Here is a 139,861-nt window from a genome sequence, read left to right as displayed (position 1 = left end):
ATCACAGGATTTTCAACAGGTGAGTTTATCAGCACAGGTGTGCTGGACACACACACGCACGCACAGCTATACACAGAGATAGAAGATGAAGAGTGGAGGGATAGAGAGAGAATAGGGTGAGCCAGCACTGGAGGACCATGACACTGAATGGCAAAACAATCCTAATCATGAAGGAGCCCCACAAGGGCACAATGGCATCAAACTACCAGGCATTTACCTGCCTCTCCACAACACTGATGTCTTTATTTGAAATTTGCATGTGTAAAGTGTAAGAGCTAGTGTCTCGTGAGAATATCCTTAACGAGAGTACAAGAGACTTTTCATGGACTGCGAGAGCAGATGTCTTTCATGAAGCGTGTTGAGCTAAAAGTTTATTAAAAGTAAAAGCAACACAAGGACTTAAGGACCTCTTTTCAGGACAAGCAGTCAACGAGGTATTTGTCATTTGAGAAATGTTTTTATTTGTGTTTGGACTTGATATGTGTACTGTAAAGTTGCTAATTGGTTTGTAATGTTCACTCGTGACCAGTTCTCATGGCGTATTGGCGATGGTGAAGCTGAGGCGAGAAAGCCCAAGTAATAAACGCCCGTTTCAAAGAACCAACCTGTGTCTGTGCTGTCGTGAAGAGAGCTACAATGAGCACAACTCAGAAAGGCATTAGAAATAACGTGAGAGGGTTATTGCACCAGCTCCTGGTTGATAGAGCAGTACACCAGGGCTCTAAGACCAGGCAGACCAACCTAAGCACTGCTTGGATTGACTTCAACAAAGTGTATGACTCAGTGCCCCACACATGGATACTGAGGTACTTGGCACTATGCAAGGCTGATAGTGCGCCAGTAACATTCATCACAAACTCATTTGTACTGCGGAAGACAACACAGGAGGCCAACTCCAAGGCATCTGATCCACTTTTTATTAAAGTTATCTAGCATAATATATAAAAAAAAAAATCTACAAAAATAATAATAATGTTTCTCTTTAAGGAGAAAAATGATAATGATAATGACATAATGATAATTGTAATGATAATAACATTTATTATATTATTGAGTAATAAAATTATCCAGCAGAGGTGCACTATACATGCATTTCTGTGTTTTTTTACACGAAGCTATTTGTATGCATTTCCTTTTTAAAAATTGCAAAGTGTTTGAAAATGGTATTCAAAGAGGTTTTACAGTAACAGCCTGAACTTGTTATTATATCTACAAAATAGCTGTTTTTGGTCTATCTAATATATCACTTATTGAAATGCATGTGAAGGTACACACATTCAGTCTATTTAGGTATTTAGACACGTACATAATTTTGCATGAATACTTGTGGATCCAAAAGAAATATATATATCTTTTTCAGAATAAAATATTTTGCCCATTAATTATAGAACAAGCATGATGATGTGATCAACATGACTAGAAAGCCTAATTAGCAGCAACAGCTGTTCATTGAGTCAGTGGCACAACTTCTGTCTACATTATTTTTACATTTGTGGCTAACTTTAGTTATTACTTCGCCACTAGTCATCGATAGCAGTGGTTGCAATTGTAGCCTCAGTTGCAGTCGTAGCGAGAGACGCTGACGTCCCAGTTGAGGTTCCATCTTTAGGTTTGGGTCGGGGCTTCATCAGCTCCTCCTTATTGCGATCAGGTTTGATCAAAAGGATGTAGCACTTAGGCAAGAAGATGCAGGTTAGCAGGCCAAAGCTGGAAGCCAGGATGGCAAAAATCTGAACGGCAACCATGAACTTGCCACGGGTGCTGAGGTAAGCCGGGACAAAAGAGATCCACACGATGAAGAAGACCAGCATGCTGAAGGTAAGACATTTTGCCTCACTGTGAAAGTGTTTAAAAAGAGAACACAATTAATGTGATGAATATATAAATGACATTGTGTGTTATGAAATATTTCCCCCACAAGAAAAATTAGGGTGTGCATTGCTAATGCTTAACTTTCCTTGTGTGACCTACCTGACATAGTCCTCCAGTTTGCGAGCTATGAAGGCAAAGATAAAGGCCAGCAGAGCCAGCAGGATGTCATAAGCAAAGATGCAACAGATGAAAACCACTGAGCCTTGATCGCACTCAAGAATGATCTTTATATTCTGACCAGAGGTGTTCTTGACGGGTTGTGGAGGTAGGACAATGAGCCACACTGTGCACGCTATAGCCTGGGAAGAAGGATGTTAATGTCCGCTATATTTCCACATGGTTTTATGTTACAAACATTTAGAGGTCAGGGACAGATGTCGTATTTTACAGCTGATTAAGGTTTACCCCCACTGATGAATTATTTATGTTTACCTGTATTAATGTAGCTACAGCAGCTATTGCCCTCTGGTGAGCACGGGTGAGACGGTCGACCTCAGGGATAGGAGGGGCACTGGTGTCATTGTGGAGAGTGTTGGTTACGATGACATCAGGACTGCCATCATTCGCCGCTGCTTCGGCAGCTGCTCTTGCAGCAGCTTTTGCAGCTTTGGCAGCAGCTCTTGCTCGGGCTCGGGCAGCTTTCAGCACCTGGGCTCTCAGCATCAATACTGCTGCCTTACCTGAAAGAAAAAAGTTTACTGTGAACACACAGATTGCCTTTTTGCCCCTTATAGAGAAAATCTCAGTGATTTTATTTTGTCTGGATCAAGGAACATAAAAAGGTTAAGTAAGCTATAAAAAAAAATGGAAAAAATGATTTCAATTGGTCACCAACCAATTATGGAGGAAAGGCAGAGGGCGAATCCTAGAGCCAAGGCTACTTGACTGGTCATGCAGCTCCAGTGTTGTGGCTCTCCGAGGAAGACGATGGAGCAGAGGAAGGTCACCACCAGAGAGAAGAGCAGTGAAAAACTCAACAGTGTATCGTTGGCTTTCACCAGAGGGGTGCCAATGTGCATAATAAACAATACCTGGGAGAAAAAAATAAGAAGTTTAACTTTTTTTTTTTTGCTTGTTTCCTCTCCACATCGGAGCTTCTCTCAGGTATAATTTTGTGTTTGGCTTTTCTCACCCCGACAGCGATGGTGACTAAAGCTCCAAAGGCAGAAATGGCAATAAGAGTAATTCCCAGTGGTTCTCCAAAGGCCAGGAACTCAATGAGTTTTGGTACACAGGCGTCATGAGCCGCATTGGACCAGAAATCGCCAGTGCAAAGGATGCATTCACGAGCATCTGTGATAAAGGGAGGCCAAGTGTAATACGAGGGCATCAGGACCATGTTTACCATAATCTACATGTGCTAATGGTGTTGGGTCTATTTCAAAATTCTTGAGTTTTAAATTATCAACAGTGACTGTAACACGCAGTGTAATTCTGTGTATTTCTAAATGTGAATGTTAGATAGGAAGCACTTAAAGCATGAATGTGTGAATGAGGCAAGTTGTACAAAGTGCTTTGAGTACTCAAGTAGAGTAGAAGAAAGAGCCCATGTACCATTTAAGAAATGTGGTCCTGTTGTTTACTGACCAGTTGTGTTGCTGATCTCTCCGTCAGCACAGGGAATGCAGTCAAAGCAGCAGACCGGCTCTCCCTGTCGAATCCCCTTCCTGGTGCCCGGCTGACAGTTCTCACTGCACACTGACCGAGGAGGCTTTCACACATAGCAACAGAAATACATGAGCTACCGAATCATAATCTAAAAGGAGCATATGCTAACTTCTTCTTTATCGATATACCGCTGACCTCCAACATGTCATTGTTCCACACGATGGAGTCGTTCATTATGGTCATCCTGTTCTCTGGAGCTGCAGAGCCATTGTAGTTCCCCACAGTGACATAAGATATCTCCCCATTATTATTGACCTGCCAGTTGATGATGTCATAGAAGCCGTCCACATCTCCGTCGTTAAAGAAGATCTCCTCCCCTGTGTTTGGCATTTTGAAACGCACATTCTTCACGTAATACATCAGCTAAGGAGGAGAAAAATTGAGGTTTAAGTAGCAAAAGTACAATACGCACACACGTGACCTCATTATTGCACACGTTTACCTGCCACGGCTCAAAGTTGTTGATGTCAGCACATGTTTTCCCGACAAACGGCCCTTTTCCGGGTTCACAGTGCTCCAGGTTGTGCAGGGCGTTGGCTACAGCATACACAGCTTTGTACACGCTGCGTGAAACAGTTTCTTTATTATTATAAACATTACCACCCTGCTACAACGAGACAACAAAAGGACAAATGTGCCTTTTCAGAATTAGTACCTTGCTTACTTTGGAGCTATTTTCTGTGGTAGAAACAGTTCACAGGAAAGCTGCACACACTGCACTGAGTGAATGATTCACACAGGGCTCACTGCTACTGAGGCTTTACACACAGAACTAAAATAGATAACTATAAATTGCTTTCAGGAGCACTGTGCGACAACAGCAACAAAGTTTTCTCAGTGTATGCTGCAACAGTAGCACATTTAATTGTCTGGGTTATGGTTATATATCAGTTGCTGTTTTTGGTTGTTTGTTTTTTGAGCGGTGGCATTGTGAGCTGACCTGTAAGTGATTCGTAACTGAGAGATGTCAGAGTACGTGTTGTTGAGTTGTGCCACAGACTCCTGCCCGGTACACAGCCCATCAGGCAATCCTGTCACTGTCCTGGACAGTGTGCCGTTCACGTACGTGGCCCTCTGTTTTGCCATTCTCATAGCTTTGCTGTAGTCCAACGTGCAGTTAAACAGCTGCAAGGCAAAAGTAAAATCACAAAATTGTTATTTTGTGGGGGATCTGTTTAATTGTCAGTGTTTTCACTGAAGGTTCATCATTCACAGTTTAATTATCATTGCAATACTGATTCTACCATGTAGATGTTTGCAAGTTCCTAAGGTTAACAAACACACCGTCTCCCAGAATTCCTCAGTGAGCAAGTCTGCATAGGGGTCCAGATTCAGTAGATGATGCTGAAGACCGGGGATGTCAGCCCTCTTCACCCCAAAACCCAGGGTGCCGGCAAGGATTGAGCTCACCTGGATAGAAGCATTCAAATAATCAAGCTAAGCTCAAACATTAAAATTTGGTCCAGACTGGTTTAAACTTTCTGGATTTCTTTTGGTCATCAGTCAGCTGTTTGCTCACCCCAGGTGGCCGGCTGATGAGAGCGGAGGTAATCCAGGCCTCGCTGGCGATCCAGGTACGGTTGGTCACATTGTTGCGGAGCAGCTCACTGATGAGAGGACTGAGGTCCACGTCAGATGAAAAGACCACAATGATTTTGGCTGTGGAGTCAATTACAGTTTGAACAATGCGCTGGATGGCCTCTGGGGAATGCACCTAAAGTCCAAAGATCAGAGTACAAATTTTTTTAGCAGAAATGAAACCCCTGTGTGAACTAACAGTTGGTTTAGGGAAATAAAGATTGACTGGCAAAACTGACTGAAATCTGTCTACCTTGGGCAAGGTCTCAGAGAAGGAGATGCAGACGCCAGCTTGCTCAACCTGGTCCTTGAAGTCTTTGATGCCGTACTTGCCGTAATCATCATCAGCAGCTATGCTGCCCACCCAAGTCCAACCAAAGTGTAGCACCATCTTGGCCATAGCCGTAGACTGGTGCTCGTCATTGGGAATGGTCCTTAAGAAGGTGGGGAACTGGAACTTACTTTTCAGAGCAGAGCATGTCGAACAATAACTGACCTAAAGACAAGAGTACGAACACACTGTTGCTTTTTGCCTGAACTCTTTATCTTTGTTCATTTTCCTTAACTTTATCAAATTTTTTGACACGAGTGTCAGGCTTACCTGCGGAAAATGATAAAGTCCCAGGATCCTGGCAGTCGCGATGGACAGATCCGAGCCCCCGGCTCCCACTAGAGCAGCCAGCGGCGCTCCATCGCCGCAGCGGTAGTTGGGTACAGCTTCGTCTTGGCCTGTCAGGTAGGTCAGGGTGCCCTCCACAGCCTTGGAGATGGTGAAGCAGGAGTCGTAGATGACGTAACCCAGGTCAGTTTTGGGAAGCAGGTCGTCCCTTGCATTAATTTCCTTGATGGCAAACAACATGGTCTGTGCCCAGCGGAAGGTACGAAAGTTAAACCTACAGGATGATAAGTGACGAAGGAACAGCAGATTAATAAAGATCAGCCAGTACAAACAGTAGTGCAAGAAAGAACCTTTCTTTCAGTTAATACAGGTATTCAGTGTATGCAGAAAATGACAATACATGAAAACCAACTAATTGCAAACCATTTTAGTCTTGTGACATTATAATTTAAACTAGCCCTTAATAAATTTGTTGATTATTGTTGTGTGCTACACTTTGTAGGCCTGCCTCCATAATAATATGGCCTGCTGTAATTAATTGGCCCCAGAGGTGTTACACTACTCCGTCTTGATTCTGTTATAAAATTATGAAGCCAAGACTCCCAGGAGTAAACTGTCAGGTAGGAAAGTACTAAAATTAGGATACTTTAATAAAATTTCTTTATTCATTTAAGATCCTAAATAAGTTTTCAAGTTTAATTTTAGTTTGTTTAATACCAGCGCCCTAAGCTAGAAGACTAACCCAGCATAGCAACGATGATGAAAAAAGACATAAACATGCCCGACTCACCCCACACAGCCTGAGGAGAGAGGCACACTCGAAGTGTTGCCCTTGTTGGAAGCAACGCGCTTGTGAACAGGAAACATTCCCCCAACCACGACAGTCTTCTTTTCTACGTCCTTATAGCCGCCCAGGTTGAACTTGGCCTTCAGCTTGCATGTAGATTGTGCCGAGAGAGGTCTGAAGATGCAGAAAAGGGCACACAATCCAAGGAAAAAGAGTTTGATGTCCATGCTGTGTAGACGCAGACAGGGGTTGTGAGCTCTAGTAGCTGTAGACAGCAAATGGAAGCAGAAATGTTCGACAGGTGTCTTATCTGCTCTCTGGGGAAAAGTGCTGCACGAGGCAACCTTACAGATTCAGCAGAGCAAAAGAGAAGAGGAGGGCCCCGAGTTGAAATGAGCAGTATTTTCTCAATATGAAACATGGACAAGGCCTTTTAAATTTTGATTAAACACACAAGCTTTATGCCAATTTGTCATTAATAATGTAACAATAATAATAAAGTAGGCGTGCTTCAAATCCAAAGGCTGCAAACAGGTTTAAATCTCTTTTAAAGAAAAAAATCTGGACTTTGGGTCCACCAAAGATTCACAAAAAAACAAACACATCAACACATCTGCCTCAAACTCCTGGAAACATCCCATCATTTAATTTCGTTTATCTCTGCGCTCTCTGTATGAAAATACCAAGCAGTTCATTAGTCTGTGCTGCAGATAAACCGCCACCGGCCAGGAGTTAATTGGCAGCTGCATGTGATAACTTGTACAGTCTCTATGCAATACTACAACGCTGCGACTGTTTCTAAAGCGTCCCTTGTCCCCTGCGTACGGGTCTGGGTGTGTTGATGGGTGACTGTCTGCTTGTCTGCTCATGTTTCTCAGTCAGAGGGGAGCAGCAAACACCTGAACCCCTGGCACGCAGAGGGACGCGTGTTAGGGAACGATGGTTGACTGCGCACAATAGGTCCATAATAAAACTAAATTACACTGAAGCCCATTACAGTCTAAAGCTTTTATGTGTGACTGTGTTAGTACATTAAGTAATATTAAAGTGAGGAAAGCAGCAATCTAAAAGCTCGTATATTTGGTTGTGTTGCATTTACAGTTGAATGATGAAACTTGGCCTCAGGGGTCTGTGCGTGGGAGCAGGAGTGTGTGATTAGGTCTTTGTGATTTGTTTCAGAATGATGCTGATGAGATCGGCAAGAAATCAATTGTGTGTAACTATTTACATTAAATGTTTCAAATGTGCTGTGTAGGTTTCAAAAGCACATTTGTTCATTTTGAAGAAACTTAGATGTGACGAAAGATAAGGTAGTCATGTGAAATGAACGCCTTTATAGGACTGTATGTACTCCTGTGAAAAGTTTGTACATCCCACCATGACTCAGCAGCTTTTAGATCAACCCTCAGTAGCAAGAAGTTGTACTGATCGTTTTCTATATCATCAGCATTGTGGAGGAATTTTGGGCCACTGTTCTGTAAAATGTTGCTTCAGTTCACTGAGCTTTACAGTCACCTTCTCTTTTTCAGATATTCTTTTGTAGATTTGATTTAAAGTTGATTAAAAGACTGGGGGGGGGGGTTCAGGTAGCTGCAAAACAAGCCCAAATCACTCCTCTACCGCCGTGCTGAGCAGCTGATATGCTGCGTCCACTGTTCTCAATTGATCACAAAGTCCTGTGATTTGGTCCTAAGGTTTGACCTTGGGGTGAATTTTCATGGATATTCACTCTTAAGATTGTGGGATCATGTTAACACAAACCTGATGCAGCCCAGCAATAACTTTGCAGCTCTTTTGTTGTAAATGAGCATGTTAACATTAAATAACCCACCTATTTACAAGACAGATCAAGAGCATCTCAAGTTGCCCTTAAGAGTAAAAAGTGCATTTTAAAAACATGACTCGAGTTTTTGCCTGCTGTCATAAGCGACAGCAGGTCTTTTGCTGTCATAAAAGACCTGCTTTTGCTTGGATTCTTTGCAACTGCAAGAATCCAAACAGGTGCTTGGATTCTTGTTTTGGTTTGGCAGGCCAGAGTAATGTCTGAAAATACAAAGGCCTTGAAATTGTCAGCAAATTATCCTTTTGCCTGAGATTTATTTAGTTAGATGATTATTATGAAAAAAAACTTTTTAAAACTGCACTTCTTTTTTTTTTTTTTTAGCAATTTTCACTTTGTGGACCAACTGGGCCTTTTGGCAGGTCATGTTTATTAAGCCTGATTTTAGGAATAAGATGGGTTAATATAAACTGCAGACTTCCACTTTAATTTTAAAATATTAACTAGAATTTTGTTTATTACAGTATTCTGTTGACTTTTATATCTCTGTGGGTTAACAATTAGTGTTTTACTGCATTTTTATTAGAAATGTATCAGTGCTTTTTTTGGGTGTGTACCCACTAAAGGTAATTGTGTAAATTAAAAATGAATACAGAAATCTGAAAGGCAAAACAGAAATTGTTACAAATAAGACGCTTTTCATAGAAGTGGTAAGTTTCAACATTGAGATCTTTATTAAAGCTCAGTTTTCCATTGTACAAATGTCATAGTTGAAACTGCATGCAGTGGCTTGGTTTGAGGCACGTTACTAAGGAGAATGAGCATTGTTGACTAAAAACACACAAACAGAAAAATAATAATCGGATGTAGAATTGCATAACTTAATCTCATGGATATTTCAATCAAATTGAACTACAAAGTCATATGTCCATTATTAGCTATTGTTTTTTGTTTTTCTCGTTTTAAATTGGAGACACGTAACATAAACACAGATGTATAAAAAGGCAGAACAGAGGGAAGGACACTGCAGTTAAGACAAGTTTGGGGTTTTTTTTCTCCCCCTTTCATTTTGCATGAGGAGTACTTTGCCACTAAAGGTTAAGGGTATAAGAGGGATGAGAGGCACAAAAAAAAAAAAAATAATAATAATAATTCTGGAGGCATGAGCACCACCACATCCGAGTGACACTTCTGACGTGATACCACACACTTTAAAAACTCAGTTAAACCTGAGCGCCGCATTCACTGAGGTCTAAACGACTGGAGACTAGAGACTATGATACGCCGAACGCTCTGACAGCACAGAACGCAGATAAACAAAAGCAGTAATGCCTTTCTGAAACACTGAACTTTAGTCAAAGATGGCAACAGAGGGCGAGGACCTTTGACACGACAAGGGTGACACGATGTACGGGGATGAAGTTTCCACTGGATGTGTGATTTGTTATGTTGATAAAGCACCCAGGCTTGAACGGGCGATCGACAACGAAATGTGCAAAAGTTTTTGCCCTCGCACAACAAGAGCAACAAAAATCATGATGAGGTGACACCAGCAACCGACAAAATGTGGCTATAAACTCTACCGTAGTTATAAGTTATTAGACCTCTTGCCTTTTTCTTCTTCATAAAAAGCATACATATTGCAGCATGAGGAGAAACTGTTATATCCTCAGAGTCCAGGTCAGGTCACACCAAAAAAAACAAAAACAAACAAACCCCAAAGTAAAACAACAGAACAGGCACGTACAAAGTTATCCGTCATATTGGCCTCCTCCACAGCTGCACATTAGTCCGTATACTGAAGCTATTCTTGGGTCGACTGCTGCCCACAGGGGCGACAGCAGCAGCTCGTCAACGATGTTAGCTTCGTCAAGAGCCCACAACATTACAGATCACTACAGCAAACTACTTATGTCAAAGCAAAACAAACAATTTTTCTTTTTTTTTTTAATGTTGATTGGTCACATAGCTCATCTGTTCAGCTGTACTTCTGTTCACACCACCTTTGGTAGGAAGTGAAATGAACAAATCAGATCGTCTCAGGCCGAGAACATTCTCACCTACAAGAATTTAACAAAAACATCTGAAGAAAAAAGGGCTATAGATTTTTAACCCCCACCCCTTCTGTTTTCTTTTAATAACACTACCGTTTACTTGCTTTCATGTTTTATTCATCCTGAGGCACAACACCAAGTCCACTCACTGAACTTTCACAGCTTCTGGCCACCTGGAAGTAGCAATTTACCTTTTCACTGTAGCGAGGAAATACACTGTTGTACATGAAGGTTTTTAAAAAACAAAACAAAAACAGACAATATATTATCAATAACCAAGATTTATCAATGCCTATCGCCAAAAATATTAAGACCGGGGTAGAGTGGTGGGGAGAGCAGAGCAGTAGTGGCTTTGTGTGTGCGCCTGTCACAGTACAGTCTGCCTTCCGTGGGAATGTTAAAGATAAGGGAAGAGATGGGGGAGGTAGCAGAGGGAGATTGGGAGGGGATAAAGGTGGAAGGACAGAAAAGGAGAGCAGTTCACCAGCCCTCACTGATATCTATTGTGTTTGTGCACTGGGTGTGTGTGTGTGTGTGTGTGTGTGTGTGTTCTCTACACTGTGATGTCATGTTTGCATTTTATTCCCACTCTGTGGTGCCAGGTGGTTTGGAGGTCAGATCATACATGACTCTGGAGATACCTGGGATCTTCTTGATCTCATTTACCATCTTCAGCACCACCTGATGAATCAGACAAGACAAAAAAAACAAAAACAAAAAAAAAAAAACTCTTAAAAACACACAAATAAAGAGAATTTAAATAATTCCTGGATCACTCATTTCCAATCCTGAAAACCAGAATTAGGAGCCATGAAGGTAAGATATGCAGAAAAATATTAGCTGTAAAGGTTTAACAATGGTATACCTCCTCTGGGATATGGTTGCCTGGCATAGCAGGGATTCCTGTCATGAAGTCGCTGGTGATGAAGGTACGAATCACCACGGAGCGCCGGCATGATGGCTGCTTTTGCAGTGGGTCACGGTCAAAGTGCAGGGGGGTGAGGATGATCGGCATCTGGCTGATCTTCCCAGAATAGCCTGAAGGGAGAAACAGATGTTAAGCATAAAATAGCCAAAGGAAACAAAAACTTGGCAGAAAAGACAGAGCATTGTTGTTGACAAACTCCGTAAATCTGCTGATCTAGGCTTGATCGTTTTGATAACACCATTAAGGTTTTTGTTTTGTTTTTTTGTTTTTTTAAGGACAAAGAATGCTTTCATAGCAACAAGCAGCAGAAATAAGGTTCCTCTGAAGGGTGGATGGGCTCTCCCTGAGCGACACAGTGAAGAGTTTGGTGATTCAGGAGACGCTGAGAGTAGAGGTGCTACTCCTACTACTCCTCCACATCAAGAAGAGCCTATTGAGGTGGTCACCTCCTGTGTAAGGTGTTCCAGCTGGGAATATCCTATTCTGAGGAGGTCCCTGGAGAGATTATTTCAACTGGCTGGCCTGAGAACTACTTGACGTTTCCCCAGATAAGATGGAGGAGGCAACTGACAAGAGGGAGGTCTGGGCTTCCCTACTTGCTGCCCCCACGACCCAACTTCAGATAAGCGAAAGAAAATGGCTGGATAGTTTATTGTAATTTGTCATATTTTAATATTATGTGATGCTTTTATATATTTAGCATTGGTTTAATGCTAAATCATACTCTGGTTCAGACCAAAAACATCACACTGAGACCATTTGGAGGAGGTGGTCTTGGTGCAGTTCCAAACAGACTCCAGAGTGGTTTGTTCGTGTCGTGAACATGATCCGACCAAGATCTGAACCAACTACCAGCGGTGCGTTACACCTTTGAACTAAAAACTTGTAACTGTTACACCTGTTCTGTATTCTCAATGTGGGAAGGAACTATAAACGTGCAAAGGTCTGTACAGGAGACCGTGAAATGAACGTAAATTCTCCGTTCTCTCACAGCATCTTCTTCCTGTTTCTACTTTTGTTGCTCCCGCCCCAGACACATCTGGCCAATGAGGGAACTCAACATTCTCTCTGTGACACATTTTGGTTTGCTTGGAGTCCACTTGCACTTTTCGCTGTGTGAAAACAACCAAACCACAGGAAAAAAAATACAAGTTTACAAACTCATCACCTCTTTCTGTCCACAGGAAACCAACTACAGCTTTGAAAACACACCCTTAGACTAGACTCTTTTTTTGTTTTGTTTTTATCCCCCCTAGCAATTACTTTCTTAGTTGCTATGAACGTCCCCAATTTGAATAATAATTTGAATTATAAAGACTAAAACTAAAGTTATTTCCTGTATATTTTATTAACACACAATGTCATTTCATTTAGTTACAGGTTTTTCTGAAAATTGGTCTTAATTCTTATATCAGTTAACTAAAATGTAAACATGCCTAGTTTAACTTTTACTTTAACAGTAGAACTACACAGCAGATCTGATGATGGTCACATGGTATATGCTGGTATGGCAGAAAGCATCACTGCAAATCAATGCAACACTGTTTTATCCTTAATGAAACATTTCTAGCCTGACAGGAGTAATCTCTTCCTGGAGAATGTGCTTCCTGTTTTAAATGAATAAATCTACCATCTCTACTACTTGTCTTGATTTGATTTGTTTTCTTCTTTGCGATAACAATGTTTGTTTGGGGTATTTTCCCCTTTTAAATCTTCATCTTCAGTCTTAAATATTCTAAAATAGATGAGGTTTTAAACATTTGAAAGCGTGCACTTACCAGACTCTCTAAGAATAGAATGAGCTACAAAGTCAGCCTGTCTGAGCGTGCTCAGAACACCCGTGGTCAGGAAAGTTGGAGTAATGTCTGTTGGCGGCTCCTTCATATGAGACCCAAATACATACACAACTCTGGAAAAAAAGAAGAGAGGCGTGAATGAATCTAAGTGTTTTGCCCGGTTGTCCACTGAGGGTGGACGAATGAAACCTGATTTTATGACTTACCTATTGATGTTATGGCACATGCGAGGGATGAGTCTGGCCAGGAACATGAGCGATTCCCAGTGTGGAGATTCTTTACTTGTGACACCGCACACATAACTGTAGGACCGGCAATCACCCTGAGACAGGAAATGTTCTTATTCTTACCATCTAGCCAAAAATCAACGTGTCATACATGTTATAAAGTATGAAAGGCATTTTGTTAAAATTTGTTTTCGTGTGACAAAACTAAAAGTTTCTAAATAACCTGTCAGCTTCCACTTTTAGAAAAGCCGCTAAAAGCTGCCAGTGTTTGCCCACAGTCTGTCCCATTTTGAGGTTGAGGGCAAATTTAAACCTCTGGCTTCAGACAGGAAGTACTAACAGACACCTACACACTGTCTGACTGCAGCGTTGTGGGTGAGGAAAGTAGTGGTGACTAATTCAACATTTTTGGCATATTTAACGGTAACTACAGGACACACCCTCCACAGACGACAGGGAGAAAGACTCTAAAACGGAGAATCTGACACTCTTTGTTTGGGTGTCTTGGTCCTGTGGCTGACCACTTAATTACAGTTATAACGCAGAAACAGACAAACAGCTGGCAACATATACTTTGTCAAGTTTTCACTGGACCTGAGAACACTTGGATTCTCCACATTATCTTAATCTTGACTAAAGATAAATACATGAGATTTTTACAAAATCACATGGGAAAGATGTTTACATTAATATCCACAAATTGTCAATAAAACTTACATTTTCTTACTGACCAAAACATATGCCAGCAGTTTCTGTCCAATGTCTTTTCCTATTTCTTTAACGGTATGTAATTTGATCAGCTGTCTCACCTGGACACCAACAGTTTTGATGGGCAGCAGGAAGGCATTGAGTGAATGAAGGCTGGTGATCTGCATGAGCTTCTCCTCCTCTTCATCTGATATGCACGACTTGACTCTCTGCAGCAAGGCATGGGGCTGGAGAGGAGACGGGAATAAAAGCACCTTGTAAGTGTGGAACTGAAAGACAGCAGCCGGCAATATACAAACCGCTGAAGCTCTGACGATGTGACTAGTAGTTTTCAACAACACTTTATCAATTTCAAACTTTGCAAAATTTTTGCTTGCTCTTTCATCAAATGACATACCAATATCCTCCTTCACGAGCTTACAATATGTCCATCAGCCCTGTCAGGAGATTTTATTTACCCACAAGTGTAAATTCATGAGTATGAACTGACCTGTATCTAGCACAACATGGCTAGGAGTGAATTTGGGGGGGAAATGTATTTGTTGGAAGCCAAAATTGTAACTGAAAATAAAACTTTATCGATTGCCCAAAACAACTGAAGTGATAAAACTAGCTGAGGAGTGTTTCCAGTGATTATCAGTAAAATTAGCAGCAAGCTTCAGAGCAAACATAGAGCATACAATCTGCTGTGTTAGTTCAATCTCCTCAAAGCATGTTTGGAGGTTTGCCATCCAAGCTTATCACATCGCAACATTTGAGTTAGTGTGCGACATCTTGCAGTTATCTGTAACTTCACAAGTAAAAACAGTGACAAGATGCATTATGATAATAATACAGACAAATGATATCAGACTGCTGGGATTTCGCTGTACATCAGCATTTCCTTTACCTTTTTGACACTTGCAGAGAAGTCTGTAATGATTTTGAGAATGTTGTTTGTTTCAGCAAAATCCTTACAGATGTAAGGCTCCTCTGCACAAATCACTCTGATGGACAAACCAGGACCTAGAGAAAAAGTGGAATGACCGTCACTTTGAGCAAATGAAGGAAGTGAGTCTTTGAGTGTCTGACTCAGTAATTATATTTACACTTTTAGCAAATGAAGGCTGCAAAGCTTCTAGTGTGACTCAGTAATTATATTTACACTTTTGTAAAGTTCAGTCAGAACAGTCACATTATAGGCCTGTGAGTTTATGTACTTGCCAGGGAAAGGATGCCGAGACACAATCTCTTCTGGCAGGCCAAGCTCTCTCCCCAGTGCTCTCACCTCATCTTTATGGAAATCTTTCAGCGGTTCGATTACTTTTCCCTGGAGGATTACAACAGACAAGAATCAGCAATGCACAGTGAGCGGGCTAGCGTTATGGCTAGGTGTCAAACAGCTGTGCATTCACAAGAGGCTGCACATAACAACAAACAGCAAATAATCCATGACAATGAATACGCTAATAAGACAAAGACGCGTCAGTAGTGTTGTGAGCTGGAGCATAAGCGATGTAAATGTTTTGTGCTTCTTATTATGATTTCAACTCCAATAAAGCTCTCCTTGAACCATGCATCTACGTCATTGCAAATAATATGGCTATAAACTGAAGTAGCTAGCTAAGAAGGTTAGGGAAATTAGATTTACCTCATCTCTGAGTTTGCGGATGAGCTCAGTGTCGTTGTGGTGTGTTTTGATGACCTCTGCTTTACCACTGGCGAGGTGAGAGGCGCTCTCAATAAGATCAGGCCTCAAGGTACCCTGTGCCAGAAAAACCTCTTCTGGTTTCAGATTCATCTCTCCAATCACTTCATTTGCCACCTGTGATGTAGGACAATTCATACAGTCAGAACAGTACGGTGGCAGAGAAAAGAACTTAAATGTCACCATCAATAAATAACACTTTCCAATAAAGTACTCAAACTTATCCTCACTTTGACAAATGTGTCTCCAATAATTTTCCTTTTCTCCTCAGGGTTGGTGGTCATATTCAGTGTTTTACTGATGCGTTTCCGCGGCGTCCTGTCCTCCTCAGAGATGGGAAGAGTTGTTGTTCCATTATAGAAGGTGTGCGCTGCATTTACCACTGAAGGAAGACGAACCACAGGGTTAACAGCAAAACAAAAACTCAGTCCCAACTTTACTTTCACTCTCAGGTGTAAGCTTGTGGTTTTCTTACTCAACTACAAAGCTGAATAGGATAAAACTGGTGTGGTGGAGGAGGGTGACCAAAATAATAAAGCAACAAGGAGAAAGGGATCTGGCTTTGGCAGATAATGTTTTCCCAGAATGCACCTGTGTTTACTGATGTAAGCGGTTTTCAGACAGGTCACAACGATGGCACCATGGTTGTCTGAAAATTATTATTTGCAGTGGCTTATGCTGTGCAGCCAAGGTTTGTCACTCCAGTGAGCAAAGAAGGTCAAAGTTTAACCATCTTTTAACTTTGTAACCGCTGTGCACTGTAATGAATATCTGTGCATCTGTGCAGCTGGTGAAAACAGAGCCGTTCAGCCAGCAGCAGGTACAGAAGACTGCTGGCCTTTTTTTAATAAACAAATATGCGCTTTAGTCACAACATTTTGGAAAGGGTAACTCCATAAAGTGAAAACTATTCAAAATAAGAACCTGAACGTATTAAAAGAGTGCAATTAATTCAGAAAAAAAAATAAATAACGTGTGATAAAATTGAATTTCAAATAAATACCTCATGTACACGCTTAAGAACTGCAGAATTTGGATCCCTACCTTTGAGTTTGATTCCCAGCTTGGTCAGGGCCTCCTCCACGCTCTGACTTTCTCTCTTCCTCATGAAGCCGTTGTCGATGTGAACTGCTATCACCTGGTCCTGGTTCAGAGCTTTGTTCAGGAGGGCTGTGCAGACTGTTGAGTCTACTCCACCACTCAGCAGCACCTGCGAGTATCATCAGAAAGAAACAGTGTCTCAGAGATAAAGCTGAGCAAAGATTAAATCTGATTCTTCACCACCTGGCCCCAATTTTCACAACTCAGAGTACCCACTAATTATCTGCAAACGTGTGGCTTATATTTATTTAGGCTTCTTGTTTTATTAGTCATACACACATCTGGCGTTTCATCTGTTGGCAGGCTGTTAAATATTAAGCCTAAGAAAGAGAAGATTAAACCTGCTCCTGGAAATGATCCAAAATGCTGTACTCGCTGCAGGAACACGCTACAGCAGAATGAGAGTATTGTCACAGATATTACCAACTATCCCACACACTGTACAGCATAATATCAGTACTTTAAGCCCATTTTCCACACTCAATTATCGCCTTCACCCTCCCCTGAGATGAAACCCAGTTTGAAGCCACTCTGGGAGTGGGCTACCTTCTTTTCAGATGCAACAGGGTTTAATTTGAGAGTTTAATTGGTTCTACTTAACTTCCCACCATTGCTACTGCCATTGCCTCCTGAGCGACTACCACACTTCACTGTCAGCTTTTTAGCTTCAGCCTTTTAGTTAAATCATCTCCCACAGTAAATATTCAGTAGTTTTGGTCTCCCCCCCCCCCAAATCATCACTCACCAGCACTTTCGACTTGTCTACTTTTTCTCTGATCTCACTGATGCAGGACTGTTGGCGGCTCTGAACGGTGAAGTTACTCGTGCAGCCCGCAATCTCAAACACGAAGTTACGCAACATCTCCATGCCTCGCTCCGTCAGGTCGACCTCAGGATGAAACTGCGTCCCATACAGCTTTTTCTGCTCGTTAGCGATCCCTAAAGAGAAAACAGAGATGTTTTAAGGGGCTCATTTAGTAAGCTTTAAGAAAAAACCAAGAGTTTAGATGTCGGGGAAAAGCACTTTTACCCAGAACACAAATTAGCATCATCTTCAAAGGCTATGTGAGATGTAAATATATATGATACAGCCTCAGGCTTACTTAACATAAAGTCCAAATAAAGCTGCTTTTGTAGTTTACCATAATATACTTGTGAATTATATTCAACAGGATTGACGCATTTCTTGTGTCCTGCTCACCAGCAATGATGTTCCCTGATTGGGCCACCACTTTAAAGCCATCTGCCACTTTATCCACACTGTCTCCATGGGTCAGCAAGACTACTTCTTCCTTCTGAAGACCTCTGATAGGTTTAACACACACACACACACACACACACGATTCATTAAATCTACTATGCATGTTACTGTTTTCAGCACTTTGTTTATATAAGGGAAATAAAGACTACACCCTACCTTAGACTCTTCATTATTTGTGTAATAGCCCCTTTACATCAGCATGACAACAACTATGTATGTGGTCTGTACGTAGAACATAACAAAGCACTACATATCCAAGTTACAAGAAATTACAATACCTAAAAAGGGAGCAAGTGTTGTCTAGTCCAATGCTGAAGACTCCATCCTCCCTTACACTCTTTTTGTGTACCGTTCCTCCAAAAACTTTATTCATCATCTGCAACACACACACACACACACCAGAGGTAAGTAATGGAAACAGATATGCTACAGGGAGTGTAAAACTGCCTGCAATGTAAAGTAATGTACTTGTTACTTTTTTGTCTCACTGGGAAAAGAGAGTAAGTATTACTCTTCTCTTCCACCAGTGTAAAAGTACTCTTGAAGAAGGTGGTGAAGTCCCAGCTGGTGTGGGAGAGCTGAGGAGCTGGTTCAAGCAGAGTGACAGTAACGTGTTGCTACTTAGAGGCAATCTGTGTAAAAAATGTTTTCTTGACAAGAGCCTTGTGGAAGTAGACTTGGTTTTCTTAAGAATACAATCACAGTTTATTTTATTGTGTGCATACCTGCATCCCATAGCAAATCCCAAGGACGGGCTTTCCTATAGTGAATATGGCAGGGTCGAACCAGGGGGCATCTTCCGCATACACAGACGCTGGACCTCCTGAAATAATTATTGCCCTGAGGCATGAAACACAAAGAAAACAATCATGTAAAACTGCATTATAAAGCACTTCAAAGCTTCTACATTGACACAGTAGTGTGATTAAACATGATGACAGGCATGAAATAAAACATCTCAAGTAGAGATGTGTTTATGTGCTCACCTGAAGCCCTGTTCTCTGATAGCAAAGGCCGGGGTCTCTAAAGGGAGGATTTCAGAGCGTACGCACAGCTCTCTGACTCTTCGGTCAATCACCTTCCCGTACTGCGCCCCGGCATCGAGGATCGCCACCGCCCCTTCACATGACCCATTCTGCTCTGCGCTGCTGATCTCCAGCTGTGGACACGCATTTAGAAAGATTAGTGAAGATTTGCATGTGAGGTGACTAGCTTTCTAGTGGTCTAACAGCAGAAGGTAACTCAATTCCTTCTTGAGTTTACTCTCCTCCAGCGCTGTGACTCAATAAAGCCTAACATAATTGTTGCCATGTGAGCTGAAACAGAGATGGACAGCAATTTTGTGAAATGTGCTGCAACCATTCAGCCCATCACATGAATCTCACAAGTTAGACATTATCAAGACTGAGATCTCAGTATTTGAAGCAGTTCAAACTCTGATCCTCAGCACTCATCTATATGCAAATGTTATTTATTTAAACGCATGCATGCTCTGTGGGAAGTGTGCCATCCAGTCTACAGTGAATTAAATTCAGTAATTTTTTCTTTATAAACAGCCGAAGTGGGTACACATTAGACAAACATTATCCCACGTGGTCAGTGGGAAACTTCCGCCGTAAATGTTTCTGAAAACAACTTGCTGGGTACCCCCCTCACCTCCAATTTTAACCTTTAAAGCACAACCGGTAATAACATGGGCTGAAGAAGAGTAATCACGAGAGAGAAAAAACACTATGGTTCCAGTGCAAACTTCAGCATATCAGCTGATAAGGCAGCTGTAAGCCGCTGCAATTGTTAGACAGGTAAACCACAAGTTGGCTCACACACTAGCTTCGTGACGATGTTAGCAAACTGACAGTTAACGAACGTTAGCACGAAGAGTGTGACAGCTACCGCTTGAGGTAAATTAGTTCAGCACAAGCACAATTTCCGGTTACTTAAAGAACACGGACGCTATCGTAAAACAACATTCTTGCTCTGCGGTGCTGTCACTACGAACTGTGAGCGCCCGGCCACGGCTAGCTAACAGTTTATCAGTGTAGCGAGCTAGCGCACCGCTGGAATAAACAGTAGTAACGAGCGTTAGCCTGTTAGCAGTGCTGTGAGTAGCTGCTAGGTTAGCGGAGCTATGCTAAAACCCACGCGGTGCTTGGAGCTGAAGTATCTTGGGGGTTGGGGGGTCCACCATAAGAGAAGGGCAACCCCGTTTACTGGGAAAATTAGTGAAACCTTTTTTTCACGGTTTAACATCAATTAGTTATCACGTCCGGCTTGTTAGCAGCTATGAGCAACATGTTAATGTAACACTGCAACAGGCACACACTGCTCCTCCTCAGCAGCACTGTTGATAACGTTGCATGCTCTCTTAACTTTCCCCCCCCCCCGAGGTACACAGAGGCCGAAATTAACCGGGGGGAGGACTACAGCACTAACCTGGGTCCTAGCACTAAGTCACCAGGGCTACCTTATACTGGAGCCCCGGGTATCTCCCGCTCAACTGACCTTGCTGTCTCCGTTGCACAGAGCCATGGATGACTGCCGTGTTGTGGAATGAGCTCTCCCCTTCGCCTCGCTGTCCCAGGTCTCACAGAGAGAGGGCTGCTGGTTAGCTCCTGGCTCAGCACGCCGACTACTGTTGGAAAAGCAGATTGGGCTGTTGGTTTGAAGATGTCACAGTCTCTCCTCTGGCCGGGAAATAACTTTCATAGTGGGAACAGGCTAAGTAAATATGTAGCGCGAATATGTCATGGGTGGAGCGAAAAGTTAAATAACCAGAGTAAGGGAGAAGGGCCCCCGTGGGGGCTGGGCATCTAGCTAAATTTCGTTCCTCAGCCTATCATTACTATATGTTTGTTTGGGGACTTAAAATGAGTCTATCAGTCAAAACAGACAAAAGTGTGAATTTCAGGAATAGTTATATGGTATATGCTGAAATATAAGGTAGCTCCAGTGATAACACCTCAGTCTCTGTCAGGCAGGAGCATCAAATATGTGAGAGGAACTCGCTGTACTTTAACACATCTACTGTACTAGATGTTCCAGGTGTGGGTGACATTAAACTGTTTCCATGTATTTTTCAGGCAGCTTAAAGAAGAAACTAAGAGTTACATTCACTCATTCAGTTTCCATTCATATCGCCAATAATAATGTTGCAGTGGCCACAGTTTCTATACTTATAGATTATTGCATACTTCAAAGACCAGCACCCACCCAGGCCCAACTTGCTTGCAGAAATTGCTGCTATGTAGCCATCTCTCCGTCCCCAGTTTGGATTCTCAGTCATTTGGCAACAAGAAGAAGCAATGAATGCTTCAAGGTTGCCACACTTTAAAGTATTATTTCTGGAGGCTTGATGAAAAAAGAAAAATCCAGCTCTTGGAGATCACAAGGTCAGTCACGTGTTAAGTGAAAAACGAAATAGCCATTAAATATCCCTGAGAAGGGGAGTTGGACTATTTTAAGTTGCGTGAATCTGAGAATTACTACAGTATATTCAGATGTGCTGATTTTAGCACCATCCAGTGGAAAATGTGATGAACAACATAACGTGACCAGGGGAAAATACCAATCATAGATTTGTTGTAATGTGTTGTAATGTGTCCTTTAAGGCCAGTCAGATGATGTAAACCAACCAATAAGGTAACCACTGTAGCAGTCCTCATGTGACATAAATTAATCTGCTCAAATAATCCTAATCATTGGTATGGTTTGAATAATTCACCCCAGCATATAGTGTAAAAGTAGGCTCAAGATCCCTGTCTGCAGGTTTTTGGTGATTCATATATAGTTTGATACAAGAGCCCTCTACATGACATAATTTGTGCACATTGATAGTCAAACTTTATGGGGTTACAATAGAGTAATTCAGACATATCATAGCTGCTGGCAGTGTGGAGCCCCAGAGCAGTTCAGTGTAGATTTACACCGACACAGACATTCTCACATGAGTGCAACTGCAGCTTCACAGTCTCCATCACATGCTGATATTCTCAAATATGCCCGTGTGTGTTGTCACATGCCATCTGTGAGGATAAGCGGCTTCACATGCACTCATGGCAACCACAAGGCCAAGCATGCTGTCATTCATTTTCTCTAAATTAAATGTGGGGTAATGCGTTTGTCATGACCCTCGCCAAAAGACCCTTTGATCGAGGAGAAAACATCAGTATGAGCCCTGTTTAAAACCCGTGGGGTGGTTGAAGAGTTTTCGATCCGTATCTTCTTCATTTTGATTTTACAGTATCGCTATCATGTGCTTTCATCTGGATTCTCAAAGTTCAGGAGTAGCTCAACTCACCCTACAGTCTAAAAGATGAATGAGAAGAAGCGTGATTGTTGGCTTTCAATAATGATGCATGAATAAAATTTCGTAATTGGTTAACATAATCCAGGGCTGCCATGCAGCATACAATAATACAGCAGCTTAATTAATATGCATTATGGATCATTACATTCATTGTTAGGCAAACTACTAATTACTGCACACTGAAAGAGGTTGAACTGCAGCAACACTATCCTAATGCTGCATGTGGAAAAGTCATCCAAACCACTGTGTATGATTAGAATCACAACACTGTGGAAAAACTGTGATTCAATTAAGTTTATTGCACAAAGCACTCGCCCATGTTCAAATTTTGTTTTTGGTTTGTTGGTGATTCTTTTAAACCAAATTTTCACTCTTACAAGTTTACAGCCAAAAGAGATTCAGGTAGAGACGAAATATTAAATTAAAATAAGATGGGTTTAAAATGAGATATGCTTTATCCAAAAAGTATTTATTGTTTATAGTCTCGGTAGTTTACTACTACTACTACACACACACACACACACACACACACACACACACAAAAGAGAAAAAACAGGGTTGTGTGTAAACTGTGACTAAAAACAAAACAAATACAAAAAAACAAACCACAAACACACACACACACACAAAAAACCCTGTAAAAAGTGTTAAAAGCTGGGGTTGAATGACAGAAAATTGACAGAAATGATATGATTATTATAATTATATGAATTATGCGATTTAATTTGACATTTGTACTCACTGCATTTATTTACAGCACTAAACTAGAACTTAACAGTTCATTATTTTTTGTAGGTCTGATTTTTATTTAAAGTTAATTTTACATTTTATGTAATATGCTTTATGTGAATGATACCAACTGTAGTTCCGCTTGAGTGTATTTTTTTTTTTCACCAATATTTAGACGTTACGTACACTGAAGCGGAACTACATGCAGTCATATTTTGACACGTCAGCTGTAGGCGCCGGACACATTTGTAAGCTGTACTTGTCGCATTTCCTTGCTCGGCTGTGTTGATGTCCACCGATGTGAGAGTTATAAGTGAAACGCTTTTCATTTCCTTGTGTTTTCTCGTCTTTATGAAGATGTCTCTTACCTCTGAATGAAAAAACTGAATGAGCTGATTTTTCCGTTGATTAATTCTGTGATTCAACCGCCTGTGTTTTATGATCTGGCATGCTGCCATCACCAGGTATGTCTAAATTCATGTGTTTCACCTTTTCAACTTACATGTGCTTTGTATGTATTTGAAAACGTCTTATATTGATTTGATGTGTTTTATTTCTACTTTTCTGTAACACTTGGTAGTTTTCAGATGAGAGCGGGACCCTGCGTGTTATTGTACTCTGAATATATTGAACCTTAGCATCTCCATTGGACTTATTTCTCTTTACTGTACCCTTATTTATCATAGATCAGGGTTTAACTTAGTTTGATTTTGATTTTTTGTGATTCCATGCAGTCGTCAGTTCTACCTTCAACCCCAACAATGAGTGACTGCCACAGTTTATGATTAATGCAAAGTATTTGCACAGGCGCACTGGTATGTGGTCATCTTTTTTCTGATGTGTTGCCATGTGCATGCAGCGTAATTTGAACGTTATTCACAAACTCACTTTCTCGTCTTCATCAGAATTGTTCAGTCCAAGGAATTCCCCATTTCATTGTTTGTTGCTCACTGCACCTTTTCACTGCTTCTCCATTGCATATTAAAATAATATAAACCTATCTGCTTTGATCAGCATGATTCTGCTTCCCATAATGCTGTCACTGTACAAACTAAATGATTGAAGGCATTTATAGCAGCTTCAACTAAAAATCGGTTTAGTTGTATCAGTTGTTTTCACTCATCTCCTTTTGAAGATTTGCTGATAGGACTGGAGGGTTGAGGCCCACTAATCCATTATGGAGTCCTCAAATTTAATCAGACACAAGAACGGGAGGCAGAGGAAGCAGGTGGGTGGCACCCTCCCACCTGAAAACATAAACGACATGGAGAGTGACTTCTCTGAGCCGGGGATAGAAGACGAAAGAGAGCAGGGTTCTCTTCTGCTGCGAGGGTCGCCTCGCAGGTCTGGGATACGCGGCGAGCTGGGGAATGTGTCGCTGCTTCTATTTCTCTATGTGCTGCAGGGGATTCCTCTTGGACTGGGTGGAAGCATCCCTCTGATTTTGCAGAGTAAGAATGTCAGCTACAAAGACCAAGCCTTCTTCAGCTTTGTCTTCTGGCCATTTAGTCTCAAGCTTTTGTGGGCACCCCTGGTGGACGCTCTGTACTTCAGTAGGTTTGGTAGGAGGTAAGAAATACATCTGGATGCTGATTACCCTGATGTTTTAATCTGTATCCATGTTATTACACTTCATATCTCTAGACTGCGCTTCCTTCTCCTAATTATGTCTTCCTCATGTTTCTGCAGAAAGTCATGGCTGGTGCCCACACAGTACCTCTTGGGCCTCTTCATGCTCTACCTTTCTGCAAAGGTTGAGTCACTGCTGCAGAGTAAGGGAGGACCAGATGTGGTTACGCTTACTGCTGTCTTCTTCATGCTTGCCTTCCTGGCAGCCACACAGGTAAGCTTCTTTAAACACCATGATACAGACAGATATTTAGATCGATAAATAAAAGGCGTTTCCTTTCTTTACCTCCTTGTTATTTAAGGATATAGCTGTGGATGGCTGGGCACTGACTATGTTATCCAGAGAAAATGTGGGCTATGCATCTACATGCAACTCTGTAGGCCAGACAGCTGGCTACTTCCTGGGAAATGTGCTCTTTCTGGCTCTGGAGTCTCCTGACTTCTGCAACAAATACCTCAGAATAGTGCCCAAAGACACCGGCATTGTTACCTTGTCAGGTACTTTCTATCCATAACCCCTAAAAAAAAAAGTCAAATATATTTCTGTTGGTGAATAAACAGCAGTTTTGGTCTTTTGTTTCCTCCGGTGCAGATTTCTTGTTCTTTTGGGGTGTGGTATTCCTGATTTCCACCACTCTGGTTGCCATCTTTAAAAGGGAAAATGTACGTGGCAGAAGAACGACTACCACCCCGGAGGAAACACAGGGTGTCATGGAAACCTACAAGTTGCTATTATCCATCATCAAGATGCCAACAGTCTTTACCTTTTGTCTCCTGCTTCTCACTGCTAAGGTAATTGGTCACTATTGGATACATGAAGGTGTCACTTTTGGATATTTGCCAGGTGGAAATGTAATTTTTTCCACTCTCTTTGTGTTTCAGATGGGTTTCTCTGCAGCAGATGCGGTTACAGGTCTGAAGCTGATGGAGGCTGGAGTTCCCAAAGAGCAGCTAGCATTGCTAGCAGTGCCCATGGTACCTCTCCAGATCTTCCTGCCAGTGGTCATCAGTAGATACACAGCAGGGCCCAGACCTCTGGACATCTTCTACAAGGCCTTCCCATTTAGGTGGTAACGCATTCTGCACACACTACGCACACATTCAGTAAACAGAAAGCTAAAACGATCTTGTTCTGTGCTGCAGGCTGCTTATCGGATTGGAGTTTGCTCTGCTAGTGTGGTGGACTCCCAGCGTAAAACAAGAAGGAGCCTTCCCAGTTTACTACTATGCCGTAGTGCTGCTCAGCTATGCATTGCATCAGGTTTGCAATTTCTTTGCTGTTCTTATTTTCTAGTCCAGAGTGCTACAGTGTCTTCCAGCTTACTGCCTCTGTGAAAAGACTACTAGCCGCTGTAGTCAAAAGAAGACTCTTATTTCCATCTGCTGTAATTGATATCAGGCAGTGTGGCTCTGTTGTGGCAGAGCAGGAGCAAGAGCCCAGCACATAACAGAGCAGCCATCAATGCCAACAGGGACTGATTAGGTTATACAGAGCATGAAAACAGAAGCTGAGTGGAGATGGGTTGCAAAGCAGCATCAAGATATGCAGAAAATGTATGCAGGTTAACAGTAGAGTGGCTTAAACATTCACTTGGGGAGCAAAAGGCCGCTGGTCAAGTCCACCGACAGAGACACTCCCCTCTGCGGCTGTCAGGAAGGGCATCCGACATGCAGAGCTTGCCCCCTTGTGACAAGGATGTGCTGGATGAGAAGTTCCAGTTGAATCATTAGCTGATTTGCCAGTTGAGGATTTGATGGCCTACCTGAACAAACACTATACAGGACTGCAGTCCTTTAGAAATTTGCCAACAAAACTGAATTAATAAGATAATTAAGCAAGAAAAATCAGGTTATAGTAGACTGAAAGAACTTTGTTAACCTTCTGTTTTTTGTTTATTATTCTCCAGGTGGCGTTGTATAGCATGTATGTGGCCTGCATGGCTTTCCATGCCAAAGTGAGTGACCCCCTTATCGGCGGGACCTACATGACCCTGCTGAACACGGTCACTAACCTCGGAGGAAACTGGCCTTCCACTGTGGCTCTGTGGCTGGTCGATCCGCTGACCTCTAAGGAATGCCAGGGGGCTGCTGGGCAGAGCTGCGGCTCTTCTGAAGAGGCTCTGGTAAGTGATCAGACGATGAGGATGGGGCAAGATGGTGTGTGTGTTCTCTTCTATAATGCTCTAAAAGTTCAAATAATTCTTTCTCCCATGTTCAAACCTCTAGCTGTGTGTGAAGGAAGGCGGCGTCTGTGTGACGACACTGGACGGTTACTACGTGGAGTCTGTGGTCTGTGTTGTGATGGGTTTAGCCTGGTGGGTGTGGTTAGGGAAGAAAATGAGGCGTCTGCAGGAGCAGAGCCCGGCTGCATGGAAGTGCAGAGTGAACTGAGGAGAACGCACGATCAGCTACACCGCAGGCACTCTTTGGTTCACTCGACCTTCATTTACTACACCAAAAACTGCTGAACTACTTCCATCCTCATACATCCCGTGTCTCCGGCCCTGCTCTAGCTGCTACATTCAGAAAGCATTTACCCCCACGCTTTGCTTCTGTCACGCTGAATTATACATACGTGAAGATATTCACTATTTTTATCTTTTGTCATTAATCTCACTAATAGTAAATGATATTGTACTCAAAACTGAAACAACCCTCAGACTATAGTTACAAAGTTATCTTGATTTGGCTCTCATATATATCCTGCTGCTTGAAATCGCTTAACCAAAAAGAGCTCAGTCAAAGATTAGGTCATGTTTTGGGTTTGTTTAAACGTGCTCGGATGGCCAGGCTATGCTGCTCTGCGCAGTTTTTCTTTTTTTTTTTTTTTTTTTTTTACCCCAAATGGCAGAAGCACATCATCCTTTCTAAACCTTTCACAGAAGAAATCTTGTAAAGGAAGAACTTTAGACAGACTCGTTCACCTGCCACACCTTTGTTTGGTCTACGTTAAAAGGATACTCGAGGGAAAGACAGTCAGGATACGCAGAAGCACTAAATCTGACCTAAGTATATGCAGTTTAACTCAGTCCGTGTAGTAATCCAGCTAAATTACCTCCCTCTCAATATTTTCTTAAAATTACTTTCTGAGTAGGTTTTTTTTTCCAGTAAAGTAATTTGTGCCTTATTTAGCTTTTAAGTCTTTAAAAAAAACAAACCACCGCTTAGTCTGAGCTGCACTGTAGTTAAAAAATGAAGGCAGGGAATATTAGTTATTTGCAGATGAAGTTACAATGAAGAATACTCGTTTTCACAAATCTACTGTCATTTAGAAAGCTGCACTTAATGATATGGCTGCTTTCATACGCCAGTTATTTTTCTGATTGGGCAGCTAAGTGCATATTCCTTACGAAGACTAAATTGTATACTGCGAACCATCTGTGGTTACATGAAGTGAGATATGTGAGATCTAAACTGCTTTATAAATGTGTTTCTTAAATAAGGACCAATTAAAAATGGAATTGCATTGTTGGTCAGTGCCACTCTTCACTGTTGGACCATTTAGGTTTTTAGTAGTCTGCCAGGTAAAGGTGTTTTAAGCTTCCAAAGACAGCTGGTGTGATTTTTCACCAGACAGTATACTTGGCATGCTTCAGTATTCAGCTAGGCCCCAGATAATAATAGACTGCATTCCCCCGATTTATAGATTATTGATGCAGCACATATTAAACCTGATGTAGGCATTTAACTATATCGTCCGTCTGCATTTGCAGTGCATATCGAGGATCTCTTAGCTGAGTGCACCTGCTGGGACAGTACGGTCAGCTTTTGCTATAATAAATTTGTGGTCACTTAGAAAGGTCCTTGTTTTTGCAGGAAAAGCACTTTTTTTCCCATCTAACTTGAAAAGAAAAATAATTTTTAGACATCTTCACAGCATCCTTGTTTGTTTGAATAAGTTTTTGTGCTACAGTGTGTACTACTCCCTTCTCAAACAAGCACAGCCTAGCTCTCATGGCCCAGAAAAATGGCGTTGGTCATTGTTAGTCAATGGTGCTAGCTTCAGTTATCATGCAAATGTAGCCGAGATGGAAGAAGTCCCTTGGATGACCCCAAAAATACAGCTTCCAGATTAACGGAATCAACTTTCTGGGATTTACTTATCTGGATGATTGAGCATGGATCAAGACAGTGTAGCTCTGATGAGTACTTTCTAACTAAGCGGCCAATCAAGGACCAGTGAGACATCTGTTTTGTTCTTTTGAAAGCTAGACCCACTGATGTACTCGTACTCAGCTGTGCACAGAGGTCTCTCACTCCTCTTTCCATTACACTCAGCTCTTTGAAGGGAGTAGTACACATAGTTGCATTAAAACCATTTTGAGACTATAAGTAACACTAAACTAGCCAAGTGTTTTTCAGCTGTGACAGCATCACTGGAAAAAGTTTATTTTTTTTTATCATCAATCAGCTTTTTTGACACATTTGTGAACACTGGAATACAGCATTGATGGTTGGTAAAAATGTCCTCTATATGCCTGTGTAGATATTCCACTGAAAATTATGTTTATGAGAAATTATTATATAATGCTTCATTTGAAGAGCCATACACAGATATGCTTTCCTTAAAAAAAATGTTTCAATGTGATCTCACAAGCCCAAGAGTGGAAGTGTATCTCTTTGGCAGGTGGTTCATTCCCAAGTTTTTATCATTACATATTTGTAGCAGGCAGATAAGGGTTTTACTTTCCGTTGCCTGTAAGGAAAAAGAATTTAATGGCCACCAAACAATTCAGATCTCAGACCAGCAGCCTTTGGAGTGCAACTTGACGAGCGTGTTTTTTCTGATGTTTTTCATACTGTACACACATTCATGAATGAATTTCTCTGAAACCAGCACTTGAAAGTCCGACTGTGTCAGATAGGAAAGCAGAAGTGCACAATCAGGGTTCGTGTGAGGGTACGGCTACCTTTGAACTCAAATGGTTTTGTAAACTGTATGTTTTTATGTTGTTGTTTTTTTTCCACGTCTTTGTTCAGTCCCTCATAGTTTACATTAAATGAACTACTTCAAATGACCGTGGGGCCTTTCATGTTCATTTGTGGCCACGTTTTTGTTTTGTTTTTTTAAACAGCTGAGATTCAGCTTTTTCAGCATTATCAGGGCGCTGTGATTGTTTTGATTTTGTTTGGGAATCAGTGAAGTTTTTTTAGTAGAGGTTTCAGATTATTTCCTGATAAGCTAGTCTTTGAGTGGTAAACTACTCCATCTTTAAAAGAATTATAATTTTTTTTTAATTACTTTAGTTTTTGTTTTTTTTACTTTGCACCTTTTGTGTTTGTGATGAGTTCAAATCTCCAGTTACAAAAGAAAAGGAAACAGGACTGATCAGATGTCTGGTGATACATTCAAATGTGCTCGCAGCACAACTTTGTAATTAAACGATATGCAAACATACGAGGTCTCCCGGTGCTTTTCTTGAAATTAAAACACGACACGGCAGTTTGTATTTCTTTTACAGTTTATTTATAATTTTTCTTGCTTTCCAAGACTTCTAAAATGTTGCTCCTTAACAAGTTAATGCAGAGGCAAGGAGGCTGTAAATGCTGCTCCAGGCTTTTGGAGCATAAAAACGGCAGACAGTCCAGATCAACTGGTGCCGCAGTCTCCGATGTGAATCATTCCACGGGTCAGGTGAGGTCCGACGTCCTGAAAACAGCAGGGGCGCAGCATCTCCTGCTGGGTGTAAGACTGAGGAGGGAGGGTCAAAGAAAGCAGCACCGAAATCAGTTTGATGTTTTGTGTGACGGTAGGGGAAGAGACAGTGGTTCACGCTAATGCTGAATGAGGCTCGTGCACCTGGTGACGTGCCGGCTAACCCCACTGATGCAACCCATAGTGTGGTAGTGCCTGAAGAGTGGATAACTGAGGGAGGGATCCCACGCCAAATGAACCATGTCACACGTCATCCATAACACTGACGCTCAGATTGTAAAAGTCAACAGGGGTTTTACTCCTTTGAATCGAGGCTCTCTGGTTCATCGTTGATGTGTTTATTAAGACAAAGCTATATTCATCATCACCAGAGCCGCCTCTTATCTGCTACTCAAAGAAAATTTCCTTAATCCTTCTTTTTTTTAAAAATAAATTCATACCTTTTCACTCAGAGACAGGAAGCGTTTTATCTGAGAAGTCCTTTCCAAATTCTTCCAATAGAAGAAGCTCGCCTCCCCCCACTTTTAAACAGCGTAAAGCACTTTGGATATCTTCTAGCCGACTGCATTTCAGTTTGAGTTGCTTGCATACCGTGAGACACGTTACAGGCTGCAGCTCCTCCAAGCATCTCCTGTTGTAGTCCATTTGAGCGGGGGTGGGGTCGGGGTAGAAGACGGAGGTCAACAGACCTGAGGTGTCGGAAGTGGTGAGACGTGATATCGTTGGTAGCACTTAACCATAGCACGCCGGAGTCCCAAATGCACGCACAAACTGCAGGTTCTGACAGTATATGTAGTGTGTGGATGTGCAATTTTGGATTTTCATTGTCTCTAGCATCCATTTCTTTTTGCTTTGTTTCTTAAAAAAATAGTGGGAGGAAGAAAAAAAAACAGTCAAGAAATATACTCTCCTAAACAGTGGCGGCGGGGTCATAGGTTCATACGTAGATGCTCGGGCCGTTTGGCCATGACAGGATAGGCTTGCTGCTTCATCTGAGCAAGGTTGATCCCAGCAGGCTGACGGATGGGGAGAGGGGCCGAGGCCTCGGCGCTGGTTGTGATGTCCATCTGCTCTGGGGTGGACAGTTCCATGGCCTGGTCTTGAGGAGGCTGGAGGACACCGGGTCCACCGCTGGGAACGAGGGGGCTCCGATGCCAACAGTGCCCCCCTGAAAACTTGACCGGGCTGAAAGCACAGAGGAGAAACAGGTGAATGATGAAAAACGGCAGATTGATTATTTTCTGCATTTTAACAGCAGAAAAAGGGCAAAATTCAGACAGTGACAAGAACTTCAAGTGATTTTATCAGCTGAACTGACGAAATATTGTGATGGAGAACAAAAAAAAAGATTATTGATCGCAACACCATGTACACAGTGATCTATAGAGACAGATGTTTCTTTACTGTCTGAGGGAGAATCTCAGGAGTGTGGAGTCGAGCAGATGAGATGGAGAACATCACTAAGTTTGCTCAGACATCCTGCCCTTCACTGGTTTAAATATGCAGACTGGTACAAGATCCAGCATCTTGCGGCACACACTGAAAGATCTGAGCTTCCTCAAAAACCAAAGAGATCTGAGAAAAAGTATTTGTACCCTGGAGAATCAGCAGGATTTCAGCACCGACTACTGTCAAAGTGTGGTGTGATCTTCATCTAAGTAACAGATGCAGTCTTAAAACCATCGGACTAAACTAACACACAGGAGGTCAGCTGGACCTTTCATGTCTTTATTGAACTCACTGAGTAAAAACTGACTCCAAGCTGGAAAAACACAGTAAGTTCTTGAATTTAGGAACTTATAGAAACTCCTTCGGGAGCAACAACCTGATGTTTCATGCAGCTCATGTCACAGTCACTTAGGTCAGGACTGACTTGTGTTCTCCTTCAGCCTCTCCTGAGCTTCAGGCCGACTCACCTTGGGACATGCAGGACTTATGATCTGCTGCCTCTTATCACAGGACATCATGCCACTAATTTTTGTAATAAAAGCACCACAACTTACAAAATAAAATGTTAACTATATTTATTTTAACTTATTTTTAAGCTAATTGCCAACTGAGAATCTGCACTATATCTAAAGACCATAAGTGATCATTTTATCCAAAAAACATACTTTTAGTGCGGTATGATATCTGGCAAATGTTACTTCTGTATGAAAAGCATTTGTACCAGAGGCATCAGCCTGAGGATCGTCCGTCGCAACACAAACATGCTCGTTTCTCACGCTGACATTACCTGAGCGGTGTCCTTGGGCTGTCCGTGATGCGTCGGGGTGAGCGGATTTTTGGCTCATACGAGAATTTTTCTTTGATGTTTTCCAGGACCGATGGAGCGATATACGTGAAACCCTAAATCGCAGGGAAAGAAACAGGTCAGGGGAGACGAAGTCGTGTTCAGGACAAAACTAATGAGAGGAATCCTCGTTTACTACCGAGCCAAGTGCAGCGACTGTCAGTCTCAGATTTATTTCTGCCCTGTGATAATTAATAATCTTTACAGTTTACCATTAAATCCTAAAACAACTGAGAAATCATTAAGATGACACCTTACTGTCCTCCTTTGAGCCTTAAGAGATGCTGCATATGGACTGAGTACTGAAAACTCTAACAGAGCCTGAGTCAGAAGTTACCAGGAAGGCTTGATTGGCGCTCTCACTGAGGGTCGAGTCATCCGGGCTATCGACGGGCGTCTGACTGGTGAACTTTGAGTCAAACTGACTCACGTCGTCAGCCGATTGCTGCGAAGACAGAAGAGAGGACACGCAGGTGAGGGAGTACAGCAACACGAGCACGTCTGAAACAGGAGAGGTTGCGATTCCCGAAACGTAGGACTTCTTGCAGTTTCCCGCTCGAGTACTCACCAGAAAAGGCTTGAAGGGAGGCTCCACTTTCCGAGCCAGCAACTCCTCCCAGTTGATGTGTCGGAAGAAGGTATGACCCTATGGCACAACCACGCACAAAGCGCAATGAACAGATGGAATATGTGTGCTCTGCATCTATAGATAAGCACTGAGTAGTTCATGGCAGAGCTGGTGCGACTCATCACCGACATCCAGCTGCATATTCTCACCTGCACCTCTGCAGCGTCTCCTGCTCCCGCTCCCAGGCGCGATGAAGCGTTTCTCTTTAGCAACTGCAAAAAAGGAAGAAATAAAAATAAGAAGACAATAACAAGACGAACTAACAGGAGGGGAAAAAAAACAACCTCTTGATACCTTTTTTAGGAGGTCTCGAGCTTCATGTGTGAGGTACGGCGGGAGGCTGAGCTTACACTTCAGGATCTTGTCAATTGTCTTTTTTCGGTTTTCACCAGTGAAAGGCGGCTGCAGTAAAACATGGAGCTGAGGTTACTCTACCGTCGCTAATGCGGATTCATATTTATAACAGTCCATTAATAAGAGCCAATGAGAAAGCTTTTTTTCTTTCCAGGCTGTTAATGTTTAACTGACCGCTCCTGTGAGCATGTCGTACATCAGAGCGCCCAGACTCCACCAGTCCACCGCTCTGTTGTGCCCGCTTCTCATGAGGATCTCTGGAGCCCTGTGATAATGCGAGTGCTTATTACTGGTGCAGCAATATTACTTAGCAAAGATCATCAAGCGGCCACGAAGAGCGACTCTCATTGCTGGATAAGAGATTAATTAAAAACAAGAAGTGTACTCACATATATTCAATGGTGCCACAGAAAGTGTGCGTGACCGTGCCGTCGTGAATGGATTCTTTACACAGCCCGAAGTCTGTCAGCTTTACGTGACCTTTGAGGAAAACATTAGCCTCACATTAACATATACATTGAAAAAGAGCTGCCATTATAAATCTTAAGGTCATTTTTGATTTTTTTAGCCATTTCCCATCTCACCTTGGCTGTTAAGCATGATGTTCTCGGGCTTTAGGTCTCTGTAGATGATGCCCTTCTGGTGCAGGTGACCCAGAGCCATGGAGATCTCTGCCAGGTAAAAACTAAAGAAAGAGAAAAACTTTAAGCCGGTCTGAGGTCCACATTGCATCTGAGCCATCAGACAAGAAAAGACAAAGCATATATTTTGCTGCTTATGCTTATCTGCAGTGTAACAGAACTAATGAACTCATTCACACTGTCGACATCTATAACAGAGGTCTCTGAGATATTACATCATCTTTAAACAATCCGAACATTTCATCCTGCAATCTGTGTTTCAGTGCGTCGTCATGCTCACCAGGCTGTGTCTTCCATGAAGATGCCCTCTCTCTCCAGCTGCATAAAGAGTTCTCCTCCTGCACAGGTGAACACATGTTCATGCTACTAACAGCCATATATGCACACTCCTAAATGTCTGACCCGTGTGGAACAGCCGAGTAGAAAGAAGAGGTGACAGTCAGGTTCTCGTGTCCGATAGATGCAAACGTTTCTGCTCGGGAATCTAAACCACAATTATGTGACTCACACTACTCGTATATTAACCTCCATAAACCTTTACGCCTCCATCGCACCGAGACGGGCGAGGGAAATTGCTGTGACCCCTCACACTAACCCCTGCACATTAACTGTTTGGGACACTCCTCTCTGGCCTCACGGCGAAATGAAATAGTATAACATTATCTAATATCAGACACATTAGAGATAAATCCATGATTAACCAGACAGCTACAGTGTAACGGATGTGTGCATTAGATCCTGTTACATACAGTTTGAAGACAGCGTGAGAGCACTCTGGAGAGATGAGAGAGTGAAGAAGGAAAAAGAAAAAGGGTGGAAAATAAAATGCAAAGAACTCTGATTTCAGTGTATTTACAATATTCAGATCTGATGTTTACACTGAACCTGGTTTCTTCCTGTTAAAAGGGAGTTTTTCCTTCCCACTGTCACCAAAACACTTGCTCATAGGGTTGAGGGGGTCATATGATTGTTGTAGTTATATTTCTGGTAATTTTATATTTTATCTGGTGCGAGGTTTCAGAGGGGTTTGAGGTTGCGACGTAAGGTAAATTGCGTAGATTTCCCATTGAAGCATAAATCCCCTGTAAGACGCATCTATGTGCCAATTTTGGTTGCTCAACTCGTGCTGGTTTTTAGGAGGAGCTCACAGGCAGACAGAGATTTCACGCATATAGTAAGATACAAGAAGAGTGCCTGCTAGGAGCCATGTTAATGGTCTGTATATGTGAGTGTACTGCTTCCACTGACCACTCAGATACTCCAGGATGAGGTATAGCTTCCCTCCCGTCTGAAAGGCGTAGATGAGATCGACAATGAAGGGATGCTTTACTTCCTCCAGGATGTTCCTCTCCGCCTTGGTGTGGGCTGTGTCCTTGGCGTTGCGCACAATCATAGCCTGCAAATGAACAAATCGACATTATTTAAGAAGCAGACACAGCAGCATTATATGCAGCATATTTTTGGTCACTGCCTGTTTGTCCCACGTGACTAATACAGAGAAAATAACAAGACTTCACTGTAAGACTCAGGACTTCAGCTTAGTCATCAGCAGTACGGTGGGCAGAACAACTCAAAAGCTTGACCAACAACACGCCACCAATCCAGGCGACACAGAGACACTATACATGTATGTGAGTCACAGTGTAAGTAAAAGATAACATTTTACACAAGTGGCTAAATTTGTACCCCGAAAATAAACGACAGCGTGGATGTTCTTAGTTTGAAAAGCTGCTTCTGTGTCCATTAAACACTTAAGTTCCTCAAAATAAAATGCTGTAACATCGGATTTTGCAATATGAAAGTAAAATTAGCAAAGCGTGCCCATCATATTTGATATCTTGCACAGACAGAACTCAGTCAATTCACTGCTGTCGCCAGGAAGTGCGAAACCCTTTAAAGTAAAAACATTTTGCATTTGGCTGCCGAGTTGGATCACATGACACAACCAGCTGGATAGTGCAGTACTTAACAAATGTATTAGTGTAATGTTTATGTCAGAGCTGGCCTAAAGTTAAAAGTATTTGTAATTACATTACTAATGTTGTAGTAATGTAATGGTTAATCCACTAGTACGTGCAAACCCTTTAACTGGAATTATATTTTTAACGTTTGAACATAATTATTGTTGTTAGGCATGAATTTTTAAGTTTACTATTTTACAATGAAGCAGAAAATATAGAAATAAAGAATAAACAGTAAAGCACATTTCTATTATGTTTCATTGAGATGACAAATTACAGTTATTTCCTTGTATTCGTGGACAGAAACATTCGTTTTAGTGGTTGAATGTCATGTATCAAGTCCAGTGTGCTGTCTCTGTTCTTCTGTTTGTCAGATAAATAATACCAAGGTTTGGGGTTTTCTTAAAGAGATATTTGTGTTTTCTTGTTTTTAATCAGCACGTGCTGAGTGGTGTCTCACTATGGTCAAGCTTTTGAGTCTTTTGGTCTTCCATATGAAAGCAGCAGAATCACATTTCATTATTATTATTCTAAGTCTACTTTAATAAGTTTAGCAAGTCAGATCAATCACCTGGTAACTTATAAACTAAACCAAAAAACATGCATTAAAATACGCGCAGCCCTGCTGGAGTACACCGGGAATCATTATGTGCACAGAGAGAAGAAAAGCACTCTTCCTTCACTCTTCTTTTTGTTTACTAAACACTTTTGTCAGAAGGCCAAAAAGCTGTTTCAGCAACTACGCTGTCTCAGCACTGCGTGAAAGACCAATGAGAACTGGCTGATTTGTGCAATTTAATGTGAATTTCCAGCTCTTCTCACTTCTTCCAACTAGTCTACTAACACGTGCTTATGAAGCATCTCAGGAGTCCGCAGTCCAACCTCAGGACTTTGAGCCTTTTCCCTCTCTCACTCTCACACATGCAGCCCTGAATCAAAGTTCCAACTAGAGAGTAAATGAGAAATTATATGACGGTTTTATGGCAGTCGAGGCTGAAACATTAACACACAAGATGATGACGATGCGTTCAGCAGTTCAGCTATCACGTTCAAAACACTGACAGGCTGAAGCAAACGCGACTACTCTGGATTTTATACGGTGCTGTACTAAAGTCTTAAGCCAACTCTCTTTTCTTTACATCTTACTAAGAGAACAGGAAACAGATGCAGCAAGTTATTGAAACACGAAAAGCAGAGTTTGTACAATTCTAACAAGCTTTGAAGTCAACTACTTTTATCCTTTAACACAGGCTGAACTCAGTTAGGAAAGCTGTCGTGTCGTTTCTTTAAGTAGTCTTCAGGAATAGTTGTCCAAACTTCTTGAAGGACATTCAAAGCTCTTCTTTGGATGTTCTCTGTCAAGATGATCACACACAGCTTCAGTAATGTTGAGGTCCGGCATCTGGGGAGGCCAATCCATGACTGAGAGTATTGCTGGATATTTTCCTATTTCTCATGGACATGACTTTCAGATACTATTCATCTGCTTTGGATATTTTTTTAAGGCCTGTCGCATCTTCTTTTTTCCCCCATTTGCCAAGTTTCCTCAAATTTTTTGAAGGACACACTGAACACCATGCCAAGATATGCCAAGTTTTCAACCAAACCTATTTTATGCCTGTCAGCTTGATATATCTTTGTAGATTCACCTTAAGAGATGTGCTTTTGTGACAGGCTACTAGCAGCAAAGTGCCTAAAGATACTACTTGAATGATTCAGTTTAGTGTTAAAGAACGTGGTTTACCAGCCTCGAGAACTATTCCTCAAGCCCACTTTAAAAATAACAAGAAGGTCATTTAAAAGTCATCCCAGTGGAAGCAAGATATGAGGGGTTGCTCAGGACTTTTACACAGTACTCTACATACGCATATGTGTTTTCTAATGAAGCTATAGGTTCAAAGGGACACATTTGGCAAATGAGTGGATTGAACATTCTCACGTGTTTTGTATCGACGCATTTGGTTTGCTTTGATTTTTCTTTGAGAAAATACTGAAAACAAACCAAACCACAGGAAATAGCTCCAAGTTTAAAACTGATTCGAGTCAATGAACGACAGGTGTGAAAACGCCCCAAGTTGTGAATCACTGCTCAAACTTTATCGGATTGTTTTAAATTAAGAAGAATATCTAAGCTTTTCCTTCACTGGACATGAAATCTGAATGGAAGTTTTATGTAAGTGCGATCTCTGGAAAATTCTGGTATTTAACTCAAATTCTGCATTCATACAGTGATCTCTTTCCACATGGAGGGAACAACTGGCAGGTTAGGACAGACCAACGTGCGATGATAAACTGTAGTTTAAGAAAATAAATGTATGCAGCTGGGAATTTTGGGCAAGTCAGGACTGATTTCATACCTTGAGATGCTTCATAAAGATGAAACCTGGCCTCTATCGCCACCCTACAGCCCCGTATCGGAGCTGTGCCGCTGCCTTAAAGCCAAGGGGTTTAAACAAATAACTGAAACGTGGCAGTTCTTTAATGTGTCACTAGGGTCACGTAAGCCAATAAAGCAGAAGCAGTGTGAGAATCGAGCAGTGTCTAATGGGCTGAGGCAGAGTGTTTTAAGTGCCAAGGCTGCAGCAGAGCAGAGCTGATGGCAGTCTACCAACTAGCAGTGAAATCTTACCCGGCCACAGGCTTCAGAGGCAGCCAATGTTTGCAGACCAAAGCATCGTAATGTTTAATGGCAAACATGCAGCTGTGTTCATATAAAACATAATGAGAGGCGCTCTAATTGATGAACAGGATTGTGTGTTCCGGAATTGGTGAAGGGTAACATAGCAAAGAAAAGGGGAAGAAATGTACCTTTTTTAAAACTTTCATGGCAAATATTTTGCCCGCTGCAGCGCCAACAACCTTTCGAACTTGAAAAACCTGCCCAGGGAGGAAAGGGATCAACATGTCAAAAAGATGCGCTTTAAGAAATGCGGGTCAAAGCAATAACAGACGCCACATCACAGACACCAAATAAAAGAGAGCGCTTTGTCAAGGCAATGATTACCTTTCCGTAGCCACCCTTCCCCAGGACGCGCAGCAGCTCGAAGCACTCCGGTCGGATGTTCTCTGTGCCCTGATTGACGTTGTCCTCGGATATCTCGATCTTCTCGCAGTCATCCATGTTGCTGCAGTGAGACATGTTCGACTTTCTATTATGCCCGTGCCTCTTTTTGACCTCTTTGGTTATAAAAATCTCACAAAAGTCAAGTTTTAAAAACTTACAACTCAATGCACTGCTCCATGAGATCAGCGATTTGACCCTGGGAGAAAAAGAGGAAAACAAAACAAAGTTGTGAAGGATTTTTCTTAGTTTTTGTCATGAACAGAATCCACAGCAGCCATGGTGTAAATGGTAAATGAACTGGTACTTATCAATAGCGCCTTCCTACTAAAGTTCTTCAAAGTGCTTCTTTCTACACGTCTTATTCATCCAATCACACACGGGACTATTCACTATCCCCAAGTGCTTTTTCTAACACTCACACTCTGATGGATGCACCCAGGGAAACTTTCAGTTTGCCCAAGGATACATTAATATGTGGACTGAAGGCGCTTGTGACAGAGCCATCGGTTTTTAAGGCTTTCTCTCAGCTTTTAACTTCATAAGGACATACCCAGTCCTCTACGTTTTTAAGTAACAACTACAATAAAGCATTTCTAACACTGAGCTTAGCAGCATGCAGGGCAACAGCTGTTTACATTTAGAGCTTACTTGTTTCATCAATAAATTCTTGTGAATTCAGTTACTCAGCAGCTCTTTTGAATATTGATTAATGCTTCCAATCAATCTTTAGCAAAAAATACCAAACATTTTCTTCTCACAGCTTCTCCACTTGCTGGTTTTCTTGCCTTGCAATCAGTAATAACTGATCTACAACTCACTTAAATAATCACTCACGAAAACAGTAAATATTTATAGCAGTACCTAAATTATAGCCTCTTGCACAATAGCCTTAATAAAAAAAATCTTCCTCTTTAAAGAGACTGATGTGACCTTTCAGCAAAGCTTTCTTGATAAAGTCTACACATATAGACAGTGTGTGCTGTTTATTGCACTCTCTTCTTTTCAGCAGCTGCACTTGGAAGTTTTTTTTCTTGTTTTTGTAATAAGAAGCCTAGACTCTGACAGCAGCTCTTCAAAGCCCCTCATTTTAAAAATGCAGTGTATTTCTGGAGTATTGCTGCCTTTTATATCTCAGCGAGAACAGAAACAAGCGGACACTCCGGTGCACATTCCGACTCTGGCTGTCAGTCCTGCCAAAATAAACTGTTGCGCTCGGAGCCACATTTATCACTGCAGCACCTTTGGCCAAGTAAGGACGTCTTGCTCAACTCCCAACATGACAGCGCTGGGCTTTGACACAGCGTCAACACCGTGCGCATGTCATCGCCGGATCACGTTAGCATTAAAGCCGGTGACAGCTCTGTCGCGATCCCGGTCATGCTAATTAGCACTAGCTTCGGCTATGTCCCTGTGTGAAAAGGGCCTGAGCTGTCCGGCTGCAGGAGAAGGCCTGCGGGCGGCTGTCAGGCAGGCTACCAGGCTAAGCAGCTAGCTTCCGTGCGTGGAGAGTTTCTGCTGTGACAGCTTTCGCGGTAAATCGTCAGCGTCTCCCGCTAAAGTATACCTCCTCGTTCTCATCGTCGGAGACATTTTCCTCCGGCTGGTCCAAATCAATGTCAAACACTCCAGCCATGGCAGCGCTTCGCTCAGATCGCTCTGTCACACACCGCAAGAATAGCAGGAGTCCCCCACCTCATGGACAAACACACACCGCCGCCATAACCGGCTACTACACTGAGCATGCGCACTGCGGCACTCACAAAGTGGGCGGTAACCTCGTTTCATTTTGTCACAGGGCTTTGGAGCGTTTTTAGGGGTCTAAACAAAGCGCAAGCGAAAAGGGAGCGAAGGCACACACAACAGCCACCGTTCATATTTGCTGTGTGGTCGGCTGCAATGTTCGATCGCACGACAGGTGTTGTGCCAAAAAGTGATTGTCTGCCAGAAACTGATTGCCGTCCGCGGGAGCGCGCGCAGCTGCTTAAAGCTGCAGCGCCCGGATTACTTGCGTTGCCAGCTACTTCCGTGCAACTGATATAACGTGGGGGGGGAAACCCAAACACATTTATGCCTTTGTTATTAGGCAAAGGTATGCATTTATGGAGCTTTAACGTTTCTTGTAACCGAATTATGACGCTATCAGAAGGTTGCTTTCAGTGTGTAGCGCAGTCACGAATGACTACACGCATCACGATGGAATAATTAATGCCTACAGGTTTAGTATGTCTACTCTCGTTGTTCATGTTTGTTATAAGACTGTCGAATAGTAGTTAAAACAATAAAGACCTATTGTGCCAGTATCACCATGACTCTTTCTTGTTTGTGCAGAATAACGACTGAGAACATGGCATTTTAGCGCTACCAAAAAGTGATTGTGGCCTATAACTTGTCACTGAAACAATATTTCTGCTTCAAACTTGTTGGATATATTCCAGAAGGGTTACATGTGATATATTGTATCCCAAAACCTCTCCAAGAACTGCTGAATAACTTGTACAGGAACAATAACACTGATAATATGCCATTTTCAAGCTGCCAAAAAGTGATTGTGGCCTATATCTTGTCACTGAAACAATATTTCTGCTTCAAACTTGCTGCATGTCATTCTGAAGGGTCCTATGTGACACATTATATCTCAAACAGTCCCTTAGAACTGCTGGATAACCTGTAAAGGAACATTAACTTTGATAATATGCCATTTTCAGCCTGCCAAAAAGTGATTGTGGCCTATATCTTGTTAATGAAATACTATTTCTGCTTCAAACTTGCTGCATGTCATTCTGAAGGGTCCTATGTGACACATTATATCCCAAACAGTCCCTTAGAACTGCTGAATAACCATTAAGGGAACGATAAAACTGATAATATGCAATTTCCAACCTGTCAAAAAGTGATTGCCGCCTATATCTTGTCACTGAAACAATATTTCTGCTTCAAAATTGTTGGATATCCTCCAGAAGGGTTACATGTGATATATTATATCCCAAACACTCTCCAAGAACTGCTGAATAACTTTTAAAAGAACATTAATACCGATAATATGTCATTTTCAACCTGTGCATAAAACGTCAAATTTCAAAAATGTTGTAATTCAAAAATAATACAAAAAAAGGATAATGGCCAAATGGAAACAGGTGGGAGGAGATCTGCTTAAACACATTAGGAACACCAAGTAATAGGAAAGACAAAACAAACGGTAATAAAAATGTCATTCCAATACAGCACTTATTAATTGAAATGAAAACCAAAAACAAATAACAATTACATCCAATTAAAGAAGAAACCACCAGTTAAAATAAACTAACAAATAGACCAGAAACAGAGGGTATAGCGGAAGCTCAACACCAGTAAACCATGGAACAACATATATATTAATTCTTTGCATACAGTAACTATGCTAACATGTTAGGAAACACAAAATAATTGAATCATCCTACAAACAAATTGCAATCAAAGCTGAACTTGTGAACAACACAGAAACACACACAGCAACACGAAGATAAATTAATGAATTAATAAACAAATAAACAACCAATAAATATTATAGGAGACAACGATACAAAACAAGAAACATTTCAAAAACATTGAAAAATTGACAGCGACCCTCTGACCAGCATGCTTCACAAACAAATGGGGTTTTTTTGGTCTTGCGGGGCTGAGATATAATATATCACATGTAACCCTTCTGGAATATATCCAACCAGTTTGAAGCAGAAATATTGTTTCAGTGACAAGTTATAGTCCACAATCACTTTTTGGCAGCTTGAAAATCGCATATTATCAGTGTTATTGTTCTTGTACAAGTTATTCAGCAGTTCTAAGGGACTCTTTGAGATATAATATTTGACATATGACCCATCTGAATGACATGCAGCAAGTTTGAAGCAGAAATAGTATTTCAGTGACAAGATATAGGCGGCAATCACTTTTTGGCAGGCTGAAAATGGCATATTATCAATGTTAATGTTCCTTTAAAAGTTATTCAGCAGTTCTTGGAGAGTGTTTGGGATATAATATATCACATGTAACCCTTCTGGAGGATATCCAACAATTTTGAAGCAGAAATATTGTTTCAGTGACAAGATATAGGCGGCAATCACTTTTTGACAGGTTGGAAATTGCATATTATCAGTTTTATCGTTCCCTTAATGGTTATTCAGCAGTTCTAAGGGACTGTTTGGGATATAATGTGTCACATAGGACCCTTCAGAATGACATGCAGCAAGTTTGAAGCAGAAATAGTATTTCATTAACAAGATATAGGCCACAATCACTTTTTGGCAGGCTGAAAATGGCATATTATCAAAGTTAATGTTCCTTTACAGGTTATCCAGCAGTTCTAAGGGACTGTTTGAGATATAATGTGTCACATAGGACCCTTCAGAATGACATGCAGCAAGTTTGAAGCAGAAATATTGTTTCAGTGACAAGATATAGGCCACAATCACTTTTTGGCAGCTTGAAAATGGCATATTATCAGTGTTATTGTTCCTGTACAAGTTATTCAGCAGTTCTTGGAGAGGTTTTGGGATACAATATATCACATGTAACCCTTCTGGAATATATCCAACAAGTTTGAAGCAGAAATATTGTTTCAGTGACAAGTTATAGGCCACAATCACTTTTTGGTAGCGCTAAAATGCCATGTTCTCAGTCGTTATTCTGCACAAACAAGAAAGAGTCATGGTGATACTGGCACAATAGGTCTTTATTGTTTTAACTACTATTCGACAGTCTTATAACAAACATGAACAACGAGAGTAGACATACTAAACCTGTAGGCATTAATTATTCCATCGTGATGCGTGTAGTCATTCGTGACTGCGCTACACACTGAAAGCAACCTTCTGATAGCGTCATAATTCGGTTACAAGAAACGTTAAAGCTCCATAAATGCATACCTTTGCCTAATAACAAAGGCATAAATGTGTTTGGGTTTTCCCCCCCCCCACTTCAGTTGCACGGAAGTAGCTGGCAACGCAAGTAATCCGGGCGCTGCAGCTTTAAGCAGCAGAGAAGTTTAATTAATTCTAGTTTTATTCCAGACCCCAATATACTGAGGCTATGTATTTGCATAATGATCTTAACTGCTTTCATAGAGAAACACCTTATAAAAAGCCTTATAATTTGACTTATAACTTTCTTACAAGTGTGGTGTGTATTGTCAACATAAGAATGTACCGCATTAGGATTTAACGCCACATTTGACCTCCGACCTTTTGTTCTGACTTGTCATACAGACTATAGTGAGGGTCAAAAAGATGATAATGTTATTTAGAGCTATGTTCCTTACGGCCATTGGCAACATTTAGGAGATTATATACCAATATATGTGGATTCTAATATCACATATCCTGTCATCCTGTATCTCTGTGAGGTCAGAGGTCAAATTTACAAATAAATACCTCTTATCTGTGACCTACTCCTACATAAAGTTTGTGTAATCAGAGTAAAACATCTGCCATATTTTAATAAAGTAGTTGCTACTAAAATGTTTGATTTTGAATAGAAGACAAACACACATGTTCAGTCTAGGCTGAAAATGTACACATTTGTGTGACAATGAAAACATGCAATATTCACAATATACTCTTTTTAGGACTTTATTAATGAATTAAAAAAAATCAATTTGGAATGCCCAATAAGATCGCAGGGCTCGCAAAATTGCCCGTCGGGCTATATGATAACCCGACGGGCGGGGCTGAGATAGATTTTGGTCGCCCGACCGGAGATATCTCTAGCTCCGAGACGTCGGGCTAGAGATTTTGCGAGCCCCGAGTTGTGTATTAGTTGATAAAAAATAAATAAAACCCCAATAATCTGACAATTCCCTCTGAGCAAGCACTCGGCGACAGTGGGGAGGAAAAACTTTCTTTTAAAAGCAAGAAACCTCCAGCAGAACCAGGCTCAGTGAGGGACGGCCATCTGCCTCGACCGGTCGTGGGATTTTTAAAGTGACTCATTGGATGTGAAATAAATTAGCTTGTTTGAATCGTTTGTTGTTAGCCAATTTAAAGAGTCACTTTGATGTCAACTAATACACTTAAACTGTCCAAATAATTTTAAAGAAATATTTAGAGCCTCCCTGGGAAAGTCTATGCCAGGGTGCTGGAAAGGAGAGTTCGTCCGTTAGTCAAACCTCGGATACAGGAGGAACAATGCGGTTTTCGTCCTGGTTGCGGAACACTGGACCAGCTCTTTATCCTCTCCAGGATACTTGAGGGTGCATGGGAGTTTGCCCAACCAGTCTACATGTGTTTTGTGGACTTGGAGAAGGCATTCGACCGTGTCCCTCGGGGTGTCCTGTGGGAGGTGTTGCGGGAATATGGGGTGTCTGGCCCATTGCTACGGGCCATTCGATCCCTATACAACCGTTGCAAGAGCTTGGTTCGCATTGCCGGCAATAAGTCGGACTCGTTCCTGGTGGGTGATGGGCTCCGCCAGGGCTGCCCTTTGTCTCCGGTTCTGTTCATAATTTTTATGGACAGGATTTCTAGGCGCAGCCAAGTGGCGGAGGGCTTTCGCTTTGGTGGCCTCAGAATCTCATCTCTGATTTTTGCAGATGATGTGGTTCTGTTGGCTTCATCGGGTGAGGGCCTCCAGCTCGCACTGGAACGGTTCGCAGCCGAGTGTGAAGCAGCGGGAATGAGGATCAGCACCTCCAAATCTGAGCCAGCTGAGGTGGTTCGGGCATCTGACAAGGATGCCCCCTGGGCGCCTCCTGGGTGAGGTGTTCCAGGCATGTCCCACCGGGAGGAGACCCCGGGGCAGACCCAGGACACGCTGGAGAGATTATATCTCTCGGCTGGCCTGGGAACGCCTTGGTATTCCCCCGGATAAGCTGGAGGAGGTGGCTGGGGAGAGGGAGGTCTGGGCCTCTTTGCTTAGGCTGCTGCCCCCGCGACCCGGCCCCGGATAAAGCGGATGAAGATGGATGGATGGATGGATATTTAGAGCAATCCTGATGGATTGCTCTAAATATTCATTTTGTTTTCTTGGAAATATAATATCTTTAAATTCGTCCAAAAGTGTCTGGGAGATATTGTCAGTTTCTGGTAGCTGGTCTTCATCGTCCTATGTTTTTCCACACCATGCGAAAAACCTTGCAAGTCGGTTTTGCTTTTTTCGGAACAGGTGGTCTTTGAATATCGAAATCACCACTTGTTGGTACGGCGAAGCAACAGTCAACGTAATGGTAACAAGGTTAGGTGTAATACCCAGTTCCTTTGTAATGTCATTGAAAATTGCCTTTTCAAGACTTTTGATCCTCTTTTTTTTTATATTTAGAGTTTCTTCTTTAAGTTGCGCCCACAGAGCTATGAAGAGACCCTGCTGAATCTCATCGGATGGCGACACATTTGCCTCTCTTGAGGCATGTGTGATTACTGCCTTTATGAGCTCTTTAACAAGCAACTGTTCCTCTGACAGTGGAGCTTCCACTGTCACATCATTACAAGGTGCAGAGGGCTCAGCCTCGCACACGTCACACTCCTTTGTGGAGTCCTTGGTGGGCTCAGGCACTGGTGCATCTTTTGGCCCCTCATGATTCAGTTGCTGGGTGCATGAATTGGGGGAACATGCACAGTGCTCCGATTTCTCCCCCAAGTTGACACTAGGCCCTTGGCCGAAACCACCCAGTACGTGCTGTTCCTTGAGCATTTTCTTGTTTTTGGATTTTAAGTTGTTATGAAGTTCCTCAAGCTCAGTGCTCTTTTTTAGGACTTCACTGTATTTGTAGTTTAAGTTCTTATTCTGTCCCTCGAGCTCTGAGTTCTTTCTCAGGATTTCATCATTTTTGTATTTTAAGTTGTTATTAAGTTCCTCAAGCTCTGAGTTCTTGCTTAGCATTTCACTGCATTTGTATTTTAAGTTGTTATTAAGTTCCTCAACCTCAGTGCTCTTTTTTAGGACTTCACTGTATTTGTAGTTTAAGTTCTTATTCTGTCCCTCGAGCACTGTGTTCTTTCTCAGGATTTCATCATTTTTGTATTTTAAGATGTTATTAAGTTCCTCAACCTCAGTGCTCTTTTTTAGGATTTCACTGTATTTGTAGTTTAAGTTCTTATTCTGTCCCTCGAGCTCTGAGTTCTTTCTCAGGATTTCATCATTTTTGTATTTTAAGATGTTATTAAGTTCCTCAACCTCAGTGCTCTTTTTTAGGATTTCACTGTATTTGTAGTTTAAGTTCTTATTCTGTCCCTCGAGCTCTGAGTTCTTTCTCAGGATTTCATCATTTTTGTATTTTAAGATGTTATTAAGTTCCTCAACCTCAGTGCTCTTTTTTAGGACTTCACTGTATTTGTAGTTTAAGTTCTTATTCTGTCCCTCGAGCTCTGAGTTCTTTCTCAGGATTTCATCATTTTTGTATTTTAAGTTGTTATTAAGTTCCTCAACCTCAGTGCTCTTTTTTAGGATTTCACTGTATTTGTAGTTTAAGTTCTTATTCTGTCCCTCGAGCACTGTGTTCTTTCTCAGGATTTCATCATTTTTGTATTTTAAGTTGTTATTAAGTTCCTCAACCTCAGTGCTCTTTTTTAGGATTTCACTGTATTTGTAGTTTAAGTTCTTATTCTGTCCCCTGAGCTTTGTGTTCTTTTTTAGGATTTCACTGTATTTGTAGTTTAAGTCCTTATTCTGTCCCTCGAGCTCTGAGTTCTTTCTCAAGATTTCATCATTTTTGCATTTTAAGATGTTATTGAGTTCCTCTAGCTCTGAGTTCTTGCTTAGCATTTCACTGCATTTGTATTTTAAGTTATTAAGTTCCTCAGTCTCCAGGTTCTTAAGCTCGAGTTTCCCATAGAGCTCCTGGTTAATAGCTTCTTTTTCTTTAAGCAGGTGGGACATTTGTCTTAATTCAGCACATTTGCTTTTGTTTTGTGTCATCAGGTTTAAAATCTTCTCCTGTGCTTGATTAAACATTATTTTCCAGCCCTCATTTATAATATCCACATTGGGCTCCCTTTTTTCGCTGTGTTTTCTCTGAGACATGTTGGAATCTTAATAAAACAACTGTGTAAATGATCCAACTGTTTCAAAATGTTTCTCAGGTTTAGGTTTGAATGCTGCGAACACGAGTGCTGTGAATAAACTGACTAAGTTTGCAATTCTCACCCCTATTTATGCCTTTCGAATGGATCAGACGCCTTTGATCTGCATGCACGATATATGATGTCATAGGGCTTTGGAGCGTGATGTCACGGGGGTGGGCGTGGAAAGGATTTTGGCCCGATTCGCCATTTTGGGGGTCTAAACAAAGCGTAGTGACGTATACTGAACACAGTAAATTATATAATGTAAACGACTACCTGAAAAACAGGTAGAACGATACTTTTGTATCGTTTATTGCATTTATGGAGGGAGTGATGTATGCTGGGTAATGGCACAGCTAGCGACTGGGTGACTTTATTCACCCGCTTCGGCTGTTATCAGTCCATACAATGGGCGTTATTAGCACAAATCAGTCCCACAGATATGGGCCATCTCCTGCTAGATTGTTCAGAAGGTTGTTCTCATCCATCCAGATGGAGGATCACTAACAGGAGCGTGGGAAGACTCCAGAATCCACTCTGGCTGCAATCCGGTGGATATGCAGTGTGTACAGGTAAGACCATTTAAACGGACAGCATTTATAGAATGACTATTAAAAGTCAGCGTGTGTCAGTAATGTTAATGTGGTTATGTTAGTAATACACCGAGTGCTAATATAACAGCTTTAAGATGCATTTGTAGATATTATTACGTGTTTTACCGTCTTTATGGTGCTAGCTTAAAGTTACGGTGTAAACGTTAGCTTATATTGTAGTAAGGCTGTTACTGTTTAAACGATGTTAGCACAGAAATATTAGCTTCTGTCATGACTGATGAAGTTACTAGTTAATAAAGTTTTCAGTAAAGTGTTTAATCGCAGCCACAGACTGACAGCAAATATCTCGATTAGCTTCAGTGCATCTATAATAAATATGTGCAAGTTTCAGTGCTTCGTTTAAACTGTATGATACTTATACTGACCCAGGGTCAGTTTAAAATACAATCTTAGCCGTGTGAACAAAGCCTGGCTCCTTTAAGCCTGCATGACAAACCTCAGAATGCAGGTTATTATTACGCTTTCCTGCTGGCACACCTGTCACACCTGAGAGTCAGCTAGAAACTTACAGTGACGTGGACGTCATGCAAGGACTGCCAGACTCTGTAATACTGCAAATGATCAGTGACTCATGTTAACACTAAACTTTAAACGGTACCTCTGTGTCTCTGTGTGCTGAACATCTAGGATTGAGTCAGGCTGCATTGACTGTGGGACTTTAATGTGTTAAAAGCAGGTTGAAGACGGCTCAGAAACATTTGAAGATTACAATTTAGCATTATGGCTGCTGGTGGTTTGTAAAGCCTCTACTCAGCTGTATTTTTGTTACTAATTTATGTTCGTTGTTGTTTAACACAGATTTCAGAAGAGCAAATATGCTTAATAGTTTAACTAGATTTCATTTGTCAGTGTGGGACTGCTGAGTCACCTGAAGAACTCATTTCATTCATTCTCCACATGATGTTCATTTACAGAAATGTTTCACAGGAACTGATTTCTCCCAAAGGGTGAACTAGTGTGTTTCCATAGATTACCTCTGTATGAATGTACTTCTTAAACGAAGGCAAGTGTTTGTCCTTTTTTGTTCCTCAGGTACAGTACGTGATATCAAGGGCAGGCGGTCAACACTGGGGGTAGACAAGAAGCAGACGTACTTCCAAGAGGGAGCTGCAGTGAGGTCAGAGGTCAGAATCTGAAACAGCTCAGGTTTATATTTTAGGTGTTATAAAAAATCAAAATGTATTTATAAAGAAACCTTTAAATAATAGTCATAATTATGATTATTATAAGAAATATCAAACATTTAAGTGGATTTTCTGTTACACATGTTGTATTAGCCCTGCAATAAACTGGCAGCCTGTCTTTGTCCTGTATCAGCTGGGATAGGCTTCATCCTCCCGCAACCCTGAATTGGATACATTGTATTCCAATTATGTAATCTGATCATTTACAAACTCAAGGTATCTAATCAAAATGTAAGTAATAATTATAAAATGGGAAAGCAGAAATAAGTGTGACGTAAATGTGTGAGCTGACATAGAGGACAGCTACATGTAGTCTGAAAAACCTTTGTTGTCAAGTTTGCAGGTATATCAGCACGAGACATTCTTACATAGAAGAGTCTGTTAAAGTCTCTAACTCAGCGAAGCATTATTGGTCCCGTCTGTTTGGATAAATATAGTAAGTTGATGTTTGTCCATTTATTGACACATTTTCTTAAGTGCTTATCCAGTTCAGGATCACAGTGGAGCTGCAGCTGGATATGTTCACTAAATAAACCTTACAAAAGTTAACAATACAGGGAGTGCAGAATTATTAGGCAAATGAGTATTTTGTCCACATCATCCTCTTCATGCATGTTGTCTTACTCCAAGCTGTATAGGCTCCAAAGCCTACTACCAATTAAGCATATTAGGTGATGTGCATCTCTGTAATGAGAAGGGGTGTGGTCTAATGACATCAACACCCTATATCAGGTGTGCATAATTATTAGGCAACGTCCTTTCCTTTGGCAAAATGGGTCAAAAGAAGGACTTGACGGGCTCAGAAAAGTCAAAAATAGTGAGATATCTTGCAGAGGGATGCAGCAGTCTCAAAATTGCAAAGCTTCTGAAGCGTGATCATCGACCAATCAAGCGTTTCATTCAAAATAGTCAACAGGGTCGCAAGAAACGTGTGGAAAAACCAAGGCGCAAAATAACTGCCCATGAACTGAGAAAAGTCAAGCGTGCAGCTGCCAAGATGCCACTTGCCACCAGTTTGGCCATATTTCAGAGCTGCAACATCACTGGAGTGCCCAAAAGCACAAGGTGTGCAATACTCAGAGACATGGCCAAGGTAAGAAAGGCTGAAAGACGACCACCACTGAACAAGACACACAAGCTGAAACGTCAAGACTGGGCCAAGAAATATCTCAAGACTGATTTTTCTAAGGTTTTATGGACTGATGAAATGAGAGTGAGTCTTGATGGGCCCGTGGCTGGATTGGTAAAGGGCAGAGAGCTCCAGTCCGACTCAGACGCCAGCAAGGTGGAGGTGGAGTACTGGTTTGGGCTGGTATCATCAAAGATGAGCTTGTGGGGCCTTTTCGGGTTGAGGATGGAGTCAAGCTCAACTCCCAGTCCTACTGCCAGTTTCTGGAAGACACCTTCTTCAAGCAGTGGTACAGGAAGAAGTCTGCATCCTTCAAGAAAAACATGATTTTCATGCAGGACAATGCTCCATCACACGCGTCCAAGTACTCCACAGCGTGGCTGGCAAGAAAGGGTATAAAAGAAGAATTGAGATTGAGAACCTGTGGTCCATCATCAAATGTGAGATTTACAAGGAGGGAAAACAGTACACCTCTCTGAACAGTGTCTGGGAGGCTGTGGTTGCTGCTGCACGCAATGTTGATGGTGAACAGATCAAAACACTGACAGAATCCATGGATGGCAGGCTTTTGAGTGTCCTTGCAAAGAAAGGTGGCTATATTGGTCGCTGATTTGTTTTTGTTTTGTTTTTGAATGTCAGAAATGTATATTTGTGAATGTGGAGATGTTATATTGGTTTCACTGGTAAAAATAAATAATTGAAATGGGTATATATTTGTTTTTTGTTTAGTTGCCTAATAATTATGCACAGTAATAGTCACCTGCACACACAGATATCCCCCTAAAATAGCTAAAACTAAAAACTACTTCCAAAAACATTGAGCTTTGATATTAATGGGTTTTTTGGGTTCATTGAAAACATGGTTGTTGTTCAATAATAAAATTATTCCTCAAAAATACAACTTGCCTAATAATTCTGCACTCCCTGTAAACTTGCATCCATGTACGTTGTTGTCCACAGGATGAGAAAATCAAACTGGAAGACTGTGGAACATGTTAATAAATGTTTGTGTGTTTATGCCTGTGTCTTTCACAGGAGGCGCTGGAAGGTTTCCCTAATAGTTCCTGGTGAATCAAAGCAGAACCATAAAGGTTGCTGGACTGCATGATGGCCTTACCCCTGAGCCGTCATCCTGTTAAAGGAGGAACCACTTAGAAACTGTTTTCAAAGTAGCTGAGCAGATTTCATCTCAAGTAAGCAATTAACTGTTTGTTCGTTTGTTCTGCCACTTAAAGAGCATTTAAGGACATCTTTTGATTGTCCAGTTGAATTAATTCTACTGGCTCTCATGGTCATTTGTTATTATAGACATATTTTTCATGTTCATCCAGCTATTTAGTAAATTCTATCTATTTAGTAATATCCGTCAGCTATAAAATGTAATATAAATATAAAAATATCTAAATATCTCCTGTCCTTTATGTTTTAATGATGTAAGACTGTTATCGTGTTACATTCGCATTCCTCACATATCAATGAGATGCTGTACAGTACAATCCTACTGACGCAGCAGAGGGATAACAACGGCTATTCAACATCGTTACACGACACATTCGAGCTGCATGACGCAGACAAAGTGACTAAATCATCTTTTTGTGGTTTATTGTCTTCAAACCAGCAGACAAAGCCGATTGCAGAAGATGTCGGAGAAGAACTTCAGGCCGTGTACTGAAAAGGTATTTTTTTCTTGTTATCAAAAGACATTTGGAGTGGCAGCTTCTACAACTGTTTGTGCTAAAGTAAAGCTTACAGTCTAAGAAATCACAGTGTTGATATTCAGCACAAAGAGAAAAGCACGCCAGAGACAGTGGTAATGTGGATGACTGTACAGTGTGTGATGTGCAGTATTTCTCCAATCCAGACAAACACACTGCTTTATTGTGTTTTTGAAGTGTGTCTAACACTGGTGACAACTCCTCAAACGTAGCAGAAGGAATCTTTCTTTTTGAAGGACGGCTTCTTCTGCCTTTCACCACAGACGGTCCGTTTATATTTTCATCAAGAGTCTTTTTTTGTGCTGCTGAAGATGTAAAGTCAATGTTATGGCCAACCACTGGCTGTATCTTGGTTGTGTTCCCCGGCAAAACCCAGTAGGCTGGTTCATCTGTGACTGTCTTTGTGCCACGGATCGTCACTGTTGCCTCCACTTTAAACAGAAGTGCAGCGACATGGGTGCAGATCTCAGCAACTCCGGCCATACAGGTGCAGTGTGCAGCTTCGACCTTCTTCGTGGTGCTTACAATTACCCATGGTCGTAATGCAGGTTCATTCAGTCTTTCGGAGTGCAGTACCTGAAACATACAAGGACAAGGTTGATGTAAAGACAATAAATGAAATGAGACAGGGAGGACACAAATTGGCGTTAATAATTTGCCCGATTATCAATGTGTTAATTTGCATCTACTTTACAATTATGGGCATATAATATGATAACGATATTTTAGCAGTTCAATGATAAATGTATAACATTAATTATGGTGGGGGTGGAAAATGGCTATTTCACTCGATGCAGTCCAGCTGACTTACCTTGGTATGAATGACGACGTACTCAGAGTTTGGCTTCTTGAAAATAGCCAAATCTTGCACCCAGCCATTTGTAAATTGGATGTGCGCCTCCAGTGACTTGTAATTACGAAACTGGTTCGCTGTGTAAGCGCTTACTCCACAAACAAGATACGTGAAGATATCGGGGTAGGACAGTGGCGGTCTGGGTCGTTACTCCACTGCCGTATTTCATATGGGTCCAGATTTGCGATTTTTTTCAAGTACCGAAACAAAAGGGATGTTTTAGCTGACTTTGTTTATAGCATTTTTTTTTTTACATGTAATGTGTTTATTTGAATGTTTGTAATAAGTGTTTAATAACGTTCACAAACAATCTTTTTGGCAAAAAATTAAAATGTATGTGGATATACATGGTAGATGCTGACAAAGTAAATGGCAATTAGAGGTGGGTGAATCATCCAAATGTCAGTAGTGTCGGTACTGAATCTATACTAGTGCGTTAGAATCGATAGAATAGAATCGTTAGAATCGATACTTGGTATTGTTTCTATTCTCTTACGTTCAGTATGTACCCCACTGACTTGTGTTAAATAAATTATTTCTTTGGAAATAAAAATACACATGCACAAACCTTACACATGCACTATGAGAAAGGTCTGAACCTTTTTGTGTTGACTTTACAGAACAAGCTTTAGTTTGATTAAGTTTTATTTTGAAACTTTTGCCGGTTTCGACCGGAAATGCCCGTTCAACTTTTTGTGGCGGCTTCGCGAGCGCTGTAACACCAACGTACCAGAGAAGGTATAGATAGCCCCGAAGTTATGAAGCGTTGCTCCATCAGCTCGAGGTCGCGGGTGTGTCACAGCGTGGGTGCCATCGCTCTGTGACCGGTACTGAGTCATCTGGGTGGAACATGTCTGTAGTAACAGTTCAGCTCGGTCAGTGCGGTAACCAGGTGGGTCAGGAGCTGTTTGACATCATTTGTAGCGATGCTCAGGAGGGACAGAGGAAGACGTACAGCGCTGCCAGCTGCGAGCGGTTCTTTCACCAGACCGCACAGGGAGGTACGACGCCTCTCTAATAGTACTAAACAAAGTCCGAGTCCCGTCAACTCATGTTTCCTGCCGTGTTTTTTCCTACACCAGACCTCGTTGCCAGGGCGCTGTTGGTAGATATGGAGCCTAAAGTAATCAACCGGAGTATGAGCATGGCTGCAAAGTCTGGCAGGTGGAGCTATGGAGCGAGTTCTCACTTCAGCCAGAAGCAGGGCTCCGGAAACAACTGGGCTAATGGGTAAGGATGGGACAGTATGAGCCCACCTATTCTGGAATGCTGTCATTTGATAGCATTCACGCTGATCACCTGTTTCTTTTACTGATCTAGGTATTGTGTCCATGGTCCTTGTCACAGAGACGCAGTGGAGGAGCTGGTGAGGCGGGAGGTGGAGCGCTGTGACAGACTGGCTGGGCTTATAGCAATGATGAGTGTGGCAGGGGGGACGGGGTCAGGTGTCGGCACCTACGTTACTCAGTGTCTCCGTGATATTTATCCATCATCCTTTATCCTCAACCACCTTACCTGGCCGTACGGGACTGGAGAGGTGTGGACGCTGAACTATCTTTAACATGGTGTAAGAGAGAATCGTGCTACCTTCTGACTGTTTACTTTCAGGTGATCGTCCAGAACTATAACTCTGTGCTGACGCTGGCTCATCTCTACCAATTGTCAGACGCCATACTGGTGCACGAGAACGACACGGTGCACAGGATCTGCAGTCGGCTTCTTAATATCAAACACATCTCTTTCAGTGACGTCAACAGGGTCATCGCCCACCAGCTGGGCAGTATCCTGCAGCCCGCGCTCACCGCTGACTCCCATGGAGCATACAGCAGAAATCCTCTGGGTGAGAAAGGACAAACACTACTCACACCTGCAGTTGTGGACAGAAGTTTACACACTCATGGTGGGCTTGAATGTCATGGTAATTTTTTGAGCTGCTGTTTTTCCAGATGGAACCTTTGTACAGCATACATCTTTAATGATATTAAAAGACAAGAGTTTGGTGCACAAGTTTGAATTTATTTTGGATTTTCCGTATTCCACACAGGGTCAGAAGTATACATACAGATTCAAATGTATACATACATTCATTTAAATATTTTAATAAGTGTTGCAGAAGGATCTGCAATGTCTTTTAACTTGCCGAGACCAATTCACTTCTTGTTAGTGGTCATGATTGAGTACATCTGGTAGTTTCTCTTTGGCAGCATGACAAGGATGTGTTTCATAGCCCTCAGTGGATTGACCAATACTCAGAACACTGGGAAAGTCCACTGAACTCAGCGAAGATCTAAGAACATCTGTAGATTTGCACAAGTTGGGAAAGTCTCTGAGAGCCATTTCTAAACAACTGCAAGTTCCAGGATCATAAGTTCAAACAATTGTTGGGTCATTAAAAATGTATAATCATATTCTCTGGGGAAAAAAAGCAGTTGAAACAAATGACTAAAGGTTCCCACAGAGTTTGCCTTTCTCACAATACAGCCTTTTTTTGTCAGGTGAATTGGTGAGTGCTCTTGCCTGTCATCCAGAGTACAAGCTACTGAGCTTGTGCACCATCCCACAGATGGCCAGTTCCTCCATAGCCTACAGTACGTTTAGCTGGCCGGGGCTGCTCAAACACCTGCGACAGATGCTCATCTCCAACACAAAGATGGAAGAAGGCAAGTGCACACTAACATAACCGTGTAGCCTGTTATGTCAATGAGATATTGTTGGAAGTGATAGTGAGAGGATCTTTGTTTGTCGTGTGACAGGTATAGACTGGCAGGTGCGTCCTCCTGCTGACCCTGGGCGGAGCAGGAGTCTCACAGGGGGCAGCTTTAACACCTCTCTGGCCAACCTTCTCATCCTGAGAGGGAAAGATGTCTACAGTGCAGAGACAGGTCAGATGGGTGGATGAAACATTGATTTAATTTAATTAAAAGGGGAAAAAGGCAGGTGATTGTGTGAGTTTACCAGATAAATTTATGACAGTCATGTAGGGGATGATGTTTCCAAAAGATTGATTAGAGCAATTCTTTTGTAATAATGTAAGTCTGCAGATTGTACAGAGCAGGGGATGTGAATCATGTGCTTATGTGCTTAGGTGGCATTGATGATCCAGCCCTGTACACCTCCTGGCTCTCATCCAAAGAAGCTTTCAGCTTGTGGAAATCCCCTGTACCCTTTAATAAGTATGAGAAATCTGCCACGCTGGTCAGTAACAGCCAGGCTCTGCTCAGACCTTTGGATGACATGGTGGGAAAAGCCTGGAATATGTTTGCCTCCAGGTGGGTCAGTCCCTGTACATGCACAGTAAGGAAAAGCTGGTCCCAGAAGTATAACTGAGCAGACAGTTTCTCTTTTTAAAAATTATTTTCTTTCACTTTTCCTGTGTTACAGGGCGTACATCCATCAGTACATTAAATTTGGCATCTCAGAGGAGGACTTCCTAGACAGCTTCACATCTCTTGAACAGGTGATCTCCAGCTACAGTCAGCTGTGCTAGCACTGGGGACTACTGTGGCTTTCATGTAGATAAGAAAATAACACCTTATGTGTTTTGTATACATTTTTTATATTGCTGCTTTGATTTCACATAATTCTTTGAATTCCTGGACTCTGACATCTGCACTGGCGAGAACTGAGACACTGGATGTCTCTATTCAAGATATAATGCTGAAGCTACTTTATAATACTTGCATCTCAAGTAGTATAGTGTCAAGTTATAAGATGGGTAATAAAATGCTACATTAGTAAAAACTGTGTAGATCTATGCCAGACACTTGTTACCCCAAACTTGCAATCGCACCACCAGACCTACCTATCAGCTTCCTAGTAGATGCACCAATGGTATCAATTTGAAAATCCCAGTTTTGAGAAAATTTGACCTGTGACCTTAAGGTCAAGGTCACTGCGATTCAAACTGGTTTGACATTTTTAATAGATACACCAATGGTATCGATGTTTGTCACCTTGTTCTTGAGTTATTGCATTCACAAACCTGGGCGTCCACGCCACCTGTCTGACTGGGTGGCTACAAAGGCTGACGGGTAAAAAGTATATCAAAAGATCACCTTGTGAAATCCTCGCTGAGGGATTTGCACAGATCCTGGAGATCTGCCAGTCATTCAGTCAGCAGCAATGTAAATGGCACGTTGCTGGTGTTTGGTCGGGTCAGGAATCCACAAGGGTGGAAACCTCAATGGCTAGAATCTGGAAGCATTTGAGTCAGTGAGGGGCAGGTCACTGAACAAACTGCTCTCCATCAGGGACAATCCATGTTACCTGCTCCACTCCACACTACTGAGCTCATTCTGCTGCAGCCTCATTCAACCACGCTGCCATAAAGAACGCCTCAGGAACCAATTTCTCTTGTTCTCTAAGAAACTCTACCGTAGCTCTTCTTTTTATGACCGCTGAACACACCTGTCAGTTTCTTACATTTAATCTACATACTTTTTTTTTTTAAATTAATGCTATTCCCACTATTCTTTTGCAGAATGTCTTATGTTTCTTTAACTCCAATTTTTTCCATTTAATCAGTTGTACATTAACTTTTTGCACTACCTCACCTTATTAGGCTTTCACCTGGGCCTGCAGTACTTGTGCAGTTTTTATTGTAGATTTTACTCTTTTTATTCATAATCCTGCTGCTGTAACAAAGACATTTCCCTTGCAACAAAATAAAGTCATGTGTTACTTAATCAACCATAGCTACTGAAAACATAAGCGAGTGTGTATATTTCTTCTTCCCTTTTTAAGAATGCATCATGTTAAGTTTTTCTATGTTAATAAACTGTATTGGCTACAGCAGCTTAAATATGCATTAAGCAGTAAAATGTCCCAAGCTGAGATCAGCTTAAACGTTTACAGTTGAAATGCAATCGGTGATCATTTTGAAAGGCAGCACCGCACAAAGAAAAGTAGCAAAAGAATCACTTTTCATCTCTTTATTGTTTATGAGTTTTACACAGTAGAAGTGGAGTGACATAAAAGCAAAGAGTCTCTTTAGATAACAGCGTTGTCCGCACGCAGACCCACTAACGTGTAGCTGCAGTGCTCGAGACGAACCCAGAAATGCTGAAGACCAACAACTTCAGCCAGCTTACAGACCGCTGTTGCCAAGCACATCCAACAGCCAACACCAGTCTGATAAGCTAGCTGATGGTGTGGAAGAGTGGTGTGAAGGAATGCCAAACCACATGGTTGGAGAGTCTCAACCATGAGCTGAAGTGGGCCAGGATCTACAGAGTATGTTTAAGAGTCGGGAAGGCAGGCAAGCTGAGAAATAATCATCAAAAACCAAATTCTGGTCCTACCATGAAGGATGTCATGCGTCTGGTACTAAAAGCAGTCAAAATAAGTGTGTTAGGGCTGACGTGACACTTACCTTAAAGATGATCGTTTCAAAGAGACAATTACAAATCAAATCTTTTGTGTTGGGTCTTAAACCTAACAGTATTACACGGGGGGAGCCTCCATGGATGAACATTTCAGGAGAATCCAAACAAATGAGAGACTCAGTCTGGAGAAGAAGTGCCACGATTTCCATGTTTTATGTATGATCTGATCCCAGGTTCAAGTCAAATGTACAGAATAGAAATGGTACTAGTTAGCTGAGGGTACATCGTCACTTTACAAATGATATCGCCTTTTCTTGTGGGTTTTGGTTCAAATTGACTCATGTTCACACAGACCATAGAATAGAAATACATCTGAACATACCGTCAAAAAGATAGTAAGATATTTACACAATGTGCAAAACATCAATACCACATCATCTGACGTTGATATTGCTTTTTTCTCCCTCCTCCTCCTGCCATTTTTAAATGGACAATTCCAGAAACAAAAGACAAAATTGGTCTTACAGGACAAAAACCATGAAGTCAATGAAACCCTGAAAAGAAACACCATCCACAGCAGTTATCTTGGCAGCACACTGTACAGACAAATCAAGATCCATCCATACACAAAGGTTACAAAATTAAATAAAAATCAAGTCTATAAGTCAAGAGCTATATTCAAGGGAGGTCACGCCTTCCCGTCTTGCATAAGGCATAGCATCTGATGGGCACTGCCCTTACACAGCAGCAACCACCAAACCGCTGCTTTACTTCTGAGGTCAATGAATGGGTTAATTTAAAGTAACTTGTTAAGATCAGCAGTAGAACCAATCGCGCTAGACACACCTAAAGAGTGAGATGAAGAAGAACTACAAAAACCTGAACGAGGAGACAGTAAACGGCACATACATCCTCAAAAAAAAAAGAAGAAAAAAAGCGCGCGTACGCACACACCGACAAATTATGCCTGGTTTCTTGATCGTTCAGCCTCTTTGAGAATGGATGAGGGTGAGGTTAAGTTGTGAGTGGCTGTGGCCGAAAGTGGAGCTCTCAGCGGCAGCACAAACACAGTCACTTGGATGTTTGTACCGCTTTATTTCGCCATCACTTGGTTTTCTCCTCCGAGTGCCTCAGCTGCTGCAGCCTCTTGGCGTAGCTCTGAGCCATGGAGTTCACGATGGAAATGACAAAGTAGCAGACCATGACCAGCACCACCTTCTCAAACACCCACGACAGCCAGTTCTCATCCTGAAAAACCCCAAATTAGGGTGGATATGCTTTATTTTTTTTTTACCCTCGTACAAGCAAACAGTGAATATCAGCTAGACTGATAAAACCAGCCATTTACAACTGAAGGATATGCTAATAATTAAGAGACTGCTATGCACAGTTTGTCCACCAGAGGGCACTGACACATTTTATACAGTTATTAATTAATTACACTTATTGAGATCTATATATATCTATATCTCAATATCTGAATTTGCATCAACACTGCTTCCGAGTCTCTAGTGCATTGATTTAAAGGTAGTTAGGTAGATACTACAGCTTTTAATTTTACAGATTATATTAAACCTTGCCAAAAAAAAAAAAAAAAAATCTCATTCACTTAGTGGCTGCCCTTTAATAAATATACATATAAAGCTAATAGACCAAAAATAATGCATGGTAAAGTCTAAATCTTCTTACCGCTGGTGCACTTCCTCCAGCATGGTGCAGCTTGTTCCTTTGTGCTTCCAGGTACTGCCTGAAGGGCTTCTGGAGAGATGGCCCTAGTTTGGGCACCGACCTGACATGGCATACCCACAAAGCAGCAACAGATAAAAGAACAAAGAAGAGAGAGAGAGAGAGAGGAGGTGGTGAAACATTTAGTTACTTACCCTTTAAGCAGCCTTCTTAGACATGGAAACCAAAACTTCAGATCCTGCACACTAAGCTATTCAAGTCTTCCCTTTCCCTGAACAATACTTTAGAGAAAAAAGAAAAAGAAAGAAGGTGGTCCTCGCTGATCCAGTCAAACAGCATTCAGGCCAGGCAACAACTGCTGAAGGCCCCATCCTACATGTGGGCCCTATCTTGGAGCTGCCACCTCCTCTAATTGTTACTGTGAGCAGGAGCAGGCAGCAGAGAGGAATGAAGCAGAAACTCCTCAACCCTCCTTTTATACCCTTTAGCTCTCTATAGGAGTCTGTGTCAGCCCCTTCACTGAGGAAGTGAGTCGACATGATGTCATCACCTTTACCAACATTGCTGCCTTCTGGATGGAAAGACATCTAATGAGGGCGTGCTAATGCCCTTATTAGGTAGTGAATTAGCTCACTGGGGGGGTGGGGGTGGTAGTCATTATTAATACAATTTTAACAATTCATGTCATAGACAGGTACTGGTACTGTAGTTTTACCACTGGGTCAGCAGCAGTACAGTTTGAAGAAGAATCGCTACATGACCTCAAACTTATCATTACCATGAAAAGAAAAATATACTGCAGGCTGTACTCACAGCCTTCCCACCGCATGAATTCAATTCTGGCCCTGGACAGGACATAAACATGTTGTCTAGACCTGACTAGACTAAGCAAAAACATGAGCGATAACACACACACACACACACACACACACACACACACACACACACACATAAATGGGGACTGGGTAATTGCTGATGTCACTTAAACCTAACTAGTTTTGTGTGATTCATTCTTGTTATCACTTTGACTTTACATGTAAGCACACATGAATTCACACAAACTGGAAAAGAAACATCCTGTATCAGCAAGGAAAAACTATCTGCACACATCATAGCGAGTCACCGAGAGTCATCTGTACAGCAGCAGCAACGTGGGAAAGAACCTTGAATTTCATTTTAAATCAGATAGTGTTTTTGGTAAAGTCAAAAAGAAGTTCCTATGAAGGAGGATACCGATTTTAAAACTAGCTAAAGGTGTGGGCCGCCTGCAGCCAACTTTGACCTTAGGTGGGCTGGAGCAGCGGGAAATCTTCTCTGTCAGTGTGAAAAAGTTAAATCACACATTTAATCGCTGAGATATCGTAATATAAGAAAAGTATGTCTCAGTTTTTGTCTTTTTTTTTTTTTTAATTGAATGGGTCTGGCCACGAAGCATACACCCGACCCATCTTTCAAATCTGGGGAAAAGGAGGACGTATTTGTTGGCTGCATTTGTCGGAGTCTTGTAATTTGGACAGCCTTCATCGCATCGCTGTGACATAATCGACCTACAAATGCGGCCTCCGAAGGATGCGGCCCCTGAATCTGGACACAGCTACGATACCGGAGACTGCTTCTTCTTCTTCTTCTTCGGCGTTTAACGGCAGCTGGCATCCTTGTAGATGCATTGCTACCATCCTCCATTTCAGTCCGTTATTACATTCTTAAATCCTACAACTTATTCCTGCATCTTTCAGGATCTTACAAAGCTTCAAACAAAAATTGTTAATTAGTTGTCGATGATTTTGATAGTCGACATAATCGTGACTAGTTGACTAATCATAGCAGCCCTATAATACATATGTACACACACGTATATAAATGTACTTCAATAGAACAAGCATTGGGGGCTTTCATAGGTACTTTCAGCAGCTCCCCTATTTCCCGAGGGGATCGACACAGTTGGATCCACATGTTGATTTTTATGCTTGATGCCGTTTCCTGACTGAGCTCTCCTCATTTTTAGGGACCAGCACTTTGAATGTGACCCATGAGACTGAATTCCTGTTTCCTCCTTATCTCAAACCGGATGCATTTTATTTGCAAGTGTTAACCACTACACCACAGACAGACTATTAGGGGGATTTTTTTTCTTTATTTCTTTGAATTTGTTTAAGATTTGAGACGTTTACATGACTGCGAGTCAATTTCCTTAAAAAAAAAAAAAAAGTGCTGAGTTTGTCTCTTCTGACATCCCGTGCCTGACAAATTCCCTCCACATTATTAAAAGACAAAACGAAATTAAATTTAAAACTCAGCATCTTCAAAGAAAACTGAAACAGATGAATCCAGAGCCATGACCTACCTACATACGTACATTTATTAAAGTCTTATTACTTTCAAAAAAGCTTCTTCTACAACCTCTAACCGCCTCTTCTCTCAGTCACAGCTCAACTCAGTGAGTCAGATGAGCATGTTTGGATGGGACCTCACACGCCTGACCACCAATGCTCTAGCAGAGATGGATTGCACGTGTGGGGGGGAAGAAATACCTTGGTGTGTGTGTGTGGTGGTGGGGGTGAATCAAAAAGAAAAGAAGGAAAATGCGTGCACATACGATACGCCCCCGCAGTGAGAGCATTTATTCATACAGGATCCCCAATCAGTGTTCATAACGCATCTGAAAAAGTTTACAAATGTGCTGCCAACCACAAAACCAACGAAAGACAATGACTCCACCAAGTTTCTAATTAAAGCAGGCTTTCTCACACACACGCACATCAGTACAGGACAAAAAAAAAACAATTGAAAAAAACTTACCCGATGAGTGACACCATTTGCTCCACTATGTGCTTGCTAAAGGTGATGATAACGAAAAGTTTCTGAGGAACAAAAAACAGAAATAAAAACATTGATGACTTTGCTTTGAAATTCAGGACAGCTGATAAAACAGAATTTTTTTTAAATTCTCAACTTTATTCATAAAGTCTCCTAAAATGTGTAGCATTTTCAAAAAACATTTGTTCCTTAACACCTTTTTTTATTTAAAAAAAAAAAAAAAAAAAAAAAAAAAAAACTCTTGGCAGAAAGATGCGTTTAGATTCTTAATTTTAATGACACAACTCTGAGAAATTGAGGCCACATCTGACATTGTTCACAGACACCCTAATTATGAAACTCAAACCTGGCGGTAACCTAAATTTTGGTCTGTGTGAGGGGTTTTGTGTGGTTTTCAAAGCACCCAAGTGGAGGGGTGGGGGTTCTAAAAAAAACAACAAAAAACTCACTTTTTTTTCCCTTCTCCCCCTGGTCCTGAAACTGATCAGCTCTAAAACGGCATGACACATGGCCCCCTGGACAAAATCAGACAGGATATGGCATCCAACGTCCATGAGGTTCAAGGTACAGAATTGGGGGGAGGAAAAAAAAGAAAAGACAAAAGACTCTCCCCCCTGTAGCCTCTTACAGTCTGCTCAATTTCCTTCTCTTCCCTCACATCCACTCTACATCCTTCATTACCCCCACTGCCTCAAGTCCTCTTTGTCTGAAAGGTCTCATAGTGAGATCATTGGCTGGTACCACCAAGAGATTGATAGGCTTTAGTTTGTTGAAACACTCAACAGTGTGCCTCAGACGCAGACAGCCCCTTGCAGTCTGAGCTTACATTAGTCACTAGTATGGTAGACTCAACAATACCCTCCGTAATTAAGTTGTGTTTTTTGTTTTTTTTTGGATCTAGTGCATTTTTAAAAATCCAAACTCTTGTTAAATGCTTCTTAAAAGCTTCCCTCCTTTCATCTGGAGTAAGTTTATGTGGTGTGGCATGCATCTGAAAGCTCAAACCAGAATAAGGAATCCCCGAAGGAAAAAAAAAAAAAAAGAGCGCCATCAGAAACAGTTAACCAGAAGTGTCCAATTAGGACTTTCTCATAGTCGCCACCTCATGATTTAAACACTGAGGCTTGATCTTTCCCACACGTTTTAGGCTTGTGGGGATTGTTCAAAGGGTATCACTCAGCAGTGGATAACCGTTTTTTTCCTATGAGAGGATTTCTGAGATGCATTATTACACTGCGGACAGAGAAGCGCGACGACATGAAACAAAAGATGAATCATATTTGAAGGCAAGATGCTGCAAGTACGTGGGCCTGTGGGGCTTATGTTAAAAAAAGGAAAAAACATGCTGTTGTTTGAGGTAAACCGTCTCTGCAAGGTTTAAACCACCTCTGATCAATGCTTCCACTGTGCTGCTGACCTGTATGTGCATCTTGATGATGGCTTTCCCAATCAGAGTTGCTCCAAAGAAGGTCCAGAAAGGAACCAGGAAATGGCCGCAGGTTATTCCAGCCAGGTCGAAGAGAGGATTAGGAATCTGAAAATGGGCACATTAGATCGTAGTGATTCGTCGTCTGGGCACGAACATTAATTTGTTCGTAACAAACTCAGTTTAAAAGTTAAAAAAAGATAATAAAATAATTTTAAAAAGGCCTGAAAACTTCCTACTCACTGAGGCACAAGCCAAGATGCCAAAGAATCCCACTTTCTGCACCATGTGCTGCACTCCCAGTTTTGCTCTTGTAACAAAATCCTGCAAAACAACAACAACAACAACAACAACAAGTGAATAAAGTGATTGTAAGTGCATCAATGGCTGCCAGGCAGGGATTGTTATTTTAAGCTGCCGGGTTTTTAATTCTTGTTACACTTCCCTGCATCAAAGATTTCACATGTACACATACACATCTCTGAACACACAACCACTCTTGTTTTCTTAAAATAACCACTCTGTACTTTTTGCAAATGTGTGTACTTTTTTTTTTTTTTTAAACCAAACCAAATGTTTTAACAGTGCCGCCGTCTCCAGTGTTATTACAAGGAGCAATAGAGTACTGATACCTGCTATTTTAGAGCAATTTAAGACTTTCTCTGAGGTTTGGTGAATTTGGTACAAAAGTGCAGAGGACCTTTTGGGTTTTTTCTGAGAGGCTGAAACATCTGTGGCTATATTGTGAAGATCTGAGATAGAGGAAAAACATCAAAGGCACAGGAAGCCAGTGTAAAAAAAAAAACAAAAAAAACAAAAACTGGCACCATGTGTGTTTATTTTCAACAAAAAGTCAAATTTAAGTTTAGTTTTTAATCTTCTATAACTAAGAAAGCACCAAAGTACCGAGGTTGATAAAAACTAAGTCCTTTTTTCATGTTCGTTTCAGTGCAACCGTTCATAAAAACTGCATCCTGAGTCTTCAATGCTGTTACCCTTTATAAGGCTTATAATGCACCCACCGAAACAATTACCGTATTTTTCACACTTAAACTCGTAACTTTTCTGAAAAAAATCGACAGTGCATGCATTATGTATGAATTCTGGTTGTGCTTACTGACCTCAAACCGGTTTTACTTGGTACACGGCGCTCAAAAATCTGTCATAAAATGTTTTAGTATGATTTTGGTAAGCTATGAAGCCGCACTGCTTGATGGATTGTTGGAGCATTAGGGCTACCGTAGTCAGGAGCCTCACGGAGTAATCTGGGTCCAAAACTCCATCCGCTTCAGGTCCCAAAGTCACTACGACATCACTGAGAGTTAAAAACTGTCTAAATTCTTTCATCTTTAATAAAATGATCAGTGTTGCTGCTTTACCAGGTGTAACAATTAAGTTTAACATGCAGGCATCCATGAAAACAGGATTTATTAAATTTAATTGAGTTAGAAGTTAGCAGGAAGTTAGCTCGCTAGTTTCCACCTAAACATGATATAGCATGTTCTGACTGAGAGATTTCTGAAAAAATTAAAACGTACACCTCTGCTATCACTTCCAACATAAATGAAGACAGAAACCTAACAGCAGTGACTTTTGTAGGGTTACTGAAATTGGACTAGTTAGTATATAATGATGTGCTACGTGATCGCTAGCGACACAGCTATGTTAGCATAATATAAACACAGTAAAGCTGGAGGATGAACGCCAACTTTTTCCCACTCGATAAAAGTTAACGTGAGGGTTCCCGATGGTTAGGGACAAATGCAATCGCATGGCAGGATGCTGTAAACGGACCAAACTTCAGTCAGGAGAACAACTGAGATAATCCATCCACAATACGAGGTTAGTCATTAATATACTGCAGCAACATGGGAATAGAGCAGCTGCGTGAGAATTCAACATTAATGAATTAATGGTACAGAAGTGGAGGAAGCAAGAAGAATGAGTTGAGTAAAGTTTAATGCGCCTCATAATCCGGTGCACCTTATGGTCAAAAATATGGTACTGGTGATATAATAAGACTTTTGGTAAAAACTTTTGTGTTCAGAACATCAGAAAAAAGGAAGCACCATGTTTCTCTAAAGGCTTAAACAGGTGCTCATCAGTAGGGTGAACACAAGCCTTATATAAATAAATAACGATGTAGATTTCCTGCTAATTCAGGCATAACGTGTATTGACTCCAAGTCTTCCTCAGTGTTTTGGTCATTTTTATGTAAATCAATTCATCATATATGGTTCTTCTCCTGATATTGGATGAGCAACTCTAAAGCACTGCCTCCTGCGGTATGCACAGATCTGTAAACAAGCAAATTCTTCTCATCTTCAACCAACCTTTCACCACTTGCCTGGATGCAGCTCGAACATGTCTGCTCAGATTCAATTTGCTCACTGCAATACTACAACACTGCACACAAAGGCAGGTTTTACCACATTTAGGGACATGCGTTTCCATTTTTGTCACACTCAGTCTTTTTTCTTCTTCTTTGGTATCCATTCCAATTACTGTTTTATGTTAATGGGTCTTTGCAGTGCTTCTCAGAATGCCCCTGACACACACCTAAGTGTATATGTCCTGAACAAAACAACACCCTGTGAAGATGACCTTGTCAGCTGAGAGCCACTGAAGTGGGACTAGGTGATGGAGACAATGGACACCATTTCTCTAATTTCTGTTCTGCTTACTCAGCCTCTGATCTCAGCAGTCTCCAGTCATGTGAACTCAGTTCCTGACAGCGCTGCCTGTCATTCAAATTAGAGGCCGGTGAAAAGAGAGACGGAGGGAGGCAGCGAGAGAGCAAAGCCCGAGGGATGATTAAAGAGGGAGCTGTGCTCAGGGTGACTCACCCACGAACACACAGATTTACTGGAAGTGAAAGAAGGGCGGGGCTTCACTGAAGTCACGTGCCACTTTGAGACCAATCACTGGACAGTGGCTTTGTGGTCAGTTGCACATTATGAAATTAAACCATATTAAATAAGATCATATCGTATTGAGTCTGTGGGCACCGTGTAAGCAGCTACATTAAAATAAATCCGAACAGATGTATAGATAGATAGTCCAATATTGAGTGTAACTGCTTTGCTCTTGCAGTACAAGGCAGGCTGGATGACTTTGGGCCCCTGTTCAAACCAAATATAACTTATTTGGAAAGAATTATAACTTTATTTGTACAGTGCTTTTTAAAACACACTGTTACAAAGTGCTTCACAGTTTGAATAAAACCGCACATTAAAAATAAGAATACATGTTCCAGCACGCAGACCTTCATGCCAACATGCACACTTCCATAAACACATTAGAAGTGAACAAAAGCCAAAAATAATGGGAGAAAGATTAAGAAAAAGCTAACCTACAAAACGGCAGTCATTTAAAACAAACCGCAGATTTAGCCGGCCTTAAGAGCTGCAACCTTAAAAGCGTGATCGCCTCTGGTTTTAAAAAAAGGAACATGGAACAGCTAAGCGAGCCCGATCAGATGATCTGAGAGGCCAGCTGCTGTTGTAAGGTCTCAGATGCCAGAGCCCGGCCATGTAGGGCTTGACCTGTCAATTTTTAAATGGATTCTGAATTTTACTGGAAGCCCGTGAAATGAAGCAAGAATAGGGGTGATAAGGGAGCGCTGGCTAATTTTTGTGAGCGGGAAAGAAGCATTAAAAAAACAAAAACAAAAATGGAAGCCATACTCAATTAAATAATAAGTGATATAACTTAAATGTCGCCTTTTTAGGTTTCTCGAAATCACATTTATCGAAATGCATATCTGAGCATAATCCTTCTTTAATCTTTAAATATTCTTGATGTTCACACCAGTGCGCATCCTAGGACCTAACACTTTACGAAAACAAGTGCTTCTGACCTGAGCACCCTCGGCCTGCTCCAACATCTCCTCAAATTCCTCGTAGTCCTCATCGTCTGGATCAGCTCCCGACTGACGAGCCGCTCTGGCCATGAAATAAGGAGGCAGCTCTCCGATGGCGGTGCCGGCACCCTAAACATAAACAGAACATTTTATGTTTGCGATAACTCAGTTATGCATCAAACTACTTGGTGAAAGATTAGATATACTTTGGATTTATGCACAAACGAGACCAACACAGCCCTGAAAAAGCATCTTTGGTGTTTGTCAGGGTGGATAACTCTAGTGTATCTTTATTCAAGCTAACACTCACCCACATACAGGCCTCCAGTCGGACCTTTGACATGATTGAGAAGAGGGAGATTGTGTCCTCCACTCCTCCATCTTCGGGACAAACAATCTGGTCTGGGTAGGGAGGCTCTGGGAAGTCTGTGGACCCACACTCGTATGCTGCCAGGGTTACTGAAGCTATATGAGGGCCCTGAGAGGAGCGAGACAGATGGAAAATAAGCCAAGTTACATCAACCCTTTACATCTTTGAAACCCTTGAAGCTCCTTTCTGAACTGAGTGGTTTCTGTCATATTGCAGCCATGCTTACAGAACAAAATGACTGAGTGTGTATCAGACGTTAGTGAGGGTGGTCTCTGTCCATGTGGCAACCCTTGGAAAAATCCATGATAGAGATCTTCACTGACTCATAACTCATTAAAAAGGACAGGGGAGGTCATCAACTGTCTTTATGATGAAAAATGCTCAAAAGAACATGAACGTAAGGTCATAGTGTGAGCAAAAGGCTACTCAAAAGACTCTCGAACAGCAAAGTTAAGGGCTAAAGATTGATTTTCTTTATATTTTAATTATTAGTCTGTGTCAACTTCAGCCTTTCAAACAGGAGCAGATATTTCATATTGCAGTCGTGCAATATATCTCTCTTCAACTAAAGTTGTCGTTGTTGTTCAAAGTCCTTCCAAAAGGTGTTGATTGTGATCTTTTTGTGGCCTGCAGTTTGCAGTAATGTTTGCAGTAATTTAAGCTGCTGTTGTATTGTTAAACACAGCTTGCGAGTGCTACATTGTAAGCAACAAACACAAAGCACCAGCAGCTGAGTCATGCCGCCACTCTGGCAGGTAGCTATGTCATCACTTATCACTGTCGAGGCGGTTAGGTTGAGCCACCTGGCCTCAGTAACAGTTGGGCAACCTGCAACCACAACATAGCTACTTCATTATGCTTCTTTGAGGTGAAACAGGCAACAGTGACAGTAGATGGACAGCGCACAATTAGTCTGTGCTGACTGCAAATGCTTCATCATGGTAACTCTCCACCCACTCAGAGTATGAGCACACAGGAGGCTTCTTTAGTTTACACAAGACACTCCCTTTTCATCCAAGCAGGACTTCATTTAACATTAGCCCTTTGTGAGACAACAAGACACTGTTACCAAGGAGGAAAACACACCTAAGCTCTTAACATTCAGACACGCTTGTTTGATAGGAGCTGTAGCAGCACCGGCACTGCTCTCTTTGTTCATTCGCATCAACAGAAGTCATTCAGGATCTGTCAAACAGTTCTTTGCTTCATCACTGGTCTGCAGTGATGAAGGTCTCTGTTCCATGCACAGAGACCCTCTGTGCATGGAACAAACATACATGACATTATTTTCTGTTTAAACCACTAGTGGTATTCAGTGTGTAAAAGGTGGTTAGGAATATGATGCAGCAGGAAGGGCCATAGGTTACTTTTAACTCTGGCCTAGTAAACGAGTTCAACAAATTTCATTAAAAAGCAAAAAGTCCTACAGTGAAATGTTGACCTGATGGTAGCGGGTGTGGTCATGTTTAATCCTGAGGGATGATGAGCAACCACAATAACTTAAGGGGAAAGCCAAACATTCAAATATCCCTGTGTTTGGGTTCAATTATGTGAGATTCTGGTTGAAAGTGGAATGAATTCACCCAAAAATTGGGAAACAATCTCAGTTAATCATGAAAAATTCCTGAGAAGATTGCCAAAGGGGTGAACTGACAAAGCAGTGCATCGACGTAAATGAAAACCTTTTTCATTTAAATTATTGGTCTCCTAAAATTTAAATTCTCAATTCAGACATGTATAAGTACAGGCATCATGAGGATGAGTCATTTAAGCACAACATAAAGACTAGAACCCAGTGTTTGCTTGGCAACACATCCAAAAACATCATGATGAAGAGTAAGCTCATACTGGTGAGTTACTCCCCTCACCCGGTGGATCACAGTGACCTCATGCTCTCTATGTGGCCATGTGTTAATACTTCAGGCTTGAAGTAAATTCCGTGTAATTCTTCTGGTGGGAAATGTGGTTTTTCTTCAAAAACAATATTACACATTTTCCGTCTATGGTTGGTATTAACGTTGAACAGAGACGTGTGACAGAAGTTACTGCAATGTGAATGACTGAAATTAGTCAGATCTATCAACACGGCACACTCCGTTTCCATCTCGGGTCTAACATCGCAGCTACTTAAACCTATTTTGTGGTGCAGGGGTATTCCCTCGATCACCCACACTTCTTAAGAGCTTTACAACTGTGTCAGTCCCACACTCGGTGCTTGCTGACTGGCCAATTTTAAGTCTACTGCAGCGCTCACTGGAGTGAAACGGTTTCATGCCATGATGCCAGACAAATCAAACTGAACAGAGTGGACAGATTCAAAAGGTACAAGCACTCAGAGCATGAGCTAAACTTTAGCAAACTAAGAGACAGGAAATAATCTCCATATGAGCAGTGGGCTCACGTCAAGTGACAACAATGTAAAGAATGCTTCACCATTTCTGTGAAAAATTACAAAATATCAGAGGAATTTGGAGAATTAGGCACTCTCAATGAAGCCAATCAGGACAAACAATGAAAGCAACAAGGGGAGCGTGACAGTCAACAATAATTCCATGTGTCAATGGACAAGAATCCTTTCCAACCAAACAACCTGAACAAAAAGACTTGATATAAGATATTACAAAGATGGCAGAGGACGAAAGCTCCAATAAGAGAGAATGATTCAATATATGAAGTGAAATAAGCTAAATAGATGCCTGGGCTGGAACGTGAGACACTGCTGACAGATTGCAGGAGATTCATACCAGCGTTTGATGGGTTACTCATTAGGATTGCCCCACAGCTATGGGGCAATTCTGTTGCAATTAACTTTATCTTGCATATTTGTATCATGCTTTCACAATACACTGTGTCATGCTCTGCAGAACAGAGTACTAGAACAGAGTTCATAAACAATCCATATGCAGCAGTTTCATACCTATGCAGAGAAAAAGACCAATACCCAGTCTGATGATGTGTTTAGTATATTATGAACAGGTACAGAAATAAAAATTACACGTGTAACCCAATAAAGGGATCTGGTACGCAGCAAATTTCATTAATCACCGGTGTGCTCTGGTGGTGATAGAGAATTCACAGAATCTTAGATTCCCAGCTCTTGTTTTGCTTCCATTATTCCTGACCGCAAGAGATGGTATTCGATTACTTATCAACTTCATTGGTATGACTTCAATAAAACAAGGTCATGATGAATTTGCATTCACCACAGTGCAGTTGCGGAGCGAAGGACCAGAAGAAACTGTTGTACCCACAGTGTGAATGGCAACATTAACTTTACAGAAGTGGGCGAAGGTACAACAGGAAGTCCAAGCAGCTGTGGTACAGATGTCAGTCAGTGGAACATCTTTCAAGGTAATGTAAAATGTCATTGGTAGAAGAGACGTTTTACATTATGCCCCATTATGCTTGCCGCTTTAGTCTTATCAGACATAAACAGGGAAGTCCCCATTTATACTAGTGCTGATGGCATCAGTGCAGTATTCTCCTAAACAACAGGCGTCACCATTCAGGTAAAACCTCCACAGCAGCAATGGTAAATGTGTTGAATCAGTCAAAACCGGGAGCAAAAAAACGGCAGAGGTTTTGGCAAAGTTGTCTCCAAAAGTCTCATCTTTTCAAGAAAAACTCAAGAGGTGAGGCTCATATCAGGAGTCCTTGAGCTTCCATGCAGGACAGGCTGGATCTGGTGCTTAGATAGTTGATACAATACATGGTCAACGTGTTATTGGACTGAGCACGGAAATGCCTGAGGGCCAAGTATACAACCCATAGCTCCAGCACACCGATGCGAAGCAGCCTCTGCTCCTACACACTGTCCTGTGCTTCCATACTGCCTTTGCTAACTAAGAGGAAGGCATCTGTAAACATCACCTCTTGGCCTGGAGGGAAGGTGATCCCAAAAGAATACTACAACAGTGGAAAGCCCAGACTGCCACTGACCTGCTTTGGTACCTCTTTGGAATCGAAGTCCAAGGTGTTGATGAAATGAGGTGTAGTGGGATGACTGCAGCTGCCGCTGTAAGTTTCCCCAGCAACCAAAGGAAAACACTGAATTTGAGCCTTGAACTTCTTTGAAAACAAGAAAAAGGCTGAGAATGTAATCCACCCTCTGGAGGAAACAAAATGAGGGCATTTGCCTCAGTACAAATGTGGGCAATTCCTTGAAAACAATCCGACACCGATGACAATCTGCTGACATGGTATCAAATAACACAAAGTTTACCGTGAGCCCTAACTGGGACATATGGACGAGAGAAGAGTTCTGTCCGAGACAGTGTTCATTTTGTTTACTGATATTTTTCTTTAACTGTTTTTTCCTGATAAAAACAAGACAATACTACATAAAAACAAATGCATGAGGACAAAAAACTGTGATGAAATATACCGACACTGTCATCGACAAATAAAAACCAGATGAAAATGTTCTGGAGAAAAGAGATGCAATCACAATTGATTAATTTGTTTAGCGAGGCAGGTCGAGTTTGGAGGTTATCCAATCAAAAGAAATCTCCTTGTGCAGCAAGGTTAGCGGGCACAATTTGATCTACCACCGAATAACAGGATGTGGTGGGGCCCTCCCATGTCCTCCGTTTCATATGAAAACGCGGCAAAACATGAAACGTCAACGGAAGAGAAAAGAAGATATCTGGACATATTTCACATTTGATATCAAAGAAAAGAAGATGCTTTGTTAACAAACTTCTCACACCCTACAAATTAGTAAACCAAATCAACTTCAGATTTGTTCTATGATAATCTTATGATATTTAGTTGCCTAAAACTTAAAAAAAAATAAAGAATTTAGATGCCTAAATTATAACTAAAACTAAATTTTATTTTTGTCAAAATAAAAAAAAACTATGACTAAGACCACCTGCTCCCAAGTTAAGGTGCATATATCAACCCACCATCCACAGATGGAAAAAATGCACGTGGCTTTGGCCTGCAGAGGGAAAGTGCACCTGGTTGTAAAGACACTGCATCTTTGTCATGTCGGCTTGCAAAAGAAGGCAAATCAGACAAGTGACTTCTCTCATCAGCTGTTTGGAGTCGTGGTTCTGAAGGAGTGGTGACAACAGCAGCAGAGAGTCTGCTGGACAGCAAGTTAAGGAGAAAAAGCCCTTAATCTAATAACCTATGGCAAACTATAAGGCCAGTGTTATAGAAGAGCTTAAGTGCAAACAGTTCCCAAACATAAAGGGATAAGGCCCCCTAATGAGTGAGTATGGATTGATGAGGAGTTCATGCTTCTCCCATTTCTAGTTAACGCCGCTGTCAATCATACTCGACTAATGTAAAGCATCATCCACGTTGAGCAACACACAGTTGGGATTTTGGAGGTTGAATTGGATGAAAGCCCCTCTCTGTAGGTTCTCTGTAGGCAAATACCTCCACAAATAGACACAATCATAAACTATAAAATAAGCAGGAGAGCCTACAGAACCTCTTCGGCTGAAGGATCAGCAAACTTCTTGGTAGAGGCTGTAGGTATGAAACCTCTGGAGGATGGAGAGTAGCTCCAAATGAGAGGATGGAAAGCTACCAGCAAAGACCGTAAGCAACCTATGCTATACTTAAAGACAAGAAAATTAAATTGCTGGGTGCCAGACCCTAATATCAGTTTGCTTGGATCACTGAGGGTCACACAGGTGACACATGTGACTGCATATGTAATCAACAGATATCCAGGTATTACATAGCATCTCTGGCGACCAGGAAGAAGGAAATAAAACCTGAAGTATGCCTTCTTTATAAAAGTGTCCTATATATACAAGCAGACATGAGGTCCTGTGCTGCTGCCAGTGCCATGCAGGTAAATAATTTAGTGCCCAACAGTTTATGAAAATGAATGCAAGATGTTGAAGGAAATAAGGGTGAACAATTATCCAAACAAAACAAATCCCTACTGTAATGTGATTAAAGAAAAAAGAAGTCAATCTCTTGAGGAACAAGTCAAACTCCTCTGCGGTGGAGTAATCTGAATTCCTTTTTTTTGGTCTAGACACAATGTTTCATGACTTGACTTTTGGTACATAAGGACAAGTTATTATGAAAACCAGAGCTGTTTAATATTCTCACTGCAAAAGAAAAGCACAATACACAACCCCACACAGAGTATATGGCACGAGCCACTGCTGCTACGTCATTATTGTTGCACACAGTATGTAAAGAAGCAGAGCACTAGACAGCTGTAAAGAATTAATGGAGGGAGTGTACACCATTTCTTTAAAAAAAAAAGAAGAAGAAGAAAAAGGGGAAGGTCACAGTTACATCTTTTCCCATTATTTCATTATAATGGAAATGGCTGACTCAGCTGAACCACATCGGCACATGTTCTGCAGCACAGAAGCCACATCATCAGCCTGAAGCGGACTTTGGTGGAGAATTTCTTCCTCTCTTTCATTTTGCTAAATTCTCCTTTTAGCCACAACCAAAGACCAATGACGCATGTTCATGGTGACTCAGTGTGACAGTCACTCTGTGACTGCCTGTCAGGGGAAAATTACACTTCACTCACACAAAGCCTTCGACAGACGTGTGACAAACGTGTGACGTTAGAAGAAACACAGGGCTCATGGCTCGGTGTGGACTATGACGCCATCCTCTGGTGAGTACAGGAACAAACGGACAGCGATTTTGCAGAATTCTGCAAATGTAGCATTTTTGTAAGAAAATCGCTAACTGTTAAGGTAAATTATATTCTGACCCATGCTGAGCATAACCAACCAGATAATGTCGGTAATCAATTTCTCTTTACATTTTGTAGCCTTTAGTCAGGCCAATATTCAGTAAAACTCAGCTAACTCAATCTAGACCAGAAATGATTAACACAAGTGGAATTAAATTACATTTCTTCAAATTTGGAATATGGTTACATCTTTTCCCACAGTTTGGTGGTTTACACATTCACTTAGGTCACTGGTTCAATTCCAGCATGAAGAAGGGCATCTGGTGTAAAACTCAAATCAAACACGTAGCGCTACCTGCCATAGTGTGACAAAGGAGAAGCAGCTTTATTCTGAACTGTAAAATAACGACAGGGAGTAGGATCTGTACAGACAGGTAAAGCTGAATGACTCTCGCTTACAGGTATTCCCTGCTCCTTTTGCAAATGTTAAATTTATATTTTTCAATATATGTTTTTAAGCTTTTGCCAGTTTGCAAGTTACTCACAACTATCCCTGCTCTCAAAATTCCTACTATGACTACACTTTGTTCTTAATGGTGCGTAGCCACGCTTTGTTTCATATCAGTGAGTACTGTTTCACGCCTAAAACGGTCTGTTGTCTATGCATATAAAACCTGTTCAGTCTAAATATAAACCATGTCATTGTTATTGCCTCTGTTATCTACCTTTACTTCAGTAAAGGTATTTTGCATCTGCATTTCCATACGGCTGATGCTATCTTACCAGGTAGAGAAGGAAGGTGTGCAGACCAGTTCCAAGGCCCACTGAAGACAGGATCCCAAGGCCTACCCAGTAGGCACACCATAGGAACTTCTTTTCCAGATACTGAACATACTGCAAAGGAAAAAAAATTGAAGAAAATTAACTATATACATAAATCAGACATGGGGAAGGGCAGGGTAGTCACCAGCGTCTAAAAGATCAGATGATGATCTTTCAAGGTAAAATCTAAAAAGTTGAGTGAAAATCTTCCCTTCAGGATTAGCTGAATATCTGTTATCACATAAGGTCTGCATGTGTTGTCTGGACACACAGGAAGTCACTGTTACTTAAGTGTAAAAGGCCTGAATCACAACTTCCTGTTTTCGCTTCCATTGAATTCTGAAAATTTGGACCATAACTGATGATTTATACGTCAGCTTTAAAAATAATCGAGTGAAGTTTATAAAGAGTGAAAACAAAAGTCAGTCACCATCAGTCATATCGCCGCTTCTCCTGATGCTGATGTGGAATGACTGATGGACAGAGTGGGTGGCTACTGTCTAAGGCCTGATTTTCAGAGTAGTTGCAGAGTGGTTTGAGGTTACATTGTGCGTATGCCATAAATGTCCGACTGATGCATAAACTCCCAGTAAGATGGTAAGGTTTACTTAAATGTGCCAAAGAGAAAGGCTCCACAATCATAAATGAGGCAAACATAAGAAAGAGAATCTTCATTTGGCTCTTGCAAAACATATACCTTGTATTTTGTATGAAGTGCCCAAATCAGATTGTCCACAATTAAAAAGTGTCACATTGCTCACCTCTACAATAAATGATACAAAAAGTTAATCTTTTTTAGGCGTTTAATAACTACATTGGTTTATTTATTTAAAAAAGCATTAGACCAATATTCATTACACTCCGTTTACAGGGAAATTCTGTCTTAACAGTTATTGCTGCACAGTTACAATGAAAACAATATGTTTTTCGATCCCATTACCTTATTTTACATTAATATTTGTGATTTTGACATATTTAAATTTGCTTTATTCTTGGGTTATTTTTTCCCCCTGCTCATTTCCTATGTTTGACCTGCTGTTCTAGGTAAATGATTACGCCATTCTCAGTTGGTTCTAGGAAGCCCTGAAGGACTGTAGTGTTTTAACTGAACCGTGACAGACCGTTGCACAGATGAATTTGTAAACAGAACATTCAGACAGATGACTACATGATCAAGGGTTACCTGACAACAGTGCACACTGCATTATCTCACAATGCAAAGTTTATTCTTGGAAAAGTCTCGAGCAGGATAAAAAGTGACTCATCGTTAACCTTTAAACTTGCCGATGACAAAATAACTGATTAGCTGATTCTTAACGTCTCTAAGAAAGCAAAACAAGTCGAGGCTTACTTGCTGGTGTTCTCCCTCAGTTGAGTATGCGATGGAAAAGAGAGAGCATAACACCAAACACAGGAAAACTATGCCTCTCCGCTGCCAAAGCCTGAATCGGGAAGCAAGAAAACACAATCATATCCCCTTCCATTCTTTCCCCCCTTAAATTTAAGTGTCTCTGGTCTCAATAAAATGCACAAATCCACCTTCTGGGGCATAAGTACTTTTTTTTGATACAGCAGCTTAAATCACAGGGTATGTCCAACCAGGAGACAGCTTCATTTTAAGAAAAGAATCCAGGAAAAACCTTTAATGTCTTACTTAAACGTCCACTCCTTTAGCTTAAGGAGCGTCTCCAGGAGAAAGTAATGCAAAGTGGTAACAGGTCTCCTCCATAGCACCAGAGACAGGCGCTCTTCCTTATCCTTCTGTCTCCTCTCTCTTAATGACAAGTCTGGAGAATAAAACGAAAGAAAATCACTTTGACACTCTGTAATACTTACAGACACAACACTTATTGCCACTTCTTGAATTGGTAATGCTAAATGCATAATACATGTACTCTGTAATGTACTTGTTTGCACCTATGGAAAGTGAAAATAACCCATAGTGAATCAGTGTGAGTGTTTATAAAGCGTGAATGCCATAAGGTGATAGGTGCAGTTCTGTGTCAAAGGTTACACAACAGATACAACTGATAGAGTTTACCTGCGGATTTCCCATTCAGTTTGTCTTTAGCTCCTGCGCGTTTCTGAGGCTGCTCACAGCTTGCTCCATTAGCTGCCATGTCAATCACCGTCTGGCAGGTCAGGCAGTCTAGGACGAGAGAGGAGCACGACAAGTAGGAGTTGGAGTTTCCCGTGTCCCCGTTTCTGAACGGCTAAGAGATTACAGCAGGGATTGTGTAGAAACTGGAACTCCTTATCAGCAGCTGTCAACCAATAAACTATCAGTTAGTGCGAACCTTTCGTTCACACGCCGGTTAGCTGACATTCAAATTCAAAGACAGAGATATAGCACAGAAAGCAACGAGGCGACTGTGAAACTATTACAGACTGCTTTACGAGAGCGAAGGCTACAGCTGACGTGAGCTGTCGTCTTTCCGTAGGTCAGTCTGTAAGTAGACATGGTGCTAAATACGTGCATAACCCTCCACATGCTAACCGGCTAGCCAAAATACTAACGACCGAGCTAGTGACGTCTGTACCTCAAAATCAGGCGTTTAAACTCAATAACGAGTTCCCTTACTCACCGAGAAACGTCTAAAACAACTTGTTGCCGCTATACTGTTGTAGTAATGAGAAAAGACACACGTTACACAGGAGAGAAACAGGGGAATGTTTGTTAAAATTACATGACATCTGTACCTTGTTCCTGTCCTCTTTACCCGGAAACAAACGCAGGCACTGTCAAAGTAAAACCAGCACTACTGTGCACCACTGGGGGGGAAAGGCTGTAGAAAAAGTTTTTGTTTACATTATGTTGTAATTAATTAACTGAGTAAATGTGGGAGCGATTCATGGTGTAATGACAGTATTATAATAACTTACGATGAAATCACATGCTTCACTTCATAAGCGAATACTTTTATTGTGAAATAGATGTAAAAGTCCATTTCCGTTCCTTGTGAGGAGCAGTCCAATGGGAGGTTGCCAGATTTGCCGAAACAGGGGTTGGAGGTGGTAACTGTTATACTATCACTATAAACCTGCAGGTCTATATTAATGTTATCGCATATATGTGACACTTCTATGGTCTTTGAAAGTTTTAAGCACTGACAAAGCCTGAAAGGTCAATAGGTTAGCATGTACCTTGAGTCACGCGGTACACCTAAACGTCACTGGCACCAGTAGAATCTACAAATCAGTCTGGCTGCCTGAGGTTATGAAGATCAGAGTTCAAATGTGACACAAGCATCCTTGAAGGATTTCCTCAACATTTTCAGCCATCAAAGGACAACACTGACAAACCTTATACTTTCTAGAGCTCCAGATTTCCTTATCATCCTGTGGTGTTGTCCCAGCCTTCACACAACATTCACACTGAACAAAAAAAACCACGTGTTCTTTTAGTCTTTATAGGGACTTAGTAAGAATGGCTTTAAATGTAGACAAAAGAACAAGCATGATTTTCTTTGTTTTATTAAAATGAAGCCAAGTATACAAATGTGAACAGCTTCAACAAAGCATCTGATTCTGAAAAAAGGTAATATACATGTTTATGCTACTAAAACGTACATTTACACTAGTTTTTTTATTTTTCAAATAACAAAATGTTTCTCAACTCAAAAACAGGAGCTATAATTCAGTGTTTTTAAAAATGTCTGCTAGAAACATATTCCAAAGTGTAATTTTAGATACAGACCTGTCAGGTGTCAAATAGGCCAGTATTTATCAAAGGAGTCAAATATTGACCAAGGCAATTCTTTGAGTCGACCATCAACAACACACACCCACTCTGCCAAAGTGCCCAAAATCAAAACTGTTCCACAACATAAGTCAGAGTGTAAGTCAATGTCCTCATGTTCATTACTGAGTAAAAAGTGTAAAAAATCGAAAGTGCAATGGTTGCTTTGCTACTGTTGCAACATGATCATGAGATATGTCACCTTCACTGGAGGGAAGGGGGTTTGCCAAAATTCCCACACTTTTTGAAAAATCCATTTCAACTTTAATGTCTCAGGCAAAGTTATTAACAGGAACCAGATGTACTGTGTTATCAGAGGGCTTGTTCTATTTCTGGATTGTAACACAAGTTACGACAGTCCTTTCCTGCTGGCGTGTCCGGTTTCATTCATCATAGTGAAGTGAAGACAGGAACTTATCCACATCCAAGTCTTCAGGGAAATAATCTATAATTTTCTTTCTTTCCTGCAAATAAAATGAAAGCAATAAATAAGAGTTTTATGACAGAACTAGGTATCAAACATCTGCCTTCGTGTGTATGTGTTTGTCTTTACTTGCTTTGCTTTTCTTAACAACTCAACATCTACTTTACACTTGGCAAGTTTAAGGCTGGATGATCCAAAGATGTGCAGTGTCAAGATTCTTTGAGTGGTCCTCATATTTGGCAAGAAACTTGTCACGCTTTCAAAACAGTCACATAGCTTACCAACAAGCAAGACCGGCAATCGCACAGGATGCCAGGGTGTTAGGACCCAGTTAACTGGCTGTGTATTTGCCCAAGCACCTCATTCCACCTTCATCATACTGCAAGTGTATATTGTACCAAATATGCATATTTTGAAGAGACTATGAAGTACTTGGGCATAATAACAAAGTGTACTTTATTTAGTAAATTAGATTAGGTTCCATAAATAAATAATAAACACGTAAAAAGGACTGATACGCAATGGAAGTTCATCTGGTGTCCACACACCTTTGATAATCACTACACAACAAAACACAAAAGAGTTGAATACAAAATAAAGAGGAAAAAAAGACTGGACAAAAACTATACTTCTGTACTTACTCGGTCTTTCTTTTTGGTGGGAGATCGTTTTGATTCTTTCTTTGGAGGGGGGCTTGATGCTGAAATAGGTTGCTTGCGTTTCTTTGAGTTCTTCGAGCTAGTAGGCGAGTTTTCTCCTATCCCCTCCTGACGCAAACTGTCCTTCAGTGGACTGCCTGTCCTGGCGATGGCAGCACGTGAAAGAATCATAAGTGTGTGAGCAGCCATATTAATGCTGCTTTCACTGCCGGCTTCACTGGCAGGGCTGCAGCCAGGTACATCTGGGGTGTTGGGAGGCATTAGATGCTTTGGAGTACCCTCTCCGTCTTTAACCTTTCCCTTCTGTCGAGGAGTCCTGGGACAATCAGCAGGTGCTTCCTGCTTACTGCCACTTCCAGGAAGGTCTGAACTGCTTGCACCAAGCCCTTTGACTGGATTCGCGGGAGATTTGAGCCCTTGAATGTCCTGAAGCATCTCAGCTGCCTGTTTAGCCAGAGAACTGGTTTTAGATGGTGTTTTTGTAACTTTGGACTGACTCTGAGATGCTGGCTGAGGGACAGCTGGAGGGCTCAAGTCTCTTGATGCTGAGGATGAAGGTTGTTGGTCTTGCATGCTACCCTTCATTTCATTCTCTTTGTTAGCTGTGACATTTGGCATTTCCTGAGAGGAAGTCTTCTTTTCTGTACGTCCCTCACGTGGTTTCAAAGGCACCTTCTCTGCAGATTCTTTCCTGCTGCTTTCCTCTTTGTCCTTCCTACTTCCTGATTTTAGTGCAGAATCAGACTCTGACTTGGAGTTATACGAATCCTTAGGTTTTGAGTTATCTTTATGTGCATCCTGACTGCATTTCCTCACAACAGATTTTGATCTTTTTTCTGATTCTGACTTTTTTCCAGCCTCAACCTTTGAAGCATCAGCACTGCTGGTACTGGCACTTTGAGACTCCTGCTTGTGGGTGTTATGATCCTGCTTGCGAGAGCTCTTTTTAGCAGAATCTTTCTGGTACTGTTGTAAAGAAAAGGGCTCCTTCACTAAGCTTACTCCAGCCTGCGGACTTGCTAAACATCTGACAGTTTCTACCCTCCTCTTAGGTTTGTTGCCACCCAGGATAGTAGGTCTTATTCGAACAACCGACTCTGTATTAGTTTTCTCAGTCTGCTGGATAGATGGTGATGGGGATGTAGTTGCAGTCATGGCTGTGCTGGTTGTAGTTGTTTTAGCAGTTTGTGGTTGAATGTCTGCAGAAGAGTCAAAACATAAAATTCTCCTGTGACTGGCACCTTTTTCTGCATCCTGCTGGTCTGTGTTTCCAGCTGATACAGGTTGAACCTCTTTACTGCCCAGAATTTTCTCAGTGCCTGGAATTTAGAAATGAGGCCGTGAAATTAAAACATTATGCTGAGCAAAGATGCATTCAAAAAAGGATACCATATAATTTTTAGCCAGTATACATCTTCACCATGGAGAAGCAGGTTAACCTTTAACTTACCAGCAGCTACAGGTTGTTTGCTTGCGACGGTGGGAGTTTTGGACGGGACAGTTTCTGTCTGCTCTACTGATACAGGATTCTGTATGGCAACAAGCTGTAAATGTAACAATGAATGGGTTAATGTGGTTTACATGTGAAGTGAACTGGGACTCCTTGTAGAAGCAGAATGTCTTACTTACAGAAAGTCTTGGATAAACAATAATCAAACAGATCTTCAATTCAAAATTGAACAGAAACTTGACTGGGTCAAAACTGACCCAAGCCATACTAGCATAGAATATGAACAGTATGTAAAGGTTAAAGAGTATGTTTATCCTTTGAAATACAATGTATAATACATTTTATTTACTAGTTTGCATTGCACACAAGATAAAGTTAACACATTGACCTGAGAGTGGCAAAGTTTGGACAGTTGGACAGTTTTGTTTACTTAGCAGCCAATTTGGTCTGAAAGTGTCTCATTTAATAAAGAAATAAAGCTTTTCTCACTCCATCATTCTGGTTAAAATGGTAAGAAAGGAAATGCTTTTAACTGCAAACCACATGCTCCGACTAACAATAAAATGATCTTACTTGATTGGACACCATCTGCACTTTCCCCACAGGATTCGGTCCTACAACAGAAACAGGAAGCATCATGGGCTTCACGGGTGATGGCAGGACGAGTGCTGACCCTTCAAACAGGAGCACAGATGTCATAGTTTGATAATTATGATACTGAGAAAGTTATTGAAAGTGAAGGAAAAAGATTAAACATGGGGACATGCCTTGTTGCCATTGATAACTCAAAAATAAATAAATAAATTGCTTAACGACAGTGTCCCTACAATCTTTTGCCAAAAGAACTTTACTTTCAATATTTTGGACTGTAATCAGTGCAATAATGTGGAAAAGTATGTTGTTATACACACACTGCACATTGCTTACTACCTTACATTCACTTATAGATGTAATGTTTGTGGGATGACTCAGTTTTGCAGCCTTCTGTCTCTTACCAGTGGAGTAACTTGTAGAGCGAGTTGGTGTTGTCACTGCATATTGATTTGTGGGTAAAGACTGTCCGTTTGAGACACCAGCAGGCAGCACCACCTGTCTGCCTTCAGCTTCGGTAGATGGGGGCTCTGTTACAAGGAAATAGCTGGCTCCTTGGAGGGCAGGGTTAGTTGCATCTAGGGGTAGTTGAATTATATAGCTCTGCTGGGCCTGTGACGTTCCAGTTAGTGGAGATGCAGTTACTGCTCCAGCCTTGCTGCTCAGAGGACTAGCAAATGCCTCAGAACTTTGTAATCCACTAACTGCCTGCGCCACCTCATCCATGTTGGCCTTTGGAGTTTCAGGGCATCCCACCGGCTTAGCTGGGGAGGAAACGTAAATGGTGGGAATCTTGTCTCCAGAAATGCTGGAAATTGCCTGGTTTAAGGCTGTGTCGCTGGAAGAACCTTCATCCTGGTTATCACTTATGATTATTTTCAAAGACATGACATTACTGGAGTCTGTAGCAGCCGTGTTTGGGATGCTTGTGGTTAACAGATCAGCTGTTGTTGCAACTGAAGCTGCAGGAGGAGGGGCAACGGGGGCACAGGAGGAGGACGAGGATGCGGGTGAGGCATGTGCAGCTCTTGGACTTGCAGAGGTAGAAGCAGACGTTGGTGCGGCAGGTGTTGCCGTAGATGGGGCAGCAATAAAAGCAGATGAGGGTGAGGCTGCTGAAGCTGTAGTATCTGTAGAAGAGGATGTTTTTAAGACAGATTTTGATATTACTGAGAAAGTAGACACTGGTAGAGTATCTCCTCCACTGTTTGAGAGTAATATTTGAGGTAGGTCAGCGGCGGGCGCTGGAGTGATGTTCAGCTGAGCTTGTTCGAGAGGCAAAGATGATGCTCCGGGTGCACCAGGTTGATCTTTAAACTCTTGTGATTGTTTAGGTTCTTTTTGGTTGTTCATATTTGAGGCCGATGTTTCCTCTGGCTCAGGAAAAGCACAAGAGTCCACTGGCGAGGGATCTGTGGAAGATTCACCAAAGACAGGCGCGATAGAAGTGCTGTCCTTTGCGGGAGGCTCCTGAGTGGCCAAACTGTCCAAAGGAGGAGGGGGAGGTGTATTCAGTGGTTCATCAATATCCATTGGTGTTTCATTGACAGTGTTAGTGAAAAGTGCATCTTTTTCTTTTCTGTTTGAGTTTCTTGGAGCACTTGAGACACCTCGGGGATCCCCTTGACTCACTATCAGTCTGGCTGAACTGTTTTCAATCCTGGATGATCTGCCACTGGGACCAAGAACTGTTTTCTTTAACAGTGTTGGAGGAGCGGACTTTCTTGTCTTTCGCTCTTGCCCAGGTTTCATCTTCACCGTCATTGGTGTTGTATCTGAAGCAGCTGAATCACTGTGTGTGGCACCTGAAAATAGAAACAGAGTTCAATTATTCATTTGTCTCTATTGTTAGCAGAAATGATAACCTGCTTGACCTCTCATAGAAAGTTATTTAAACTTGGAAAAATGTTTGGATTTTTATTATAATTTCACAACTGATGCTTCCAGGTTTTATGAAGTCCAAGTGGCAGGGATGTTCCTGTAACCAGCTGTCAACCACTCTCTTTTTCCCCACAGTTCTCAACACTACTGTGAACAACACCATGAATGTCTTGCAGGAGAGACTATCTGAAAGTGCACTCCACCTCTTCGTCATGGCTAGTATTTTCCTGCAGTTCATTTCAGTTCTTAAATTAGGAATAATTATAGGTACTTTTCAATTTTTGACTTTGTTTACAAAGTTTACCAACTGTTAGAAGCTCAAGAAGCTACAGCCTTACACCTCTAAGCCCCTTCCAGACTTTCTGTAGACATTTATGCTGCCTTTTCGACGTTTAGATTATGACAGACTACCTGTATCAATATTTTGAAGGAGTCTGATTGCAGATGTAGTTCCAGCAGTGTCGGTCTCTTCTGGACTACTGCTCGTATCGCCATCTCCTGCTTCTCCATCTGCAAATTTAGTTTTATCTGCAAACATCAATTTATAAAAAGTCTTACAAAAAGTTCTTTAGTTAAACTGTTACAGACATTTGCGAACCATTATTTAAAGGAAAACACATTAAAGTAAATGAGGTCATAGTTACTGCAGTCAAAGAGGTCAAAGAGAGCCTGAAAAGCTGGGTCGGACTCAGTTTGCTCCAAAATGTCATGGATGGCGTCGTCACTCATATGAATTTCCCCCTGTATACGTGAGTAAATAATAATAAATTACACAGAAAAAGTGAAAACATTACAAGCAAAATGTTAAGAAAAAAAATCACCTGTAATCCTAGTATTTCATCTATAGACTGGTCTGTTTCCACTGTACTTGAAGAACCCTTCGATGTTTGGGGCATTGGCTCACTGATAGTAGTGATGAAACAGAGTAGGAAACAGCACAATCATTATCAAAAACTATGCACAATACATCCAAGTGCAAACAAAATGAAGAGTCCTATCGTGTTACTTACTTTGCAAGGATTTTGTTGATGTTTTCAGCAAGTTTCTCTTGTAAGGACCTGTCACCCAGTATCTTGTCACGTGCGTTTTGTATCACAAGCTGCTGTAAAGAGTGAGATGAAACAGAGAGTATGTCATTTCTGATGCAATAAAGTAATTTTTCTTTGTATCTAGAGACACAGACTGATATATGACCATTCAGCAGATCAACAAGGTTTTAAACAACAATGTCAGTGGATTTGTTAATATGTGATTGAAGTGTAGTCTTTAACTTTTCTCTGCGATTAGGAAACCTAGCATTACTGACATACTGGTGGTGGTCAGAGGGCCCGGTGGTGGTCAGAGGGCCCGGTGGCGCCAGTGTCCGGCAGCCTCGCCTCTGTCAGTGCGCCCCAGGGCAGCTGTGGCTACAACGTAGCTTGCCATCGCCAGTGTGTGAATGTGTGTGTGAATGGGTGGATGACTGAATGTAGTGTAAAGCGCTTTGGGGTCCTTAGGGACTGAGTAAAGCGCTGTACAAATACAGGCCGGGCCATTTACTTACAGGGAAGTTTTCATCAACAGCCTCTTCAGGTTGGGGTTCTGCACTGCTGCTGCCAGCAGCTGTAGCAGATCTGCTAGGGGCACTGGAGCCACTCGGAGCACCACTTCTCTTCCTGGGGGTGTCCCTGAAGACAACAGAAAAACATTTTAAACAAACCATGGGAATAACAATAACAGCACAATAAAGTCAAACAAAAATATCACATGCTGAAGATCAAATTAATCAATGAAGTTGGGGTGACCCAGCACAGACAATATTCCAGGCTGACTTTGCGTCACCAGCATGTTCTTTTCGTCGAAGTCCCTTGAAGTCGCCAAATATCACTTTCTATGGTTTCTGATTATGGCTATATCACTGAGGATTGCTTTCGGTGTGTGCGCAGATTAAGGAACAACATACTGATATTGAGTCATTTAGAATAAGCAGTGACACAGCCTTGTGACTGATTAATGTCATGTGAAATTAACTACAATCAGCATTTTATTTTTTTTAGCTCAACCAGCCAAAGGACCAATTAGCTTATGACATGGCATCTGATGTCCTCTCCATCCACAGTTCAGAAGGATCACTACTCCTAGATTGGTCAGAAATGAATCAAACTTGCTCACAATCCCTACCTGATGCATTTTTTTCATGCTCAAGATCACAACTGTCATTTTACAGTAAACACCCTGTGAAGTTTGACAAACCCTTAGCAAGAAAAGCTACTGAATCACTAACATTCTGGATTATGCAACACACCAAATACATGTTTGTTGTTTCTGCAATCATTAGTCACATTTTCTGCAATGCGAAAGGTTTATTCAGTGATACTGTAAAGTCATTGTAACAGCAATGTCCATGCACAATTTATGTACAACGAAAGCTAATTTTTCCATCCACTTTAGATTAGTCTGTCTTTAGCACTCTGGACAGATGTTTATGTAATAACACCTATAGTAAAGCATTAACAACTATTCATACCATTTCCTTCGACCAGGAGACATTGGGCCTGGATTTAGCCGATGCTCTGAAACAATGATCTGCATGGGTGAATCCCCTGTAACGAATAAGTTTGAATATTTATTATTAAAAAAGCTGTGATCTTAGCATTACTTTACTTTAGCATTTGTACTCAGTTGTGTGTTATATTACTGACTGGGTGTAGTCATTAATCGGCTGCTGTCATGAATATGCTGGATTGTGCCACTGCCAGAAGCTGGTCTGCTGTTCGGACCACTGTAGCACACTGGGGTGGAGTGGGCAAGCATGCTGTGGGAGGTGTGCGCTGGGCTGATGATGGTGCTTGTCTCAGAAACCGATGAACAGACAACAGCACCCGCAGAAGCCACGGCAAGGACCTGCTGTCTAGCCATGTTTGCCAATCCAACACGTGAACGTGCTGCAACACACAGAGGCTGATAAGTAAATAGGTTACATATAAAACCTGAATGCTGAGGCACTGTTTGACAACTGTAAGTAATCATGGTGCCAATTTCCCAATTTGATGTATAGACAATGTTTTTATTCAGAAGTTATTTGGGTAACATGCCAATTCCTGGGGTTTTAGGAACAGGCAACTATAATCACAATAAGCTCATGATTAGGGAAGTCCCTTTTCAAACAGTTTCTGTTCCTACGTTATAGGTATATTTCTACATAAATGCATCAATGCATTAAACCTGATGCTTTCAGCTACATCACCATATTAGCCCATTACATCAAAACAAACAACCTGACAAACTTACTTCTCTGACATGCTGATATAGCAGGGGAATTCTGCAATGACCTAAGGAAAGATGCAGAAAAATATTCACATATTGATTCACTTCACCAAGTTTTAGCATTCAGAAACACAGCAGCAGATGTTTATCTTTCGTCTCACAACAACATACCAATCAACAATAGAAAACAATAAGAAATCATTTTTCAAAATCAGCCCCATGCATCCTATGCTATCACACAATTATTAGTGAAGCTCATTACTTAATCTGGTTGAGTGTGAAATCCAGCTTTTTCCACAATGAAGTCATCATGACGGGAACCTCATGACAAGACTCTGTTGAAAATATGACTAATCATCAGCAACAAACCATGACATATGAACAATAATCGGTCATAAAACACTAAAGAGATCCTCTGAATGGCTTACCTTTTGTTTTAGCAGCTACATACTCATTTAAAATGGTTGTCAGGCTCTTCCCAAAGATGGACTGTGTGAGGAAAGATTAAACATAAATGCAGTCAGCTGTAATCATGACAGGCTGTGGAGGCGGCTTACAAGAGGGAGGAAGGCACACTTACAAAAACGCAAGCAGGAATAGTCCCATCTCCTGTGGTGTGCTCGGCATACTCTTTCAGGTTGGGGCTCTCGTGAATGAAAGCTTGGCTTGTAGCTGACAGTCCCTCTTCTTGGAGGTACCCTAGCGGAAGGACATTAGTAGCACCTCAGTCAGCAGTAACAGTTACCCTCCAACTGCAGCCCAATCAACCGTTAAGGCTGTGAGGCTAAAGCCACCCATTTACACTCGACTGTCATTGCTGGCTAACCCCACAGCTACTCGTCTGCTATGGACGACCAGACTTACCCAAAACAAGCCGAGCGACGTCAGACGGTAGCAACATGACCGACTAATTGTTGGTGAAAGCGGCCTCAAATGTGAACAGGAAACTCCATGTTCAGAAAAAGTCTCCGAGAAGCTCAAAAACTGACTGAAATGAAACCACGTCAGTGATATTATTGTGAAGGCGACGTCTTCACAATACTGCTTCTATACTCAAAAGGCGGGGAACTCAAGCACGTATAACCCGGAAGTACCAAGATCAAGCTATTGATTAGAATTGTGGTAGTTGTAGTCCAAATAGAAAAAATCAATCTGGATAACATTCTATAGTTTTTTACATATATATACTTCAATTTATAGGTTGAACGTGACTTCAGCAGATCGTATACCACTTCAATAACACCATACCTATTAAAAACATTAGGTTTATTTTCATGCTGATAGAAAAGTGAATGGACTCACTCAATACCTGGCATGAGAAGGAAGTGATGTGAGGGGCTGAGCCTTGCTGCTGGGGCGGGAATATTTTATGCGTGGGTTACGTGTGCGTGCGTGCGTGTGGCTCTACAAGATGGCAAAGTTGTTATGGCAGGTACAGTAGCGGTGTGCCTTACCTCAGCTAACATCTGCACCTGCGCGTGTGACAACTCCGTAACTGCAATCGCTGCAGTCATCTGAGGTCAGTGAACAGTGCAGGTGTTTGAATGGACGTTTGTGAATGAAGTTAAAAGCTTAATCTGCCAGTGTCGTGTTGCTAAAGTAGTTTGCATGAGCAGTGAAGCAGTGAGTAAAGTGTGGGTTGAATAGTAGAAATCTACACTGTCTACTAAGTAATAATAGTGTAGGTATAAAGCGGATGAATAACTTTTGTCAACATCCTGTCCCTCCAGTGTGTACATACGGTGAGGCACAATGAGCCTGGCTCTTCATGATCTCCTGGCCTGCTGCAGAGCACTCGAGAATGACAAAGCTACAGAGAGGAAGGTGAAAAAGACGAACTACTGCCTATCAGTTGTCCAAATAAATGAATTCATAGGCGATTCAATGCACTTTAAATAGGTTAAACAACTCCCTATTTAGCATATTTTAAAATAACAGGATGCTAACTAACACTGTTGTCCAGTTATCATGGCAAAGCAGCCCAACACCAGTAACTACCACAGTTATCCTTTAATTCACTTCTTTTAGTTACTACCTTCAAATCACGGCTCTTCTTACCCTACAGTATTGAACTCAGTCAGAAGCTCAGATTGCACTGCGTATACATCTGCTGAGCATCAGCATCTGTCCTGCCCACTTGCAAATAAGATGCAATTTGCCTGTGGCTTACACGACATCAATTTTGCACTTTATAAGTGTACAAAGGCAGTGCGATGAATAGCTGAAAGACTCTAAAATCAGTTATTTTTTAAAATAAAGGTTTATTTACTTTCCTGGCACAAGTAGCAACAAAAACAAAATAAGATCTGCCAGTCATCTTGGTATGTTGATAGTCTGTATAGCCCCTCAAGTTCTCAGTTGTGACACATTATATGTATTTATTGAACAGAATTTCAAATCCTGGTTCTTCCTGTTAAAATGGGGGGTTTTCTTATCGCTAAGTGCCTGCTCGTATTGGGTCGCTTGATTGTTGGGGTTTTCTCCAATACCGTTGGGTCTTTAACTTACAGTATAAAGAGCTTTGAAGTGAATTTTGTGGGGAATTATCCATAATTAACTAAACCTGAAATAGTTTTAATCAGTGCGGTGTAAATGCTTTTTATTTCATCTCGTTTTTATTATCAGAAAGAAGCTGAGCGCTTCAGACGGCTCCTCCGGTCTCCAGAGATTGTGCAGGAACTGGATCGTAACTCATCAGCTAAAGCAAAAGCCTCCAAGCAACTCACATGGGATGCTGTTTTCAGGTAACCTGCCTCAGAGTATTTGCAACCATATAAATACCAAATGTATATATCTATAAGGTGTTTCCAGAGAAGGTACTATTTTCTACCTTTTTGCATCTTTTGAAAAGTTCTTAAATAAGTATTTGTTCTTATTTCATATTCTGCAACATGCTCGTAACTCATAAATGATTTTAGCTAACATGTACCGGAACAAGTGGCTTCTATAAATGAACGCTCTTTATTCTGCTTGGCATTTTATTGCATCAGGTTTCTGCAGCGCTATGTCCAAAAGGAGACGGAAAGCATGCAATCAAGCAAATCCAACGTCACAGCAACCACGCTGGCCACGCGGCAGAAGAAGATGGCTGAAATATGCAGCCTGATCAAATACTTCATTCGCTGCGCTAACAAACGTAAGAGCAGGAGCAGGTTGCAATATGTTTCAGTTTTGGGTGAATGTATATCTTTATATTTATAAGTATCTTTCATTAATTCATCAGACACAGTAGAAAACATATTGAATGAACTGTGGGGACTGCAGTTAAGAGTGTCCTCTTCTTCCTCCAGGCGGGCCTCGTCTGAAGTGCAGTGAGCTGCTGAAACATGTGCTGGAGGTTCTGCAGAGTTCCTACTGCTGTTCAGCCTATGGAGAAGATTACAGCAGCCTCCTTGTAAAGGACATCCTCTCTGTCCGCAAGTACTGGTGTGACATCGCTCCACAGCAGTGGCAAAGTCAGTGGGCTATTTGGAGTTTTATTTTCTAAACATCAGGAAGCAGACAAGAGTAAGAACTGATGGATCTGTGTTTATTCTTGATCCTTAGATCTTTTGGACTTGTACTGTGGTTTGTTCAACTCCTCGTCCAGACCCATCAACCACGTTTTGGTGAGCAGAGTGATCCACACGGTGGTGCAGGGCTGCTGCATGCAGACCGATGGATTCAATGACACGCTGTTCAGCTTTTTCTCCAAAGCACTGCTTAATGTCAGGTGAAGACTTTTAACACTGTTTTAGATTTACGTTGAATAAATGTTCCGGTATTAGTCGCTAAATTTAAACACTATGCATTCTTTGTATCAATCGTATCAGGCAGGAGAAACACTTGGCTGTTTTGGAGCACCTCGTCTCAGCTCTGAACATCTTCTTGAGATCTGCAGCCATGAATTGTAGGATGAGGCTGTGTCGACTGGGAGAGGAGCTTCTGCCTTCCATACTGTACGTCTGGGCAGACATGAGGCCCAGTCCAGCTCTCAAAGAGGAGATTGTGGAGTTCTTCAACCTACAGATTTGTGTTCACCACCCCAAAGGAGCCAAGACACAGGATACAGGTTCTTCTTTTTAAAACTTCATTTTAAATGTTGGTTTCCAGCGTTTGTGGTTAATAGTGGTCGGAGGCCAGGCTTTATCGCGGGATCTACACTCACCAAACACTTTGTTAGGTACACCTTTCTGGTTCGTCTTCTGCTGCCGTAGCCCATCTGCTTTAAGGTTTGATGTCTTGCACATTTTGAGATGCTCTTCTTCACCTTGATTAAGACCATCCAACTACTTTGTTTTAAGAAGGGCATATTTGAGTTTCCTATCTCTTACAGCAATATAACCTTTCTCCTCTAATCTCTGACATCACAAAAGCATTTTCGCTTAGACCACTGTCACTCGCTGGACATTTCCTCTTTTTTGGATCATTTTCTGTAAACTGCAGACATGGTTATGTAGGAAAATCCCAGCAGATCAGCAGTTTCTGAAACACTCAGACCAGCATGTCTTGCAACAACAAGCATGGTACATTCAAAGTAATTAAATCAGCTTTCTTCCTCATTCTGATGCTCAGTTTGCATTTGGGGGGTTAAGGAGGTAGAGCGGACTGGAAGGTTGGTTGTTGGATCCCTGTCTGCTCCCACTTCCAACCTTCTTTCTGGGCAAGATACTGAATCTCGGGTTGTTCCCGATGCATTCCAGGCTGATGCATTCATTGGTGTGTGAGTGTGTGTGTGTGAATGTTAGATAGAAACCAGTAGGTAAGTAAAAAAGTTTAATTTAATTTGATCGCAGTGCATCTTTCAAATTTCACTGGTGAAAACATCAAAAATCTAAACTTTTGCAAAGCTGTGGCTGAACTCAAGGTTTGCATTCATTTGTTGGCAGTAATTATTTAAACGTCATGAACATAAATATTTGAATATCCTTAAATAAATAACCAATAACTGGTGGCTGCTCTCACTCATACTGCAGGTGCACATGCTGAGGACTGGTCCAAGTGGCGGAGTCTGCTGTACAACCTCTACAACGCGTTGGTCGGGGAGATTGGTCACATAGGCAGCAGAGGGAAGTACGTCACGGGGACCAGACACATAGCCGTCAAAGACAATCTCATTGAGCTTACGGCTGACATCTGTCACCAGGTAAGAAAGCTCGAACGTCATGTATGCACCAAGCGCATCAAGGTTCAGCTTCGCTCAAAAGTGCGGTGAGGAAGCTCATTAGAGGAGGGTGTCTGGACACATTTAATCCTTTAAACGCTCTTACGTTTCTTTGCTGTAGCTGTTTAATGATGACAGTGACACCCACATCGTGGATGTCACCCAGGCCTCCATCAGAGCCACACAGATGGGCAGTCCCACCCACGGAGCTGCCAGCAAGCGCCGGCGTATCGAAATGGGCTGGGAGGTCCTCCGTGAGCATCTGCAGCCTCAGCACAGTGACTTTGATGTCATACCGTGGTATGATAATCACAGCACAAATAATATAAACACATTTTCAATTTAAATAAAGATGATTACTGGGTAGAATGACTTTTAAATCAGTGTTATTGCTTTTTATTTTATGGGGCATCAACTCTGCCTTGAGACACGGAGGACTGCTGTGCTATCAGCGTCACATAAAGACATTCCCGTCTTTTATTTCCTCTCTCAGGCTGCAAATCACCACAGCGCTCACCTCTAAGTACCCATACATGGTGCCTGGACGGGAGCTGGTCTCACTGCTGTCAGTGTTGCACCAGCTCCTGGCAGAGCAGCGGAGGGGAGAGAGGGGTGTGTATGTGCTGCGCTGTCTGAGGGAGGTGGCCCGGTGCCAGGCTCGCTACCCAGAGAGAGCCCAGGTCTACAGGACGGAGCTGGGAAGGCTCTGGGTTAAGGTATGGGGCCTGGCAGTGCGTGGGGTCAGCTCGTCCCCGACAGAGTCCCTCAGCCTGGACCTGCTGGCCTCCATCATCCAGGGAGGACTGATTAATGTGGACAGAGACTTTTGGAAGCTTTTATCTGGATCTGTATGCAAACCGTCCAAGTGAGTTTCTCTCTTTTTTTTCATTGCAACAGTAGTACATTAGATTAGTACACAAAAGATACTAATCTGATTCGATTCCTCGTACGCAGGAGTGCTGCACTCTGTCTTGCCCAGGCCCTGCTAAAGTGTCCGGTCCCAAAAAGTCTCATCTCAGCATCAGGCTGGGACTTTGCGGGGGCCACAGAAGGAGGCACATCACCTAATCTGAAGGAGAGCTTCATAGCTTGGATGCTGATGAGCGACCAGAGTGATGAGTTGGAGGACAGCTCCAGACCTCACCCCATCATTTGCAGGTTGGCAGGTTATACACTGATGTTAATATTTGTAGAAGGTGCTTTTATATTCAAAAGATAAGATGTTCCAGTTAAAAAAGTGTTGTTTATAGGATTCTTTTTTCTGTTTGCACAAACTCCAAAACTCAGAAAATTGAACCTTACTATATATTTTTCCTTTGTTTCTGGATTTTTTCCTAGAATAAAGTTTATCTTGTATTATTGCATTTGTATTTAAGATAAAACCTAAACTTTTCTTTTAATTGCAGAGACTTTCCTCACAATCTTATAGCAAACATCTTGGTCTCTCTTACTCTGAAGGACGCCAGAGTCGGCCTAAAGTTTCTGCTGGGTACTCATGGCATAGAAAGGTGAGGGGAATTCTTTTATTTTTCAACCTCTTTTATTACTATATACAATTTCTAGCCATAACCTGTAATATACAGCCAGTTTCTGCACTGCATCTCTCTCTGCCCTCTCTTGCTTTGAGATTTGGGAATTAAACTAACCCTCTTTGCAACTCTTTTCTCTTCAAAGTGCCTTTTCTCAAGAGCAAATACCCTCTGATGCCAAAGACAACCTGGAACAGATCGAGAGACTGTACCAGCAGTTCAGCTTCAACACGTCGCCGTCAGAAGTCCGCAGATTTGACCAGTCGGCGAGGACGGCGTCGGCCGACAGCCGGTTTGCTGCTGTCCCCGGCCTCAGAAACAAGTTGGAGCAGTCCCTGCTCTGCGTGGCTGACAATTTACTCAACTGCTTCTCTCCTGAAGTGAGTCGAAGTCGGATGTGTGTGCGCGTATGAATGTTGTTTTGCATGGTAAACAATGACATCTATTGTTTTGGACCCTCGACAGTCTCAGTCCACTCCTCCAGAGTGTCTGGTGCGTTGTTTCAGTCAGCTGACCGCTGTTTTGGCAGCTTACGTCTCCACTGGGTTTCTGACTGAGGAGGAGGCCTGCCGATCGCAGCTCTTCGGTAAAGCAAAGGTAATCAGTTATCTAAAGTCATAAAATCTGATTCCAGCCTGGCTGAGAACCCTTGTTTGTCATATTGAAAGTTGAAATGAAATATCAGCCCCAGCTTTAAAGTTTTCGGGCTGTTCTTGCTCATAGGCCCTCGCCCAGGACTTCAGCGGGTTTGTTTCAGGGGTGAAAGTAAAAATGACAGAGGAAGGGACCATGGGCACCCTGAGGTCTGTTATGAAGCTTTGCACACAGTCTGCCAGCAGAAAAAACAAGGTGACAAAGCTTTTCTTCTAGAAAAACAACCATATCTCTTAAAGTCAAAGTCAGGCATTGACAGTGGATTTTAACTACTTTTGTGATCATTCTGCAGGAAAATATTTGTCCCACCTCCTCTGGTTTCTTTATAATGATTCTGCCAGCCAGCCTCCTCAGCGAGCTGGCGGAAATCTGCAAAATGTTGGTAAGCGACAGAAAGAGCATGTCACAGATTTAAAAGACACAAAAGGAAAAACCTTAATGTGAAAAGCAGGCTTGTGAAATCAAGCTCTCTTCTTTTTCCCTTTAGATAAGCACTGCTGCCAGGAGAGTCGCTGTCATGGATGAGGATGACCCCATGGATGATGAGTGGGAAATGACCAGAACTCAGCAAGGCCATGATGTTGACTTGTTTGATGATGGTGAAGAGCCCCAGAGCAGCACCAACGGGAACCACAGGCCCAAAGGAGACAACACCGACACTTCCTGCGGCCCAGGTATGTCGGGTCCTTTCCTGGTTTGTTCCTTTCTTAAAAACACAGACAGCTAAATAAAAAATTAGCACGTTTCATACACATTGCTCGCTACCTTGCAGGTGCGAAAAGCCTTCTATCAGAAGATCATCTGGCACAGCAGGACCTGGCTCTCCTCGCAGTGTTGGAGTTCCTGTGCGAGTGCGGCTCGGTCCAGCCCGTCCACGGCCTGCTTTTCAAACCCCAGGAAGTGCGGCGCAAGCTGCTGCTGCTGGTGGAGCAGATGGACTTCAGTAAAGCCCTGCACCTCAACATGGTAGGCAGCAGCAAATTTGGAGGATCACCGTGGCAACCCTTTAGCCAGAAACACTCATCTTATCTGGTTTTCTTGCAGTATCTCATCCTGCTGAAGAAGCTTCCTGCTGAGGACTCGCTCTCCCCGGAGGAATTTGACTCGCTGCTCCGTCCTCTGGCGTATGAGAACCTTTCTCTTACTCGTATTTGTTAGACACATTCAATCTGCACAATGTGAATTAATGTGTCTGTGGTAATAAATAGATGTATTTGTTGTTGTCTTCACAGGGACCTGTGCTCTCTGTATCGTCAGGACCAGGAGATCTGTGCTGCTGTACTGATGAGTTTGTTACCCTCCATAAAGAGCCTGGGGAAAACCCATCACATGCCAGAGGAGATGAGACATGTGCAGGGATCCTTGCTGAAAGTGGTGTCCGGATTCTGGTTAGAAGCATGTTTTTACACCATTAATAGATGAACTGGCGGCTCTTTAAAAAAGATTACATTTACATACACGATTTCAATTGTTGATAGAGAAGTCAAGTGTAAAATTACCTTATTTAGAAATTTGAAATTCTCTTAGAAATTCTATTGTAGTCAGAACTGTTACTAATGCTCCTATTGTACTGCGTTTCAGTTTCCTGAGCCATACAGGTAAATGCGTGGCATCTGTGCGAGCTGCTTTAGTGCAATGTCTGGTTGCTCTCCTGGAGGTAAAATCTACGATTAAGCAACAGTGTTGCTGTTTTTACTGCCTGTAAAAGTGTCCCATTACTGCAGCAGCTCTCGTTGTCACTGCTTTTGACTTTTCTTGTTCTTTTGCGTTTGCTGTCATTTCGGCTTGGTTAGGCCGACCCATGCTGTAAGTGGGCCGTCCTGAGCATCAGAACCTCTGACGGAGAGGAAGACCATCCCGTGTCTGCTGTCCTTCCATCTCACCTCGCAGACGCACACCACCAAGTCCGCATGCTGGTAGCCGTTTCAGTGGAGAGGTACGCTTCCTCCGTCTTTTACCACTAATAAACATAAAGCAAGACCAAGATCAGACAGATAAATATGTGCTCGCTGGTATTGTGTCTCCAGGCTGTTTCTGGACATGAGCTCAGAGCAACCAGATAAGAAGAAGATGCTGCCACTAAAACACCAGCAGAAAGCCTTTGAGAATGTTTACTTGAAGGCTCAGGAGGGGATGAAGCTTCCGGTAAGACCGAGCAGCATTACCACATGTCAGCAACTCTTTGCGATTGTACACACACACACACACACCGACTAACGTATTGTTTGTGCAATCGCACACAGAGAGGCTGCTCTTCTGAGGACCGGGAGGACGAGATGTTCAACCGCAAGGCCACCCTGCTCAAGAGCTTGTCAGTCGTACTGTGCTGTAGCCCCGTGTGTGAAAAACAGTCCCTGTTTGCACTCTTTCAGTCTTATAAAGAAAACGATATTGAAGAGCAGCTCATTAAAAAGGTAACAAGCTACTTGAATGCAATTTTGCTTTTACAAGGTCTTGATGCATTGTAAAAGTGAGGTAACACGTGCTTTGGATAACTACTCTGACGCAGATTAATACTGCACCGTATGTCACTATGGGCCATCTTACTGCCAGTAAGAGGTGGGATTTTTGCGACTGACTCTATTGCATGTGGATTTATGGGAGTTCCTTTTTCAAGGCGCAGAATAGAGGGAGGAGAATATTTTAAGCATGCAAACTGATTTACTGTGGTTTAGTAATCGTCTAGGGTGACATGATTTGTCCTGTCCTCTTTTTCACCTCAGATGTTGTGCAGTGTCTCCAGAGCGCTGGGCTACAGGAGCGTAAAAACATTCGTCAGCTCTCACCTGAACTACCTGGTGGCCGAGTGGCTCGCACAGAGACAGTCTGACGACCGCTACACTCTTGGATCTTTCCCCTACAGTCTACTGGATCATGACACAATCCAAGAGTTCTATAAGTGAGAAAACAAGCTCATCTTTGCGTCACTGAGTCACATTTCCTTCTGCTATAGTTACATTAAGCTGGTGTTTTTTGAAATCAAGTGTATTAGGACTGAGCATCCTTTTCCAATACCCTTAAAGCTCTTCCTACCCAGTGCTGATCCCCCGCCTGGTCTTCCTGGATGACTTTGAGCAGGTGAAGTCTATCGGCAGGTCTCTTGACAAAGACTGGAGGCACTTACTGGCAGACTGTTTCCCAAAGATCATGGTCAACATTTTGCCATACTTTGCACTGCCGGGCCAGGACTCGCAGGTTGCACAGCAGAGAGAGAAGGCTAACATGGTGTATGACCTGCTCAAAGATGCCAGCTGTCTGGGTAAACAGGTAACACCAGCTTGTATCGACAGTACTCAAGACTTTTGCTTGTCAGTCCTAAGATCTGAGAAAATGTTATTAAGGTCAAACGCTTGGCTGAACAAGCCATAGTCAAATGATTTTATATACTCTAAAATTCACCTTCTCACATGTGTCCACAGCAAATCGACAGCCTGATCCACAGTAACCTGGCTGACATTGTAGTGGAACTGCTCATGACTCTGTATGAAGGAAGTGGAGCTGAAGAAGACAGAGGAGACCTGAAACGCTTTATTGGGTATTGGGATATTTGTCCTCTAGTAGTTGTTTTTTTTATTTCCTTTTACTGTTCATTCATCTAAATACTCAGTATGGTAACAAATGGACGTCAAAATCAGTGTTTAATATCTCTCAGAGAGCTAGACCCGGTACCAAATCCACCATACTTCAGCTCATATGTCATCAAAGCTACACTGGACTACCTCAGCAAGTGCCACGGTGCCAACCACAAGTCACTGGTAGCCATTCTGTCAAAAACCCCGGTATGATGTCTCATATATCGTCACCCAGTCAAACTTTTTTTGTTTTGATAATAGTCACAGTGTTCCGTTTTCTGTTCTATGTGCAATGATGTTACATCTGTCTGTAGATTTCTATCCAGAGGATTCTGCTGGCCGTGTGCGAAAGAACAGCGGAGACGACCAACAGCTACGAACGGCACCGCATCCTCCTCATGTACCATTTGTTCGTCAGCCTGCTGCTCAGGGAGGTGAAGGACGGTCTGGGTGGAGCCTGGGCCTTTGTTCTCAGAGATATAATCTACACGCTCATTCACCATATTAACAGCAGGTTGGTGCACTCGCAGGCAGACTTACACACTGGTGTGAATCCTGAGTAAGTCAATCAGATGATATTATATGAAATTAAAGTTAAAGGCCCACAGATGTTACCACTAGAAATAAAAAACAATAAGTGATTTTAAAATTTGTAACGCCAAGATAAAATCATAACTTAAACCAAAGCAAGTCTGATCACTTGTAATCACTGAAATTGGTCCTTTCCCATTCTTAATGGCTGTTTTTAAGTGTTTATATGTATATATAGAAGTTGTTGTTATCCTTTTTCATATATATATATATATATTATAAAATAGCAAAAAATCAGTCATTTTTTATACTATTCCTGTTCTGCTATTATCATTATTATGATTGTTGTTGTTTTCTAGCATTACCCGGAATCTCGATACCGCTAAAAATTGAGCTAACTTAGCTACATTAGTAGCGCGGTTTTAGGCTAGGTTACAGAACAGTTTTTCTACATTTCACACATATTGTGCTGTACATACATAAACACTGTTTTCCTGCTGTTCACAGACCAGTTCCGTGTGATGAGGTTTCTACCCGCAGCCTGGCTCTGTGCTGTGACCTGCTGGCCTCCGTGTGTCACGTGTCCCTGCAGGTCTGTGATGATGCTCTGGGCTGCCACCTACAGGTCATCATTGGAACTCTAACTGCTCAGGTGACCAGCCGACCCTCCATCTCAGAGCAGGTAAGTGATTGCATGCCAAAGCGTGGTGTTCGTTGAATGTATTTAGTACACAGCATACAGTTCAAAACTTTTGGGCCGCCCATAATTTCTTAATATTTTGATAGGAAAATGGGAAAGACAGTTTTTAGGAATACCACTTCTTGTTTTTCAATTTGGTTTCAATTCAGTTTTATTTACACAAATCACAACAACGGTCGTTTTAAGGTGGTTTATATTGTAAGGTAGACCCTACAATAGTATATACAGAGAACAACCCAACAATTTTATGAACCCCTTTGAGTAAGCACTTTGGCAACAGTGGGAAGGAAAAACTCCTCTTTAACAGGAAGAAATCTCCGGCAGAACCAGGCTTGGGGAGGGGCTTCATCTGCCGAGAGCGGTTGGGGTTAGGGGAGGAAGACAATCTGGGTCTTTTTGTGCACAGACAGAAGGATGGACTGTTTGCTGATAACAAACTCTTCTTTATTTCATATCTTTGTCTTAGAATAACTGTGGCTCCTTTTCAGTGTGCATGATTTTGATTTTGAATCCTCTTTTTGCCCTGAAGGTGCTGAGTCTGCTGCAGTTTCTTGTCATAGAAAATCAGCAGACGTTAAAGGAAGCAATCAGAGGGTTGGAGCCTTTCCCTAATATCCCTGAATTCAGAGAGCTGCGGGCTGTACAGCACAAACTCAAATATAACGCTGGCACCTTCAGTCTGAGACAGGTAAAAGCAGCAAATACATGTGTAAATATAATGTCCTCGCTTTAAAAGTCTATTTAGATCTTCTCTCATCATATTGATACGGAGAGTAATGAATTTTTAATTATCCCCCCTGCAGGAGATCGCCCACTTCCTGTCAGTGACGTCCTGTGACTCCTTACCTCTGACTAGACTCGAGGGGTTAAAGGAGCTCACCAGACAGCTGCATGACAACAAAGGACAGATCAGAGAGCTTCTTAAAGAGTGCCACGGTATGATGCTAAAGGAGGAAGAGTGGTTTCTGCGTGAGAACGATTGCATGTAAATGTTTTCCATCCGTGTCGTCCTTTTTAGCCGACGCGAGCGACAGTGTGCTGGTGAAGTTGGTCCTCAATCTGCTGCAGCTCTGTAAACTAGCAGCCGGCCACCCTGGAGGAGCTGACATTCAGGGTAAAACAAATCAAAGCTGTGTTGTCTTCCATGTCAACAGTTTGATAAGATTCCGTTTGGCAGTGCTCTCATAGCTCAGTCCTTGTGCTGCAGAGGCGGCAGGCAGCTGTTTAGGAGAACTGGGCCCAGTAGACTTGTCCAACATCGCCCTTCTCCATGGCAGAGACCCCCTGTATGAAAAAGCCGTCTCCCTCTTCGAATCCACCGAGTCTCAGTGTCTGTACATCGTCCTCAACTGCACGAACGACGCGCTCACTCAACAGCAGTACGCTGACTCCTCAGATTCTGTAGCTATCAGGTTTTAACTCATGATGATGGAAAAGCTGATGTGCTCTGTGCTGTGGTTGTCTGCCAGAATCGAGGTGAGACAGGCAGCAGCTCAGTGCCTGAAGAACATCCTCGCAACTCAGTCAGGAGTCGACTTCTGGGAGCAACACAAAGGGAACAGAGACCCCATGCTGACTTACCTTAACCCATTCAGAACAGCCAAGAATAAGGTGGGTTTTAGATATTTGTGCGTGTGTCTGCAAGTTACCTCATGGGAGCTCACAGCAAGCTCATGCATCTGATTACTGGCTGCCATCCATGGTCAGGTGGTTGCTGTGGCTGCCAAGGAGAGCACAGAGGCCAGAGGAAACCTGAAGAGCCAGGAGTTCTGGATTCCCCAGGCGGGCAGCCATAAGAGCTGGTTGAAGGCTCTGTGCACAGCGCTGCTGGACAGCGGAGGGGTCAAGTGTGAGGCTCTGCTTTTTTCCCGACCACTCTGCCTGGTGAGTTATCCTAAGAGCTGTGTAGAAGTCGAATGGCTACATTACTTAATTTGTGTTTAATTAGTTAACATTTGTAGTCATATACTGAATGTCAGTGCAGCCTACTACACCTTATTCCTTCTGTGTCGCTCCATTATTCTCTCCATGTTTAGGTGTGGGTGGACTGCTGTCAGAGGTTACTGCCTCTCATCATTCACTCCATTCTTCTGGATGACTCCGATGGGTCGTTTAGGGACTTGCTCTCCTCCCACATTCAGGACTTTTTCAGCTTTTGTTGCAGAAGCGCTCAGGCCTCGAGTCGCTCCGCCACTCCTCTCACGTCTGACTCTGGTCAGTTTGAATCTGTGACAAATATTATTGATCCTGTTCCTTATATTTTGACAGTGGACGATAGATCATATTTAGTGTTTGTTTGCTTTGAGATGAGGGTCTATGTTATTCTCTGCAGAGTCCGACACTGCGAGCCAGGGCGTGCATGATAAGACCTCTCTGCGTACCATGCTTGCAGTTATTGACTACCTCAGACACCAGCAGAGGCCACTGGAAGCTGACGGGTTTGTAGTCAGATATTATTCGATTGGACCTGCTCTTATCTCTGCCCCAGTAAACCTGCTGTAGTATGAATGTAGAGCTTTGCCTTCTTGCAGTAAATCCTTTGGCACAGTGTGCGACTCAAACTTCTGGCTGGATCTGAACTACCTGGAGGTGGCCAAAGCCGCTCAGTCCTGCTCAGCTCACTTCACCGCCCTGCTGTACACCGAGATCTACGTGGACAAGATCAAAGCTAACATGGAAGAAAGTCGCAAGTATGCAGCAGCTTCATTTAAACAGTAACAGGAAAAATAACTTTATCCAGCTTTTCATTTTTGATCCATTCATTTCCTGTAACTGCAGAACCAACTCCAGAGCAACGCGGAAAATAAATTTCGAAGAGAACAGCCAGACCTTCACAATCTCCAGCCTGACCGAGAAGAGCATAGAAGACACCAATATCAGTCTGCAGGTTGGTTCTTCGTGCTGCACACATAGTTACACAGGCTGCTTTGTTTTCTAAATGACAACATCAGGTCAAAAAAATGGGAGGAAAAAAAAGACAGCCACTTTTGGCAACCAGGAAATGCATTGCCATCGAAGCTGATCTTGCATTTTGTTGTATCATCATTATCACGCATCAGCTATTTTATCTGTTTTTAAAAGACTTTCTTGTTCTCCTCTCATTTTTGCATATTTATAGGAGCTGCTGATCGAGGTGTATCGCAGCATCGGGGAGCCGGATAGTCTGTATGGCTGTGGTGGCGAAACCATGACCAGCCCCCTGACAAGGTAGAAAATTTCAGTTAGATCTTTCACACGGTCACTTATTCCTCATTAAGCTTCAGTCATTATCAGATCTGCTGATGCCGTTTTGCCGCGTGAATTCACAGGATTCGCACCTACGAACATGAAGCTATGTGGGGAAGGGCCCTGACCTCCTACGACCTTCACTGTACCCTTCCCGAGGTCACTCGGCAAGTGGGCATTGTGGAGGTATGATTGAAATGATACTATGACGAACCACTTCCTCCAAAGAATGTTTTAGATTGAAATCTTTTAGCTTTTAGCACAGTTTCTTTAATCTTATGCCGACAGGGTTTGCAGAACTTCGGTCTAAGCAGCATCCTGGCCACCTACATGAGGGGTCTCGAGAGCGAAGGGGTCGAGTGGGGAGCTGAGCTGCGAGATCTTCGCTTTCAAGCAGCCTGGAGGAACACCCAGTGGGATTTTGAGCTGTCAGAAAGGTGAGGGAAGCATCTGCTGCATGAAACGCAACTAGAATCTCACAGTTAGAAGCTAATTATTTTTTTCTCCAATGTCTTGCTGTTGCAGGAGTGAGAAATCCAATCCTGGCTTTCACGAATCTGTGTTTTGTGCCCTGCAAGCACTCAGGAATAAGGAGTTCTCCATATTTGATGAAACTCTGAAACAGGCCAGGTGCGGTGGACAAAATATGGAGTTTTACCCTCTGGTACGACAGCTTTATTTCTGCTTTATAACGCGTATGCATTTCTTCAGGGGTGCCGAGGTGGAAGAGCTACGCAAAGGCAGTCTGGAGGCCGTGTCATCTCTGTATCCAGCCCTCAGGAACCTGCAGAGCGTCAGAGAGCTGGAGAGTGTTAAAGAGCTGTTCTCCAGGTGACTCAGGCAGAAGCATACCACACAGTCAGTAACACACGGGACGCCTCCTCTGGACTTATTCATGTTTAAACTCTTTTTTTTCTTTTTCTTTTTTTTACATCAGACCCTTCTCAGACCTCATCCTGAGAGAAGTTTACAGCCAGTGGCGGCACCACTCTCAGCTCCTCGTTGACAGTGACTTTGCTTTAGTGGAACCCATCCTAGCCGTCCGCTCTGTGGCCCAGCACACCCTGTTGTCCAGGGTGGGAGAGCCCGACAGCAGCCAGTACCTCAGCTCTGTTCTCACTGACCATCTCATGGACTTGTGCCGGTTAGCTCGCAAGGCCGGAAACACACAGGTAACATCCACAGATCCACAGGTGAAGGTTTGAAGCACTGTTTTCCTTTCATTTACCACGTGAATATCATATGAAGGTTGCCTCTAACCTCTATCCAGCTGGCAGAGCGTGCAGTCTACCAGATGAAGCAGCATGCCGGCGGTGGAAGGACATTGGCGTCGCTACCTGTGTCGTCGTGGCAACTGGAGGAGGCCCAGGTTTTCTGGGCAAAGGGAGAGCAGGGTCTGGCTCTGGGCCTGCTGAGACAGATGATACACAGCCTAGAGAAAAAGGTCAGACGGGCACATAACGCTGTGTTGTAACTAATGCAAAACAGTAAGATTAGCTAAGTTCAATCCAAATACCAAGATGGGTTATTGAGCTGGTTTGATGTGTGTTGCACAGGTGGATTTAAATCCTGCGTTAACACCAGTCTACACCGAGTCCCTCAGGCTGTGTGGTAACTGGCTGGCAGAAACCTGCCTGGAAAGTCCTGGAGTCATACTGGAGAAGTACCTGGAGAGGGTAGGAAGAAGCTTTTGGCATGAGCAGTCGAAGCTTTATTAAAAGATTAAAAGGGCAGAATTGTGGCTTGTTATCACCCATCTGAAGCGTTTTCACACATGTGGAGTGTCCATAGTTCCTGGAATTAACAAAGTGGCTCCGGTTAAGAGTTATTTTCTGGTATTTTCTTTTCGTGTGAAGAAGAGCGACCAAAACAGGAATCTTAAAGGTCTCAAACGCCCTAAAATCTACACACACAGCTGGGATCGCCTAGAGAAATGAATGGTTTATTACCCGTCGGCCTGGCAGCATGCGGGCCTTCATACGCACACACCCTCACATGAATAATTTATTTATGTCCAGACAAATTAGGAGCAGGCGAAGACATAAATATTAAACGTCTGCAAGTTTACACTTTATGTCCTTTGGCCAGATTCATATAGACAAAATTAAATAATTCATGTGTGTGTCTGTGTGTGTTTTATACGTCTGAATCGGGTCACAGTTTTGTAGTGACATTTTTTTGTGCATCTGGTTAAATCTTGTTTTACTTTTTTTTTTTAATGTTTGTGTTGATACCTGTAAATTTTGCCTGATTTTTGTTTCCTCGCGTGAGAACAGCCCTGTACTGTTGAATTAATAAAGGTCTCATCTCTGCTCAGGCAGTGGAGGTGATAGAGGGGGAATCGGGACTTCAGGACTCCAGGCTCCAGAACCAGCGGACTGAGGCATTTTTATCTCTGGCCCGCTTCTCTGACGCTCAGTACCAGAGCATCGACAAATACATGAACTCGTCTGAGTTTGAGAACAAACAGGCCCTGCTGGAAAAGGCCAAGGAGGAAGTGGGCTTGATAAAGGAGCATAAAGTGACCTCCAACAGGTTGATTTGCACATTTACAGCTCGATGTATTGCATTTAAGCTGAGGTCCAGTTACAACCAAAGAAAAAGTGAAGGCCTGTTTCCAGCCTGTCTTTGTCCAACTTCACAGGTACACAATAAAAGTGCAAAGAGAGCTGGAGCTGGATGAAAAAGCCCTGTCCAACCTGCGGACGGACAGAAAGCGCTTTCTGTGTAAGGCTGTGGAGAATTACATCCAGTGTCTGGAGCAGGGTGAGGAGCACGACACCTGGGTCTTCCGGCTGGCTTCCCTCTGGCTGGAAAATGCTGACATTAAAGATGTGAATGAGATGATGAAGGTCAGTAAAACGTTCACATATCTGCACTGAATCTTACAAATATAATCATCTGACAAAGCTTTTTGTTTCTGTGTTAACAGAAAGGGGTGAAACAGATCCCGTCCTACAAGTTTCTGCCTCTCATGTATCAGCTGGCCGCCCGCATGGGAACCAAGATGGCAACTGGCGTCGCAGAGGATACGGGATTCCACGATGTCCTCAATGAGGTAACGCGGCTCTTTTATTCATTATTGTGAGCAGAAACCGCATTATATAAAAGGTTTGCTGCAGCCACGTCCAGTTTATTATATGTACTCCTCCCTCCTCATAGCTGATATGCCGAGCATCTCTGCAGCACCCTCACCACACGCTCTTTATCATCTTCGCCCTGGTCAATGCCAACAAAGACGAAAACTTTTGCAGGTCCAGGCAGTCTAAAAGTGCTACGCGACAGCTCTCGCAGTTTGATCTGGTGAGTGTGATGTTTCCATCCGTTTTACACGATTCTCTCCATCATGCGGAGCTTAAATATGACACGTCGATTGTCACGGTGAAAAAAACTCATGTTTAACACATTTGCATTAAACGAGGACAGTGCCGTTGCGTTTTGAAACTTTGGGTGTGTTAAATTTTGTAACATGAGAAACAAAAGAAGCACCTGGTGTGTTTGTTTGTTTGTTTGTTTTTTTTAAACTGTTTACATGTTCTCCCTCATTCAGGAGCGTTCGGATGTCGCTCGGAAGATCATCGCCACCATCAGGAAGAAGCGAGCCGAGATGATCCGAGGGATCGAGCGCCTGTGCGATGCCTACATCACCCTGGCTTACATGGATGCCAGCAGACACAAAACAGAGAAGAGTGAGTTATGCTTTATTCACTCGCTGGCCACTTTATTAGGTGCACCATGTTAGGAGTGGGTTGAATCATCTTTTTGAATCAGAGCTGCTTTAATTCTTCGTGGCACAGATTCAGCAAGGCGCTGGAAAGATTTTGCTCCATGATGTGAATCTTTGGTTTCACCAAATGCCAAAGGTGTGAGTACAGTGAACTCATTGTCATGTTTAAGAAACCAGTTTGAGATGATTTGAGCTTTGTGCCATGGTGCCTTATCCTGCTGGGAGCAGTCGTTAGAGGATCAGTACACTGTGGTCATGAAGGGATGAAGACTTTTCTGCTCATAGTTGCTCAGGTCCACTCAGCTGTTTATTTGCTAGTAGACCTAACATTCTACAGTTATACACACTCAGAGGTCGTGAGTATATGTTATGGTTGTGTGCATTAAATGTCCGCTGCTTAGACATCCTTTGTGTCCTTGTTTGGTTTCAGAGGCCATCCCCATCCCCGCTGATCAGCCCATCATGCAAATTAGAGACCTCGAGGAGGTCACCATCCCCACAATGGAAATTAAGGTAAAATACAACTTAAAAACATACAGAGAGAGAGAACTTTGCTGCTTTCAGACTTTATATAAAGTTTTGTTATTTAAGTGTTACTGGGGTGATCCATGTTTAGTGTATAGTGTCATTTTTTGATTGGTTTGATTGAATTATTTGTCTCATATTTATCGTGTAAACAGGTGGATCCGTCCGGTGGTTATGAAAACCTGGTGACTGTCAGGTCCTTCATGCCACACTATCACCTGGCCGGAGGAGTCAACCTGCCCAAGATCATCGACTGCGTCGGCTCTGACGGCAAAAGCAGGAGACAGCTGGTCAAAGTAAGCGTTTGTGCGTGTCTTACGTGTGCTTTTGACGTCAGGGTTTTTTTTGTCTTTCAACAAATCTCTTCTCGTGTGCCATTATAGTCTGGCCAGCCCTGACGGGAAGGTGCTCACAATTTAAACTTGAGTTTTTTTCCATTTAGCTTTGGCCATTGCTAATGATTAATCCTGTTTTTGTACCAGGACAAACAGGCTTTCACTCCTTTATAATGAAAACATTCTTTAGCAGGCTGTGTGTTTGTGTGTGAGAGCATGCTTGTGTTTGCTGACACGTTTGACAGTCAATTGAAGGCTAATGATTTACCACTTTGGAGAGTCGTGGTGAAACTTGAGTTTTGTATCTGTGTGCTTGTTTTGCATTAATATTAAAGTCACAACAGTCAGCAGCATTATACGGCCTGGGAGTTTGACTTAGCAGCTGACAAAATAAGATGAAAGTGAAAAAAACCAGGAGAGTTGAAACTGTGTGTTTGATTTGGTGGTGAAAAAAAAGCTCTACAGCGCAGCATCGCTATGTTTTGCATGGTAGTGTTATATCGATTCAGGGCAAGCAAACACCTCAGTCACACAAGTAAAAATAGGTCAGCAGCCACTCGCCTAGCTTGGGAGTCAATGCACCTAGTGCTCCGATTACCACTGGGACCACTGTTACCTTCACCCTCCACATCCTCTCGAGCTCTTCTCTGAGCCCTTGGTACTTCTCCAGCTTCTTGTGTTCCTTCTTCCTGATGTTGCTGTCCTCCATCGATCACTACAGACGTCTTCTTCTGTTTGTCTACCACCACTATGTCCGGTTGGTTAGCCACCACCATTTTTGCCCGTCTGTGTCTGGAAGTCCCACAGGATCTTAGCTCGGTCATTCTCCACCACCCTAGGGGGCGTCTCCCATTTTGACCTCAGGACTTCCAGGTTATACTCGGCACAGATGTTCCTGTACACTATGCCGGCCACTTGGTTATGGCGTTCCATGTATGCCTTGCCTGCTAGCATCTTTCACCCTGCTGTTATGTGCTGGATTGTCTCTGGGGCATCTTTACACAGCCTGCACCTGGGGTCTTGCCTGGTGTGATAGACCCCAGCCTCTATGGATCTTGTGCTCAGAGCTTGTTCTTGTGTTGTCATGATTTGTGCCTCTGTGCTGTCTTTCAGTTCAGCTTTGTCCAGCCACTGGTAGGATTTCTGGATGCTCTCCACTTCCTCTATCTGCTGGTGGTACATAGCATGCAGGGGCCTGTCCTTCCATGAGTGCTCCTCCTCTTGCTCGTGTTTCTGCTGCCTGAGGCATTCAGTAGAGGTATTCACAGGTGTTGATAGCTTGGATCTTGTTCTTCCCACTCAGCTGACTCCTCAGCTGACTTGCCTTACTCTCTGGTTGCTGTTCCTGTTTGTTTCTGTTTGCCTTTAGGATTCCCAGGTACTTGTAGCTGTCCTCAATGTCAGCGATGTTGCCTTTTGGCAGTTCTGACTACTTTCCCTCTCTTCGTTACCATCCGACTACGCTTCTCCAATCCAAATGACATTCCAATGTCGTTGCTGTAAATCCTGGTTGTGTGGATCAGTGAATCAATGTCTCGTTCACTCCTAGCATACAGCTTGATGTCATCCATGTAGAGGAGGTGGCTCACAATTCCTCCATTCCAGTTTCATTCGGTATCTATAGCCAGTCTATCTACATATACATATATAGAGAGGATATTGGATTGACTGCAGTCACTCTCAGAGAGCTCTTTGAAGGTTTGTAAATAGCTGCTGTCTAATATATAAATGCAAACAGATTGCCAACATGTTGGTATCAGTCTGAATGAGTCTTTGTCAATGACATCAACTCGAGGAGACGCGACCCAACTTGGCCACCAGCTGGTTGTATTGTGGTTATTTTCCTATAGGTTGCACATTTCTCGTAAATGTGAATTCTCTCTGTTTTCGATGGTTTTTCACAGTTATTTACTGTATTACCAAAAACAGATTGCATGTAATTGCCAACTTGACCCAATTCAGTCACAGACAGCAGCAGACTCTGACAGCAGACTGACTGTCTTACAGCAGGTTTCATTGGCAGGTTCCATATGTGTGAAAGTCTCATTTTGCAGCAAAAAATAACTTTATCTTATTGAATTAAAGTTTTCCTCTGAGGAAATAATTTGTGGTTGAAAAGAGGTGATAACTTTCATATATCATGTGATATCATTGTGTTGTGAGTTGTGTGGTGATTCCCACTCAAAGAGATATACAAAAATTCTCCTCCTCATGTACATTTCAGTACAATATTGTGTTTCCTTTAAAAACTCTTGAATTAGCTTACAGTACTTCTACACCTTTTTCCCATCATTCAGAAAATTCAAAATGCACAAATATTTTCTACTACTTTTTACCAGATATTTCCCACCTCACTAGATTCATGTCACATGTAGTCATTAAATCACGGGTGTCGAACTCCAGGCCTCGAGTGTCGGTGTCCTGCATGTTTTAGATGTGTCCTTGAGTCATCACGGCTGATTTAAATGGCTAAATGACCTCCTCAGCATGTCTTGAAGTTCTCCAGAGGCCTGGTAATGAACTGATCATTTGATTCAGGTGTGTTGACCCAGAGTGAGCTCTAAAACCTGCAGGACACCGGCCCTGGAGGCCTGGAGTTCGACACTCCTGCATTAAATTGCATTCAATTTCAAAGTAGTTCCTCCAAAGTTGTCTTGCCTGAAACTCAGAGGAACTATCAACCGAAGAATTCAGCCATTAACAAATGAATGACTGCAAACGTCTTAAAACTCCCAGTGTCCTACAGAACTCAGTCTGTCTGTTCTTGTTTTGTTTCTATGGCTGTGAAGCAGTTTGAGCCCTCACACGTGATACTGGGCTGTACAAATACACTGAACTGCACTAAAATAAAGGATCGTTGTGATGATTTTGGTCAAGTCACCTGTGAGTGATTTTAGTGTTTTAATGCAAACAGGGTCAGGACGACCTGCGACAGGACGCAGTGATGCAGCAGGTCTTCGGCATGTGCTCCATGCTGCTGCAGCGCAATACAGACACACGCAAGAGGAAGCTCAACATCAGACGATACAAGGTTCCCCGATAGACGCACATCTGTGGCACTGCTTCACATTTGCTTTCATCTCTTTTTCCCTTCGTTGCTTAAAAAAAAATTTGTCATATACTTGATTCCAGGTGGTGCCTTTCTCACAGCGCAGTGGCGTGTTAGAGTGGTGCTCTGGGACGGTGCCCATCGGGGAGTTTCTGGTGGAGCCCAATAAAGGAGCTCACAAACGCTTCCGACCCCAAGATTGGGCCAGCCTAGCCTGCCGGAGGAAGATGTTGGTATGGCGGTGCTGACAGGAAAACACTTGCAACATGGCAACACATGCTTGCTATGGCTTCAGAACTCACAGCTGTAGTTTTTGTTGGGCTGTCACTGCAGGACGCTCAGAGACTTGCATTCGACGAGAAGCTGCAGGCCTACAACGAGGTGTGCACGAAGTTCAGGCCGGTCTTTAGGTATTTCTGCATGGAACGGTTCCTGGATCCCGCAGTGTGGATGGAGAAGCGGCTGGCTTACACTCGCAGTGTGGCCACCTCCTCTATAGGTACACCGTCTCACAGAGTAAAGCTCATTATGTACTGTAAATACAAGATGCCACAAACTGAAGGGCGACATATAATTGATGTGACTTGAAACTAAAGTGTTGGTGTTGATTATTATTAAGGTGATTCATGGATCCCGGTTTGCTTTGTACATAAAACACCACCTTTCACCTCAGCGTGTCAACATTTTGTTGTCAGTTGATGTCCAGAGTTGAAAGAAAACATTTATCAGTCATGACACAGAATTAAAAAATATACATTAAATATACACACAAAGAGATTTCATATTATCTCCAAACGACGATCCAGTAATTGTAAAAACAAACCTTCTGTTTTCTGTTTTGTGTCCACAGTCGGCTACATCGTGGGTCTGGGTGACAGACACATCCAGAACATACTGATCGACGAACAGACTGCAGAACTGGTGCACATCGATTTAGGTATTCTTACACCAAGAAGGTCACTCTTTGTTTCAGAAAATGTTTTTATTCCTCCAGTGTGGATGCCCCTTTTTCTTCACTGTGTGTGTTTTTGTTGTTGATGTTTTAAAGGTGTGGCCTTTGAGCAAGGCAAGATCCTCCCCACCCCTGAGACTGTCCCCTTCAGACTCTCCAGAGACATTGTGGACGGTATGGGCATCACTGGAGTGGAGGGAGTTTTCAGGGGGTTAGCTCACGATTATGCTCAGATGTTGCTCTTATTTGTCAGCAGTGGTCTGGGACCTTCAGGCCCTTTTATACTCATACATGGAAAACTGGAAGTAAAGACTCTGTGACAGAGCACGGCAGGCAACATGACAAATTTGAATCAGACATGAAAATATAAACTGAAGTGGAGGTGGGTTGCAAAGTGGCTTGCAGTAAAAATCGACCCCCTGTCAATTCTGAGGTTTTACAGGACATAATAAAAAAATGATCTGATCCTTTTATTGCATGAGTAGCTAATCACCATTGATTGATGAGTTTCCTTCACGATTAATAAAGTTTTATAATTTGAAATAGCATATTACATTGTGTCATTAAACAAACTTCCTCATTAATCTTTTCTCAGACCACAGATTAAGATTCATGTTGGGAAATCTGTTGCTATTTAGACATTTTAAACATTTAGCACTATAAATAATCTGAACCCTGCTTTCCCTTTCAGATGCTGTGAGAAGACGATGGAGGTGATGAGAAGTTCTCAAGAAGCTCTGTTGACTATTGTGGAGGTAAAATCATGCTCTAAATATTATGTTTTATTCCATAACTTCATATTAAGGAGTGCTTTTGTAAGTTTCTGTGTCTTTGTGCGTTTTAAATAGGTGCTGCTGTATGACCCTTTGTTTGACTGGACCATGAACCCCCTGAAAGCTTTTTACCTGCAGCATGACGAGCAGCAGGAGCTCAACGCAACGCTAAGCTCCACTATGGGGGGAGATGACATAGACAACAGCCGTAAATCCAGGTAATCAAGGAGAGAAGTGTCAGAATCAGAGCTGGCGAGGTTTTGTGTGTGTGTGTTCAGGCTCTTCCCCTCATATTCTTTCCAGCAGTGACAGTCAGAGCTTCAACAAGGTGGCGGAGCGGGTGCTGCTGCGGCTGCAGGAGAAGCTCAAGGGAGTGGAAGAGGGAACGGTGCTCAGCGTGGGAGGACAGGTCAACCTGCTCATCCAGCAAGCCATGGACCCCAAAAACCTTAGCAGACTTTTCCCAGGATGGCAGGCCTGGGTGTAGACTGGAAAAAAGTGATATCAGGGAAAAAGTGCAAAAAAAAAAAAAGAAGTTTATTTTGGTTGAAAAAAAGAGAGGTGGGAATTTTCATTCCTTTTTGTACGACTCTAATAAAACTGACTCAACAGATCAACATTAGGAATCAAGCCAAATCACAAAAATTATTAAAAAAGACCAAATAAATGTGTGTGTGTGTGTGTGTGTGTGTGTGTGTGTGTGTGTGTGTGTGTGTGTGTGTGTGTGTGTTTGGAAGGCTGACATGTTTGCTGTGCATGTTTTATGTTTCACCCAGATGAATGTGAATGTTGCTAAGTGACTGTATGAATGTGAAGTACCATTTAAAGCCTTCTCCAGGCGTCATTTCATGTCTGTTCTTTATTATCAGGTAAAATGTTTTTGTTCTTTTCCTGTGCATTGAATATAAGGCTGCTTTGTCAAATGAGTACTGTATCATTAAATAAATAAAAAAGCAGTCAATCCAAAAGCATGCTGGCCTGATTAATGCATTTCATTTTCACTTTAAAATATGCTCTCCATATTTTCTTGTCGCTCAGCCACTGCATCACTGAAACACGCTGTGTCTACCTGCCTATACATCATGTTTTCAGTACCTTTCCACTGCACACTCGGTGTTACAGTACTCACTCACTGCTCTGACACTTAAGCAGATAACACCTGTGTCATGTTTAGACTCGCCAACTCGTCATTGTCTTTGCTGTGTGCTCAGGAGGGAAACAAACTGATGCTGTGTGAAGTGTAGGCGTGACAGTTTTCATACAAACTCTTTATTTGATCGCATCCATGAGCAGAGCGGAGCCTGGGAGGAGATGCCGGAGGTGCTGGCAGTGATGTGGATGAGATTATCTGAGTGAAAGATTGCTGCTGGAGTTATCACAGGGGGATTTTATTTCAATTTTTTCAAAATACAGATGATTAAACAGAAAATGACCACCAATCCGGTGAGTTTTAATCTGCATTTAATCAGCCTTGAGAAGAAGACCTGCTTTCAATTTATTTTAAGTATTGTAACTTTACAAAAACACTGTTGCTCTGCCAAAAGTATCTGGACGCTTGTCCTCACTTCATCCGTGAATATGAGAAGATGAAACTTCCTGCGCTCGCCGAATCAGATGTTCAACCCCAGTATGTTCACAATGTGGCGCTGAAGCCTCCACCTGAGAGCAGTCCCTCCATCCCCAAGCACAAAGGTATTTGAGTGTCTTTTAATACAGTTTGAATACTTTACACGACTGTACAGATACTAGGCACGTCATTTGGACACTGCTTGTAACAAAAAGTCTCATTAGAAACTGTTCTGTGTATAAAATGTAATCGTGAAGCTGGGTGTGAGTGGGTTTCCAGTCACAGTGAGTGCTCTTCTGTCAGATTTCAAACACAGGTGCATCAAGTTCACTGTTGCTGCTGTCATCTCCTTGCTGCTGCTGCTGCTGCTGGTAGCTGGAGTCCTCCTTGCCTATTACTGTAAGTGAAGGATTTATTTAGTGAACTGAGTCAACATTAGTGAGATTGGAAGACTGATTTTTTTTTTCTGGTTCCTGTCTTCAATTCCAGTTTCTTCATCCTGTATTCATGGGATTAAATGTGGAGATGGGAATCGCAAGTGGGAGTCCCAGTGGTGTGATGGGGTTACAGACTGTCCCGCAGGGCAGGACGAAGCTAACTGTGGTAAGCAGCTTCATGGTGGGAAGAAAAAGCTTCTCTGTCCTCCACCTTTAGATTTGTTCAATAAAGCTGAATGAAACACACTGATAAGAACCTGGTTTCCAAAAAAGAAAAACTTGGAAAACAACAAATGAAATGTGGACTTTTTGGGGGGGAAGTTTAATGCTTTCCCATTCTCGCACTGACAAGATTTCATTTCGGAGCCTGTTTTGTTGCATTTTTTGTTTCATAGCGCACAAAATACTTGCAAAGGGGGACAGGTCTGGACTGCAAGTGGGTCCATTTTTCATCTGGACTACTGGCACCTTGCATTGTCTTGCAGAAATGAACAAAACTAAGGACATCTCTGGAAAAGACATCTTCTCCATGGAAGTGTTATGCTGCCCTAAAAGCTGAATATATTATTAAGCCCTAATGAGACCTTCACATATGTGTAAATTACCCACACTGTGTGCTCTAGTGCCCCATGCAATCATCCATTCTGTTTATTAGGCAGCAGATGAAGTTTCTCTGGGATTTCCAAAAAAATGGAAATTCCCACAGAACAGATTTTTAGCTCACCTTAGCCAATCTTAACTGAGCTGGAGCCAAGAGAAGACAACAGCATGACTCGAGGTTTACCTTGGATCACACTTGTGTTTAGGATAACTGATCAATTGCAGGGATTTATATCACAGGATCATGCCTGCTTTTAAAGCAGTGCCACCTGGGGGTGTCAAACCCAGCTTTCAACTGTGTACCCTACAGAGACTTCTCTGAATTATGGTCAATAGATGATGAAATCCCCCCAAAATCCTCTAAAACCATACTTCTTCACAGAGTCGTGACGCTCTGTTTACACCCAATGGTGCTGCTGACCTGTTCCCAGGTAGCCTCATTAGTTGTTATCTTGATGCACGCTCAATAAAAGAAGGTGAGAGAATCCCAGAAAGTTAACTCTGTTCATCTGGATTTCCAATCTTTGAAAACAAGGTCAGAGTTTATACAACGGAACAGTTTGATGCTTTTATAGGTTTGTTTTTTCTGGAATCATCCATATTCCTCATGATGAGATAATGAGATAATATGTAGACTGAAGCATTTATCTTTCCTTGTTAACTGCCAGTCCTTTGTGTGCTTCACTCTCAACTGGCTGCCTCTTCACCCACTTTCCACTTGTGACAAAATACCAAGTCATCGCTTGTGTTTGCTGTTTGTGCTCAGTGAGGCTGCACGGCTCCAGTTTCCTGCTTCAGATCTACTCGACTCAGAGTAAAGCCTGAAAATCTGTTGGTTCTCATGGCTGGACCGAGGAGAAGGGCAGAGCGAGCTGCCAGAGCATCGGATACATCAGGTGAGATGCTCAGCTAGTTCAGTCCGAGATGAAACAAAAGCTGCTCTGTGAACGATTTTCAAGCGATGCTCAATTTTTTTTTTACAATTTGTGCTTTGACAGGGGCACGTATTTTAAATCAGGCCAGCAAAGGGCTGATGCTAATGATGGATTCTTACTAGTGAAGTCTAACTTCAACCCTCAGGCATCCATACTGCAACAACTTGCCCTACAGTGAGTGAGCTGGTAATGATAAACCTGTGTCAAAATGCTAATATTGATATGATATTAACCTGATCTCATTCCAAATGTCTTTTTTCCTCCAATCCTTAGAAGTACATGTCCTAACAACATGGTGTTGACATTGCACTGTACTAGTATGTCTTTATACTTTCTTAGAAATGAACCAAATCACAACAACAATTACCTCAAGGTGCTTTATATTATAAGGTAAACCCCCTGGAAACAAACCACCAACCTTTCACCTGGCAAGTGAATTACAAGCACATAAAGGTTTATTCCTGTTAAAAGGGAGTTTTTCCTTCCCACTGTCACCATGTGCTGGATCACAGAAAGCGGTGTGTTAGCTGAGGTTTCTTTCTAATAGCGTAGGGCATAGGTGTCAAACTCTGGCCCGCGGGCCAAATTTGGCCCGCAGCCTAATTACATTTGGCCCGCGAAGCCATACCAAATTACTATTAGAGCTGGCCTGCTGGTATTACACAGCTAATATACAGTGGGGCAAAAAAGTATTTAGTCAGCCACCGATTGTGCAAGTTCCCCCACTTAAAATGATGACAGAGGTCAGTAATTTGCACCAGAGGTACACTTCAACTGTGAGAGACAGAATGTGAAAAAAAAATCCATGAATTCACATGGTAGGATTTGTAAAGAATTTATTCGTAAATTAGGGTGGAAAATAAGTATTTGGTCACCTCAAACAAGGAAAATCTCTGACTCTCACAGACCTGTAACGTCTTCTGTAAGAAGCTTTTCTGTCCCCCACTCGTTACCTGTATGAATGGCACCTGTTTGAACTCATCATCTGTATAAAAGACACCTGTCCACAGCCTCAAACAGTCAGACTCCAAACTCCGCCATGGCCAAGACCAAAGAGCTTTCGAAGGACACCAGGAAAAGTATTGTAGACCTGCACCAGACTGGGAAGAGTGAATCTACAATAGGCAAGCAGCTTGGTGTGAAAAAATCAACTGTGGGAGCAATCATCAGAAAATGGAAGACATACAAGACCACTGATAATCTCCCTCGATCTGGGGCTCCACGCAAGATCTCATCCCGTGGGGTCAAAATGATCATGAGAACGGTGAGCAAAGATCCCAGAACCACACGGGGGGACCTGGTGAATGACCTGCAGAGAGCTGGGACCAAAGTAACAAAGGTCACCATCAGTAACACACTACAACGGCAGGGAATCAAATCCCGCAGTGCCAGACGTGTTCCGCTGCTGAAGCCAGTGCATGTCCAGGCCCGTCTGAAGTTTGCCAGAGAGCACATGGATGATACAGCAGAGGATTGGGAGAATGTCATGTGGTCAGATGAAACCAAAGTAGAACTTTTTGGTATAAACTCAACTCGTCGTGTTTGGAGGAAGAAGAATACTGAGTTGCATCCCAAGAACACCATACCTACTGTGAAGCATGGGGGTGGAAACATCATGCTATGGGGCTGTTTTTCTGCCAAGGGGACAGGACGACTGATCCGTGTTAAGGACAGAATGAATGGGGCCATGTATCGTGAGATTTTGAGCCAAAACCTCCTTCCATCAGTGAGAACTTTGAAGATGAAACGAGGCTGGGTCTTCCAACATGACAATGATCCAAAACACACCGCCCGGGCAACAAAGGAGTGGCTCCGTAAGAAGCATTTGAAAGTCCTGGAGTGGCCTAGCCAGTCTCCAGACCTCAACCCCATAGAAAATCTGTGGCGGGAGTTGAAAGTCCGTGTTGCTCGGCGACAGCCCCAAAACATCACTGCTCTCGAGAAGATCTGCATGGAGGAATGGGCCAAAATACCAGCTACTGTGTGTGCAAACCTGGTAAAGACCTATAGTAAACGTTTGACCTCTGTTATTGCCAACAAAGGTTATGTTACAAAGTATTGAGTTGTATTTTTGTTATTGACCAAATACTTATTTTCCACCCTGATTTACGAATAAATTCTTTACAAATCCTACCATGTGGATTCATGGATTTTTTTTTTCACATTCTGTCTCTCACAGTTGAAGTGTACCTCTGGTGCAAATTACTGACCTCTGTCATCATTTTAGGTGGGGGAACTTGCACAATCGGTGGCTGACTAAATACTTTTTTGCCCCACTGTATATATTGTTTAGTATTAAGCTTTGCTTGTTCCATATTCAGTTTTTCAGCAAAACCTGTTTGAGTCCATAAGAAAAGATTCATTCTTATATCTGGAGGAAGTTTTTTTTTCATATAAATGTTAGCCCGCGACTTTGTTCCAGTTTTGAATTTTGGCCCACTGTGTATTTGAGTTTGACACCCCTGGTGTAGGGTCTCTACAATATCAAACCTCAGTGAGAGCGACAGTGGGAACGAAGAACTCACTGTTAGCAGGAAGAAACCTCTGGCAGAACAAGGCTCAGTTTGGGGATAAGGCGAAAGAGAAGAGAGCAGAGAGAGACAAGACAGGCAAAGTATAGTGAGAACCAAAAGTTGCTAATTACTAATGATTTAATGTAGTAGTGGAGTGCATCCAGCATATCAAAAAGAACATTTCAAGCCTAATATTAAAAGCAGGAGGTTGTCTGTCTCCTGAATGCGATCTGGGAGTTGTTTCCATAGTTGAGGATAGCTGAAGGTTCTTCCTTGCAATCACACTGGTTTTTTTCAGTGTGTTGTTGAGTTTTGTCTCTCTGAAAGCCTGTAGCTGTAGAATGCTCTAACAGCAGCCTCCTTTTTCAGATTGTGGAAGCAGGGTGAACTCCAGCAAGGCTTCTGCAGGACAGCTGGCCTCCCTTGGGGCTGTGCCCTGGCAAGTCAGCCTCCAGGTTGCCGGCTCTCACCGCTGTGGAGGAGCCATCGTCTCCCCCTACTGGATAGTCACCGCCGCTCAGTGTGTGACCTGGTGAGTCCTCCACCTTCACCTTCACCACCCTTCAGTAACCGTGGTTTGATCCAGCTTTAATCAAATCTCTGCTGGTCACCCCCCACCTTTGCAGGGCCACCAGTCCTGCAGACTGGGCAGTATGCTGGGATAGTGGACCCATTAGGCCCTCTGTTTAACCCTGCTTACTCGGTGCGTCGCATTATAACTCATGAGAGCTACAACAGCCAGACCCTGAAAAATGACATTGCTCTTATGAGGCTCTCCCAACCTTTGGACATAACAGGTGCTTATGATGAGCCCCTTCATTACATTATTTTAATCACCTTTTAGTTAATTGAAGTTATTAATTATTATTTAATATGGACTGAGATGTGGTGACTGTGGAGATCATTTGAGTTCAGTGAACTCACTGCCATGTTCAAGAAACCAGTCTTTTATATTGCGGCCCACATACAGCCCACTTTCATCTTATCTGATTTATGTAAGTTTAAAAATTTTACCTACACATTTAATAAATGAGAGACCCTAATATAGGACAAAAAAAAGGGTGATTTCAACATTATTTCTCAGTTTTTCTTACATGGTGAAGAAATGCTGCTTTAGTAAACTAAAACAATCTGTCAGCATGGGTTTAAATTGTAAGAATAAATGTATAAAGTTACAGAAATCAATTAGTTAATTACTTTGGTGTACTGTTTTTTATTAAAGCTGTAGAACTTGTGAAAATACAGTTAAAATTCCCACATTTATGTCCTCCTTTTCCCAACGCCATCCAGCAGGCCGGATTGAGGTCAATGCTGGACCAAATCTGGTCCCTGGGCCTCATGTTTAATACCCCTGGTTTAAAGGAAAATATCTGAACCTGCTATTTGAATGTTGGCTCACATCAGACCATGCAACATTTCTACTGCCTGATTTTGTTGAGCAGGTGCAAACTGTAGCCTCAGTTTCCTGTCAATAGCTGACCGTGTGACCCTCTGCTGCTGTAGCCCGTCTGCTTCAAGGTTCGATGTGCTGCACATTCAGAGATGCTCTTCTGCATAATTTGATTGTAACGAGTAATATGAGTTAACTCTCGTGTGCAAAGTCCCTTAAATCACCTATTAAATCCCCATTCTCCATTCAGTTCAAACTTCAGCACCCTGTCACGTTTGCATGCCTAAATGCATTGGGTTGCTGTCATATGACCCATATACATCACATGATTCAGATATTTGCTTTAAGAATCAGCTGAAATGTGTACCTAATAAAGTGGCCAATGAGTCTGTTTAGCTTCTTTATAGTAGTTTTATCTTGATATCTCTGTTTTGCCAGATTGTATATTATGTTATTGTGCTTGTGTTTATATTCATTCTACTTTTAGGCTGTTTCTAATCTTGAGTTGCTGCATTCCCACTTTGGGATAAGTAAAGTATATCTTATCTTGTCTTATACAGATTTACAGCCACAGATTTACTGCATAAATCTAAGCTGGACTCAGCAAAGTTAATCCCATATTAACATGTTTTAATCAGTTGTCTTTCCCCCCCAGTTCCTTAATCTCAACCAGAAGTCTTAATAACCAGGCATTGTTAGCCAGTCATGGCACCATATATTTTAGGATAAGGCGTTTTTGTTAAAAGTGCATCCATAGAAGTTTTAAATAACTTTTGTTGAGACCTGTTGACATTTTGGAAGATGCACATCCTCAGTGGATGCATTTGGCACTGTTACTTCAGTAAGCGTTACATTTAGCAAACTAGCAAGCTGTCAGCTGAGTATAACCCACTGTGTGAATAAGCTGTTCACACAGTGGCAGTCTGTGTACAGAGAGGCTGTAAGAGTGCACACATTGACACCATTGTTAACAGCAGCAGCTCGTCCTGTGTTAAACACGTTACAGCAGAGATGTTTACTCCTTGGTAGGCTTCAGGAACATCGGACCTGTGCCTCCCAAACGTGGGCCTGAAAGTCACTGCTCATCACAAGTGCTGGATAACACGATTTGGTCACAGAGCAAATGGTGAGGCAGCTGTAGTTAGTGAATCAGTATTGGTGCTCATTGCCGCCTACTACCACTAGATGGCATCAAAGTCCTGCACTCATTGTCAAGTGATTGAACGTAGAGGAGAGTGTGTGAGCGTTATTTTGTATGTTAATTTATGTTTTGTTTTTTTTTTGACAGACTCTGTCTTTCCATACCTGATGGAGGCTCAGGTGTCTCTCATAGATGCTGCAGAGTGCAACAGTTTCATCGCCTACACGAACAGGATATCCCAGGATATGATAATCAGTTTAGCTGTGTAGTGTCCTTGAGTGTCAGAGGTCCACAGTGTGACCCACCTCGAGGTTACAATGCTTCAGTTTTAGTGGGAATGGAGTCTCTGAATGCAGACTCAGAACAATGCGCTCCAATAGTGTTTGCAGTTCAGCCAGTCCAAACAGACCGTCGCATAAAAGCAGTTTTTGTTCATCAAAGAATCCAAAACATTTTCATGCTCTTATGTAACTGCTTTTGCGGCGCTCTCAAACAAGTCCAGCACTATGTTCTGTGTGCAGCAACCGTTTTAAATAAACTGTTCGTTTTTGTGCCTGGTAACAATCCACTTATACAGTCAGCAGTGAATGTACAGTTAGAGCCCAGAGGAGGCAGCTGACTATTATATCCCCTTTTATTTGGATGATTTAGAGCTTTTTCACTGACCTCAGAAATCCATGAAAGACCTAAAACTGTCCTCAAAAGTCCTCATGTAGCCTCTCAAAGTCACTGTAAGTTAGTATTGCCCTTTGTTTGTTCCTGAACTGTGTCTCAGGCTGACGGCGGCGGCCCTCTGGTGTCCCTGATGGATGGAGTATGGTGGCTCATAGGTGACAGCATTTGGGGGGAACAGCACGCTGGGCAGGATGCACCGGGTGTTTACGGCAACGTCGCATACTTCCCGGACTGGATCCACCGTCAGATGAAGGTTCATTCGTTTTGAGATTTTGTAATGGCACTCATGAACAGGCAAAGTGTAAAATATAAAGAAAGATTAGACTTTGATTAAAAGTCAAATTTAACTTCGCTCTGTGTGATTTCATGCACTTTATGTACCTTTTGATTTAATCTCTTTGGAGGACCAGATGTTATAAGAAGGTTTACCCATCTGGTGCTCTGAGTTGTACAGCTTGACCTGGAGGCTGGATGTAATGATAAACACCGTATGTCTGAATCACAGCAGGGCCTTGACGCCAAGTTAGGATATTAATATGAGTGTTGTGTGTGATTAATCGTATTTGTTCGAGTGTTTGACAAGCCAAAAGGTTAATCCGTGCCCTGACATTATTATGTTTCATTGTCTTTGGTATCCTTCGCCTTTATCATCCGCAGAGGATTACAAAGCTTTTTTTTTTCTTGTAAAGAAGGAACAAAAATGCAAACAAAGTACTGTGCAAAAGTCTTGATCCTCTCCTCATTTCTTCATATTTTGCTTCCAAAGTGTGAGCATACTTTCTTGTCTTTCCTACTTTTTATAAAGTGGTCTTGATCAATAGTTCTCCAGGTCTTCTGAAGGTTTTTAAAGGTTTTTCTTTGGACATTGGCTGCTTTTTCACTCATTTAGACTCCATTACTTGTACTTGATCATTTTCAGAGCAATGTTTTTATTTTGTTAAGCCACTGAAGACTGAGTTGTGAATCATATAAGCTTAAAAACAGCACCTAGCTAAAAGAGACAAAAGAGTGGGGTGGTCGGATGGGTCACCCTGGGCGTCGGTGGTGCTGCAGCCATGGGCTGTATGGGCCTGCGCCTCCCTGCCCTTGGTGGTCAGCGAGGAAGCTGGCTCCTCCCCCCTCCACACACGCAGGGGCTTGGGATGCAGGTGTGTCACTGAGGTGCAAGGGAGGCCCTCCTTCTCTCCCCCCTCATGGCTGCCTGTACCTTAGTTTTCCTCCACAGTTTAGACTCTCTCATTACTTTCATTCTCATGACACATACATATAGGGCCTTCGGGGTGGGCACACTGAACAGCGTCCAGAGTCTGTTCATTCAGCCTCACCTCTGGTGTCGGTGCCCACTTCTCAATTTTAAATTGCATGTAGACACCGAAGGTCTTGGGGAGGGTTACACAGTAAATATCTATGTTTCAGGTCAGGTCTTAGACTCCACCTCTCTCTCTCAGAACATGTCAGGCTCCCCCAGGTGTGGGGCCTATTTCCCAGCCAGTGGCTGGTGCCCCCACCCAATGGTGTATTGATGGTTCTCAGTATCTGGGGCTGGGTTCTTGGGTGTGTACTGGCTCATTTATCTGAATTTCACGGCCCTCAGTCTATAAACAACCCCACACACTTCCTTTTTTTCCACTTCATTCACATCGGGATATGCCCAACCCGGAAGTCCCCTCTGAGGCCTTCCCCCAAACAGCAGCCTCAATTCATGCTCGTGCAATCTGCAATTATCTACTAGAAATACCAAACCTACATGAGGATGTGGTCTCAGCTAGTGAATGGGCTGGAGTAAAGCAACTAAATGACTGAACTTTAATCACCAAAAATCGCGAAGGCTCTTTAAAGCCACTTTCCGCCCCACAACCATTTCAATAGCTATCAAAATTACCAAGCATACCTTGAGTCATGAAACTTGTGTACTTTACTCTCAGAAACAGTCAGAGAGACTAAACTAGCAACAGGTCCCTCTGCAAATGATGAGCTCGTATAGTGGCAACTAAAAGTTGTTCTAATCAATCATTTGTATCAGTGTACGTTTCAGCCGTATGCTTAGCAACACTGACATCAAGTAGCATTAAGCTGTATTGAACATTTGACTCGTAGTTCTCAACATTTGTGTCATGAATTGAGCAAGGTACTTTGAGGAAGCCAGAGCATGAGTCTGATGACACAGCTTTTTAAAATACCACAATGACACTGCTTCTTATTTTTTTCTTAAATAAAGGAAAAACAGCTGTAGGCAATCACAGCTTTTTAGAAAATATAGTACAGCCTTTTGTTAAAGGTTTTATGCAGCAAGACATCCAAAAAAAAAAACCTAGTCTTTACTCGGTGTTAAAACCGGGTAAAGGTGGTGACATACATCATCTTTCAAGCTTGTTAGAATTGTACAAACTCTGTTTTTGCCTTATCTACTGTATTTCTATTTATGTTTACACGTGTTTTGGCAAATTAAGCAGAAATGAAGAGCGGCTCAAGACTACACTGAGAGACATTTAACCATTAATCAAGATAATAACTGTTACAGCTCTAATATTGTGATGATTATGAAGTAATTATATTCATCTTGACCTTTTGTGTTAGCATAAAAATATTTGCTATTAGCAACTTACATGTAGATAATGTTCAAACACAACCAGATGAATTGTACTTCTGTTTACAGAGGTATCAACCCGACACGTATACAGAGAAAAACTTACATTGAATTATTGCCATTTCCTTTTTCATAATTTGTTACTTTTTGAAATTACTTTATCTATTATAAGCTACATTTAAGTACGTTTTATTTTGTTGTATTTCTCATCCAAAAAGAAATAAAAATGATTTAAAAACGATTATGTCTTTGATTTGTCACAAGTTGTTTTATTTACAACACAGTTTACAATTTTTGGCACAGAAAAAATACACTCATAAATAAGCGAGCAGTTTTAGATTCAAGTGTGCTTTCAGTGAAACAGTCTCACAAATTGACATTTTTTCAGACATGTTAGTGCAGCTTGGGTCAGATTACAGGAAGCTGAATGAGGCTGAACTGTGGCGCAGCATCTTCTGTGGACTGTGTTTGGACCTTATTTCACTGGTGCGAACAGACTGCAAAATGACATTCAATAAGTTGATTCTTTATCTCTTTTTTACTGCTAACAGGAATGTCTGCTTTGCTAGAACGTTAACTGAAGCTCACAAGTAACAAAGGAAATCAATGCTGAAGTGTTTCTGTATATGATTTGTATAAAATGTGCAGTATAAACACCCTTTGAATTCTAGTCTCAGAAAGCAAAGATCTGGAATAATTATAATTACAATAATAATAATAATAATAATAATAATAATAATAATAATGATGATACAATCACATTCAAAGAGACTTAAATATAAAGCTGAGGGTATACAGAATGGGTATAGCTACATTAAAATAATAAACTACATTACAGAAGGAGAAATATTGATCTTTCGTTTTATATAACACTTTGATCGACTTTGGAAGTGCAATTCAGCAGAGAAAGTCCCAAACTGCTGATACTGTTCTAGCAGAGAGCCGAGACCACAAAGGCACTACAGGCGCTGTAAACACAAGTCTAACTTTTCATATTCTTCCTATTACCAGTGAGCAGCTTTACTTTAATTAGTTTATTTTTTATGTAATATCTCTGGGTAATCATTTGACTCCACAGACGAGTGGAAAACTTCAAAATAGATCCAAGAAATAGATCCCGTTGTTGGCATTAGATTGAACCCCCCCAAAAAACCAAAAACAAAGGCACTTTTGGTTTATAAGGCTTAGAAACCTAGAAAACACCTTTTGCATGGAGATGATATCAGTGTTATTATCCTTCCTTCTGGATGTGCTGTGATTGTCTGCACTGCTGAGCTGTTCTTTGATTTCTGCTGTGATGGTTAGTGTGTGTATACTTATTAACTGCTTTAAAAATTTTAATTTTAATCTTCTAGTGTTATTGAAGTTCTAGATTTCTCAGAATACCTTTAGCAGTTTTAATTAGAACAAGCCCAGTTATGATTTGAGTGCCTCCACCAGCCTCTGTAGGTGGATTAAGGCAACATAAGCATAACATTAGCAAACTATCATCGTCAAAGAGAGGCCATGACCACAAAAAAACCAACAAGAAAATACAAATTCACCACCAACAGCTGTTTTTTTAAAGAATTGTTCTGGGGATTTTTCCCCTTCAGAGGCAGTTGATCTGTCTGTGCGACTGCCTCTGTGGGCCAAGCTGATGAGTCCAGTCTAAAAATCCTAAGTCAAGTGTCATTGGTCGGTGCAGCCTCTCGTGGAGGCGCTCTGCTCACTGTCCGACTGTCCCTTCCCCGGGTTTGCTCTACTTTGCCCTCTCAGTCATTTGATGCGGTGTCGTACCAGCGAGGACTCGTCCGTGATCTCACCGTTCCGGTTTCCGCATCTGCAGGGCAGGATGAGCATGAGCAGCAGGATGAGGAGGGCCAACGCGCAGACTGCCATCAGGGCGTAAGATATCATCCACACAAGAGGCTCCTTCAGTGGGCCGCCAGAGCAGTCGGCCGCCACGTCCGCTGCAGAGAAGGGTCCCTCGATCTCTGACAGAGCCACCCCATCGCTCACTGCAGTGACGTATGAGAGAGGTCTTATAACATGATCTCATAAAACTAAAAAAGCAGCATTAAGTTAGCATCACTCATACGCCCTCATTCAATACAAATTTAACAAGTGCCAAATAAAAAGAGTTAACCTGTGACTGTGAGCTAATGTTTGAGAAAAGCTGGAAAGACAGGTAAAGAGAACTTTTGCTGGACTGAGAGCTAGCTGAGGCTATCTTGACAATGAGCAAATGAACGTTTTAAACATTTAAACATTTAACTGAACAACTGTTGCTTTTAAAAGTGTGCAAAATCTATTTTTCATTCCTGTTTTTCCTCGTTTAAGGAACATTTAGAAATTGCTAAATATGGTCTCTTTGGCCGACCGGTCATGGCCGATGGCTGCCCTCCTGGTTCTGCTTGATGTTTACTTCCTGTTAAAGGGGAGTTTTTACTTGCCACTGTCACCAAGAGCTTGCTCAAATGGGGTCATCTGATTGCTGAGATTTTCGGTGTATTATTGTAGTCTTTACCTTACAATATAAAACGTTTTGAGGGTTCCTGTTGTTGTGATTTAGCCCATAAAAATAAAATTAAATTGAATTTGGTGGAACTGGAAGAAATTATTCATGCACAATTATTGCCTTGTTTACCTGCTTAGATAAATTATCTCTTTCATGCCTCCAAATGACACAGACCATTAACACATTGCAGCAAGTGAGCTCACGTCACTCCTATTTTATAATCTTTACATTGGCTTCAGGATGTCTTGAAATTCTTGTTCTCACATACAGAGCATTAAACAGCCAGGCTCCAGACTTTATCCCAGCTTTTTAATCAAGCACACTGCTGCTCGTAGTCTTCGATGACGGGCTCAGGCATAATTTTTTTTAAACAATGGCATTTAACTTTCTTATTTATTTTACCTGCCCTGCTTAGACATTAAATGCTGTCACAAGCCTCCAACCTTAAGCCTACAAAAGTGTTTGCTCAGTACACAACAAAAATGAACTTTGTACTTTAGTATTAGGGAGGGAGGCTTGGCCAAAGTTCATTTTTCCACAGAACTATGAGGAAGTGCCACTGAAGGCTTAACCGTTGACGTTTAGATCTCAGTGAACAGGACACTGTGTTGAGCTCTTGGTCAGGGAGCCTGAAAGTGGCTGACTTTAGGACTTTGCCTGTCAGTAAGTTATCATTAGCTGATGTCTGGTTTACTCTGTACTTTAGGATTTCTGCTGTAGTTTCTCATAAAAAGCGAAATATTTACAGACATGTAACTGCAGTAAGTGGCACCAGTATGAACCCTGACCTGCACAGCTGCTGAGTGCGAAGCCCAGTCTCCGCTGAGTGCGATCAAACACTACATAGAAGCCTTCCATAACAGTGGCGCCGATCACCATGCCATTTGTTGACGACGACACCCCGAAACGGAAGCAGTCCAGCGTGCCGTCAACGTCCGTGATTGGCTGGATGTAAAGCTGTGAGATGACAAGAAATGAGGATGAGATGAGTTTGTCTTTGTTTGATGGAAGCTCTAGAGAAGGAATGATTATATGATTATATATGTGCCTGGCACCTGAGGCAGAATGGTGACGCGGAACGACTCGCTGGTGTTCGTGGCCCTCAGGTAGATGGACAGCTTAGGGAAAAACCTCCAGGGGTTCTCTCCCTTCATCAAACATGCTAACTTGGTGCCTTCCCAGAACCCTGAAGAAAACTCCTCGATCTGAATTAAAAACAAAAACAAAAAAAAAACACAGGAGGAAAGAGAAAAAGAAAATAAGACAGTCACAGTAAGAAATTGACAGAGACAGAAAAGAGACAGTGCGAAGGATAAAAAGGATAAAGACAGAAAAAGAAGGTCAACATAGCACCAAAACAAGTTTTGATGTTCTGCTTTCATTTTCCTACTTTGTATTCATCTGCAAGGATGTGGCTGCTTTAATTGAAAATGTTGCCTCCAAGTTCAAATTAACCTTGGGAACTGTTTGTGTGCAGTTCCAAAAAGGTGAGAAATGTGCAAAGCCTAATGGTAAATAAACAAAGGCATGGAGCGCGCGCGCGCGCGCACACACACACATATATATTTTTATAACAGGAAAAAAAAACCCTCGATCCCTCCACTTAAAGCTACTACGTCCTTGAACAGTGAGTGTGTGCTATTCTCCCCTGCATATCTTTGCTCTGACAACATGTTTCATCATTGTCTGTGGAGCGGAGGCAGCATACCAGAGAGCTGCGTATGATGGCTTCTACCAATGCATTGAAGACGTTGACAGGAAGTCGCAGCAGAGTCGTCCCACTGTCGACTATAGCTTTATCCATGTTATACTGAAAGAAAGAGAGAAAGAGTGACGTGCGGTAGGGTTTGTTCTCGCTGCAACGGACTCCTATGGAAGACCTTGAGCAAACAAAAGAATATAAAATGAGGAAGTTCTTTCACAAGCAGACAAACTGGATTACACTGCTCTGCAGCACTCCTACTCAGCTTCTCTTACATTTCAGTGTTTTAACCTTGACACAGCAAGTTAATCAAGTGCTGTGAGTCAACTTCCAAGTCAAAGTTACAGTTCACTTTGAAATAGTGCAGTGTGGAGTTAGGATCAGACAGTGAGAGAAGCGATTCAGACCGTGAAGTTTTACCTCTCTGCAGTCCAGATTCAGATTCTGGTCTCCCACCTCCAGCTTCAACACCTCCACCTGGTAGTACCACTCTTCTATTATAGGGGTGTACCACACTGAGCCTCGATACAGACTTGGTTCAGCCCCACCCATTATCTAAGAGAAGAAGATAACCAGAATTACTGCCTTTTATTTTTTTTGCCTCAGTAAATCAGCTAAGTTGCAGTTTACATATCTGTTTAGCTTCACCACTTCAGTATCTAACTAAACTTAAAATTAGAGCCTGATAGGAATAGGATTCTTAAGACAGATAAATACCGATACTTAGTGATCTAATTCTGACATATCGGCCAATTGTTTCTTTTTCCAAACACTCAAAACACAAACAACAGATTTCCATAACATTTGTTATGTGTACTTATTTGTGCATTATGATAGTTATTATGTACTCATTCACGCTCTGCTCGGCTTTTGTTTGTGGCATTCCAAACATGTTGCTAACAGAGGGAGTGGCAGAGAGCCATGTGGTGGAAAAACTATGGTGTTTCCACCGTCTCCCTTTTTACCTTTTTTAAATCAGCTGTTACAAATATCGATACAGTTAGATCTACTTAATATCCTAATCAATATTAGTCAGAAGTGCTTCACAGAACGTTGTGATATCCCTGTGACCTTTGACCTCTTTGATATATAATGTTGTTGCTTCATCGTTGTATCTGACTTGTGTGAGAATCTCTCATTTTTAGCATATGACTTGTGGCCTAAAACATTCTTAGTGGATGTTCGGGCAGAAACTTTCACCACTGTGAAGGAATAAAACCACACAATCATCACCAGGTCAAGTGTGCCACATTAAATATCCAACAAGAATACACTCTAGCAAATGTTTATCCCCGTGCCCACACTCTGACAGACCACAGTCAATAAACACACATACACGCACAAGCACCCTGCCATCTTATCCATCTGTCTGCACCAGCGGGTCACATGATGGAGATGCGGTGAGCGAGGCACCAAGGTCGAAAGTATTACGGCGACAGACTTGCTCTCAGCAGGATGCTATCTTAGCTTAATTAGCTCCAGTCAAAGTAGAAAGGCCTTCCAATGTGGAAACACAGTGACATGAAGGACATCAGCTATGACGTTTATAAAAAGGTGCTGGTCACACACACAAGCTATCAAAATCTCAGACAGAGATCCAAAATATAAAGACTGTTTAAAACCAATGTTTTTATCTAATCAAACTCCTCCTTGGGGTGTTACTTCTGACTACTCACAAGACTGCCGCCCGTAGTGTCTGTTTCGCTGCCGGCTGACAGTCCAGCACCACACATCTGGAGGGAAAAGACGTCAGGAATTCCCAGCTGTCTCACCACGGAGTTGAAGAAGGGCTCCACGGACGAGTCAGGCTGGTGGAGACACACGAGACTGTGTTAAATAATGTTGATCGAGTGAAACCTTTACACTTGCGTTTCATACCTTTAGCTTGTGTAACTACATAGATTGTAAAAGCTTCACACACAACATCGTAGAAAATCAATCACCTCAAACATCAGCTCTATTGAATGGAAATGCTGAAATGTGTTTTTATGTGACAGCGGTGTATCATCAGTTTGGACTGTGATATGTTCACTCCTGTTTTCCTCCACAGTGTCACCATGTCATGCATGACAAACAGCCTGGAAGAAAGTTCAACCTCAGCACTCAGGAGTCGCCAATAGCACAAAGTGGTCAGTGTAAGCGTATCGGCTCCACAATCACTGACATTTGATCCCAAAGGTTGTTGCAGTCAGCGCAGAATGAAGGTAGGTATTGTGCAGTTTGCGCTGACGTCTTTAACGCTCCATTAAGACGAGATTAATCTGTTAAAAAAAGCTGACACTGGGTAAAGCACCTTGATTTAGCTCTTCTTTTGAAAAAAGAAAACTGATTAATTCACATCTATGGTATAAGGGGAGATGGAAGTAAGAGATGACAAAATACAGCAACAACATAACCTCACCCCATCATTTTATAAGAAAAACACACACTCCTGTAATTATATCACAAACAAGTTTTCTTCTTTCATGTGAAAAGTGGATGATGACATTCAGATAAGATTAGACCGCAAAGTTATTCAGTGGTTTAACAGAAATGGAGGCGAGCAGGAAGCCATGCAATGCTGTCACATTCCCTTTGTGAAACCTGCATGTTCACATTTTCTCAGGTTTTGCTTCCTCCTTCTGCTCTCATCCTTAGGTTTGTGTTTAATTCCACATACATGGAAAACAGCACTTTAATTAGCCAAATCATTTTGCAACAATTCATACAGAAACAGAATTCAACCAGAGTATGGTGTTTGTGCTCCAAAAATGACATTCTGCAAATATGACACACCAAGAAATTGACGAGTAAGGAGCAAATATCCCACGGAGAACACAGGTGGATGCTGGGGCTGTTCCAGGGGTTAAAACAGCAGTGACTCAGGGCAGCAGTCAGAGGATTTGCAGCTTAAGTAGACTGCTAAATTGGAAGGGTGTTTGATATGTGATGTGAGGAGTGGGAGGCATGTAAGTGAGAATGACGTTGCTTGTCCGGACAAGCTCTGAGGATTCACTCAATATAATTAGTTTATGTTATTTTAGTAATCAATGCTTTTATAGTCACTTCGGTGGTGCTTTTGGTAGCACTGTTGCCTCACAGCAAGAAGGTCCTGGGTTCAAATCCACCAGCTGGTACTTTGTTTTGTTTTCCCCACTGTCCAAAGATATACATGTTAGGTTAGCTGGCGATTTTTATATGGCTGTAGACCTGAATGTGTCTCTCTGTTAATCCTGTGATAGACTGGCAATCTGTCTAGTATACCACGCCTTTCACCCTATGACAGTGGCTCCAGGCCCCCACAACCCTGAATTGGACAAGTGTAAGAAAACGGTTGAACAGAACACAAATGAAATAAATCAAATCCCCATTTTTTTCACAATTCACATATGAGTGCGCCAAAACGTCTGTGTCGTCTTTGTTTTCATTAGAGTGTAAAACAGCTTCTTACTAGTTAATGTCACACTGGGCAGAAATCAATGACTTTGCTTAATAACTTTACGCAAACTTGTAAATGAGTATCTCCCGTACCCGTGCCAGCACAGGATAGGCCAATCCCAGGATGCCTTGCCAGTTGATCCCAGGGAGGAAGAAGCCATCAGAAGACAGGATGGCGGCGATGTTGATGTTGATGGTCCCGTTTGGGCCTCTGGGAATAGAGACGCTGTCTATTCCCAGCTCACCTTCCCAGTTGCCTTGGGTGTACCTTACAGCTACAGTGCGACCGGTTGAACGGTAGGTACTGGAACTAAAAGCAGGAGAAAAGAAGACAGAATATGTAAACAGTTACAAAGCTATATATAACAAAAACTGAATGTATTTACTATGTTATACTACAGTTATTACAAAATGCAAGCAGGCAGTATTCCAGCCACTCACAGTGCAGTGTTGAAGTAATGAGTAATAAATTGGTGTGGAGCTGCAGCCACGGCAAAGTTACTGCTACCCGTATCCACCAGGATGTTCAGCTGGAAAACAGAAGGCACAGTTTGTTTTAACAATCACTCCAGCTATCTGTTACCCCCCCCCCCCCCACTTACATGGCCCCAGAATCACATGGTAAAAAAGAAAAAAAGAAAAAAAAGAAAAGAATGACAGCTAAGCACAGTGGGATGCATTCACAAGCCTTTAAGCTTTAAAAAGACATTAAAGTTTGTTTGCAGATATGATTAGAGGAGAAGGGAGAAAGATAGATGTGAGAAATTTCCCCACAGCATGAAAACACAAAAGGTAAATTACACGACAGTTCTCAAGGAAACAATGAGAGGGAAATGGGCCATAAAAATAGCCGAACATAAAGAAGGTTATATCTCTTTTAGGGGCGTTTCGTGCCCATCTGAAAGATTCATATAGAACCGTAAATGGACATTTTCTCTGGAGGAAGAAAACGCAGCTTGGTTGCAGCTAAAATTAATTACACATTTTTAATAACGTCTGTAAACATTATTTTAGCAGCACACACGAGAGGAAATGATACACATGAAGTTGCAACGGCACTACTTTTGGTTTAGTTCTAGTGTTGGACAAACTGGTGTGAAAGGTCTTCGTCATTAACAATGCACCTCGGACGCAAGTGTTCACTGAATGTGTGATCTGAGAGTCAAACACGACAGCCTCAAGCTGCTTTCATGACTGTATGACCTAACCAGTTGTTTGGTATGTGTCATGTGAACAGTGGGGACGAGTTAACAGCACTTGAGATCAAGTTGTCTTCCAGGCATCGAGTCAATGAACAGGAACAAATAAACAGCAGACTTCTGTCACCTTCATGTTTCAGCTGTGGCCATGTTAACACTCGCTGGCAAGCATTCGCCACCGAGGCGGGGGTCATAAACCTAATGCCCCGACGCCACCTGATGAATCAGCAACAAAGACTCGTGGCAATCTATGAAAACTGAGCAGCTCATTAGACATGTTCAAATGTAAACAGCGGTTTCAACAACTGATCGACTGTCGCCTCGTTGCGTTTGCCTTTACATTAAGGCGCACCACAACAGCGGGCAATAGTTTACTTAAATTACATTTCAGATAAACGCTTGTTGACCATTGTTGACCATTACGCTACACTGTTTGCTTATGAGCGCAAACTTTCTTACTCATTTCCTTGTAGCCGACATCCCACCGGCATGCTCAGGTTCATTTGGCCTTTATGAAAGCAGGTCTGTAATTATCAACCACATGTTATCGACTGGTTCACTCAGCCATGGGAAACCCCTGTTGAGCCAGGCTTATCAGTTCCTCCTCATTGCGCTGGCTCCTGTCCCACCACTGTCACTGTGCCATCCAAAACTCCTCTGCCACCTTAGCAGATGGCAGCAGGCCACTCACACAAGGCCTGAACCAGTCAAACAGGCCTGACTGGAAAATTCTGATATCCTGTGGTGAAGGAGAATAGCGAGAAGGGAAAGCAAGGGCAGCTCCTTATCCCCACACCACCTATCTTTTTACTAGTCACACTATCCTCCCTTTGTCAAGCTTCAGAGCTTCAGGCAAGTCTCTTCCCCTGCTGAGGCAGTCTGCAGTTGAGCGTTCGCTGTCTAATTGGCGGTAGCTCCATGGAGGCAGCGTGCATCTGCTACCTGTTTGTACCAATTAGCAGATGTGAGGCTCTCCAGCCAACACTCAACCTGTGTGTGCCACATGCTAACAGACGCCGCAATTAGTGGCTGATTTGAATAGTGCCTCATTGAACACCGCGGCCCTGTAATCACATCATCATCTAGTTAGAATAATATTGAGAGTATAACTCAATAGTATCGAGTTACACGACATTTTGCCACCGCATAAACAATCTGAACCAAAGCAGATGGCTCTCTGCTGGCAAGGTTTCACTAAAAGACTAGAAGATCAAGAGGTGAAGCTTCCTCTATCTTTACTGTGCATCATAAACCAATTAAAGAAGTCTGAGCCTACAATTATGTTCACACATCCGTAATATTAACATCCTGGAAATTGTGCAAGAACGACTTTAAACGCGAACAAATAATAAAAATGGCTGTTTAGCAGGTATCTGTATCAAGTTCAGCTTTCAGGTGGTTTTAATGCTTGATGCAGCAATATGGATCCACTCTGCTAAACAAGCGAGCTAGCCTTAAAAAAAACACTCCATAATCTCCATAATCTCACCCAAATGTGAACAATTCAACAAAAAACAAAGAAACAAAAAACTAAATGGCAATAGCCAAACCCCTAAACGTGTCATTAACTTTTTGTGAATGTTCTCTGCACAGAAAGTTTCCTGACAAAGTAGGAAACACACAGCTGTAATAAAAAAACACCATAAAGACTGCGCCCTTTCTGATTTAATGTTTTGTAAAGGTGAGCCACCACTGACACATACATACTCCTCCCAATAGAGAAACATGTTTAAAATACCAATATGCTGAATATAACTGAATAGTAATCTTAGTTCCAGTGCTAATGCATTGATGACATTTGCTTAACTGACTGACTTTTATGATTGATAATCTGTTGTTATACATTTACCTGTTGAATAATGATAAGTAATAAGGGTAAAGGGGAATTTTCTTCTTTGGGGAACACTATAAAGTGTTCTTTTCTAGTAGGACAAAAGTCATTAAGCATACAACGCTGTGACTTGATAATAAGGAAGTGTGGGAAGTGTACTCTGGCAAGTGCTGCAATGTTATCCTCAGCGACATGGCAGGTAGCGCAGATAAGCCTCTGTGAGCCTGAGAAACTGAGATGTGCTGCCCAAGAGTCTTAAAAGCTCTGATCTGTTTAACTCGAGATGCCCCGGGGCAACAGGTCAACTTACTAATGAGATAATTCACCTTTGCTTTAAGCTCCAATTCAAAGACAACTACTTTACAACACAAAGGCAAATCGCTGCCACCCTTAAAGCCTCATGTATTTTTAATAGTGACAGGAGCTCCAGCTCACCCAGATTTAGTCCTCCTCAATTATTAATATGATCTTGTTAGGCGCTTTACATAACAAGCAGTATAAAAATGACGTTCTAATAAATTACACGTACGCATTTCCAAGTTCTGCAACCAAAAGAATAGCAGCCAACGAATATCCCTGCTGTAGAGCAAGTGCTATTTTGTACAACTCTCGGGGTGCTCTCTGCTGCCTGGGATCCTGGTAATCCCTGTCAGCTGCCTGCTAAGAAACACTGGTCCTCGCAGGCAGCATCATGTGAGTGCATGTGAGCCAGAGAAAGAGTGTTGGTGTTGGTGGTGGGGGTTTAGTCTACAGACCCCTAGGCTATAATAAGGCTGAAGCACCCTCACAGCTATATTATCCTTCCTCCGTGGTCCCAGGCGAGCCTAAATGTAAGAATGTACTAGACATACTTATCTTCCCATGACCCTCTGCTGCAGGGGTAAATTTAAACCTTATATTTTGAAGTATAGACTTAATAGCTTGAAAAAAAAATATGGCTGTTAAACGAGTCAGTGATTGAACATTGGTGGTGGCTTACGACACCAGCTATCATCCACCTACGATGAAGGCTTCATCTCCACTCACACCTTGCATCAGGTGACCTCAACAGGTCACAAGATGTGGTGGGGTGAAGTCTCACAGTAGTTTCACCCTTCCCACCTTGACTCATGTGACGACTCGCATGACCAAGTGGATCAGGGACCCTGAGGACCACTTCCACTGGGGATTAGATACCTGACTTCTTTCTTTCTTTTCTTTTTTTTTAAGAAATGAAGGAGCCTCTTGGGTAATAGAGATCTAGTCTGTTGCCTTATTTTTTCAAACGTTCAAGATGACCTACACAGACATTTAAAAGCATATTTAAATACACAGTGCTGTATAGATGGGTATCCATGGCCCTGAGTCAAAACAAACACACCCAGCCCACCTTCTGACCACTGGATCACATGGTGGATGGACCAGCCCCTATTCACACATACACAGTAAACACACTACAAATGCATCCAGGAAAAAACAAATAAACACAAAAACACACAACACAGCGCAAATACAGTGATTAAAATGGAAAGCTGACACAAGTGGTGCGTTTAAGTCTAAATGAGAAACGTAAAAAATATTTCAGAGAGTTAAAACAGACAGCAGCTCAGGAGCTACATTACCTTTTGACCAGGAGTACCGATTGACATTTCTATGTAGTAGCCTCTCCCAGAGTCTCCTTGCAAATTATTCACCATGTCCAGAAAGTTCACGGTACCGGTGGGATCAGAGGCCAGAGAGAGACCGCTTCCATCAGACTTTAACGCTACTCTCCGAAGAGACGTCAAATTCACATCCGATGAGACGTTGTACTTCCCTGGGTATATTTTCAGCGGTATGGAAAAGTAACAATAGGACACTCCGAAGTACAAACTCAAAGCAAATGCCACAAACGAAACGAAAGTTGAGTATGCCATGTTAGTTTTTTGTTGTTTTGTTTTTTTATCACGCCAGTAACAACAGAGAAAGTCTCAGAAAAAGACTCCTGTTCCGTGCTCAAACTTTTCTCCTCAAGTTTTCACACTGGCCCGTACTGCGGTCGCCATCATGGAAACGATCCCGCTTCACCGTCAAAAAGACACCGTACATGGTGACATGCTTCCGCGGTGTGAGTGACACTGAACTGTCCGCTGTCGATCGATTTCCAGCGAGAAATTTCACCTCCATCTACTCTTACGAGGGCGCCAAGCTAGCCCAAACAGAAGACTCAACTTCCGGCAGTTGCTTTCAAGTTAAAGCACACGTAACTGTTGTAACGGCCACACAAAACAGGCGTTTAACACGCTAGGTAAAGTTAGATAAATTATGAATGGGATTTATGCAATTTTTGCATTTCTAAAAGCTACTTTCAGTCGCTCCCTGGTGTAAAATACAAATCTTGGTTTGCCAGATTTGTATTTTACACCAGATAAGACAACTCCAAAAGGTTTTCTGTCTCTCTTAATTCATAGCGACTCTAATAGGGGTTTATTATTAGACAGATGTAAAGACATTTGTGTCTCATCTAATTCAAAGCCAGTCGAATAGTGGTTTATTTTGAAGGCGCAGTTGCCGAGCTGTAGGTTTTTACCACATCCTTTACTCCTGGTATCAGGCTGAGTGATGTGATTCCACGATGCATGACTTCCTTCCACAACTTGGACTGCTGTAAACCGGACTGATAGCACTGGGGGGCATGTGCCCATTTTTAAAAGACTGTAATTAGATTTCCCCACACTACTCCAAAGATTTTGCTTCACTTATGTGATCAGAACAAATTGTTTTTTCTGTCATCTACCCGAAACCTTTTGTTGTCTTTTTGTGGTAATCTATCTATCTATCTATCTATCTATCTATCTATCTATCTATCTATCTATCTATCTATCTATCTATCTATCTATCTATCTATCTATCTATCTATCTATCTATCTATCTATCTATCTATCTATCTATCTACTTTTAAAATGTTATTGTGGTGTCTTTTTTCCCATTTTAAACACCCTTTAAATCCTGTTATTGGGATTGCTGTGCAGCTCCACATTTATGTAGTGACTAGTATTAGTTAACACAGCCTCAGTTCTGATTCCTCCCCTAACCAACTTCCTCATCATGGCCAGAGTATAAAACACCTGTGCCCTGTATCTTGGCTCCTGGTGTCCAGTTATGTAATTAAATGTGTCTTAACAAAGGTTAACTTTACATATTAGTTCAACGTAGTGTATGTGGGTTAGCTTCTTGTTATGTGTTTGTCCCTGTCACCTGGGGCCTGTACTACGACCTGGTTCACTTACCCTAATGTTACACCAATGTGGTTATCACCTGGATGAGAAACTGTAAGCTTTCCCAAGCATGAATACGAGCCATTCAGCCGTGTAATACAGCAGTGTAATACAGTATTTAAGCTTTCCTTTGGTAATCAACATTGTATGAATGTGTTTAACTGGAACAGTGCTCTAAGTATTAGTCCATTTAAACCCAACTATTTGCTAAAGCATAGTACTCGCCTTAGTCTGGTGAGAAAGACTAAGGCCTAAGAAGAATTACAGGTTTATGTTCTTTTAAATTGTGTTTTTTTTTCTCATGGCATGCAAGCTACATAGTTTCAGCTGCAACATCAGCTGTGTTAAACTGTTTAGTGGTGAGTAAGGAGGTGGCTTATAAGGATATTGCTTTCAAAGGAGGAGAAAAATGCAAGAAATAAAAATCTCCTTTCCTTACCGCGCTCCATCAGGGACACACTAACTTTAGATTCTAACAACTGGACCCTTATGGTGTCTGCACACTGATATCTGAGGGATCTCCCAGGAGGTATAATACCGTTCTCTGAAAAACTGGCCTGTAGGTGGTTTCATGCATGTTTCTCGTGACTCAAACATGACCTACATGAAGCAGCTGGATCTGCAGAATAAGTCATTATGG

At 42.1% G+C, this 139,861-nt stretch overlaps 9 protein-coding genes and 1 pseudogene across 21 annotated transcripts; 4 read left to right on the top strand and 6 right to left on the bottom strand.

Moving 5' to 3' along the window:
• Positions 1–1,311: 1,311 nt before the first annotated feature.
• Positions 1,312–6,751, bottom strand: vmn2r1 (vomeronasal 2, receptor 1). The gene is made up of 14 exons (XM_026192868.1): positions 6,528–6,751; positions 5,720–6,011; positions 5,372–5,614; positions 5,060–5,254; positions 4,825–4,950; positions 4,481–4,665; positions 3,983–4,103; positions 3,676–3,903; positions 3,460–3,583; positions 3,005–3,165; positions 2,708–2,903; positions 2,305–2,552; positions 1,972–2,171; positions 1,312–1,836 (listed from the first exon to the last, which is right to left on the bottom strand). The coding sequence occupies exons 1-14, from the start codon at positions 6,749–6,751 to the stop codon at positions 1,521–1,523; spliced, it is 2,859 nt and encodes a 952-aa protein (XP_026048653.1). The 3' UTR covers positions 1,312–1,520.
• Positions 6,752–10,453: 3,702 nt separating this feature from the next.
• Positions 10,454–20,872, bottom strand: gmps (guanine monophosphate synthase). The gene is made up of 16 exons (XM_026192402.1): positions 20,569–20,872; positions 19,053–19,225; positions 18,792–18,906; positions 18,345–18,442; positions 18,007–18,110; positions 17,551–17,744; positions 16,749–16,914; positions 15,935–16,086; positions 15,648–15,821; positions 15,221–15,326; positions 14,907–15,022; positions 14,119–14,244; positions 13,289–13,404; positions 13,065–13,195; positions 11,224–11,396; positions 10,454–11,039 (listed from the first exon to the last, which is right to left on the bottom strand). Exons 1-16 carry the CDS (start codon positions 20,593–20,595, stop codon positions 10,938–10,940), a joined length of 2,073 nt encoding a protein of 690 aa, XP_026048187.1. The 5' UTR covers positions 20,596–20,872; the 3' UTR covers positions 10,454–10,937.
• A 2,414-nt stretch (positions 20,873–23,286) lies between these two features.
• On the top strand, positions 23,287–27,566 carry slc33a1 (solute carrier family 33 member 1). Of its 3 annotated transcripts, XM_026192081.1 has the most exons (11): positions 23,287–23,349; positions 23,459–23,565; positions 23,836–23,916; positions 24,237–24,670; positions 24,791–24,944; positions 25,033–25,228; positions 25,323–25,522; positions 25,613–25,797; positions 25,874–25,991; positions 26,638–26,853; positions 26,957–27,566. In XM_026192081.1, the coding sequence occupies exons 4-11, from the start codon at positions 24,279–24,281 to the stop codon at positions 27,119–27,121; spliced, it is 1,626 nt and encodes a 541-aa protein (XP_026047866.1). In that variant the 5' UTR covers positions 23,287–23,349; positions 23,459–23,565; positions 23,836–23,916; positions 24,237–24,278; the 3' UTR covers positions 27,122–27,566. The 3 variants fall into 3 exon arrangements, with proteins under 3 accessions (XP_026047866.1, XP_026047865.1, XP_026047868.1); XM_026192080.1 differs by lacking the exon at positions 23,287–23,349 and having other exon boundaries at positions 23,356–23,565; XM_026192083.1 differs by lacking the exons at positions 23,287–23,349; positions 23,836–23,916 and having other exon boundaries at positions 23,356–23,565.
• Positions 27,567–30,180: 2,614 nt separating this feature from the next.
• On the bottom strand, positions 30,181–41,113 carry rps6kb1b (ribosomal protein S6 kinase b, polypeptide 1b). Of its 2 annotated transcripts, XM_026192084.1 has the most exons (15): positions 40,892–41,113; positions 39,486–39,523; positions 39,268–39,388; positions 39,072–39,140; positions 35,551–35,698; positions 34,583–34,640; positions 34,246–34,346; positions 34,051–34,141; positions 33,836–33,926; positions 33,602–33,709; positions 33,457–33,519; positions 33,248–33,325; positions 33,017–33,124; positions 32,623–32,735; positions 30,181–31,571 (listed from the first exon to the last, which is right to left on the bottom strand). In XM_026192084.1, exons 1-15 carry the CDS (start codon positions 40,958–40,960, stop codon positions 31,316–31,318), a joined length of 1,512 nt encoding a protein of 503 aa, XP_026047869.1. In that variant the 5' UTR covers positions 40,961–41,113; the 3' UTR covers positions 30,181–31,315. The 2 variants fall into 2 exon arrangements, with proteins under 2 accessions (XP_026047869.1, XP_026047870.1); XM_026192085.1 differs by lacking the exons at positions 39,072–39,140; positions 39,268–39,388; positions 39,486–39,523; positions 40,892–41,113 and adding an exon at positions 38,893–39,063.
• Positions 41,114–48,850: 7,737 nt separating this feature from the next.
• On the top strand, positions 48,851–58,941 carry tubd1 (tubulin, delta 1). 6 transcript variants are annotated; one of them, XM_026193517.1, is made up of 11 exons: positions 48,851–48,928; positions 50,003–50,087; positions 52,319–52,476; positions 52,902–52,959; positions 54,934–55,081; positions 55,172–55,388; positions 55,460–55,691; positions 56,347–56,511; positions 56,605–56,733; positions 56,937–57,120; positions 57,233–58,941. In XM_026193517.1, exons 5-11 carry the CDS (start codon positions 54,963–54,965, stop codon positions 57,336–57,338), a joined length of 1,152 nt encoding a protein of 383 aa, XP_026049302.1. In that variant the 5' UTR covers positions 48,851–48,928; positions 50,003–50,087; positions 52,319–52,476; positions 52,902–52,959; positions 54,934–54,962; the 3' UTR covers positions 57,339–58,941. The 6 variants fall into 6 exon arrangements, with proteins under 6 accessions (XP_026049302.1, XP_026049301.1, XP_026049303.1 ...); XM_026193516.1 differs by having other exon boundaries at positions 50,003–50,094; XM_026193518.1 differs by lacking the exons at positions 48,851–48,928; positions 50,003–50,087 and adding an exon at positions 50,446–50,590.
• Positions 58,942–59,365: 424 nt separating this feature from the next.
• On the bottom strand, positions 59,366–79,568 carry vmp1 (vacuole membrane protein 1). Of its 2 annotated transcripts, XM_026193520.1 has the most exons (13): positions 79,487–79,522; positions 79,372–79,405; positions 78,828–78,935; positions 78,441–78,573; positions 78,138–78,228; positions 76,748–76,858; positions 69,277–69,444; positions 68,964–69,095; positions 65,348–65,428; positions 65,096–65,212; positions 63,661–63,722; positions 60,865–60,964; positions 59,366–60,423 (listed from the first exon to the last, which is right to left on the bottom strand). In XM_026193520.1, exons 3-13 carry the CDS (start codon positions 78,904–78,906, stop codon positions 60,280–60,282), a joined length of 1,218 nt encoding a protein of 405 aa, XP_026049305.1. In that variant the 5' UTR covers positions 78,907–78,935; positions 79,372–79,405; positions 79,487–79,522; the 3' UTR covers positions 59,366–60,279. The 2 variants fall into 2 exon arrangements, with proteins under 2 accessions (XP_026049305.1, XP_026049307.1); XM_026193522.1 differs by lacking the exon at positions 79,372–79,405 and having other exon boundaries at positions 79,487–79,568.
• A 676-nt stretch (positions 79,569–80,244) lies between these two features.
• Positions 80,245–89,869, bottom strand: npat (nuclear protein, ataxia-telangiectasia locus). Of its 3 annotated transcripts, none has more exons than XM_026193510.1 (17): positions 89,641–89,869; positions 89,357–89,475; positions 89,205–89,265; positions 89,039–89,111; positions 88,801–88,841; positions 88,212–88,454; positions 88,037–88,112; positions 87,074–87,197; positions 86,541–86,632; positions 86,352–86,433; positions 86,175–86,271; positions 85,942–86,058; positions 84,054–85,454; positions 83,632–83,732; positions 83,059–83,152; positions 81,591–82,927; positions 80,245–80,989 (listed from the first exon to the last, which is right to left on the bottom strand). In XM_026193510.1, exons 1-17 carry the CDS (start codon positions 89,675–89,677, stop codon positions 80,909–80,911), a joined length of 4,176 nt encoding a protein of 1,391 aa, XP_026049295.1. In that variant the 5' UTR covers positions 89,678–89,869; the 3' UTR covers positions 80,245–80,908. The 3 variants fall into 3 exon arrangements, with proteins under 3 accessions (XP_026049295.1, XP_026049298.1, XP_026049297.1); XM_026193513.1 differs by having other exon boundaries at positions 85,942–86,040; XM_026193512.1 differs by having other exon boundaries at positions 86,541–86,629.
• A 272-nt stretch (positions 89,870–90,141) lies between these two features.
• atm (ATM serine/threonine kinase) lies at positions 90,142–114,047 on the top strand. Of its 2 annotated transcripts, none has more exons than XM_026193509.1 (63): positions 90,142–90,295; positions 90,507–90,600; positions 91,402–91,520; positions 91,767–91,912; positions 92,067–92,231; positions 92,323–92,488; positions 92,589–92,827; positions 93,732–93,901; positions 94,041–94,219; positions 94,413–94,784; positions 94,874–95,077; positions 95,326–95,427; positions 95,594–95,828; positions 95,914–96,045; positions 96,172–96,297; positions 96,395–96,484; positions 96,590–96,776; positions 96,875–97,068; positions 97,147–97,226; positions 97,335–97,490; positions 97,684–97,759; positions 97,896–98,038; positions 98,130–98,247; positions 98,346–98,516; positions 98,826–99,001; positions 99,126–99,369; positions 99,522–99,637; positions 99,755–99,881; positions 99,989–100,188; positions 100,713–100,887; positions 101,435–101,593; positions 101,709–101,841; positions 101,924–102,019; positions 102,113–102,284; positions 102,375–102,516; positions 102,613–102,789; positions 102,942–103,119; positions 103,238–103,343; positions 103,437–103,595; positions 103,684–103,792; positions 104,024–104,112; positions 104,214–104,316; positions 104,419–104,567; positions 104,656–104,760; positions 104,842–104,961; positions 105,068–105,302; positions 105,401–105,574; positions 105,687–105,806; positions 106,448–106,665; positions 106,775–106,982; positions 107,063–107,188; positions 107,293–107,433; positions 107,681–107,819; positions 108,288–108,370; positions 108,538–108,678; positions 111,632–111,748; positions 111,850–111,999; positions 112,100–112,265; positions 112,617–112,703; positions 112,815–112,929; positions 113,410–113,473; positions 113,567–113,709; positions 113,798–114,047. In XM_026193509.1, exons 2-63 carry the CDS (start codon positions 90,529–90,531, stop codon positions 113,976–113,978), a joined length of 9,285 nt encoding a protein of 3,094 aa, XP_026049294.1. In that variant the 5' UTR covers positions 90,142–90,295; positions 90,507–90,528; the 3' UTR covers positions 113,979–114,047. The 2 variants fall into 2 exon arrangements, with proteins under 2 accessions (XP_026049294.1, XP_026049293.1); XM_026193508.1 differs by having other exon boundaries at positions 113,795–114,047.
• An 857-nt stretch (positions 114,048–114,904) lies between these two features.
• LOC113036965 (transmembrane protease serine 2-like) lies at positions 114,905–123,423 on the top strand (annotated as a pseudogene).
• Positions 123,424–125,584: 2,161 nt separating this feature from the next.
• On the bottom strand, positions 125,585–138,227 carry bace2 (beta-secretase 2). The gene is made up of 9 exons (XM_026192640.1): positions 137,587–138,227; positions 133,397–133,485; positions 133,049–133,265; positions 131,215–131,346; positions 129,959–130,093; positions 129,545–129,646; positions 128,892–129,041; positions 128,625–128,793; positions 125,585–127,336 (listed from the first exon to the last, which is right to left on the bottom strand). Exons 1-9 carry the CDS (start codon positions 137,878–137,880, stop codon positions 127,095–127,097), a joined length of 1,530 nt encoding a protein of 509 aa, XP_026048425.1. The 5' UTR covers positions 137,881–138,227; the 3' UTR covers positions 125,585–127,094.
• Positions 138,228–139,861: the final 1,634 nt, after the last annotated feature.

The sequence above is a fragment of the Astatotilapia calliptera genome, chromosome 14, assembly GCF_900246225.1.
Source record: "Astatotilapia calliptera chromosome 14, fAstCal1.2, whole genome shotgun sequence".
NCBI classification, from domain to species: Eukaryota; Metazoa; Chordata; class Actinopteri; order Cichliformes; family Cichlidae; genus Astatotilapia; species Astatotilapia calliptera.
Note: the sequence above shows the minus strand (reverse complement) of the source record. Positions and strands in the feature narration are given on the sequence as shown.

Excerpts from the sequence above, each read along its gene's own strand:
- vmn2r1 (XM_026192868.1), bottom strand. The coding sequence starts at position 6,751 with ATGGACATCAAACTCTTTTTCCTTGGATTGTGTGCCCTTTTCTGCATC. Across the intron at positions 6,012-6,527 it reads CTCTCCTCAGGCTGTGTGGG|GTTTAACTTTCGTACCTTCC; the intron begins GTGAGTCGGGCA and ends ATCATCCTGTAG. Across the intron at positions 5,615-5,719 it reads GACTTTATCATTTTCCGCAG|GTCAGTTATTGTTCGACATG; the intron begins GTAAGCCTGACA and ends TCTTGTCTTTAG.
- gmps (XM_026192402.1), bottom strand. The coding sequence starts at position 20,595 with ATGGCTCTGTGCAACGGAGACAGCAAG. Across the intron at positions 18,111-18,344 it reads AACACTTGCTCCCTTTTTAG|AGGTCTTCAGAAGGAAGAAG; the intron begins GTATTGTAATTT and ends TAAACCTATCAG. Across the intron at positions 13,405-14,118 it reads TCAAAACTGTTGGTGTCCAG|GGTGATTGCCGGTCCTACAG; the intron begins GTGAGACAGCTG and ends TTCCTGTCTCAG.
- slc33a1 (XM_026192081.1), top strand. The coding sequence starts at position 24,279 with ATGGAGTCCTCAAATTTAATCAGACACAAGAACGGGAGGCAGAGGAAG. Across the intron at positions 24,671-24,790 it reads TTCAGTAGGTTTGGTAGGAG|AAAGTCATGGCTGGTGCCCA; the intron begins GTAAGAAATACA and ends ATGTTTCTGCAG. Across the intron at positions 24,945-25,032 it reads CCTTCCTGGCAGCCACACAG|GATATAGCTGTGGATGGCTG; the intron begins GTAAGCTTCTTT and ends TTGTTATTTAAG.
- rps6kb1b (XM_026192084.1), bottom strand. The coding sequence starts at position 40,960 with ATGGCTGGAGTGTTTGACATTGATTTGGACCAGCCGGAGGAAAATGTC. Across the intron at positions 33,710-33,835 it reads ACGACATGCTCACAGGAGCG|CCGCCTTTCACTGGTGAAAA; the intron begins GTCAGTTAAACA and ends GTTTTACTGCAG. Across the intron at positions 33,125-33,247 it reads CTCCCTTCAAGCCTTTTCTG|CAATCGGCTGACGACGTGAG; the intron begins GTGAGTACTCGA and ends CTGTCTTCGCAG.
- tubd1 (XM_026193514.1), top strand. The coding sequence starts at position 54,702 with ATGTCTGTAGTAACAGTTCAGCTCGGTCAGTGCGGTAACCAGGTGGGT. Across the intron at positions 55,082-55,171 it reads GGAAACAACTGGGCTAATGG|GTATTGTGTCCATGGTCCTT; the intron begins GTAAGGATGGGA and ends TTACTGATCTAG. Across the intron at positions 56,734-56,936 it reads TGTCTACAGTGCAGAGACAG|GTGGCATTGATGATCCAGCC; the intron begins GTCAGATGGGTG and ends TTATGTGCTTAG.
- vmp1 (XM_026193522.1), bottom strand. The coding sequence starts at position 78,906 with ATGGCAGCTAATGGAGCAAGCTGTGAGCAGCCTCAGAAACGCGCAGGA. Across the intron at positions 69,096-69,276 it reads GACTGGAGGCCTGTATGTGG|GGTGCCGGCACCGCCATCGG; the intron begins GTGAGTGTTAGC and ends GTTTATGTTTAG. Across the intron at positions 60,424-60,864 it reads CTGGAGGAAGTGCACCAGCG|GATGAGAACTGGCTGTCGTG; the intron begins GTAAGAAGATTT and ends GGGGTTTTTCAG.
- npat (XM_026193510.1), bottom strand. The coding sequence starts at position 89,677 with ATGTTGCTACCGTCTGACGTCGCTCGGCTTGTTTTGG. Across the intron at positions 86,434-86,540 it reads ATCAACAAAATCCTTGCAAA|TGAGCCAATGCCCCAAACAT; the intron begins GTAAGTAACACG and ends CACTACTATCAG. Across the intron at positions 83,153-83,631 it reads TGCAGATGGTGTCCAATCAA|CTTGTTGCCATACAGAATCC; the intron begins GTAAGATCATTT and ends TTACATTTACAG.
- atm (XM_026193508.1), top strand. The coding sequence starts at position 90,529 with ATGAGCCTGGCTCTTCATGATCTCCTGGCCTGCTGCAGAGCACTCGAG. Across the intron at positions 96,777-96,874 it reads CGACACTTCCTGCGGCCCAG|GTGCGAAAAGCCTTCTATCA; the intron begins GTATGTCGGGTC and ends GCTACCTTGCAG. Across the intron at positions 107,189-107,292 it reads TCCACGATGTCCTCAATGAG|CTGATATGCCGAGCATCTCT; the intron begins GTAACGCGGCTC and ends CCCTCCTCATAG.
- bace2 (XM_026192640.1), bottom strand. The coding sequence starts at position 137,880 with ATGGCATACTCAACTTTCGTTTCGTTTGTGGCATTTGCTTTGAGTTTG. Across the intron at positions 133,486-137,586 it reads TCGGTACTCCTGGTCAAAAG|CTGAACATCCTGGTGGATAC; the intron begins GTAATGTAGCTC and ends TCTGTTTTCCAG. Across the intron at positions 129,647-129,958 it reads TGAATCTGGACTGCAGAGAG|TATAACATGGATAAAGCTAT; the intron begins GTAAAACTTCAC and ends TCTTTCTTTCAG.